Source organism: Entelurus aequoreus, linkage group LG25 (assembly GCF_033978785.1).
Source record: "Entelurus aequoreus isolate RoL-2023_Sb linkage group LG25, RoL_Eaeq_v1.1, whole genome shotgun sequence".
Classification (NCBI taxonomy): Eukaryota; Metazoa; Chordata; class Actinopteri; order Syngnathiformes; family Syngnathidae; genus Entelurus; species Entelurus aequoreus.
Window position 1 is genome coordinate 27,348,056 of NC_084755.1, and position 144,179 is coordinate 27,492,234.

The 144,179-nt window shown below is 39.0% G+C and overlaps 4 protein-coding genes across 6 annotated transcripts; 3 read left to right on the forward strand and 1 right to left on the reverse strand.

The window, feature by feature from the left end:
• The first annotated feature begins 333 nt into the window (after positions 1-333).
• LOC133642931 (uncharacterized) lies at positions 334-112,103 on the forward strand. Of its 2 annotated transcripts, XM_062037349.1 has the most exons (9): positions 86,719-86,857; positions 87,008-87,107; positions 91,190-91,281; positions 93,816-93,915; positions 103,712-104,002; positions 104,102-104,341; positions 106,719-106,820; positions 108,190-108,234; positions 110,789-112,103. In XM_062037349.1, the coding sequence occupies exons 4-9, from the start codon at positions 93,867-93,869 to the stop codon at positions 111,061-111,063; spliced, it is 1,002 nt and encodes a 333-aa protein (XP_061893333.1). In that variant the 5' UTR covers positions 86,719-86,857; positions 87,008-87,107; positions 91,190-91,281; positions 93,816-93,866; the 3' UTR covers positions 111,064-112,103. The 2 variants fall into 2 exon arrangements, with proteins under 2 accessions (XP_061893334.1, XP_061893333.1); XM_062037350.1 differs by lacking the exons at positions 86,719-86,857; positions 87,008-87,107; positions 91,190-91,281 and adding an exon at positions 334-353.
• LOC133642329 (interleukin enhancer-binding factor 3 homolog) lies at positions 4,795-30,441 on the forward strand. Of its 2 annotated transcripts, XM_062036454.1 has the most exons (18): positions 4,795-4,899; positions 5,696-5,749; positions 9,133-9,344; positions 10,994-11,171; positions 12,635-12,782; positions 15,697-15,788; positions 17,792-17,887; positions 20,111-20,222; positions 20,322-20,419; positions 20,489-20,597; positions 22,316-22,429; positions 22,624-22,829; positions 22,924-23,058; positions 23,143-23,421; positions 23,510-23,621; positions 27,881-27,925; positions 28,912-29,544; positions 29,636-30,441. In XM_062036454.1, exons 2-18 carry the CDS (start codon positions 5,741-5,743, stop codon positions 29,929-29,931), a joined length of 2,874 nt encoding a protein of 957 aa, XP_061892438.1. In that variant the 5' UTR covers positions 4,795-4,899; positions 5,696-5,740; the 3' UTR covers positions 29,932-30,441. The 2 variants fall into 2 exon arrangements, with proteins under 2 accessions (XP_061892438.1, XP_061892439.1); XM_062036455.1 differs by lacking the exons at positions 28,912-29,544; positions 29,636-30,441 and adding an exon at positions 28,385-28,681.
• On the forward strand, positions 32,104-48,626 carry farsa (phenylalanyl-tRNA synthetase subunit alpha). The gene is made up of 13 exons (XM_062036456.1): positions 32,104-32,292; positions 38,072-38,209; positions 38,295-38,393; positions 38,469-38,587; positions 39,185-39,277; positions 39,611-39,739; positions 40,611-40,726; positions 41,635-41,719; positions 43,375-43,474; positions 44,174-44,342; positions 45,454-45,531; positions 46,146-46,260; positions 48,458-48,626. Exons 1-13 carry the CDS (start codon positions 32,146-32,148, stop codon positions 48,561-48,563), a joined length of 1,494 nt encoding a protein of 497 aa, XP_061892440.1. The 5' UTR covers positions 32,104-32,145; the 3' UTR covers positions 48,564-48,626.
• Positions 112,104-114,119: 2,016 nt separating the features above from the next.
• LOC133642328 (glutaryl-CoA dehydrogenase, mitochondrial-like) lies at positions 114,120-137,050 on the reverse strand. The gene is made up of 12 exons (XM_062036452.1): positions 136,956-137,050; positions 129,345-129,457; positions 129,181-129,210; positions 127,251-127,391; positions 125,010-125,072; positions 124,708-124,878; positions 123,725-123,854; positions 118,193-118,409; positions 118,024-118,127; positions 117,822-117,947; positions 115,514-115,674; positions 114,120-114,494 (listed from the first exon to the last, which is right to left on the reverse strand). The coding sequence occupies exons 2-12, from the start codon at positions 129,442-129,444 to the stop codon at positions 114,421-114,423; spliced, it is 1,317 nt and encodes a 438-aa protein (XP_061892436.1). The 5' UTR covers positions 129,445-129,457; positions 136,956-137,050; the 3' UTR covers positions 114,120-114,420.
• Between the last annotated feature and the right edge of the window lie 7,129 nt (positions 137,051-144,179).

A 144,179-nucleotide genomic window follows, 5' to 3' on the forward strand; every position in this document is an offset into this window, starting at 1 on the left:
GAAATCTTAACATTGCAACACATGCCAGTACGGCCGGGTTAGATTAGTAAAGTGCAATTTTAAATTTCCCGGGAAATATTCTGCTGAAAACGTCTCGGTATGATGACGTTTGCGCGTGACGTCACGGATTGTGCGGACATATTGGGACACCATTGTGGCCAGCTATTAAGTCGTCGGTTTTCATCGCAAAATTCCACAGTATTCTGGACATCTGTGTTGGTGAATCTTTTGCAATTTGTTTAATGAACAATGAAGACAGCAAAGAAGAAAGCTGTAGGTGGGATCGGTGTATTAGCAGCTGGCGGCAGCAACACAACCAGGAGGACTTTGAGTTGGATAGCAGACGCGCTACCGTTGAGTACGCAGCTTTGGCTTCCAAACATTTGATCGCTTGCCCGTACGTGCGTGCCGCTATGTGCATGTCACGTACGTAACTTTGGGGAAATATATGTGCTGTATGAACTTTACGGAGGTGAACGGTACTTTGGGCCGTGGGATTGAGTGTGTTGTGCGGGTGTTTGAGTTGTATTGGTGGGTTATATGGACGGGAGGGGGGAGGTGTTTGTTATGCGGATTAATTTGTGGCATGTTAAATATAAGCCTGGTTGTGTTGTGGCTAATAGAGTATATATATATGTCTTGTGTTTATTTACTGTTTTAGTCATTCCCAGCTGAATATCAGGTCCCACCCGCCTCTCACAGCATCTTCCCTATCTGAATCGCTTCCACTGCCCTCTAATCCTTCACTCTCACTTTCCTCATCCACGAATCTTTCATCATCGCTCAAATTAATGGGGTAATCGTCGCTTTCTATGTCCGGATCGCTCTCGCTGCTGGTGGCCATGATTGTAAACAATGTGCAGATGTGAGGCGCTCCACAACCTGTGACGTCACGCTACTTCCGGTACAGGCAAGGCTTTTTTATCAGCGACCAAAAGTTGCGAACTTTATCGTCGATGTTCTCTACTAAATCCTTTCAGCAAAAATATGGCAATATCGCGAAATGATCAAGTATGACACATAGAATGGACCTGCTATCCCCGTTTAAATAAGAAAATTTCATTTCAGTAGGCCTTTAAGCACAGTAAAGAAGAAGTGAAGAACATAATTAAGATAGAACACATTAAAAAGTGGCAGGATAATTGGAATAAGGAAACAAAAGGTAAAGAGTATTACAAAGTCCATAGGAGAGTAGGTGTAATGAGAGGAGGCAATAGAAATAGGAAGAAAGAAGACATTATTACTAGAATGAGATTAGGACTTACATATCTAAATAGTTCATTAAAATTGATAGGGAAACATACTACAGGACTGTGTGATTCTTGCCAACAGATAGAAAGTGTAGGACATGTTTTAATACACTGTAGGAAATACAATAGAGAAAGGGAAATACTGGAAAGTAAGTTAGCGAAAGAGAATATTAGGTTAGCAGTGGAAGATATATTAGGATTGCACCCAGAACACGTAGGTTATAAAGCAATATACACATATTTGAAAAACACTGGGTTAAAGGCCTACTGAAACCCACTACTACCGACCACGCAGTCTGATAGTTTATACATCAATTATGAAATCTTAACATTGCAACACATGCCAATACAGCCGGGTTAACTTATAAAGTGCAATTTTAAATTCCCCGCGAAACTTCCGGTTGAAAACGTCTATGTATGATGACGTTTGCCCGTGACGTCGATGGTTGAAATGGAAGTATTCGGACACATTGTATCCCAATACAAACAGCTCTGTTTTCATCGCAAAATTCCACAGTATTCTGGACATCTGTGTTGGTGAATCTTTTGCAATTTGTTTAATGAACAATGGAGACTGCAAAGAAGAAAGCTGTAGGTGGGATCGGTGTATTAGCGGCTGGCTGCAGCAACACAACCAGGAGGACTTTGAGCTGGATAGCAGACGCGCTATCCGACGCTAGCCGCCGACCGCATCGATGATCGGGTGAAGTCCTTCGTCGCACCTTCGATCGCTGTAACGCAGGTGAGCATGGGTGTTGACGAGCAGATGAGGGCTGGCTGGCGTAGGTGGAGAGCTAGTGTTTTTATCATAGCTCTGACGAGGTCCCGTAGCTAAGTTAGCTTCAATGGCGTCGTTAGCAACAGCATTGCTAGGCTTCGACAAGCGGCAAAGCATTTACCATGTAGTTGAGTTGAGTTGAGTTTGAGTTTATTTCGAACATGCAAGCATACAACATGATACATCACAATTTCCAGTTTCTCTTTTCAACATGTTCGAAAAGGAGTAGGAAGAAGCAGAGCTTATTTAATCACAATTACAGTTCCAGTTATTGGTTCGGTGTCTCCTGATAGTAGTATTGTTGATCTTCTGTCTATCATTCCAGTCAGGGGCTTATTTCTTTTGTTTCTATCTGCATTTAAGCATGATGCTATCACGTTATCTCTGTAGCTAAAGTGCTTCACCAATGTATTGTCATGGAGATAAAAGTCACTGTGAATGTCCATTTCGCGTTCTCGACTCTCATTTTCAAGAGTATGTAGTATCCGAGGTGGTTTAAAATACAAATCCGTGATCCACAATAGAAAAAGGAGAAAGTGTGGAATCCAATGAGCCCTTGTACCTAAGTTACGGTCAGAGCGAAAAAAGATACGTCCTGCACTGCACTCTAGTCCTTCACTCTCACGTTCCTCATCCACGAATCTTTCATCCTCGCTCAAATTAATGGGGTAATCGTTGCTTTCTCGGTCCGAATCGCTCTTGCTGCTGGTGTAAACAATGGAGAAATGTGAGGAGCCCTTCAACCTGCGACGTCACGCTACTTCCGATACAGGCAAGGCTTTTTTAATCAGCGACCAAAAGTTGCGACCTTTATCGTCGTTGTTCTCTACTAAATCCTTTCAGCAAAAATATGGCAATATCGCGAAATGATCAAGTATGACACATAGAATGGATCTGCTATCCCCGTTTAAATAAAAAAAATTAATTTCAGTAGGCCTTTAAAGTGTGTCATACTTGATCATTTCGCGATATTGCCATATTTTTGCTGAAAGGATTTAGTAGAGAACAACAACGATAAAGATCGCAACTTTTGGTATCTGATTAAAAAAAGCCTTGCCCCTACCGGAAGTAGTGTGACGTAGTCAATTGAACAGCTCCTCACATTTTCCTATTGTTTACAATGCAGCTAGAGCGATTCGGACCGAGAAAGCGACGATTACCCCATTAATTTGAGCGAGGATGAAAGATTTGTGGATGAGGAACATTAGAGTGAATGACGATGAGGTGGCGACTTGTCCAGGGTGTACCCCGCCTTCCGCCCGATTGTAGCTGAGATAGGCTCCAGCGCCCCCGCGACCCCGAAGGGAATAAGCGGTAGAAAATGGATGGATGGATGGATGGATGGGACTAGAATGCAGTGCAAGACATATCTTTTTTCGCTCTGACCGTAACTTAGGTACAAGCTGGCTCATTGGATTCCACACTCTCTCCTTTTTCTATTGTGGATCACGGATTTGTATTTTAAACCACCTCGGATACTATATCCTCTTGAAAATGAGAGTCGAGAACGCGAAATGGACATTCACAGTGACTTTTTTCTCAACGACAATACATCGACGAAACACTTCAGCTACGGAGCTAACGTGATAGCATCGTGCTTAACTGCATATAGAAACAAAATAAATAAATCCCTGACTGGAAGGATAGACAGAAGATCAACAATACTATTAAACCAGGGACATGTAAATACACGGTTAATGCTTTCCAGCCTGGCGAAGGTTAACAATGTTGTTGCTAACGACGCCATTGAAGCTAACTTAGTAACCGTACCTCACAGAGCTATGCTAAAAACATTAGCTATCCACCTACGCCAGCCAGCCCTCATCTGCTCATCAACACCCGTGCTCACCTGCGTTCCAGCGATCGACGGTGCGACGAAGGACTTCACCCGATCACAGATGCGGTCAGCGAGACGAAGGAAGTTAAGGTGAGTTCGGCGGCTAACGCGTCTGCTATCCATCTCTGTCTTCCTGGTTGTGTTGCTACAGCCAGCCGCTAATACACCGATCCCACCTACAACTTTCTTCTTTGCAGTCTCCATTGTGCATTAAACAAATTGCAAAAGATTCACCAACACAGATGTCCAGAATACTGTGGAATTATTAGATGAAAACAGAGCTATTTTGTATTGGATTCAATGGGGTACCGATACTTCTGTTTCACTGGCTACGTCACGCGCATACGTCATCATCCAAAGGCGTTTTCAACCGGAAGTTTAGCTGGAAATTTAAAATTGCACTTTATAAGTTAACCCGGGCGTATTGGCATGTGTTGCAATGTTAAGATTTCATCATTGATATATAAACTATCAGACTGCGTGGTCGGTAGTAGTGGGTTTCAGTAGGCCTTTAAATAAAATAATATAGAGTAGGGATCCACCTTGGTTCACACTCCATTACAGTAGGTGGCGGTAATGCACACCACAAGGTTGCTTGCCAACCGCCATAAAAAAAACAAAAGAAGAAGAAGAAGAAGAAGACACAGGGTTTTGCTCTATGAGTTCGACGCATGCGCCGATGCATCGGTGTTGCCGGACCCATCACTAGTGACACAGTATCGACACAGTATCAATACAGTTTTGCAATGTGTCGAAACGCTTCATGACGCCTCATCAACCCATCACTAGTGTGAATGTTTTGGAGCATTCACACAATTCATATTTTCAGCTCTTCAGACGAAAAAAATCAAGTAGCTTGAAGACTACGCCCTGTTTGAGAAACAGCGTTTCCAATTGGTTAAAAAAAAGACAATAGCCCCACACCGTCCAATCAGCATGTTGGTGGGCGTGGCATCTTGCTGTTTTTTTAAAGCAGCCATCCATCTTCCTGCAGCCATTTTTCAACGTGCGGAGAGGAGAGAAACTACTCCAAGGTGAGTTTCACACAAACAACAACGTTATCCGCCTTTGTAACGGAAATATTGCGCCATAGTTTGACTGTAAACACCAACGTCTCTACAGCGTCTCCCTTCAAGACTGGTTTTGCTTTAAAAAAAAAACCAGCAAGATGCTACGTCGATATTGCTAAGCTAGCACGTTTTAAATGGAGGATGCGCGCGTTTCTTACATAAGTCGGTGTTCGGTAGCGCGGTGTAAATGGTTGTATTTAATAGCATACGGCTCTTAAAACCCAACGTATGTGATTACGATGATCGTGGTTGTTTATCGCCATTGTGAATCATTTGTGGGGCGTCCATGACGAACAATGAAAAGGCACTAGCTAACGTTAGCATCATCGCCATCTAGCAGCGGAATCAAAATGGCGGCGTCTTTTACGTTTGACCAAATGTTGCGCGGTGTTTAATATTAAATGTGCTTTCACCTTTTCGTGGGTGAAACTAAATAAAGGATAATTGTGTCAATAGACAATTGCTTCTACGCATTTAATGAGCAATATTCGTTCAATAATGTGACTGAATCAATACCACAAAGCGGCGTGTTTCATACTTTTTTTTTAAAATATAAAATATACCTTTATTTATAAAGTAAAAAAATGTACAAACATGTGAACTAGGCATGTTTTCATACTAATTTTTGACGATCGAACGTCACCATCTGAGGCTTTGATAAACGGCGGTTTTTTTTTAACGTTGCCTATTAATTGATGCACGGTATATGAAACGGTACTGTAAAATATAAATAACCATTGTTTTTCTTAATCCTTTTCAGACCACACTGCAACATACCAGCTGCTGCTAAAATATTAACGCCACGATGAAGATGGTAATCACTCATTCCATATTTGTCCCTTATATCAGATGTTCCCAAAGTGTGGGGCCTGACCCCCTTCACGAATGGACAGACAGAGTAGAATATAGTAATGCTTAGAGCTGCAGGATTTTGAGAAAAAACGTAATTGCAGATTCGATTTGGCGATTTTTGTTTCATACAGATGCATGTGTAACATATTGGTGCTACAAATCAATGTAAAATATATGGGGTGTTATGGGCTAGGAACAGAAGACTAGAGTTTCGACTCGGAGAGAGAAGGCGGAGACTGAATTGCTGTTTGGTTGGCACCCTGTATTAAAGAATTAGTGATGGACAGCATATATATATACATCCATATATATATATATACACACACACACACACACAACAGTGAGTTGAATGGCCATTCAAGGTGAGAGCAATTTGAAGGAAACACAATTACTATATGCATATACACAATATCAATTCAATAATTAAGTGCCTCTGGATTTTGTTTAAACCTCAGCTCAGATATTAAAGTTTTTGGAGACAGTATAGCAGTACAGTCCATTTGTTTGGTTGCCCATGTGGGGCAACATTTCATAAGAAGTTCAATTGGTCTCAACTTAGTATGAGAAGGTGGCTCAAGAGCCTCCTACCAGCCCAGACAGAGCAGGTGGTGGGGTTCCTAGCTGGAATCTCCCAAGAACGGTACTTGGACTAGATGCTTTTTTTCCTCAGCTCGCCATCACAAAGAGAAGCCTGGCCTGTGTAAACCAGGACCATCTTTGTAAATCAATGTTTACACAAATCAACATCTTCATTAAATAACACTAATTGCATTATAAGTATTCAGAACGTTTTCTATTTTTTTCCTCAATATTGTACAATATAAATCAACATACATGTCTAAATCATAATATGCTATAAAGTGCTCAAATAACAATTAGCAACATGAATACAACCTATAAAAAGCGGTCAGTGCACTAAATGTGCTTATTATCGAACGCTTTTGCTTATTGTCAAACACATTCAAAAGTACATTCAATTCAAAGTAATGTAACGCTAACAGCTTCGGTAATAAAGTGCATTTAGTTGCAGTACGTGTCAAATAACAATGCAAGGCTAAAAAACGCCATAAGTGCACAATAGATATTGGTTCAAGTCATAAACATTGTATATGGACAATTGAGAAATATGCCACAAAGACTTGCAATGAACCAATCAGAGAGAGATTAATGCTAAATGTGCTGATTTCATAACATGGACTCACCAACTCCGCTTCTACAGTCATACACAGCTCAGTGACACCAATCCAGCGCTTGTAATCGGCTATAAGGTTAACAAATAGGTATTTAGTTTTGAATCCCGTCAGCACAATATTTCGGGTGAAAACAAGAATAAAAACATACCTCGAGCAGAAATACAATCTGTCTCCCCTCGCGTCTACTGGCCACTTCTTGCTACCGCTTAACCACAGCTAATTGGACCGCGGCGGTCACATGACTGGGGAGAGCATGCAGCGCTCAAAGAGCAATAGAGAGCAAGAGCATACTAGTCTCCGCAAAAGTATGGATTTGACACCTGTGTTACACATGCATAAAACTGAAAATAACCAGTGAAGGAAGAAGTGTTACTTTTAGACTGGCAAGCAACATATTTTTTAATTAGTTTAATTTATTTCATGCAATGACACAGGAAAAAGTACAAGTTAGAAAACACAATATTTAGCACTTCCAGGAAAATGAAGTGGGAAGAATATATTGTGTTTATGCCATGTTATGCCACCCCCAGTTCTCCATTCAGTGATTAATACACAGAATTTCACTGTTGCTTTGTTCAAGGACTACCATGCAAATGTTATATCATGGTGGTGTTACCAAAGGTAATAAATAATTATTGCATTGTAACAACAATTAATAGCAACAATTTAAGAAGAATGAACAATACCAACAATGGTAGTGGACAATATACCAACGATGGTAAGGAAACATTGATAACACTGTGTTAGTGTGGTCCCGATACCAATATTTTGGTACCGGTAACATAATGTATTTCAATACTTTTCGGTACTTTTTGGATACTTTTCTAAATAAAGGAAACCACGAAAATTGCATTATTGGCTTATTTTAACAGAAAATGTTACAGTACATTAAACATGTTTCTTATTACAAACAAATGCTCCTAATTTAGCTGCTGACATATGCAGTAATATATTGTCATTTTCCCTTCTATTATTTTGTCAAAATTATTAAGGACAAGTGGTAGGAAATGAAATATTAATCCACTTGTTAATTTACTGTTAATATCTGCTTTTCTCTTTTAACATGTTCTATCTACACTTCTGTTAAAATGTAATAATCACTTATTCTTCTGTTTGGATGCTTTACATTAGTTTTGTATGATACCACAAATTTGGGTATCAATCCAATACCAAGTAGTTACAGGATCATACATTGATCATATTCAGAGTCCTCATGTATGCAGGGACGTATTTCCTGAGTTTATAAACATAATATAAATTTTAAAAAAGATGTCGATTTTGTGATGCTAAAAATATCGATATAATCATAGTATCGACTAGATACACTCTTGTACTTGGTATCATTACAGTGGACGTCAGGTGTAGATCCACCAAGGCGGTTATTTACATTCAGGAACAACGTCATTAGCCGTGTAGTTAAGCATGTTTAGCTATTCCTCGTCCTGCAGGGATGATACTTTATTTGTCACCATGGAGGCCAGGATTAGTGATTTAGAAGTAGCTAAAACACTGCAGACTAGCCATGTCTTAAAGCACCTCTTCCTGAGGGCGTTTCAGTGTTATATCTTCACCTTAATCTTTAGTTTTTAAGGCAAACTGTGTCCGTTCTCCCTTTTCTGTCTACACACATTTTTTCTGCTAGTAAGTATTCCTTGATTGTGCACTGCCGAACATGCTCCTCTGCTTGTAAAAAACAGCAATGACGGGGGGACCGGTACTTTTTGGAGGGTATAGTACCGAATATTATTCATTAGTATCAAACAAAGGAACAAGGCTCAACAATTCTGAATGCCTGTCACATACCGGTGACGACAGGAAAAAAACCTTGCAATTTGTGATTACAATATTGCACCAATTTTTAAAAAAAAACTCAATGCAGATTAAACATGCGGCCAGAGTAGTGCCCCTCGGTTGATTTCTGCTAATTCTTACGAATCGAAGTGTCTGCGATTGTTAATGCACTTAATCTTAAATTAAATGATTAGTATATCATGTCTTAATCCTTTGTGTTTATTGATATTCCAATAATGTCTTGTACATATAGATTCAACAGAATTGAAGAGCGTGCAATTGTGTTAATGTACTTTATCATAAATGTGACTTCTTTTGTTGTGTTCATTTATATTCCAATTATGTCTCCGCTCTCCAACAGGGACCGCCGCTGCGATACCGCTCCTTGCGTGTCTTCTTGCATGACGACCGCCACGTCATGGCCAAGCATTCAGCCATCTACCCAAGTCAGGAGGAACTGGAGAATGTCCAAAACATGGTGTCCCATACAGAACGAGCCCTAAAGGCTGTGTCAGACTGGCTGGATAAACAGGAGAAGTCAGACACTGATGGCTCAGAAGCCGATAAGGAAATGTAGGAAGACATTACTTTGACATCTTTGAACTCAGTCCTTCTCATGTAATGGAGTACCGTATTTTCCGCACCATAAGCCGCACCTAAAAACCACAAATTTTCTCAAAAGCTGACAGTGCGGCTAATAACCCGGTGTGCTTTATATATGGATTAATATTAATATTTATTTTCATAAAGTTTAGGTCTCGCAACTACGGTAAACAGCCGTCATCTTTTTTCCCCGTAGAAGAGGAAGCGCTTCTTCTCCGGTAAGCAACCGCCCCCATAGAAGAGGAAGCGCTTCTTCTACTGTAAGCAACCGCCAAGGTGAGCACCCGCCCCCTTAGAAGAAGAAAAAGCGCGCGGATATCTCATTTCATTTGTGTGTTTCTGTAAAGACCACAAAATGGCTCCTACCAAGAGACACGCGTACAAGGTTCCACTGACTTTTGATATTCCTGTGAACCGCACTGTGGATACAACAGGAGCACGTACGGTGAATATCCGTTAGCTTGCCATGCTAACGGCCAGAAACTTCCACCCATGGTGATATTCAAAAGGAAGACCTTGCCAAAAGAGAACTTTCCAGCCGGCGTCATCATAAAAGCTAACTCGAAGGGATGGATGGATGAAGAAAAGATGAGCGAGTGGTTGATAGACGTTTACGCGAAGAGACCGGGCGACTTTTTTCACGCAGCTCCGTCCCCGTTGATCTACGACTGCATGCGCGTCCACATCACAAATGGTGTCAAAAAACAAGTGAAGCACACCGAAGAAGAAGAAGAATTCGAGGGATTTGTGGATGAGTAATAACTTCAGAACGTGAGCTTTAAATGTTTATTTTGTGTGTTGTGTGACATTAACGTTCGAGCAACGTTGAGTTATTGATGTTGCTATTGCTCTGCACTATTTTGAGTGTTACTATTTTTGTGATTGCACATTTGCACATTACATTTTGGGAGTGAACAGAGTTGTTAGAACGCTGGTTTGTAATATATTATTAAAGTTTGACTGACCTATCTGACTGTTTTTTTGACATTCCCTTTAGCGCAGCGTAGGTGCGGCTAATAACACAGGGCGGCTAATAGGTAAACAAAGTTTTGAAATATGCCATTCATTGAAAGTGCGGCTAATAACACGGGGCGGCTTATGGTGCGGAAAATACGGTAATCTCACGTAATAAAAACATGCTCATTCTAGCCATTAATCCTGATTGAGTTAAAAAAATATCACATATTTTTTTATTCATTTTTGTTTAGAATTTATTTGAATGTATAATTGTGTACAATTTTATTTTTTAGTATCAAATGGTTCAAGTCAGCCTAAAAAGTGATAGTTAAAATAAGGATTTTTTTTCAGGTAAATTAATGCTCTTTAAGTCTTTTCTGTTACAGATTAAAACAATGTTAAAGTGATTCTGTGTTGTGAGTACCTATAACAATTTTATAGACAAATACTATTTTTGGTCGTGGGTTCCTAGGGGAAAGGAAGAGAAAATAATTGAGAAGCTCTGATTTAACTCAACATTAACCAGCAAGCTTAGAATTGCTAATCTTTGATGATGACAGATATCAACATCCACAGCTTCAATACATTTGACCTTACTTAAATTTTAAAAAATACATAGTAAATATTTTGACTCTTGTTTGATTTTTGTCTTTGCCATGCAGCACTGAACAGAAGGAACAACCCATCCGAAGTCTTCGTGGCGTGATGAGGGTGGGCCTGGTTGCAAAGGGCCTCCTACTGAAGGGAGATCTAGACCTTGAACTGGTACTCTTATGTAAGGACAAGCCAACCATCACTTTGTTGAAGAAGGTGACCGACAACATTGATGCACAGCTTAAGGTGAGAGGAGAACTACTGTGCAAGTGAGGTTGTCAACCACTGCACAACATGAATCATCCGCTAAGTCAATAACCAGATGTTCTGTCCAAAAAAGCTCAGTTTTTACCTTACAACAGGGGTACCCACACTTTTTCTGTATGCGAGCTACTTTTCAATTAAACAAGTCGGGGGGGGGATCTACCTCCTTCCATCCATCCATTTTCTACCACTTCATATATATAATTTATATTCATTTATGAAAGATGTTTTTGCTAATAAGGTAGATGTGTTTAATGATAATACAAGCATGTTTCACACACAGATTCCTTTTTTTTTTCATGAAGACGAGAATATAAGTGAATGAATGATTGAAATTATTTTATTTCGGTCATATAATCAACCATTTTGCGTGATCAATTTAACAGCACAGAATCATACAAATACACACACACACAAAAAGAATGACCGAAAAAAGGAATAGGCTGACGCCAAGGCTTATATTTGTCTATCCTATAGATTGACGGAAAATTAGATTGCCTGGAACATCAACATTCAAAAAATCAATTAGATGAAAGTAATCGTTTCTATATTTTATAATTTTCCATTATTCCACCGTTCAAGGCTTTCTTAAACCTTAACAAAGAACTACATATCTTCAACTCATCACTGAGCTTGTTCCACCATTTAACTCCTAACACTGAAATACATTTGTATTTTATATCCGTTCTTACTTTACATAAGTTGGTGTATTACCTGATTCTGAGGACTTGCATTGATTGGAATTAGACAGTAGTGCTGATAACGTCCACATGTGGAGAAAAAAGTCCTCCTTTCTGTCCAATACCACATGAAAGTGGTTGGTTTTTGCCATCTTATTTGTCCAGCTTCCATACTCCTTTTTTTTTTATACACTTTACAAGAAATACATTGGCGGCATACTCTGTAGTTTGCTAGCTTGTGTGCGCTAGCTTTCTGAGACTCTTATTTTGTTAGCGCAGGCAGGATGAAGCAAGGCTTTTATTGTGAAGACAGGAACTGTGCAGTCGGCGGCGTTCAGAGTTTTGACGGCAGGTACGGCGCCAGAGTCTGTTGAAATAAGTGTTTTTTTTAATAATCTGGCAGCAGCCAGCGTCATCCCACAAGACCCTCGGGTGCTGTGAATGTCAATCAAGTGACGAAAGTGACGTCTTAGTGAAGATTGATTATCGCTAATTTTTAGGTCTATTTTTTTAATGCCTGGCTGGCGATTGACTGACACACCCTCCACCATCGACCTGTAGGTCGCGATCGACGTAATGGTCACCCCTGCCGTACAGTGTAAAGACGGAGGTTTTGAAAATCTCCACTCTTGCTGGAGTTTTCCAAAATTTCAGTTTTTAGGGACCTAAACTCTTTTTTGTAGATGTTCGACTAAAAATTATTTTTTCAAAATATCTGTATTCGGGCCCAAGTGTTGACATTTCTTTGAACATTGTCACCCACAGGTCGTAACAGAAGACAAGTATGTTGTAAGCCAGGATGTGCAGGAGGCCACTATCACCATCAAGAGCACAAAGGAGCCGCCTCTCAACCTTACCATTCACCTGACTTCCCCTTTGGTTCGCGAGGAGATGGAGAAGGCTGCGGCTGACGGTAAGTGCAACAGAGCGACAGTGTTTCTTCTTCTGGCACCCCACATCTCCAGCTGGGAAGCCATGCAGGCAACAAGACAAGGCAGATATTGTTTATTGGGCCTTCAATGGAGCTAGGGGATAAGACTACACTGTCACATGACTGAACTGTGCTATGCTTATAGCTGTCTAGACACTCATAGTTCCATGTAATGTAATTGTACATTTTTGATGGCCCAATATACAGTAGAGGACAGGTAGCTTTCTCTTCTCCCTGAAAGGTCAGGTCACCAAAGAAATGAAGGCTTAGTGAGAATTGAAACAAAGACTAAAAGAGAGACCACTTTGTTTGCATGTGCTTTATCATTGATGAACGGTTTGCATCGCAGCAAAAATGAGTAGCACAAAATATTCTGAAACTGTCCTTGGTTGGTTGACCCACTTTGACTGCAATGTTCCTTGGCAGGAAACCTTAGGGTTGCAGATATTGACATGAACTTGTGGATTCCTTATGTCCATGCTGTTACAGTGGTCCACGGGATCTTCCTCCAGATCACATACAATACTTTAACTTGCACATCTGCAGTGATTTATGGTAGTTAGTCTTCAACTGTAAATAAGACCATGTTTCCACCAAGCAGTTCAATTCACTATGGTACAGTTCGGATCAGGTGAACTTGGATTGGGAGCAAACCACCCAGGTGGTGCGTTTTAAGAATAAATAAATCTGACAATGTATAATCAAGTGTGCTGACAGTTACTGTGTACAAGAAACACAGCTGTGAATCTAACTCCTCTCCTTTTCTATACATTCATTTATTACTCTGAAAAGGGGGTAAATCTCTGTCGGCCATGATAATCAACAATTTTTGCAGCTTCACAAACAGCCCACTATGTGTGCCAGTGCCAAGAAATCATGTTATATTTTAGGACCCTTTATTGAAATGCATACTGAACTGTACGTTCAGTACTCTAGGACAGGGGTTTCAAACTCGCGGTTTGCCATTTGCAGCCCGCAGCCTCATATTTTGTAGCCCTGTACTTAAATCATAGTTTAGTGTAGTTGCAGATAATTGTTAAATGTATTATGGCAATTTTGAATCCCACTTGAATAGAAAATTACTGCTCAAACTTGCGTAAAGAGCAACTTCCTTTGCGCAAGCAGAAGTGTTTCCTGGGATCCTCAAACATATCATATTTTTGGACCATAAGGCGCACTTAAAATCCTTTAATTTTTTAAAGAATTGACCGTGCGCCATATAACCTGGTGCGCCTAATGTATGTATTAATTCTAGTTCTGCCTATCGACCTCGCAGCAATTTTATTTGGTACATGGTGTAATAAGTGTGACCAGTAAATGGCAGTCACACCGAAAAGATGCGTGTGGACAGCAGGTGATGCCTGTTCAATAAATGACGCTAGCAAGCAACACCAAAACTTTGAGGTTTCGGCGCTCAAAAATGTGTCAAAATGTTTCAGTATGATTTTGGTAAACTACGAAGCCGCTCCGCTTAATGGATTGTAGGCGCATTACGGCTACCGTAGTCAGACGCATTGTGCTTCAACATACGGGTATTATTATTGGGGGGGGGGTGAGTGCATGCGTATGTAAAAGGACCCCGAAATGGTACCTGCTGATGTGTTTTTGGGATCTGCAGAAGTCCCAAAAATTTGCGTGCCTCTGCCATTGTAGTCCGATGCTGTAGTCAATAAGTTTTTTCTTTTTCTCTATCCTCTTGTGTGATGCTTATCGTCTGCTGTTGCCTTTTAAGTGGAAACCGTTCTACTTTATATCTGTCAGTAAACTTGCTGTGGAAACACTAAAAACTACCGGTACAACAAAGATGACGGGGAGAAGACGTTGAAGTGGAGCCATATAAAAAAGATTGCCCACAGAACGCCGCCTCCTGAAGAGATGGTCAAAAAGCGACTTGAAGATTGTCTTTAAAACATAATCTTTGCAATATTTTGACAAAAGGTTATGTAGACCACAAGGAAGTGTTTAAAATGTTGGAAAATAATAATACAATTAGTCCTTTTTAATGCGCTTTGTAATGCGGTGCGCCTTTTGTATGAAAATGGACCTGAATAGACCCGGTCATCGACAGTGCACTTTCTAATTTGGTGCGCCTTATGGTCCGAAAAATACAGTTAAATGTTTACGTTCAGTTTTTTATTTTTAGCTCAGGGTCACTGTAGCACCTGGTTGAAGTCACGTAGTTAAAACGTGAATCTGAAGTGAATACGTCGTGCTGCCCAGCTTTACCCTGACTCTACTTCCAGGAAAATTGAGTTTGAGACCCCTGCTCTAGGAGGTCCTCAGCAGAGGCCCTTGACCTTATCTGCAACTCTACCATATTGGTGACCCCTTTTTTGGGTCTTTGTAAGCCATCAGTTTTGCTGCAGTGCAGACTTGTTTTGATACCCACCTCTTGTGTACTTTATCTACCTGTGGTTCCAATTCTGATTCTCTCTGTCAAGCCTTCTAGTTTGTCAATTTTAGGGACGCTGGACCTTTGACCAACTGGCCGCTCTCTGTCTCGGAAGGGGCAAAGTGCAGTGCACCCAGTATTGGGGCAAAGGGGAGGGGCTCTTCCTCCTGTCAAGCTCAGGAAAAAAAACCGACACTGATGCAAACCACGGAGATACAACCTCCACATACAACCACTTATCCATTTGATAAACACTCTTTGAAATTTTCAAACTTCACATTACTGTAGCTGGTTGGTTATAAGTGGATGTCGTTCTTGCCGCACTGTGCAACACCATGTTAACTCGGAGGTTGAGAGCGTTTGGTGGTTTTCCAACGGAGGAGTCCCCCTCCCCTTACCCCTCCTGCCTGTGGTTTGGGAAGGATGCCTGTGTTCCCCCTGGCCGGCTGACAGAACACCCCTTGGTCAAACTGTACCTTGTCTTCTTATTCCACCTGCCGATAGAAACGCTAACAGTCAACGATCCCCCGGATGCTCTGGACAGGCAGAAATGCCTAACTGCCTTGGCGTCTCTTCGCCACGCTAAGTGGTTCCAGGTTTGGATCTTGTCTTTTATTTATCTTTAAAACAGAAGTAGATTCAAATTTGTCGTCTTTTTTTGTCTTTTATTTGGTGTTTTTTTCCATGTTTTGTTTTCATAATATGAAGTGTTCTTCCTGTAGTGACTTGATGTGAAACATTTGCCATTACAGTGTCCTTGAGTCAGTTACTCTCTCAGCTGCAGGGGTTAACAGCACATTTTTTTTTTACATTTACCTCGTGTAAGCACCCATTTATAGACAAAGTGCTATGTTTTAACTGCAATATTTATATAATGTAAGGAGTAGTAATAGTAAGCAATAGGTAGATTAAGCAAATTAACACTGTATGGACAAATGCCTTGCTCACCTCTTAATGAACTGTACATAAAATTACATACAGCCTGCCAAAAAGACTTTTTGGACAATTTTTTCCCCCCATCTTTCCATTTCACCATGATGTAAGGTGACGGTCCATGAACTTGTGGTTCGATGATGGTGTAAAATCATCCTAGAGCCCTGACCTCTTCCCTAACAAACACCCTTAGTATTAACTAAGAGATTGTGAGCTTTTCCAATATCAGTTATTGTGGACAAATGAACCAAGTCTTAAACATGAACTGGACATTGTAAAATCTTAAAACATAAAAATAAGTGTTCCTAACATAAGGCATGCCGACTCCGTTTTCTTTCAGTTTCACTTACCGTAATTTCCGGACTATAAGCCGCACCTGACTATAAGCCGCACCAGCTAAATTTAGGGGAAAATACAGATTGCTCCATATATAAGCCGCACCCGACTATAAGCCGCTGGGTTTTGATGTGTAATTACCGTAGTATATAGGGGTTCCTGCTACCACGGAGGGGATTGTCGGGACAGAGATGACTGTTTGGGAACGCAAAGCGTCCCATTTATTAACAATAAATCTTTCAATCATTCAATCAAACTTTCACGTCTTTGACATGGCGAACAGCATTCGTGCAGAGTACAAATAATACAACGGTGCAAAGTAATACAAAGTGCTCGCCTGTACGTTATCAGAATAACCAGCCTACCGGTATATGAAAATAGTCTTTAATCATTGTGTCATCGTCTTCCTCCTGCGTACTAAAACCACCGAAATCCTCTTCGTCGGTGTCTGAGAAGAACAGGCCGTAAATAAGCCGCACCCTTGTATAAGCCGCAGGGACCAGAACGAGGGGAAAAAGTAGCGGCTTATAGTCCGGAAATTACGGTAATTTTGTTACAATGGTGTCCTAATACCTTTGACCAAATAGTGTATGATAAACAAATATAACATGGACATTTATTAATATGCAAACAAAAGCCTTGTTTCCCAAATTTGGCTCAAATATTTGTTAAAACTTATATGGCGCTGACTAAAAAGCTTATTTATATACAACTGTGCAAAAATGATGCTCTTCAATCAGCATCTTGATATCTCACCTGGCAGGTGACTAGATTGGCATTACTTTTCCGTGTGTGAGCCAAATGAAGAAATAAGTGTTTGCATGAGAAATGTGACTGCAAGCACAAAATTATGCTGTTTTTTTAGCCTCATCTTTGTTGTCTTTTCTATCAGACATATTATTGCACTCTGTGTGCAGTTTTAGTGGGGTTTTTTTGTTTATTAGTTTTCATTTTACTCATTCACAATACTGCACTTGCATTAACTTTTACTGACAGGCGTGCAACCTATAGAATTGTCTAACTCTACTCATTTTAAGCTTGGCTTATCGAGTAGGCCTTTTAAGAGTCAGATTTAATGTTTTATGCTTGATCGCTATACTAGTGTGAATGTCTTTGTTGACTCAGAACTCAAACATAAGTAGGGGAAATGTTAGCATTTCCTTCTTTGTCTTAATATATTTCCATAACTATGCTAAGGTGTTTTAGTGTGTGTGGTTATTTTTCAAATTCAATTGACATGAATTTTCATTTCATGCCCTGTTATTGTCTACTCTTTGACTGACTTTTGTTTGTCGTCATCGTGCCCCTTCTCCCTTACCTGTGTCCTCAGGCCAGAGCCAATGGACTGCGCTCCTGTGTGATTGTCATTCGGGTTCTAAGGGACCTGTGTGCACGTGTCCCCACATGGACTCCTCTTTGTGGCTGGGTGAGTGAAAGGCTCTTGGAATAATAGTTTGTAAGGTATAAAGTAAAATCAAAGATGCTCAGATTACATGCCATGTACAACACTTACTTGATACCTGCCACATTATCTTGCTTCTTTAATGGCAGATCTGCAGGCACATTCTTTAACCAACTCCATTGTCATGACTCCCTTCATCACACTGCATTACTGTGATGTGAAGGTTATAGTTCTGCTTTACTTACTAGATAACAGACACATTAACCTTTCTGGGTTAAGCGCTTTTATGTACTTTTGTGTGGACCTCTTTTTTTCCCCAGTAATGTCTTATGTGTAACTGTCAGGTAAATTTTTCACTCTGTATCAACACATTGGGATTAAAATCTGAGTAGGAAAACGGCAGATCTTTTTCCTTCCGTTTTATAACTCAGAATGCAAATTTTGTATAATTCAAAGATCTCATATGAAGTTTTAATAGTGTATTGACCTTCAAAGCCAGCTGAGACCTCAGGTATTTGCTATTTACTAACAATGCACACAACAAATAATGTGTCTGTGCTAAACAATCTTTTCGACCTTCAGAAAGCTCATTATAACATTCATGAGCATCCAGAGGGAAAAGTCTGGCCTTTATTGGCCTTTTAAATCTTTGATGTAGGTGTGCTGCCCACTTTGATGACACTGTTAAATCCCCTTTTCCTAACTGAAGGCTTAAAGGCCTACTGAAATGAATTTTTTTTATTTAAACGGGAATAGCAGATCCGTTATATGTGTCATACTTGATCATTTTGCGATATTGCCATATTTTTGCTGAAAGGATTTAGTATAGAACAACGTCGATAAAGTTTGCAACTTTTGGTCTCTGATAAAAAAAAACTTGCCCCTACCGGAAGTAGCGGGACGTTGTCAGTTCACTCCCTCATATTTTCCTATTGTTTTCAACGCAGCTAGAGCGATTCGGACCATTACCCCATTAATTTGAGCGAGGATGAAAGATTCGTGGACGAGGAACGTTAGAGTGACGGACTAGAATGCAGTGAAATACATATTTTTTTTCGCTCTGACCGTAACTTAGGTACAAGCTGACTCATTGGATTCCACACTTTCTCCTTTTTCTGTTGTGGATCACAGATTTGTATTTTAAACCACCTCGGATACTATATCCTCTTGAAAATGAGAGTCGAGAACGCGAAATGGACATTCAGTGCCTTTTATCTCCACGACAATACATCGGCGAAAAGCTTTAGCTACGAGCTAACGTGATAGCATCGTGCTTTAACTGCATATAGAAACAAAAAAAATAAACCCCTGACTGGAAGGATAGATAGAAAATCAACAATACTATTAAACCGTGGACATGTAAATACACGGTTAATGCTTTCCAGGCTGGCGAAGGTTAACAATGCTGTGCTAACGACGCCATTGAAGCTAACTTAGCAACCGGACCTCACAGAGCTAAGCTAAAAACATTAGCTCTCAACCTACGCCAGCCAGCCCTCATCTGCTCATCAACACCCGTGCTCACCTGCGTTCCAGCGATCGGCGGAAGGACGAAGGACTTCACCCGATGCGTTTGGCGGCCCAGAGACGTAGGAAGTCAAGGTGAGGTCGGCGGCTAGCGCGTCTGCTCTCCAACAAAGTCCTCCTGGTTGTGTTGCTGTAGTCCGCTGCTAATACACCGATCCCACCTACAACTGTCTTCTTTGTAGCCTTCATTGTTCATTAAACAAATTGCAAAAGATGTCCAGAATACTGTGGAATTATGAAATGAAAACAGAGCTTTTTGTATAGGATTCTACGGGGTACCATAACTTCCGTTAAACTGACTTCGTCACGCGCATACGTCATCATACCGCGAAGTTTCAGCCGGATATTTCCCGGGAAATTTTAAATGTCACTTTATAAGTTAACCCGGCCGTATTGGCATGTGTTGCAATGTTAAGATTTCATCATTGATATATAAACTATCAGACTGCGTGGTCGGTAGTAGTGGGTTTCAGTAGGCCTTTAATGCTTTGATTAGTAGGGTGGTGTCATTTTGCGTTGAAAGCACCTTCCTGTGACGACACAATGGCACAATCATGAATCCAGCTTTACTTGACCTATTTTTACCATTTTAAGAGCTCTAAAAGGGAGTGTGTAGGAAACCGCATCACGCTATGCCATTTAATATGCTGCGCCTGCATTTTGCACATATGTAAGGTCAAAGATGAGCGAATCTTAACAAGTCTCATTTCTCCTGTTTAGCCACTAGAGCTGATCTGTGAGAAAGCCATTGGCACAGGAAACCGGCCCATGATGGCAGGGGAAGCACTTCGCAGAGTTTTAGAATGTCTTGCTTCAGGAATCCTGATGCCAGGTAAGCCTGTGTTAATATTCCTGTACTGTTTTACTATTTCTACTGTTTTCAATGATGCAAAGATGGATATAAAAGAGCCTTTTTTCTCCCACGCTGTAGATGGCGCTGGAATATGTGATCCGTGTGAGAAGCAGTCCACAGACTCTATTGGCCACTTGGACTACCAGCAGCGGGAAGACATCACATTGAGTGCACAGGTAAGAAAGATGACATGAGGTGTGAGCACGTTCATAACTCTGAAAATTGACCCTCGCTTGTGTCTTTAGCATGCCTTAAGGCTGTCAGCGTTTGGACAGCTTCACAAATTGCTTGGAATGGACCCGCTCCCCAGTAAGATACCCAAGAAATCTCCTGGACCTCAAATTGATTATTCAGGTAAAAAAATCACTCACTTAAAACAAAGGGTAACTTATTATAGGGCTGGTTTCGTCTAAAGGTTCACATAGTGAAACTACTTTGTTAGATTTTGACCATCGCGACCATCAATCAAATCTATTGCCTTGTTTTAAGACAGGGGTGCCCACACTTTTTCTGCAGGCGAGCTACTTTTCAATTGACCAAGTCGAGGGTATCTTCCTCATTCATATATATAACTAATTTATATATATTTATTTATGAAAAATACCTTTTTGTTGACAAGTTGAAGGTGTTTAATGACAATAATGATCAAAGTTTGTCTAAGTCTAAAAGCATGTTTAACACATATAGACTCCTTTCTTTCATGAAGAAAAGAATATAAGTTTCTGATGACTTGCATTGATTGGAATCAGACAGTAGTGCTGATAACGTCCACATTTTCAAATAGAGGAGAAAAAAGTCCTTTCTGTCCAATACCACATGAAAGTGGTTGGTTTTTGTCATCTTATTTGTCCAGTGTCCATACTCCTTTTGATGTACTTTACAAGAAATACATTGGCGGCAAACTCCGTAGCTTGTGCTGTCGGTAAAAATTTTTTAACAATGATCTGGCAGCAGCCAGCGTCATCTCACAAGACCCTCGGGTGCCGTGAATGTCCATCAAGTGACAAAAGTGACGTTTTAGAGAAGATTGATGATCGCTAATTTTTACATCTATTTTATTCATGCCTGGCTGGCGATCGACTGACACACCCTCCACCATCGACCTATAGCTCGAAATAAACAAGATGGTGGTGATATGTAGTACTGTATACTGACTGGTCAACTAGGTATCAGTAACGTCACACAGATAGCTAGCACGCATAGGTGAATATTCCAAAGTTCCATCCATCCATCCATTTTCTACCGCTTATTCCCTTCAGGGTTGCGGGGGGCGCTAGAGCCTATCTCAGCTACAATCGGGCGGAAGGCGGGGTACACCCTGGACAAGTCGCCACCTCATCGCAGGGCCAACACAGATAGACAGACAACATTCACACTCACATTCACACACTAGGGCCAATTTAGTGTTGCCAATCAACCTATCCCCAGGTGCATGTCTTTGGAGTCGGGAGGAAGCCGGAGTACCCGGAGGAAACCCACACAGTCACGGGGAGAACATGCAAACGCCACACAGAAAGATCCCGAGCCCGGGATTGAACCCCAGACTACTCAGCGCCTTCGTATTGTGAGGCAGACGCACTAACCCCTCTGCCACCGTGCCGCCCTATTCCAAAGTTAATTAAATGTATTTATAAAAGGAATACCATGTTTCATTAAAGTGAACAAAGCAAGAAGAGACTTTAATTGCGCCTTTTTCAACCTCAAAAAAGACAAAACCAGTTTTTGATCGGGTCTGGCGCAGCGCAAAGAAGGCATCACACTTGACTTTATAGAGGAAGTAAAAGCCGTTCCAAAAGTTTCCTTATGTGAACCTGTAGAATGATCATTATCTTTTGCAAGAGAGGAGCTCCATCTCTTAAATACTTATATTTAAAGACAACCAGATGAATGAAATGGATTATCCTCTCAACTCACCCTGCTTTACGTTGTAAGAGGGAGGTTTAAAGGATGCGAGGGGGATAGTTGAATTGCACTCCTCCGAATTGAATCTTGGACTATAGAAGACAGTCTTATTTAAATACATTAGTATGTGTAAATAACCTTGTACATTTTGCACAATTTTTGTTGTTCAGTGCAAATCCCACCCAGCTCAACATATGCTCCAGCAATGAAAAGGCCGATTGAGGAAGAAGAGGGGATTGAAGACAAGAGTCCCAATAAGAAGAAGAAAAAACTGCAGAAAAAATGTATGTTTACTTTGCAAGCTTGACCCCTTGTTACTTTTTCAAACTCACTTTGGTCTGTATTGTCAAAGGCTTTCTGTTAAATGAATACAATTAACTAAATCTCCCACTTCTCTATGTAGATTCTCTCTCTTTGTGTTAATATTTCCGCATGTTTTTAATCTGCATACATTTCGTTATTGTCTTTTGTCCATCAGCTGCCGAAGATAAACCTGATCCTCCCCAGGCTATGAATGCTTTGATGCGCCTTAACCAGCTAAAGCCGGGTCTACAATACAAGCTGATATCGCAGACGGGCCCGGTCCATGTTCCCGTTTTCACTATGTCAGTAGAAGTGGATGGCAAGACCTTCGAGGCGTCGGGCCCATCCAAACGTACTGCCAAGCTGCATGTAGCTGTAAAGGTGAGCATGTTATGTCATTCAAGGGTTAATAACATTACTAAGACTGTCTGCCTAGAACATGTTTTAAACTGACTGCATTATTTTTGGACTGCAGGCCCTGGAAGACATGGGTTTGCCCACTGGAATGGATGAAGAAATCCCAGTACCTGTGGTGAATGTCAAGCCTGTACAAAAAAACATTGTACCTGCCCCAGCACCTACACAAACTGATAAAACTGATGCTGCGGAGGTGAATTTGGTTGTATACAAGAAGCAATGAAACAATGCGCGTCCTTTCCAGTGCTGACTTTTTCTCCCTGTTTCTGATTTTCAGGCCGCCAAACAGGGACCGATTCTTACAAAACACGGCAAGAACCCGGTGATGGAACTGAACGAGAAGCGCCGTGGCCTGAAATATGAACTTATCACCGAGACCGGCGGCAGCCATGACAAGCACTTTATCATGGAGGTGGAGATAGACGGAAAGAAATTCCAGGGGACAGGTTCTAACAAGAAGGTGGCCAAGGCTTATGCGGCACTGGCTGCTTTAGACCGGCTCTTTCCGGAGAGTTCTTTGACTGTAGTGGCAAAAAAGAAAAAGGGATCATACATGGTAAGCACCCAGAGGAAAGCATGACAATGTCTGTCCTGGCCGAGTCCTTGACAATGCAAATTGATCGTGTTGAAAATGTCCTTTTCAGAACAACGATGGCTTCATGATGGGACCGCCTGCACCCAGAGGCCGCGGTAGAGGACGAGGTCGTGGAAGAGGCAGGGGTTTCAATAACGGAGGCGCCGTAGGAGGGGGAGGAGGTAAAACACCAGACAAACACTTTAGTGTATGTCTCAACTAGTCAAGCACTGGGAACCATGTTTTTTTTCCCTTTATCATTAAATTATAACACATTTTTCTACCACCAGAGCCATGCAATTATATTAATTGTATAGAAGTTATTCCAAAAAAGTCATAAGAACCTTAGGAAACTCTGGTGGAACAAGACAACTGCAAAAAAAAATGGTAAAGAAAATTGCACAAATAAAAGAAAAAAAATCAAAATTTTGTTTACTAAACCAAAAAATTATATATATATATATTCAGTCTGAAAAAGATGACTGACGTTCATGGCTGTAGGACCCGCAATTAACAAAGGGGTCTACACTTTTTTTGGAGTTTTGCCTATCGTTCACATTCCTTATTAGAGACAAGAACATGTTTTGGGGGGTTTTTTTGCATTCTAATAAGTGGTAGAAAATGGATGGATGGAATTTGAAATAATAGTCTTGTTTTAGGTGGCTAGCAATGCTGCTAACGGGAGCAATCCATTCTGCTTCTTAATTTACTAAAAATGCATCCAAAACCGCCAACGATACTTCATTTACCTTCCGCAAACCTGCTTTAAAAACAATCTAGCTGCGTTATTGTCAGACAATAGCAAGAGTAAGCTAGCTTTTTCGTCAGCGGCTGAATGGCTTTTGAGTTGGTAATGCACAACACAATGCGATAGGACACCAATCTGACTGTAAAACAATCATATTACAGTATCTGTAAAGTATTAGCCCACATTTCATGTTTTGTTTGTACACAGCTAGCTCGACAGTTTATGTAGTTATACTCACAAGCATGATGTGCTGAATGGATCAGTATTATACTGACTTAGTCGATGGACATTGTCCGTTTGGTCAAGCTGGCCATGGACGTTTCCAGTTGATTTTGGGTAGCTTTCTACCACTGCAGGGTTTGTTAGTGCCAACGATTTGTTTTTCGTTGTGATGTAGCCATGCGTGTTTGTTTTTTTGTCTTTACAATCCTGAATTTAAAAAAAAGACGTGTGTACTTCTCTTTCAAAATGATTGTGAATGATAGGCACAATCTCCCAAAAAAGTGCAGTTCCCCTTTAACAAAAGCAGGAGTTGGCGATGGTGATTTAAAAATGGATGCTAGGGTTGCTAAATATGGTTTACCCCAGACCTGGGCATTCTGCGGCCCGCAGGGCCGCATCCGGCCCTTTGTGCGTCCCTGTCCGGCCCGCGTGAGGCCAATTATAAATTACAAAATACATTTTAAAAAGTATCTATGTCGAGTGTGCAATACAACGGTGCTGCTTTTGTTTTGAAAATCGTTATTTGTATTACTTCCGTGTGGACGTATGCGTGATTGTGAGTGAATGTGAACAACTGCAATTACAAAATAAAGTTGAAAAAACATCTATGCCCTGCGCGCAATACAACTGTGCTGCTTTTATTTTGAAAAGTATTATTTATGGGCGTGTGTCCGTGTGTAACCTGCGAGTGAAGGTGCACATGCAGCGACAAGTGATGCACGGTTTACACCCGAGACGCCAAAAAGAGAAAAGTTGATGAGGAATGCCGTGTTTTCAACAACACATGAACTGCAAAGCAACGTCCCCTCACCTAAGGTGCGTGCCTGCGCAATTGCGCACTGCTCAAGCATCCGCTGCGCGCAGCAAGTATATATGCCGCGCACCAAATCAAATCCCATCTGAATTCTAAACAAAATAAACATATTTATTCTATGGAATTTTGCAATGCAACTTTGAGTGACAGTGACAACAAGCGGCCCTAATGGTGTTCGTCAACACCGTTCAATTGAACACCGTTCAATTATTGTAACGTCTATCGAGATGCTTCGAGGACAGGAATTATATCGATCACTTTATTGAACAAAACTGTTTATATTCGGACATAACCACACCAAAAACATGAGTAAAACAATTCTATCTCGAAAAACTAGTCATTTTCTGCCGTACAAACCAGGCCAAAACCAACTTGTCATCTGTCACCAACACGCATAGCACTAAACCACTGGTGCGTTTAAGGCCACACAAAAAGTCGGACAACTCAAACACCACACAAAGTTACACTATGACTCCTCAGTCATACGTGTGCTTATTTTACTGTCATTTATTATTAATGTTAATTTATATATATTAGTCATGGAATGCTGTTACACACACTATGTTGAAGTATTACTATTATTATTATTATTATTATTATTATTTATCTTACGGTATATATCAAAAATAATATTGAGCAAAATTTAATTGAAATATTGTCGATGTGGCCCTCCAGCAGTGCTCGGGTAGCTCATGCGGCCCCCGGTAAAAATTAATTGCCCACCCCTGGTTTACCCTGTAAGTAAAATGTAGTTGTGTAAAAAAAAAAATCGGATTTTCGAATGAAATCGCAATTCTTATTTGTACCATAGACTATAAAAATGAGACCCATTTACCTCCCTGCTTGGCACTTTGGGGTTAAATCACCAAAAATTATTCCCGGGCGTGGCTACCGCTGCTGTCCACTGCTCCCCTCACCTCCCAGGGGGTGAACAAGGGGATGGGTCAAATGCAGAGGACACATTTGACCACACCTAATGTGTGTGTGACAATCATTGGTACTTTAACTTAAATCAGATCAAAAACATCGCTTTTAAAAAAAAAAAATTTTTTTTAACCTTTTCAGCCACTCAGACCATGTAGATGCTTATATTTGTTGTAAATATTTACTTTATAAAAGAGAAGTGTAGGATACTTAAGTTTCCTCATTTGTATTTGACTTTATTACATTTTTGGGAAGAATTTAATTTAAAAACGTTTTTTTAATTAATATAAATACTTATCTTAGCTGTTTATCTATTTTATGGAGGAATGTAGTTCATCCTAGCACTGGCACCCAATGTTATTAAAAAGTATTAATTTTAAATCAAGAATTGTTTGGAATTGAGAATCTATTCTGAGTGGAATCGTTTTCCCTAAGAATTGAGTCAAATCATGCAGTGCCCAAAGATTCACAGCCCTAGTAAAATCATACTCTTTTCCAAACAGTGCTTTTGTCGCTTAATGCTCCTGATCTTCTAGGTGTGTGCATGCGGTGCGTTGCGATAGTTATATCCCGATAACTAGGGCTGGGCGATATATCGAGTTTGTAAAATATACCGATATATTTTTAAACAAGATACGAATTAAGAAAATATTGTGATATCGATATAATTTATTTCACGTTAAAATTACAAAACGCCGCTTATTTGTTGTTCTCCCCGGTCCCTCTCCATTGGCTACTAAACCCCTCCCCTTCCTCCTTCCAAGACGCGTTTGCACGTATTAGAACATCCATGAAGTTTGATGTGCAGCGCATGATTGTGCGTTAGAGAAGCCTTCGTCAACACGCGATGGGCGGGGGCGAGCCAAAGAGCAAACGGCGATATTGTCTCAAATATATACTGCTTTCTAAAATCTACCGCTATTAACTATAATACCGTCCTGCCCTGTGTGTAACCATGGCAAACTGTCACGTAAACACCTCAAATCATTTTCTTGCAGACACGCACTTCAGTACTGAAATGTGTCTTTATTCACAATGTTTAGAAGTGTACCTTTTTTTTACCAAATCAACACAAACGTTTATTGAATGTCAAAAGTAAGCACATTTAATATTATTTTATTCATCACAGCCCACCCAGTCCTACACCTACTCGGGTTGTGAGTTCAAACCCCGGCTGAGTCATACCAAAGACTATAAAAATGGGACCCATTGCCTCCCTGTTTGGCACCCCGCATCAAGGGTTGTAATTGGGGGTTAAATCACCAAAAATGATTCCCGGGCGCGGTCACCGCTGCTGCTCACTGCTCCCCTCACCTCCCAGGGGGTGAACAAGGGATGGGTCAAATGCAGAGGACACATTTCACCACACTGTGTGTGTGTGTGTGTGTGTGTGTGTGTGTGTGTGTGTGTGTGTGTGTGTGTGTGTGTGTGTGTGTGTGTGTGTGTGTGTGTGTGTGTGTGTGTGTGTGTGTGTGTGTGTGTGTGTGTGTGTGTGTGTGTGTGTGTGTGTGTGTGTGTGTGTGTGTGTGTGTGTGTGTGTGTGTGTGTGTGTGTGTGTGTGTGTGTGTGTGTGTGTGTGTGTGTGTGTGTGTGTGTGTGTGTGTGACAATCATTGGTACTTTAACTTTAAACTATGACCCACCAGTTGACAATCACTGCCTTATTGAATGAACCCTTCATAGACATGTTTGACACTGATCCAAACTGACTATTGACCATCTCTTATTCAACAGGCTTCGGCACGTACGGTTACGGCAACAGCTCCGGGTCTGGATACAGTAAGTACTCCTTTCACTTTTTGTTTTGATTGGATTTTCCCTGTTACAACATGATGCATACATCGGTCAGTCTAGTGCGACCATACATCTATGCGCTGCTCTTGTTATGTCAGGCCGGGCAGCCTTGCCACATCTCGCATGCACTGCACCAGTAAAAGGCAGCAAACAAGCAAGCTCATACTAAATTGCGATAATCCCAAATTCAGTGATTTGCACTTTGAACTATAGGCCTTTAAACAATTCCCCTACACACCTTTTCCCGTTTGGCATCCTATCCTAAGGACTGACCTACCTGAGCGTGACAGGAGCAGAGAACTTTATACATATTTTTTTCCCAAAATGATAAGTCATGCTGAATACAATCTGGACATCCAAATTGACTGCTGCTTTTAATGCAGAAAAATATAAAAACCTAATTTTGACATTTTCCCCTCCTCTCTGCCTTGTCTCACTCTTTAGGTGACTTTGTCTCAGACTCCTTTGGCTCCCACGAATTTGAGAACTAGACCCCCCTTCCCTTCCCCCTCCCAAAAACCCCCCCACAACTTGTATGTAGATAAGTCAAACACACTCAGATCTGCTTCCAGAACAACCTTCAACTCAAGTCCGCAATCCTGGAAATATATTGATCCTTAGCTTTGTCAGTCCACTTGCAACCCCACTCCAAGACGATCTGCTTCTGCATGTGTTTTAACTTTTAAAATAATAGGCGTTTTTTGTTCTTTTTGTCGCAATAAATGCATTTTTTTAACCATATGGTTCCTACATGGCCTGACTCTTTTTGTGTGTGCTTGTTACAAACATACACTGCAGAGAACAGCAAGTTGTGCAAAAAGTAGTGAAATGTGGAACAGACATGTGCATAAGTTTGAAGAAGTTTGAATTTAGTTCACCTGGTCTGTTTCCACGGAACGCTAAATAGCCCTGACTTTTTGTGAGTAGTGCGTTGCTACATGCTAAGATAGTGCCGTGCTATTACTTCTCAGATTTCTACAAGAACGGTGGTGCAAATGGAGGAGGCGGGCTATCAGGTGGCCCTTCAATTGGTTCTCTGGCCAGCACAGGACTTGGATCAAACATGGGCCCGGGGCTTGGATCAAAAATGGGCCCGGGGCTTGGATCAAACATGGGCCCGGGGCTTGGATCAAACATGGGCCCGGGGCTTGGATCAAACATGGGCCTGGGCTTTGGATCAAACATGGGCCCGGGGCTTGGATCAAACATGGGCCCGGGGCTTGGATCGACCATGGGCTCAGGGCTTGGATCGACCATGGGCCAAGGACTTGGATCGACCATGGGCTCGGGCTCAGGCTCATTTGGCTCATACTACGAGGGTGACGGAGCCTACAATACTACAGCTGCGCCTAAAAATGTCAAAACCAAACTCTTCACACGCGGAGGAAAGCCACCTTTCCAGAAGCTGTCTGGCGGCAGAGGGGCTGGAGGCTACAAGGCCAACAACCCTGCGGGACGGAGCACCTATTCCCAGTCCGGCCAGGGCTATGGGCAAGGAAAGAAGAATTTCAACCAGGGCACTGGGGGCGGATACTCTTACAGCACTGCCTACCCCAGCCAGGTGACCGGTGGCAGCGGAGGAAACCAGGACTACAATTACGAAGGTGAGCTTGAGTGCTTTCTGTTCACGTTAAAACCAATTATTGTTGGACACATTTGTTTACCTCAAACTTCATGTTTTGTTTCCCTCTGAAGGTTTCAGCAACCAGTCTAATTACAACTCGCAGGGAGGTGGCGGGGACCAGTCTGGCTTTGGCGGGGCCGACCAGTCTGGCTTTGGCGGGGCCGACCAGTCTGGCTTTGGCGGGGCCGACCACTCGGGCTATGGCGGGGCCGACCACTCGGGCTATGGCGGGGCCGACCACTCGGGCTATGGCGGGGCCGACCACTCGGGCTATGGCGGGGCCGACCACTCGGGCTATGGCGGGACCGACCACTCTCAGTATGGAGGCTACGACCAGGGAGATGACGGTGGAAATTACCAGTTTTGATAGACTCGCTAGCATGCTTCGTCATCTCCAAAATCATCTGCAAAGAAAATAATTGATGGCTCGCCTCTACTCCTCAGCCTTTCCTCCATGTTTGCTGTTAATATGCATATTAGGTGGTGTGTTGCACATGAACTCCAGAAGGTGTCCAGCTAATGCCCGGCCACATATTTGAAGAGCTTTGCCATTTCTTTTTTAGTTACATAGTTGTCTTGTTCTGTATTTATAAAATCACCGAGTAGGAAAACTGATGCTATGGGTCTTGTGTAACACGGACATTTTTTTAACAAATTGCAAAGCGACTACAACAAATTTTATCTCCTAGGCTTTCAGTTTTAGACGTTATTTTCCTTGATTAGATGATTACTTTTAGTAATGACAGACTACTGGAAATGCACCTGTTTATTCCATATTAGTGCTCCAAGTAGCTTTTGATTTTGTGGGTGATATTTTTTTTTTCTTTCCTTCTGTGTATGTAACAAATGTGTTTGTATTTAAACAAGTTATTTTGAATTTTTGTTTCCGACTCATAACTTTTTGACATTTTATCATATTAATGTTGATCACTTACTTCAAGGCGTCGTAGAATTGGCATTGTCTGTTGAATGAGAGACAAAGTAACAGTAATTATAGCCCACTGCAAGCATATTGTTACAAAACTATTTTGCTAAAAAAATATTAAATGAATGGGTATTGCTAGGGTGTGTAAGTGTAACTGCTGAAGTGACAAAAGTGTCTACATAATTACCGTATTTTTTGGAGTATAAGTCGCACCAGCCGAAAATGCATAAAGAAGGAAAAACACATAAGTCGCACTGGAGTATAAGTCACATTTTTTGGGGAAATTTATTTGATAAAACCCAACACCAAGAATAGACATTTGGAAGGCAATTTAAAAATGAATAAAGAATAGTGAGCAACGGGCTGAATAAGTGTACGTTATATGAGGCATAAATAACCAACTGAGAACGTGCCTGGTATGTTAACGTAACATTATGGTAAGAGTCATTCAAATATAACAGAACATGCTATACGTTTACCAAACAATCTGTCACTCCTAATCGCTAAATCTGATGAAATCTTATACGTCTAGTCCAGGGGTAGGGAACCTGTGGCTCTTTTGATGACTGCATCTGGCTCTCAGATAAATCTTAGCTGACATTGTTTAACACGATAAGTAGTGAATAATTCCGCTGGTAATCACAGTGTTAAAAATAACGTTCAAATTATAAAACATTCTCATGCATTTTAATCCATCCGTTTTCTATCGCACCTGTTAAGGAAGTCGAATTGATGGTAAGAAGTATTTATTATTGGTTAGCTTTAGAATAACAATTTTATTAAAAAGAATAAGAGACTTATTATACTCTAAAAATGTTGGTCTTACTTAAAAATGCACACATTTAGTTGTATTCAGTGTTAAAAGATATTATATGGCTCTCACGGAAATACATTTTGAAATATTTGGCTTTGATGGCTCTCTCAGCCCTGTGATGAGGTGGCGACTTGTCCGGGATGTACCCCGCCTTCCGCCCGATTGTAGCTGAGATGGGCTCCAGCGCCCCACGCGACCCCGAAGGGAATAAGCGGTAGAGAATGGATGGATGGATGGGCTCTCAGCCAAAAAGGTTCCCGACCCCTGGTCTAGTCTCTTATGTGAATGAGCTAAATAATATTTCATATTTTACGGTAATGTGTTAATTTCACACATAAGTCGCTCCTGAGTATAAGTCGCACCCCCGACAAAACTGAAAAGAACTGCAATTTATAGTCCGAAAAATATGGTATGCATGTTTTGGTATACATTTAAAAAATAACTTTCAGGAAAAACAAGACTCCTGGCGACCTCGAAAGGGACAAGCAGCAAATATTGAATAATTTATGTACTCAAGAATAACTACTCGAGCAGGAAGAGGGAAAACTACTTCCTAGTGTCGTGCTTTTATTTTTGAAGGCCTGACTACCCACTATAGGATGTTACGGTGATGTTTATCTCGTGCACAGGAAGCTGCCCTCTTTGTTTTAACATATATTAAAGGTTCGGAATTGTAAATAAAGTAGGAATGTCGGAGTACGAGTATTTTGATTAGGAAAGATACCGGGGGAAAAAATAATGTGTACACATCTCGACCCGCTCCGGAAGTTACCCACTGCCAACGATAAAAAAAGACGCTGCAACGTCACTTCCGTTTCTTCAAAGCTCAGGTGGCCACCAGTATGGCGGACGCTCGCGTGGTGGAGTCTCTACTTCAGCGCATTGAGAAGGTGGACGACGGCGTGGATAGTCTAAATGTAGCGTCCAGCCTCGGAGTGGACCACCAGGTCGTCGTGGGAGCTGTGAAGAGTTTACAAGCTCTCGGCGAAGTGAGTTTCCCCGGTGTTAGTGGCACCGGAAGTCAGGCTAACCCACAGGCAACAACTGATGCAATAAGCACGATAGACTGGATGTGTGGCAGTAAATGTGTATTTAGCTACAGTGAGGATTGGGCATTTGGTAGTGAGTTTATATTATAACACCGTTCCCCATCATAGCAATGTTTTTCTGTGTGACGCGCTTTGATTCGCTACAACGCTATATACACTATATTGCCAAAGGTATTTGGCCACCCATCCAAATGATGAGAATCAGGTGTCCTAATCACTTGGCCCGGCCACAGGTGTATACAATCAAGCACTTAGGCATGGAGACTGTTTCTACAAACTTTTGTGAAAGAATGGGCCGCTCTCCGTGATTTCCAGCGTGGAACTGTCATAGGTTGCCACCTGTGCAACAAATCCAGTCGTGAAATTTCCTCGCTCCTAAATATTCCAAAGTCAACTGTCGGCTTTATTATAAGAAAATGGAAGCCGAGTCATACCAAATACTATAAAAAAAAATGGGACCCATTACCTCCCTGCTTGGCACTCAGCATCAAGGGTTGGAATTGGGGGTTAAATCACCAAAATGATTCCCTTCACCTCCCAGGGGGTAAACAAGGGGATGGGTCAAATGCAGAGGACAAATTTCACCACACCTAGTGTGTGTGTGACAATCATTGGTACTTTAAAGGCCTACTGAAATGAATTTTTTTTATTTAAACGGTGATAGCAGATCTATTCTATGTGTCATACTTGATCATTTCGCGATATTGCCATATTTTTGCTGAAAGGATTTAGTATAGAACGACGATAAAGATTGCAACTTTTGGTATCTGATAAAAAAAAAGGCTTGCTCCTACCGGAAGTAGCGTGACGTAGTCAGTTGAACATATACGCAAAGTTCCCTATTGTTTACAATGATGGCCGCATGAAGTGAGAGAGATTCGGACCGAGAAAGCGACAATTTCCCCATTAATTTGAGCGAGGATGAAAGATTTGTGGATGAGTAAAGTGCAAGTGAAGGACTAGTGGGGAGTTGAAGCTATTCAGATAGGGAAGATGCTGTGAGAGCCGGGGGTGACCTGATATTCAGCTGGGAATGACTACAACAGTAAATAAACACAAGACATATATATACTCTATTAGCCACAACACAACCAGGCTTATATTTAATATGCCACAAATTAATCCTGCATAAAAACACCTGCGTGTTTGTTACGCTAGCTCCTAGCTCCTCTGCTAGCTCCTAGCTCCATAGAACACGCCAATACAATTCAAACACCTGATCAACACACACAATCACTCAGCCCAAAAGACCGTTCACCTAACCCAAGGTTCATAAAGCTTATATATTTTTAAAAAGTTACGTACGTGACGCGCACATACGGTCAAGCTATCAAATGTTTAGCAGCCAAGGCTGCATACTCACGATACCTGATATTCAGCTGGGAATGACTACAACAGTAAATAAACACAAGACATATATATACTCTATTAGCCACAACACAACCAGGCTTATATTTAATATGCCACAAATTAATCCTGCATAAAAACACCTGCGTGTTTGTTATGCTAGCTCCTAGCTTCTATGCTAGCTCCTAGCTCCATAGAACACGCCAATACAATTCAAACACCTGATCAACACACACAATCACTCAGCCCAAAATACCGTTCACCTAACCCAAGGTTCATAAAGCTTATATATTTTAAAAAAGTTACGTACATACGCAAAAAAAAGTTGCGCACATACGGTCAAGCGATCAAATGTTTAGAAGCCAAAGCTGCATACTCACAGTAGCACGTCTGCGTCAAAGTAATCCTGGTAAGAGTCTGTGTTGTCCCATTTCTCTACAGGCGTCTGGGTATCGAAGTCAAAAGTCCTCCTGGTTAGTCTCTGTTATCCGAGTTCTTCCATCTTGACTGCATCTTTCGGGAATGTAAACAAAGAAGCGCCGGCTGTGTACTGTTGTTGCTGACTACGTTCGAAAAATACGTCCATTTCGCACCGACAACTTTCTTCTTTGCTTGCTCAGCTTCCTTCTCCATAATGCAATGAACATGATTGCAACAGATTCACGAACACAGATGTCCAGAATACTGTGGAATTATGAAATGAAAACAGAGTTTTTTCGTATTGGCTTCAATGTGGAAGGCATACCCGTGTTCGCCGGGCTACGTCACGCGCATACGTCATCCTCAGAGGCGTTTCGAACCGGAAGTTTAGCGGCAAATTTAAAATGTCACTTTATAAGTTAACCCGGCCGTATTGGCATGTGTTATAATGTTAAGATTTCATCATTGATATATAAACTATCAGACTGCGTGGTCGGTAGTAGTGGGTTTCAGTAGGCCTTTAACTTTAAGCGTTTGGGAACAACAGCAACTCAGCCGCCAAGTGGTAGGCCACGCAAACTGACAGAGAGGGGTCAGCAGATCCTGAAGCGCATAGTGCAAAGACTTTCTGCTCAGTCAGTTGCTACAGAGCTCCAAACTTCATGTGCGCGTGGCGAAGGCGGCGTGGCGAAGTTGGTAGAGTGGCCGTGCCAGCAATCGGAGGGTTGCTGGTTACTGGGGTTCAATCCCCACCTTCTATCATCCTAGTCACGTCCATTGTGTCCTTGGGCAAGACACTTCACCCTTGCTCCTGATGGCTGCTGGTTAGCGCCTTACATGGCAGCTCCCGCCATCAGTGTGTGAATGTGTGTGTGAATGTGGAAATACTGTCAAAGCGCTTTGAGTACCTTGAAGGTAGAAAAGCGCTATACAAGTATAACCCATTTATCATTTATTTATTACCTTCCAATTAGCCCATGTATAGTACGCAGAGAGCTTCATGGAATGAGTTTCCATGGCCGAGCAGCTGCATCTAAGCCATACATCACCAAGTCCAATGCAAAGCGTGGGATGCAGTGGTATAAAGCACGTCGCCACTGGAGTCTCGAGCAGTGGAGACGCGTTCTCTGGAGGGACGAATCATGCTTTTCCATCTGGCAATCTGATGGACGAGTATGTGTTTGGAGGTTGCCAGGAGAACGGTACATTTCAGACTGCATTGTGCCGAGTGTGAAATTTGGTGGAGGAAGAATTATGGTGTGGGGTTGTTTTTCAGGAGTTTGGCTTGGCCCCTTAGTTCCAGTGAAAGGAATTTTGAATGCTCCAGGATACCAAAACATTTTGGACAATTCCATGCTCCCAACCTTGTGGGAACAGTTTGGAGCGGGGCCCTTCCTCTTCCAACATGACTGTGCACAAAGCAAGGTCCATACATACACGGATGAGTCTGGTGAGGATGAACTTGACTGGCCTGCTCAGAGTCCTGACCTGAACCCAATAGAACACCTTTGGGATGAATTGGAACGGAGACTGAGAGCCAGGCCTTAGTTCCAGTGAAAGGAACTTTGAATGCTCCATGATACCAAAATATTTTTGAAAATTCCACGCTCCCAACCTTGTGGGAACAATTTGGAGCAGGCCCCTTCCTCTTCCAACATGACTGTGCACCAGTGTACAAAGCAAGGTCCATAAAGACGTGGATGACAGAGTCTGGTGTGGATGAACTTGACTGGCCTGCGCAGAGTCCTGACCTGAACCCGATAGAACACATTTGGGGTGAATTAGAACGTAGACTGAGAGTCAGGCCTTCTCGACAAACATCAGTGTGCGACCTCACCAATGTGCTTTTGGAAGAGTGGTCAAAAATTCCTATATACACACTCCGCAACCTTGTGGACAGCCTTCCCAGAAGAGTTGAAGCTGTAATAGCTGCAAAAGGCATCATATTGAACCCAAAGGGTTAGGAATGGGATGGCACTTCAAGTTCATGTGTGAGTCAAGACAGGTGGCCAAATACTTTTGGCAGTATAGTGTAAATTTAATCCATTATTGTATTATTTTAGAAACAATTTTTTTATCCACTTACATTTTTTAAAATAGAAATCATGAAATTGTCCTTTAACTTCTAATATTTTCCTAAAAACAGTATGTTTAGTTTGGCACTCTACACCTTTTAATTTGTCTGTCAATGTGAAACCTAATGACCCGTGAGGTTCCTCAGGGCTTGATTCTGGGACCCCTACTGTTCAACTTGTACCTGCTGTCAATAGGCCAGATAATACTGAAGCTTAGAAAGTACTTTATTGATCCCTGGGGGAAATTCAACTGTGGTGCTGAATTTCCCCCAGGAATCAATAAAGTACTTTCTATTCTATTCTATTCTTATGTGTCCTACCGTAACAAGTCATGACATTCAGAACTACTTGTCACTGACGGCACGTGAACGTCTGCCTGTTGATTCACTTTGTCGCTGCATGGAACAGATCAGTGTTTGGATGCAAAGCTATTTTTTCAGCTGAACTCCCGACAAAATAATTGTATTTGGCTCACAGAAGCTATTAGTGAGACCCTCTCCTTGAAACCTAATGATAAGGTTAGAAATTAAGGGGTAATGGACCCAGACTTGAACGTTCACAGCTGCAATATATCAATAACCTCGGCAGCTTTTTTACCACCTGAAAACATTGGCAAAATCAGAGGAATAATGTCAAAAGCAGACTTAGAAAGACCAATCCATGCCTTAGTTTACAGGAGGTTGAACTACTGCAATTGCCTTGTCATTGGGCTCTCTCAAAGAATTGTAAAGCAGCTGCAGTACATCCAGAATGCTGCTGCTTGAGTTCTGACTACAACCAGGAAATATGACCATATTATTCCAGTGTTTAAGTCACTGAACTAGTTTCCTGTCGCTCAGAGAATAGACTTTCAAACTTTTGTACAAGTCTTTTTATGGTCTTGTGCAAATTACGGCCCGATAATATTCTCAATCCAACTTGCCGGACGTTTCCAATATATATATATATATATATATATATATATATATATATATATATATATATATATATATATACGTCAGTGTTTCCCACACATTCATTTATTTGTGGCGGCCCGCCACGAAAGAATTACGTCCGCCACAAATAAAAATTTAAAAAAAAAATTGTATTTTATTTTTATTTTTTGTCCTGTCCAGTTTCTCAGGCAAATCATATAGTTGATGTAGATTCCCATATAGGCTGTTTAGATTTACTTTACAAAAGAGAAGTGTAGGATACTTCTCTTGTTGCCTTATTTGTATTTGACCTCTACCGTTTTCTGTTTATTTGTTTCTGACTGTGGCAGGACACCTCTGCCTCTGTTTCACTTTATGTTGCTGGTAAATAATATGCTTGTAGTAGTAGGCTAAAGTTAAATTATTTAGTATGCACTAATTAAAGGGGCAGAGCTTTAAGAGACATTTTAGCTTTTATATTTTATAAGATATATTTTTTGTAAGAACCACAATTAATAAATATATTTCAGTGAATAACTTATTGTTCAAATCTGTATATAAATATGTACATAAAGTGGTAGAGCCATATGAACCATCTGGAGGTCTGAGACCTCAGGGAGTGGTCACCTGCTGGTACCCAGACACAGGACCAGAAATGGTGAGGCTGCGTTTCAGTGTTATGCTCCTAAAATCTGGAATCCGGTAGATGTGAGACAGGCCTCAATGTTGGCAATGTTCAAATCCAGGCTGAAAACACTTTCATCTAATTATGCAAATGAAAACTATTTGCTTTTATTTTGATTGTGATTGTTTTTAGGACTTATTTTTGAATTTTTCGCCTTTTAATAAACTTGCGTTGCTTTGTCTCCCACTGGACTGGAAATGGCCAAATAATCTCAACAATTTTCTCTTGAGCTGCCCCTAAAATTCAGAGATAAGTCATTTGTGTTTTCTGGCCTATAGATCATCTCAGCCGACTTACGATCCTCCAAACACTGGGAGCTGACAGTCGAGGGCAAAGAGATTGCTGAGCAAGGCAGTCAAGAAGCCCGGGTCTTCAACTCCATCCCGCCGGAGGGTCTGGCCCAAAGTGACCTAATGGTGAGGGTGACAGACGGTTAGTCCCATCTTCACAGTCATCTGCTTCCATTGTTGGTCATCGTACAGCGTGTGTCTCCTTGTGTAGACTCTGTCCTTTGGGAAGATCGGCTTCAGTAAAGCCATGTCCAACAAGTGGATCCGGTTGGACAAAGGACATGAAAACGGCCCCAGAATATTCAGAACTGTATGTGTCCCAATTCACTCCCCTGAGTCTGAGAAGCTGCTTTTTTAACCGTGTGGCTTCTCTTTGATTTCACAGGTGGAGAACATAGAGGACCAGGTGAGAGGGAAGCTGCTGCTTCTTCAAAAAGGCGACGCCACAAACCTGGAAGAGAAAGAAAAGAACGACCTTAAGAAGCGCAAACTCCTTGCTGAGGTGTAAGTGTTGCCTGTTTGTACAAGTAGATGGCAGTAGAGGTCCGTTTGAAAATACCCTCAGAACGTCCTCTCTCTTTTTCCATGGAAGCTAGTACAGTACGGCTCGGTCTGTATCGTGCGTGCGTGCATGTGTGCGTGTGTGTTTATATAAATATAGATGTATGTATACGTAGATATGTACATATGTATGTAACCATTTAGTTCAAATTTTTACCACAAAAAAGTGCAAGCTAGAATGCATAGTAAAACATTATTTCTTATGAAAATATATTTCATCAGTTAAATGTGCAAGTAACAGAGCATGTTAAACGCTACATAAGTATGTCATTGTATAACCGCCCTGTTGGCACAAGAGCTGCTAGTATTTGTTGTAAAAACTATTACATGTTGTATTAATAGCACAAACATAATATTATCCATGCGTTGGCTAAAGCAGGACAGCAGGGTGTTGTCATACCGTGCTGGTGTGTGTCATGCAGCCCTCGTAAACAAAGTCTTATTTTTTACAAAAGATATTAGGAAACAGAATGAGAGACTCGCACACAATATTAGTGAGTGCATCCATGATCAACTTTCAGTTTTTATCCTTGTATTCAGGACAGTAAAGTCTTACTGGATCACAAAAGGAAACTCCTTCAGCACCACGGTCACCAAACAAGAGACGGAGCTCACCCCCGACATGATTGCCAGGTGAGATCAACTCCTGCTTGTTAGAATGCTGTTTGACTACAAGACTGTTGGAGCAAACCTTCAAAATCCGTCCGGTCTGCTCTCACCTGTCCGTGCGTGACAGTGTGCAGGGTTTCAGACAGAGGACGCAGAGAAACCCTTCGCTCATTAAAGGGGACACTCCCAAAGATGAGGACCGTGTCCTAAAGGCAGGGCGGCACAAAGCCATGAATGCTGAAACAAGACATTTTGGGATAAAGCATATAATTTTGAATTGGATTTACTATAAAGAAGACCTGATTTTGTTTATTGAATCAGCTGATGATGTTTCCTTCCGTTTGTTTTCCATTGCAGCGGCAGTTGGAAAGAGAAACAATTTAAACCGTACAACTTCGAGGCGATGGGTGTGGCACCAGACTGTGGCCACCTGCATCCGCTGATGAAAGTGCGAACGCAGTTCAGACAGATCTTCCTGGAGATGGGGTGAGTTGCTTTGTTTTAAGTCAGGGGTGCCCACACTTTTTCTGCAGGCGAGCTACTTTTCAATTGACCAAGTGGAGGGGATCTCCCTCATTCATATATATAATTTATATTTATTTATTTATGAAAGAGACTTTTTTTTTAAATGTGTTTAATGATAATACAAGCATGTTTAACACATATAGATTCCTTTCTTTCATGAAGACAAGAATATAAGTTGGTGTATTACCTGATTCTGATGACTTGCATTGATTGGAATCAGACAGTAGTGATGATAACGTCCACATTTTCAAATGGAGGAGAAAAAAAGTCCTCCTTTTCTGTCCAATACCACATGAAAGTGGTTGGTTTTTGCCATCTTATTTGTCCAGCTTCCATACTCCTTTTTATACACTTTACAAGAAATACTTTGGCGGCAAACTTCATAATTTGCTAGCTTGTGTGCGCTAGCTTTCTGAGACTCTTCTTTTGTTAGCGCAGGCAGGATGAAGCAGGGCTTTTATTGTGAAGACAGGAACTGTGCAGTCGGTCTTTAGAGTTTTGACGGCAGGTACGGCGCGAGAGTCTGAAATAAAGTGTTCTCGCCGTCCTGTCGGTCATTTTTTCTTAATGATCTGGCAGCAGCCAGCATCATCTCACAAGACCCTCGGGTGCTGTGAATGTCAATCAAGTGACGAAAGTGACATCTTAGTGAATATAGATGATCGCTAATTTTTAGGTCTATTTTTTTAATGCCTGGCTGGCGATCGACTGACACACCCTCCACCATCAACCGGTAGCTTGCGATAGACGTAATGGGCACCCCTGGTCTAAGTGATCCAAGAAACCAAATTAAGCGCTAACATAATGCGATCTTGCGTGTGTTTGTGTTTAGTTTCACAGAGATGCCAACCAACAACTTTATCGAGAGTTCTTTCTGGAACTTTGACTCCCTGTTTCAACCGCAGCAGCACCCGGCCAGAGACCAGCATGACACCTTCTTCCTGTCAGGTGAGTGTGGACTATAAGCCGCTACTTTTTTCCTACACTTTGAACCCTGCAGTTGATAGGACAAAGCGGCTAATTTATGGATTTTTCTTCGCTGGCGGCTATAAGAAAAATAATTTTGTTTAAAAAAAAAAACCCCAGCAACAAGCAAAAACACTGAGCGGGTGTTTTATTGGTTGTGCTATGGCGCCATCTTTTAGACAAGTTTGCTCACTGCAACTGCTGCAATGTCGTTCCATTTACAGACAGTGCCTTTTTTTTCCAGCCAAAGTATTGTCAGTCTTCTAGCCGTCCATAGCAGTTCTACTTATATGGATTCTTCATTTATCATTTAAAGCAACGTTTGTAAGTTTTAAAATATTACTTACTCAACTGTCCCATTTGTGATGTCTGTAGCAGTGTTTTCGTGCATATTTGTTCGTGCTATCGCAATGTAATGACTCTAGCGTACTTAGCATTAGCTAATGTGCTAACACGTTCACGAGTGTTTGTGTTAGTGTTATTAACTTCTGTATTTACTTGTTTCAGTTTACAAAATCCTCAGAAAATTCACCAAAACATCACTGTGAAGTTATTGAGTCTGTTTAGCTGATTGGAGAGCTAGCTTCCGCAGCTAGTCGGTCCATGACCATGACTTCCGTTTTGTTTGATCAGCCGTTTTACTGCTGTGTTAAAGACTGTGTTTGGACACAATTAAGTATGTACATAAACATTTACAGAATTTTACTGCGTAATTAACTCATTTTGCAACCTATATATCTGTGGCTTATAGTCAGGTGCAGCTAATATATGGGGGGAAAACAATCCCAAATTTAGTGGGGGTGGCTTAAATCCCGGTGCTCTTTACAGTCCAGAAAATATGGTAGTTTAGTTTTATCTATCAAAAGTAATTTTACTCCATCAAATTTCAGACCCTGCGCTTGCCCGTGAGTTACCGCAGGACTACTTGGAGAGAGTGAAAAGGGTCCACACAGAGGGGGGCTTTGGCTCACAAGGGTGAGACAATCACACGTTCACACAATAAATCAAAAACATTTTTAGGGAGCAGTGTTTTTATGTAACATAATATTCAGATGTTGGGTGAGCAGGAGCCTTTCCCAGATTTTTTTAGGGCCAAAGATGGGGTAAACCTTGGACTTGTATATATACATAATTTTTTTCCACATTTTGTTATGGTACAGCCTTATTCCAAAATGGACTAAATTCATCTTTTACTTAAAATGTCACACAAAACACCCCACAATGGCAGCATGAAAACTAATAATTCACAAGCAATAACACTCACATTCATGTCTTTTGGGTTAATTTGAGTTCCCAAATAACTTAACATTTGTTTCTTTATGTATGGGGAACATTTACATTTTGTAGTACCAAAGCAGTTAAAAACATTTTAAACATACAAACAAAACTCCCCACCAAAAACGATGCCCTTTTTTTGTAGTTTTATGGCATTTGTAACGTTTGAATTGAGCGGATTAGTAATTTATTTACAGTAAGTAATTTTAATTGCTACTATTATTCTCACTTTTTTGTTTTTTTAAATTTATTATATCAAATTTGTACATATTTTCATATAGTGTATATTATTTTCTAGGCATTAGTTTTACAGATCAAAAGTGGCGTTTTTCTCCAAGTGCCATGCCATGTGTTGTTATAGTCGGTAGTGCTGTGTGTGTGCTATATAAATAAAGTTTGGTTGATTGAATTATACAAATTAAATAACCAAGTAATCAAAAATAAGACAATCAACTACAAATTGTCATATTTTCTCTAGATATACAGAACGCCTTAGGGGCGATGGACGGTTGAGCAGCACTTTAGATTGCAGCAGCCTGCCACTGTAGCCACCTCCCCTCTGTTGCAAGTTTCGTGGATTCTGTGTAACATGTTTGTGTGTTTATGGCCGTCAAGTTTTTTTCGTGGCCTCAGTATGGACTCCCCCCTCTCCCCAAGAGCCCAATCTGAGATTGACTTTTCTTTTTTTACTCATCTCTTCCCCAGCGTTCACTTTTTTCCCACATTTAAGGTGCACCATAATTAGCAACCCTGTCAGTGTTCCTGTTCTGTCTTCGTGAACAATGTTTGTAGGAATTGTGCTAAAAGCCTGAATTTCCCCCCGGGGATTAATAAAGTAGCTATCTATCTAGCTAACAGAGAGGGTGCAAAAACAACTTGCTTGTCGATACTCATATTTCCGGGGGTTCGTGAATGCAACCTCACTGTAATGGTCATTGGTGCATAATGAAGTGTTGTTGTTGATGTGGCTGCTGTTGGCGTGTTAAGGTCGGCAATAACGTTTAAAAATGCGTCAGACTTTGTGTGCTTTTGTGGGATGCTAACTTAATTTTTGTACAATATTATTGTGAACTGAGTCTGCATTCAAATAGCACCGAAATAAGGCACCAACAGTTGCTTCTTTTTTTGGTTGGTTAGTACGGTATTGTTTGTTAGTACCAGTGCCATTATTGAGCTGGTTTTGGTGCCCATCCCTTCGTGTGTTATGACTGTAGGAGGAAGACTATCTGCTGAAAACACACAATGCAAGACATGCACAACGTTCTTAAATGTCCAGAACAGAGATTCTGTCGCGCAAGCATCTTGCTGTAGGGCAGCAGTGCTAACCACTCTTGCCTCCTACAAATGCTCCTCAGGTACAAATACGACTGGAAGATTGAGGAAGCACAGAAGAACATCCTTCGAACGCACACTACAGCAGTCAGCGCACGCATGCTGTACAAACTTGCACAACAGGTGAGTTGTTGAGGCAAACGCTTGGCAACTGTTGAGGAAATTGTAAGTTTTTCAGTAGACTTCCACTGTAAACAAACATGGATTTGTGCAATTCTGCTTGTCCGACGTTATCGCTGTATTTATTTATCATAATTTCATTTTGTTCACTACTTTTGTTTTACCTCTCTTTTTTTAAATGTAGCTGTTCTGGGATATTTATGTTGTGATTATGTACGGGTTGCGGCGTGTCTTTGTTACGACAAAGTCGTGAATAATACCGCTTGTTAGGACGACAACTTGATCCCTTCTTTTGACACTCAAGACCATACTTTGTTTTTGCTAGTCTGGTTTTAAAGCAACAAACTCAACAGTATAAAACGCAGTCAGCACACGCATGCTGTACAAACTTGCACAGCAGGTGAGTTGTTGAGGCAAATGCTTGCTCAACTGTTGAGGAGATTGTGAGTTTTTTTTAAGTTGTTTTGCATTGCCGTGTCCTTGAACGCTCTCAAGAGTTCAAATGCAGGTTTCTGCAGAAGAGCGCTTGTGTTAAGTAGTGCACACTAAGACTTCACCTGAAAGTGTCCCATGCCAAACATCTGACCTCACTAATACTCTTGGCAGCTGAAATGGGGCAATCCCTGCACTCTGGTGCCTGGAAAGCCTTCTGTGTGTCCAAGGCCCATTCACTGAAGACTATTTGTGTATATTTTCCACCAGGAGAAGTTCACCCCCGTCAAGTACTTCTCCATCGACCGGGTGTTCAGGAATGAGACGTTAGATGCCACCCACCTGGCCGAGTTCCACCAGATAGAAGGCGTGGTGGCCGACTACGGGCTCACCCTCGGGGACCTCATGGGAATCCTGCATCAGTTCTTCATCAAGCTAGGTTAGAATGTACAGGAAAATCCCCAAGTCATATTTCTTTTTATTATTACTACAGTAATAACTTGTATTGTGTGTGTTTTGTGGCGGCAACACTTTCACCACTTTTACTGTTAGTGTTGTTACAACATTGGCCCAGTTTGTAGCTGCACATTGTGGTTAAGTGAACTAGACTAGATAGCTTTTAAGTTGATATAAAATGCTCAATTATTATTGGGTACTATTAATGTCACACATATAACAGACTATATTTATGCAATTGTACAAGTCATACAATAGTTCCAGTACAATATACCATATGCATGGGCTGATAACACATTTTGCATGATATATTGCCCCACAAAGTATTGCCGATATACAATATTATTTTTAGCATGATTTTTTAGACCAAATTTAGGGCAAATTTAGTCATAATAGGTAATAATTCAAGTAACTTTTTAAAACGCAATAAACTTGTATTTCTCATTAGTATTTTTTACCATTGGAATTGAAAGGTAATACATTTTAATTATATTAAATAAACAAATATTAGTATATGTGTGTGTGTGTGTGTATGTATGTATATGTTTATGTATATATGTATGTACGTGTATGTACATGTATATATGTGTGTGTATATATATATATGTATATATATATATATATATATATATATATATATATGTGTATATATATATATATATGTATATATATATATATACATAATTATTATTTATTTATTTTTTGTGTGTGTGTGGTCCCGCTTCGACCCACCGAGACAAAGATTGCGGATGACTGACAAGATGATTCTCTCCGTTCATTTAATTCTGCTATTGAACAAACACGCTCAGGTGCTGAGAGCGATGCACAGAGGGAACCCTCTTGCACCCTTCTATCGAGAGACGAAGAAAACAAACACGCCCAGACATGAAAATTTATTGATGTTTGCAAAGTTAGTTCATTTTCATGTATTGTTTGATTTATTGGCTATCCTCCATACTATACCACATAATAAATAGCTGAATATTAATGTTTTTGTCAACAACATAAGAGATAGCAAGATACAGCTAATGATATTATTGTTGTATTTGCACAATTTGTCCAACTGTTGTTGTCTTTTTTTTGTCTTTTTTTAGGAATCACAAAACTGCGTTTTAAGCCGGCATACAACCCCTACACCGAGCCCAGTATGGAGGTGTTCAGCTACCATGAAGGTGTTTATCTTACCTCCTTTTGAGTAGTACACATTACACACACTCCAACCGGCGTACTGCTCTTTGCTCTAGTGCAGTGTTTGTTCACCATAAGATCATCACAAACAAACTAGTCAATAGAGAAGTTTCTTAAGTGCAAACAAATATGACTAAAGCAGTGTAGCTGTATTCTCATTTGCACTTTAATTTTATTTACAGTTTAGTAAGAAACTTGTTCATTTTTTAGCACAACATAATACTATGTAAATGTATTTTCCGTCAGTTATTTGAGTCCCTTTTTATGCAGTATATTTGGTTAGTATTTATTTTTCTAATCTGCCTGACCTAAGCCTAAGGTTTATGTGTTAAAGAAATATTAAATCTTTGATCAACAGAATCAAGGTTTTTAATTTTTAAACTAAGTAGGTTAGATATAATTACTGACTACGATTAAAATTAATATTTGAGTGGGCGCCGGTCCCCTCTATAGTGGAGAATTTATGAACCCCTGCTCTGGTGTTGCTGGTCAGAATTACATCCCATACTTGCGCACACAAAAGATATTAGTTATGATGGATGTCTTCTTTAATAGATGCTTTCTCAAAGCTGTGTATGATGTTTCTCTGTACACACAGGACTGAAAAAGTGGGTGGAAGTGGGGAACTCCGGCGTCTTCAGACCAGAGATGCTGCTGCCTATGGGCCTCCCTGAGGATGTATCAGTTATAGCATGGGGGCTGTCTCTGGAAAGGTAAACACCAAACTCAGTGTGCTGGAATACTCCATTAGTTTTTTTAAATGGCTAAAGATTACCAATTTTACATTGAATTACGTCAGGTTTTTAACTGGCAGACATAGCTGAGGTGTTTCTCTAGTCCCCTAATTAGCATAGGGGTCCTTCAGTATGGACAAGCATTATATACATACAGTTCAGGGTTTCCCCTTCATGTATTCGATGGTGGCGCATCACCACGGCAAAATATATGCCGCCACATCTTAAAAATGAGGGCTTTCTCCATGAAAACAAATTAAAATAATGTGTCGTTGTGTCCAAAAGAAGACGCGCAAAGTTTGGCGCGCTCTTTAACTTTTATTGCCAGTGTTATCCTAACATCCGGCCCAATATCAACACATATTCTCTCCCATGCACACACGTCTGCCTCCGTGCTTCACTCCCAGACACAACACTTGCTTACGCTCCGCCAACACGGTGTGTTCACAGACCATGGGAACAATGAGCATCGTAACACACTAACATGCACATCACAGTATGAATGGATATACACTATATATCATTTATTATTTCCGCACTATTAACTAGTGATGCACCGAAAAATCAACCCCTGAAAAAAAAAAGAGTGTGCTGCCGAAACCAGATGTGATGACGAAATGTGATGACAAAAGCTAAGGGTGTTAAACTTTTTGACTAAATTATTTATTTATTTATTTATATATATATACATATATACTAGGGGTGTGACGGTACACAAAAATTTTGGTTCGGTACGTACCTCGGTTTAGAGGTCACGGTTAGGTTAATTTTCGGTACAGTAAGAAAACAACAAAATATACATTTTTGGGTTATTTATTCACCAAATTTGCAAAATCTTCCACCATAAATATTTTTCTTAGTGGAATATTTGATGTGAAGTAATCGGAACCTTGGATAGGTCAATAATTCATAATAACATTGATTTTGATTCAATATTATGTTTTGAGCAATGACCGTTTGAAAGAAAAAAAAAAACGCTTTGTTTTATTAGTCAACATTGTAACTTTTTCTAAATTACATTTAACCTATAAGCTTTTATTTCACTTTTGTTGTTTTTGTTTATTTTAATAGTATTTTTAGAATGTGCCGTGGGCCTTTAAAACATTAGCTGTGGGCTGCAAATGGCTTCCGGGGCACACTATTGACACCCCTGCTATAGATAATAAAAAATTAAATCTGATAAATCTATGGATAAAAAGCAGAGCCTGGTGACGCATGCGCGTTTATCATAACTATCTCGCTCTCTCTGTCTCTTCCCCTCCCTCACGAATGCTGCTGTGCGCACAATTTGTTTTGTTTTCAACCCCTTCTTAACCCTGAACGTACATTGAAAATACACGCAACCCTAACTCAAAATGCCGGACATTTGAGGCATTTAAGAAACTCCGCCCTGACAGCTCCGCAAAAGAAGACATGTCCGGTGAAAAGAGGATGGTCAGTCTATCGTAGCCCGTTAGCTGCTAGCATGCCGTGTGTTGTGCCTCGGTGTGCATTGTTTACACAACATGCGTTACGCTACTTAATATGTCCGTGTGGAAACTCGTTCGGTACACCTCTGAACCGAACCGGAACCCCCGTACCGAAACGGTTCAATACAAATACATGTGCCGTTACACCCCTAATAAGCAGCATGCGTCATCTCACAAGACCCTCGGGTGCTGTGAATGTCAATCAAGTGACGAAAGTGATGTCTTGGTGAAGATTAATGATCGCTAATTTTTAGGTGTATTTTTTTAATGCCTAGCTGGCGATCGACTGACACACCCTCCACCATCGACCGGTAGCTCGCGATCGACGTAATGGGTACCTCTGCCCTGGACCCTTAAAAATATTCTCAACAAAGTACATTGTACCATAAGCAGTAACAATTAAAAAATAGAGCACAATTATATTACGGTACGTAAGAAAAATATGTTAATACTTTTTAGTGATAACAGGGATTTTTTTTGCCTTTTTAAAAAAAAAAAATGTATGCATCATAGCAAACTATGATGATTTCATGTCGACCCCGCCCCCACCACCACGAGTATCTTGGCAATCCAGGGGAAACCCTGAAGTATTCCATCAGGTTCTAGCCCTATTTAACTGTACATGTGAAGTCAAGACAGCAGGTCTGTATGTTACATTTATGGCACCAGTGATCGTGCCTAATTTTGGTTCCTCCTGTTCCATGCAGACCTACCATGATTAAATACGGCATCAACAACATCCGAGAGCTGGTGGGACACAAGGTCAACCTACAAATGGTCTACGACAGCCCCATTTGCCGACTGGAGTCCTAAATTTGGTACAGATTTTTTTTTTTTTTTTTTTTTTTTTTTAGATTTTGGACACCCCGTTAGCCGTCACTATAGCCATAATAAAGTACCATTCTATTTAATGGGTTGTAGAAATCATGTGAAAGGCGGGTGAATGTTTCTAAACACTGACGCTCTGAAGCATGTACAGCTAAATCACAGTTTCCTTTTCAACAGTAAAATAAAACTTCCAAATTGTAAAGCTCCTTTGCTTGTCTCGTATTTGATATGGACACAACAGTTACGTCGTACAAACCAGATGTGTTATTTCCATCTTTCTAATGACAATCTTGTACACCAAATCAGTCACTTTGCAATCTAAACATGCTAAGCTAGTGACCGTTAAGTAGAAAACTTTCTGTACTAACCCATAACCAAGTGATTAAAACAAGTTGGTGGCATCCGTAATCTCACTAGCCACATGTACATGGACAGCATTTATTTAATCTGATCATCATTGGGACTAGAATGTTCCTGTACTCTGACCCTGGAAAAAAAATTATCTGATTGTGACGTGCATTTTAATGCATCACACCTGCTCACTACAGGTGCTAAAGAAGCAGTAGACTTCCACTGTAAACAAACATGGATTTGTGCATTACTGCTTGTCCGATATCACAGTGTTTATTTATCATTTCCTTTTGTTCACTACTTTTGTTTTACCTCTCTTTTTGAAATGTAGCTGTTCTGTGCTTTTTATGTCGTGATTATGTACGGGTTGCGGCGCGTCTTTGTTACAACAAAGTCGTGAATAAAACAGCTTGTTAAGACGACAACTGGATCCTTTCTTTTGACACTCCAGACCAGACCTGGGCATTTGGCGGACCGCGGGCCACATCCGGCCCTTTGTGCGTCCCTGTCCGGCCCGCTTGAGGCCAATCATAAATTACAAAATACATTTTAAAAAGTATCTATGTCGAGTGTGCAATACAAAGGTGCTGCTTTTGTTTTGAAAAGCGCTATTTGTATTACTTCCGTGTGGACTATGCTCGTGTGTGATTGGGAGTGAATGTGAACAGCGGCAATCACAAATTACAAAATACATTTAAAAAAACATCTATGTCGTGCGTGCAATACAACTGTGCTGCTTTTATTTTGAAAATTGTTATTTATGGACGTATGTCCGGGTGTAACCTGTGAGTGAAAGTGCACAGCGACAAGTGATGCCCAGTTACCACCGAGATGTCAGCTCACGCTAAATAAAGAAAAGTTGATGACGAATGGCGTGTTTTCAACAAGACATGGACTGCCAAGTATTTCTTTACAGAAATTAAAGGTAAAGCCGTGTGCTTAATTTGTAGTACACATGTTGCTGTGTTTAAAGAATATAATTTGAATCGCCACTACACGACAAAGCACGAGGAAAAATACCATAATCTGTCTGATGAAGAGCGCGCAAGGGTGGCTGATGCGTTGATGGTAAAACTGCAAACCCAACATGGACTTTTTGCCATATTTCACAAACCCCAGAGATGCAGCCGTCAGGACAAGTTTCGTCATTTCTCAAAAAATCGCCAGAAAAAGTAAGGCGTTTTCTGACTGAGAGTTTATTAAGGAGTGCTTATTGGACTCTGTTGCGCTGATATGCCCGGAGAAGAGGGGTGCATTTGAGAACGTGTCACTCTCCCGACGCACTGTAACGAGGTGGGTTGAGACCATCGCTGGAAACTTGGAGCTTCAGCTGAAGAACAAAACGGCCGACTTTGACTGTTTTTCGCTGGCTTTGGAAGGGAGCTGCGATGTACGTAACACCGCCCAGCTGCTCATCTTCTTACGTGGGATAACTGCAGACTTTCAAATCACGGAGGAGTTGGCAGCCATGCAGTCAATTAAAGGGACAATCACAGGTAATGACTTGTTCACATAGGTAAATGCATGTTTGGACATGTTAGGACTGAAATGTGACAAGCTGGCAGGTGTGACAACAGATGGTTGTCCAAATCTGACGGGAAAACTGTTATTTTTAAAAGAGGATGCAGGATAAAGTGACATAAATTAACCCTGTGCAGAAATTGACATTTTTGCATTGTATTATACATCAGGAAGTGTTGTGTAAGACAGTGTTAAAAATAAAACCATCAAAAGCAATCTGCTTTTGTATAAAGTTGTTAGGTTAAATGAAATTATTATTATTATTATTAATTATTATTACTATTATTATTTATCTTACGGTATATCAAAAAAAATATTGAGGAACATTTTATTTAAATATTGTCTATGTGGCCCTCCAGCAGTGCTCGGGTTGCTCATGCGGCCCCTGGTATAAATGAATTGCCCACCCCTGCTCCAGACCATACTTTGTTTTCGCTAGTCTGGTTTGAAAGCAACAAAGTCAACAGTATATAATGCTACTTCTGTACATGTTGAAAGGGGGTAGACCGCAGCAAGACAATCGCTTCATTCCCAGACTATTAAACTTTGTCCCACTTCTCCCACCAAAGTTTAGACATGCGCTGTAAGGACCATTCTAACCTGAATTTCAGAAACTGTATTTTTGTGCGCTACAATCCGAATGACTTGCAGCCTAAACCACCCGTCTCGATCAGAATTAAATATTAATCCGGACTAGTGTGATCAGGTCAAAAATATTCCGAATGGCGTGTTTACATATAGCATATAACAAATGTGTCCATGTGCACATAGGTATTGTTGCATTAAAATGAAACTTTCTGATTCTCCTGAACACAAGTGTTAGTTAGAGATTAGACTGCCTTTGTCTATCTCCTAACAAGAAGCACAAATGGTCCAAATCAGATATTATTTCAATTTATAACTATGATATCACTCTTTAGAAGGGCTGTGCAAAACATGTATAGTACCTTCTCCTTATCCTTAATTATGTGAAGCAAAGTGGTCACTACAGTGGACAATTGTTATAAAACTGGTTTTCCTAATAGGCATGAGTCCTAGGGATGGGTACTTTTTTTGGCACTGACCGAATCCCGCATGTTTGACTTAAATCTAACAGTGCCATGTTTTGTTACTTGGGTTGCGCATGACATCACGCCCGGTACTTCGGCACTTGGCAATCACTCCAGCAGCACTGAGAGCGGACTCTGCCAAACTACCTCAAGGTAATGTTGCCATGAAATTGACTCAAACGGTAAGTCTCCACTTTTCCACAAATGTGCTAGCCTGATGCTAATATACATTGGCTTTGCTCTTGATATGCTACTGATTAGCATTAGCATTTTTAAGTTTTAATTTCAACACCTTCAAATGTGTTAATCAAAACTATAACTAAGATGCACGTTACAATCAAACAGCTGATGTGTAATCCGTACAATACTTGCAGTATTAATACTTTGTAGGGTAAAGGGGGAAAAAAGGAAATTACCATAAACTATACACCACTGCCATCTAACATCTTGGACATGCAATTGCAACTTTGTATCAGAAATGTAATAATAAAACAAAGTAACAACTAGACAGCAGTTATCATAATCAACTAATTTTTAAATGTTTTATTAAAAAAATAGATTTTATTATGGAAAACAATGTTTAACACATACAAAAGTACCAATAATTGGTACCGTTGAGTACCGTCTCGGTTCTAATGTGAAGGAATACATGCCGATACCTTTTATTCTAGGACAACTAATCAAGTAATTGTTAAAACTTCAAAATATTGATTTTGTGGTTTGAGAAAACAATTTATCATATGTCCACTATATTGGATGTCATGCATTGCAGACCATCCATATTTGTATTGCCATGTATATTATTGCTGTGAATTTGTTTTTATCTAAATACTTCATAAATCAATTAATTTGTTATTAAAATGTACATTTAATTATTAATACAATGTAGCGGTATTTTGTGGATAATAGTCCTATCATAGTTCAAAAAAGGTATTTTTGATGTCAGGAGGCCTGGGGGCCCGTATTTATCAAGCGTCTTAGAGTGCCATTTTACACTTAAGTCCTGAGAATTTGCGAAATTTAGTCCTACTCTCAAACTTAAGAATAAAAGCTATTTATCAACTTTCTTAAGTCTAAGAATCACTCCTACTCGCCACGATATTTAAGAGACCTTCAGAGGTGTCCTAAGTGGTTAGGAGTTGCCAGCGGGGATGGCACTGAGGCGAGAGAGACGTGTGTGAACATTCAGGGAGCGGAAGGATGTCCTAGCTTTGTTTGATGACGAGCAGCTGATCAAACGGTATCGTTTAGACAGCGGGTATTATTTTTGTCACAGATTTAATAAGGGGCGTCATCTCATCAGCAACATCACACAGCAGAGCTTTCACAACAGAACTAAAGGTCAACACAATGCTTCGATATCTCGCCAGTTTGGTTTTCTTTTCGATTCCATGTTGATTTCTGCATGTGGCTGCAGTGGGCTAGTATATATAGAGCCACCCACACCAGTTTGAAATTAGTTGCCTAATTAATGAATTGGAAAGAAAAGGAAACATTTATTTTTGATTCATTGCCAATATTGTTTGTTTGCTTTGTATTATTTTGTAGTTTATTGTCAAAATATACACTCCCATTGTCGACTTAAATATTTTTAAGATATTTCTTTATTCTTAGACCAGGGATTCCCTTCCGTGGTTGGTCATTTCTATGGCCACAGAAATGACGCCATCTAAAATTCCGTTTACGGCACATAGTAATGTCGTAATTCAGCTCTGAGTGTGACACTTAAGATTCAGTCCTACACTTCGCTGAAAGTGTGAGTAAGACCCTTGATAACTAACTTTTAAGTGCAGCTTTCAGCGAATAATTTCTTTACTCATAAGTCAACTCTTAGCAGACTTCTTAGGAGTAATTCTGAGAAGCTCGATAAATACGGCCCCTGATGTTTTGCGATACATTTAACAGTGTTGGATTGTGTTGAAATATGTGTAGACATTGTTGAAGATAATTAAAAACGTATTGTATAGTATTCACTTTTTTTTTTCTAAATGTAACACATTTTGTCCCCCCCCAAGTCAACATTTGATTTTTTGGGGCAAAAAGAAGTAGGCTATCATAATTCATGCATGAAATAGTTAAAATAATCTACTTCAAGTTAATAGTTTGCTTCGGGAAACACTTATATTGCTAAAATTACAAATTGAAAGAAACTTAAATGTGGAATATCCACACAAAATCCACAATCCAAAGTTGAAAGTACCGTATTTTTCGGAGTATAAATCGCTCTCCGAAGTATAAGTCGCACCGGCCGAAATGCATAATAAAGAAGAAAAAATATATATATAAGTCGCACTGGAGTATAAGTCGCATTTTTGGGGGACATTCATTTGATAAAACCCAACACCAAGAATAGACATTTGAAAGGCAATTTAAAATAAATAAAGAATAGTGAACAACAGGCTGAATAAGTGTACGTTATATGACGCATAAATAACCAACTGAGAACGTGCCTGGTATGTTAACGTGACATATTATGGTAAGAGTCATTCAAATAACTATAACATATAGAACATGCTATACGTTTACCAAACAATCGGTCACTCCTAATCGCTAAATCCCATGAAATCTTATACGTCTAGTCTCTTACGTGAATGAGCTAAATAATATTATTTAATATTTTACGGTAATGTGTTAATAATGTCACACATAAGTCGCTCCTGAGTATAAGTCGCACTATGAAAACTATGAAAACTATGAAAAAAAACTGCGATTTATAGTCCGAAAAATACGGTATTCGACTCTTAGATTTCACCAGGACCATCAATTAATTATTTTGATACAGAACTGCCATTGATAATCTGTATCTTTCTGACTATTGACCTTTTTAGAGAAATAATACTAACATAACGGTAAACAAAATAAGCTTTATTGCATATAATTCTCTTGGAAAGAACAGAAGTGGAAATGTTGACCATGACTGTTGTCACTATATTTGAAACGGTGTCCTGATAGATGCACACAAAACTTCACACTCTGAGCTCTTCTGCATGCAGTTGTTTTCACCTTTACCTGGGAGTGTACCTTCTATGACAGGCTTTTGAAATCCCCAAGTGTGTTTTCCCCGCACACAGGATTAAAGTCTTGTTGTGTTCAAGTGGGATCCCTGGAACTCCCTAAGTCTTCCTCTTACGGCTAATCCCTCGCTGTCTGGAAATAACATTTTTGTGAAGTGTGTGAGACGGCCAGCTGGTCACTTCACGGGCCTGCCTTGACGTGCAGACTGGATTCAAGGGTAACATTAATGCCAGTCTGGCCTGCGCAGTAACTAAAGTGTGGTTCCAAAAAACAATAGTGTGAAAACTCTTCTCATACATAGCTCTACTTAATGTACCAATATGTCTTTTGAACCTATTGTCATGTCATTTTAGGCACGCACATATTCTCCAATGATCTTCTGCGGTAATCCTCGTCATCCCTGGCTTCTCCTCACCGACCACGTCATCAAGGGTGAGTCTTGAGTCGCCATCAAGGGTGAGTCATGAGTCGCGTTGCATTTCACTCTCAGGAGCCTTTGCAAATGTCTGCATTTGACGTCAAAGTCAGTTTGATGAGCGCCCCCTCGTCACTTCAAGTCCTTGCAGCCTTCATTGCAAATGCTGCTCTCCCGGCTCGGGGAGGGCCGGGGAGTTCTGACTTGTCGGGCTGTGCGGGATCGGGAAGAAAGACGGGATGTAGGGAATGGCGGCCAGCAACAGCGGGCTGGCCTGGTCGCTGTCGTCGGGCGGTAGCGGGATGACCACGTCGTCCTGGTCCCACACGTGGAAAGCGTTGTGGGCAAACGGGTGCGGCGGATGACTGGCTGTGCGCTGTGTGTTGCCTTGGTCCTTGTCCTCGTTGCCAGCTGGACCCAGCATGCATTCTAAACATGAGGAGATATATTAATAATGATTCATTTCCTGCGGAAATTTTGATGGCCCTTCTATCAGTGCCCTGAACCTCTGGGCATACGTCTAAGATGGAACTAAGTACCATATTTTTCGGAGTATAAGTCGCACCGGCCAAAAATGCATAATAAAGAAGGAAAAAAACATATATAAGTCGCACTGGAGTATAAGTCGCATTTTTTAGGGAAATTTATTTGATAAAACCCAACACCAAGAATAGACATTTGAAAGGCAATTTAAAATAAATAAAGAATAGTGAACAACAGGCTGAATAAGTGTACGTTATATGACGCATAAATAACCAACTGAGAACGTGCCTGGTATGTTAACGTAAACAATCTGTCACTCCTAATCGCTAAATCCCATGAAATCTTATACGTCTAGTCTCTTACGTGAATGAGCTAAATAATGTTATTTGATATTTTACGGTAATGTGTTAATAATGTCACACATAAGTCGCTCCTGAGTATAAGTCGCACCCCCGGCCAAACTATGAAAAAAACTGCGACTTATAGTCCGAAAAATACGGTATCTAAATCCATGATTTTTAGGTTTAAACATACAACCTTAGCCTAAAAGCTAGCATAAAACATTTGCATGCTAATATCATAATGCCAACCTTGAGACCTCCGATACCGGGAGGTGGGGTGTGGGGGGGGGGCGTGGTCGGGGGCGGGGCGGGGGGCGTGGTCAGGGGCGTGGTTAAGATGGGAATATATTTAAGCTAGAATTCACCAACTCAAGTATTTCATATATATATATATATATATATATATATATATATATATATATATATATATATATATATGTATGTATGTATATGTATGAAATACTTGACTTTCAGTGAATTCTAGCTATATATATATATATGTATATTTATTTATTTTATTATACATATAAATAAAAGAAATACTTGAATTTCAGTGTTCTGTAGGCTATCCAGTAGATGGCAGTATTGTCCTGTTTAAGAGTGTCACAACATTGCTGTTTACGGCAGAAGAACTGCTTTACGGTAGACTAAACGTGACTGCTGTTGTTGTGTGTTGTTACAGCCCTGGGAGGACGTTAATGAAACTGCCTAACAATAAACCCACATAAGAAACCAAGGACTTTGCCCTCGATCATTCTACAGTTATGAAGTCATTGGGCAGGCAAGCTGTTAATATTGTGGGAAAGCGGACGTGAGAACGGCTGACCCCACTCAGGTCCGCATTGAGCTGGAGGGGGCGTGGCCTCCAGCTACGGCTGAATACCGGGAGTTTGTCGGGAGAAAATTTCTGCCGGGAGGTTATCGGGAGAGGCGCTGAATACCGGGAGTCTCCCGCTAAAAACGGAAGGGTTGGCAAGTATGGCTAATATAAGAGACGTTGGCCTACTTCCAAGATGGTGCCAAGTGTCCAAATACTTGCTTGACAGCACCGAGTATCAAAAACCATCCTTTTTAGGCTTAGACATACGAAATTATCTAAAAAGCTAGTAAAGGCCATTAGCATGCTAACATTAGCATGATCGCACATGATGGGAAAACGGGAAATACCAAAATGCATTATTTGTAAAGGGAAACATACAAAATTAACGAAAAAGCTAGCAAAAAATATTGACATGCTAATGTCAGCGTGCCAATATAAGAGAAGTTGGCATACTGCCAAGATGGCGCCAAGTATCCAAGTACCGTATTTTCCGCACTATAAGGCGCACCTAAAAACCTCCAATTTCCTCAAAAGCTGACAGTGCGCCTTATAATCCGGTGCGCCTTATATATATGGACCAATATTGAGCCACAACAGGTCTCGCAATTACGACTTAATTTTCCCCCGCGCTTCTTCTTCTACGGGGGAAAATTAAGGTGGCGGCTGCTTACCGTAGAAGAAGAAGCGCTTACCTACTCAGTGGCCTAGTGGTTGGGGTGTCCGCCCTGAGATCGGTTGGTTGTGAGTTCAAACCCCGGCCGAGTCATACCAAAGACTATAAAAATGGGACCCTGCTTGGCACTCAGCATCAAGGGTTGGAATTGGGGGTTAAATCACCAAAAATGATTCCTGGGCGCGGCACCGCTGCTGCCCACTGCTCCCCTCACCTCCCAGGGGGTGATCAAGGGGATGGGTCAAATGCAGAGGACAAATTTCCCCACACCTAGTGTGTGTGTGTGACAATCATTGGTACTTTAACTTAACTTCTTCTACGGGGGAAAATGAAGTTGGCGGCTGCTTACCGTAGTTGCGAGACCTAAACTTTATGTAAAGACTCCAAAATGGCTCCTATTAAGAGACGCGCATACGACGCAGAGTTTAAACTCCAGGCGATCAGTCACGAAGTAGAACACGGGACTAGAGCAGCAGCGAGAGAATTTAACATTAACGAATCAATGGTGCGGAAGTGGAGGAAGCAACATGATGACCTGCGCCAAGTAAAGAAGACTAAACAGAGTTTCCGAGGGAACAAAGCGAGATGGCTACAGTTGGAGGACAAACTGGAACAGTGGGTTGTTGAACAGAGAGCAGCAAGTAGAAGTGTCAGTACAATCACTATTTGTTTTGTTGACATTCCCTTTAGCGCAGCTCCATCTAATGGATGCATAACGTAACCCCAGCCTCTACTGTAGCGTCTATTCTATGCGCCTTATAATGCGGTGCGCCTTATATATGAACAAAGTTTTAAAATAGGCCATTCATTGAAGGCGCGCCTTATAATCCGGTGCGCCTTATAGTGCGGAAAATACGGTACTTGCTTGACAGCACAGAGTATCAAAAAACATCCTTTTTAGGCTTGAACATACGAAGTTAGCTTAAAAACTAGTAAAAACCATTAGTATGCCAACATAACATGATAGCACGTGATGGGAAAACAGGAAATACCAAAATGCACTATTGCAGGTGTAAACATACAAAATTACCGAAGAAGCTCGCATAAAATGTTAGCATGCTAATATGAGACGTTGGCATACTTCCAATATGGCGCAAAGTATCCAAATACTTGCTTGACAGCACCGAGTAACAAAAACCCTCCTTTTTAGGCTTAAACATACGAAATGATCTAAAAAGCTAGGAAAAACCATTAGCATGCTAACGTTACCATGATAGTACGTGATCGGATAAGAGAAAATACCAAAATGGCTAGATGTAAACATACAAAAAAAGCTAACATAAAATGTTAGTATGCTAACATTAGCATGCTAATATAAGAGATGTTGGCATGCTTCCAAGATGGCGGCAAGTAGCCAAATACTTGCTTGACAGCACTGAGTATCAAAAAACATCCTCTTAGGTTTAAACGTATACCGTTTAAACCTAAACGGTAGCTATACCGCCCGAGCTATACCGGGCGGTATAGCTCGGTTGGTAGAGTGGCCGTGCCAGCAACTTGAGGGTTCCAGGTTCGATCCCTGCTTCTGCCATCCTAGTCACTGCCGTTGTGTCCTTGGGCAAGGCACTTTACCCACCTGCTCCCAGTGCCACCCACACTGGTTTGAATGTAACTTAGATATTGGGTTTCACTATGTGAAAGCGCTTTGAGTCACTAGAGAAAAGCGCTATATAAATATAATTCACTTCACTTCACTTCACATTATCTAAAAAGTTAGTAAAAACCATCAGCATGCTAACATTAACCTGATACCACGAGATCGGATAAGAGAAAATACCAAATTGCACTATTTGTAGACGTACACTACCGTTCAAAAGTTTGGGGTCACATTGAAATGTCCTTATTTTTGAAGGAAAAGCACTGTACTTTTCAATGAAGATAACTTTAAACTAGTCTTAACTTTAAAGAAATACACTCTATACATTGCTAATGTGGTAAATGACTATTCTAGCTGCAAATGTCTGGTTTTTGGTGCAATATCTACATAGGTGTATAGAAGCCCATTTCCAGAAACTATCACTCCAGTGTTCTAATGGTACAATGTGTTTGCTCATTGGCTCAGAAAGCTAATTGATGATTAGAAAACCCTTGTGCAATCACGTTCACACATTTGAAAACAGTTTAGCTCGTTACAGAAGCTACAAAACTGACCTTCCTTTGAGCAGATTGAGTTTCTGGAGCATCACATTTGTGGGGTCAATTAAACGCTCAAAATGGCCAGAAAAAGAGAACTTTCATCTGAAACTCGACAGTCTATTCTTGTTCTTAGAAATGAAGGCTATTCCACAAAATTGTTTGGGTGACCCCAAACTTTTTGAACGGTAGTGTTAGCACATGACCGGATAAGGAGAAATACCAAAAATGCACTATTTGTAGGTGTAAACATAATTTTTTTTTGCATAAAACAGTAGCATACAAACTTTAGCATGCTATTGTAAGAGAAGCTAGCAAAAAATGTTAGCATTCTAACTCGTACCGTATTTTCCGGAGTATAAGTCGCTCCGGAGTACACTACCGTTCAAAAGTTTGGGGTCACCCAAACAATTTTGTGGAATAGCCTTCATTTCTAAGAACAAGAGTAGACTGTCGAGTTTCAGATGAAAGTTCTCTTTTTCTGGCCATTTTGAGCGTTTAATTGACCCCACAAATGTGATGCTCCAGAAACTCAATCTGCTCAAAGGAAGGTCAGTTTTGTAGCTTCTGTAACGAGCTAAACTGTTTTCAGATGTGTGAACATGATTGCACAAGGGTTTTCTAATCATCAATTAGCCTTCTGAGCCAATGAGCAAACACATTGTACCATTAGAACACTGGAGTGATAGTTGCTGGAAATGGGCCTCTATACACCTATGTAGATATTGCACCAAAAACCAGACATTTGCAGCTAGAATAGTTATTTACCACATTAGCAATGTAAAAAGTGTATTTCTTTAAAGTTAAGACTAGTTTAAAGTTGTCTTCATTGAAAAGTACAGTGCTTTTCCTTCAAAAATAAGGACATTTCAATGTGACCCCAAACTTTTGAACGGCAGTGTATAAGTCGCACCGGCCGAAAATGCATAATAAAGAAGGAAAAAATCATATAAGTCGCACTGGAGTATAAGTCGCATTTTTTGGGAAAATTTATTTGATAAAACCCAACACCAAGAATAGACATTTGAAAGGCAATTTGAAATAAAATAAAGAATAGTGAACAATAGGGTTGGGTATCGAGTATCGAGTATCGATTGGAACCGGGACTAACTTTCCGATTCTCCCGGAATCGTTCAAAAGTTTAAATTACGATTCCTATTTTCAATACCAGTCCGCCGACCGGAAAAAAATATGTCCGCCGAACCGGAAGAAGAAGCCGCTGAACACCAACGAAGAAGCGCCCACCGCCGGAAGTGTTAGCATAGCCGAGCGAGTCAGTCAAGCTCAAGCATGGATAGCGGGCGTCGGCGGTCGAAAGTGTGGCTTTACTTTACAAAAAAAAATGAAATAACCGCGAAATATCAGAGCTCCATGTCCATCAAGAAACGAGTGGAGAGAGAGCTGCAGATATACCAGGACGTTCCACCGATACTTATGTCTGACGACCCTGCTGCATGGTGGTGGAACCAACAAAAGACTTATCCTTTGCTGTCAGATCTCGCTTTCTCCTATTTATGCGTTCAAGCGTCTTCCACACCCAGCAAACGTGTATTTTCCACAGCAGGAGACACTATCTGTCCAGAACGCTCACGCATCCTGCCTGAGAAGGCGGATCTGGTCATTTTCCTAAACAAGAACTGTCTCTGATTTTATACTGTACCTGCTGCTAATCTGGACTGGGTTTTGCAAGTTGTTTCTTATTGTTTATTTGCTTTTCTGCACCAGGTTAGCCCATCAGTGGGAGCACGGTAACATTTTTAAGTACCTGCAGCATCATACACTTGTGTGTGTAAATGTGTTTTCATGAGGTTCCCTGCAGCATCATACACTTATGTGTAAATGTGTTTTCATGAGGTTTTCAAAAATAAAGCTCTCTTGAGGAAAGTGTACCCCTGGGAAAATGTATTCATAATTTATAATATTTATATTCAAGTTCATAGATTTGATATTTATATTCTAGTTGAAAACAGCCCTGTGAGGAATTTATAGTAAAGTTCATAAAAAGTTAATAGAATTAAAATTTGATGGAGAATGTCAGACTATTTCATTCAGAAAGACTGTAGGTTAGCTAGCTCATTTAAAATATCCTAAACTTTTTTTTGACCCTGCCTCTTAAAAGAATCGGAATCGAGAATCGTCAGGAATCGGAATCGAAACAAAGAATCGGAATCGGAATCGTTCGAATTCAAACGATACCCAACCCTAGTGAACAACAGGCTGAATAAGTGTACGTTATATGAGGCATAAATAACCAACTGAGAATGTGCCTGGTATGTTAAAGGCCTACAGAAACCCACTACTACCGACCACGCAGTCTGATAGTTTATATATCAATGATGAAATCTTAACATTGCAACACATGCCAATACGGCCAGGTTAACTTATAAAGTGCAATTTTAAATTTCCCGGGAAACTTCCGGTTGAAAACGTGTAGGTATGATGACGTATGCGCGTGACGTCAATGGTTGAACCGGAAGTATTGGGACACATTGTATCCCAATACAAACAGCTCTGTTTTCATCGCAAAATTCCACAGTATTCTGGACATCTGTGTTGGTGAATCTTTTGCAATTTGTTTAATGGACAATGAAGACAGCAAAGAAGAAAGCTGTAGGTGGGATCAGTGTATTGGCGGCTGGCTGCAGCAACACAACCAGGAGGACTTTGAGTTGGATAGCAGACGCGTTATCCGACGCTAGTCGCCGCTAGCCGCCGCTAGCCGCCGACCGCATCGATGATCGGGTGAAGTCCTTCGTCGCGCCGTCGATCGCTGGAACGCAGGTGAGCATGGGTGTTGATGAGCAGATGAGGGCTGGCGTAGGTGGAGCGCTAATGCTTTTATCATAGCTCTGACGAGGTCCCGTAGCTAAGTTAGCTTCAATGGCGTCGTTAGCAACAGCATTGCTAGGCTTCGACAGGCGGCACAGCATTAACCGTGTAGTTACAGGTCCAGAGTTTGGTTCGGTGTCTCCTGATAGTAGTATTGTTGATCTTCTGTCTATCCTTCCAGTCAGGGGCTTATTTCTTTTGTTTCTATCTGCATTTAAGCACGATGCTATCACGTTAGCTCAGTAGCTAAAGAGCTTCACCGATGTATTGTCGTGGAGATAAAAGTCACCGTGAATGTCCATTTCGCATTCTCGACTCTCATTTTCAAGAGGATATAGTATCCGAGGTGGTTTAAAATACAAATCCGTGATCCACAATAGAAAAAGTAGAAAGTGTGGAATCCAATGAGCCCTTGTACCTAAGTTACGGTCAGAGCGAAAAAAGATATGTCCTGCACTGCACTCTAGTCCTTCACTCTCACGTTCCTCATCCACAAATCTTTCATCCTCGCTCAAATTAATGGGGTAATCGTCGCTTTCTTGGTCCGAATGGCTCTCGCTGCTGGTGTAAACAATGGGGAAATGTGAGGAGCCCTTCAGCCTGCGACGTCACGCTACTTCCGGTACAGGCAAGGCTTTTTTTTTATCAGCGACCAAAAGTTGCAAACTTTATCGTCGATGTTCTCTACTAAATCCTTTCAGCAAAAATATGGCGATATCGCGAAATGATCAAGTATGACACATAGAATGGATCTGCCATCCTCGTTTAAATAAAAACATTCATTTCAGTAGGCCTTTAAAGTTATTGCTATTATATTTTTATTTTACTTGTGGTTTTTTTTTACTAACTTATATCCAGTTTTTTGTACACTGTTTTTCAAATGGAGTTTTGGTGGTACAATACTCAAATATTTTCAAAAGAATGAATAATCATAATTACAATATCAATTAAAATAGTCATCCAGCCCTAGCAAGAACTATGTCAACGTATTCACCCTAAAATTTCAACTCAAAAGTCCAATATTCCTACATTTTTGTGAGCAGTGTAGGTTAAAGCAACAGGTCCAGACGACTGCTACTTGTGTTGTTTTTCAGTGTCGTAAACAAAAGCTGCATCTCATGTTTCCCCAATAATATATGTGTGTAAGAGGCTGTAGTACAGTGTTGGACCACCCGGGTGGCGTCAGTCAACCTTTTTTGTATTTTTCCCATCAGGCCTTGCAATGGATTTAAATGTGTGTCATTTAAGTTTTTTTATGGTGGTTTGCTGTTTTTTTAAAAATTTTATAATATCCACAAAGTTCAGTGAACAGGTTGTGTCACGTGTGACCATGTTTGTTGACTTTTTGTGCTGGTTGAATTTTTTTTCCTTGTGCCATGACTAGGGAAGGTTGTTTGGATTGGATCATATAAGTTAATGCTGTGCATGTATTCTTTTAAAAATACACACCTTTGTCACTGGCCTGAGTCGCTCATGTTGTCAACAAGATGGCAACAAAATACTCACTTATCAAATTGCCAGATGTTGAAATGTAATATGTAAACACCCTGCCCCCCTGTGAGGTTAATGATAGCTAATCAATCAAACTTTATTTATGTAGCACTTTTCATGCACAGGCAAGTTTTAAACCAGTTTAAAAAACAACAAAAAACCCAAATGGTATGGTGCTAAGAATTGATAAAAAAGTCCCCAAAATAATAGCAAAAAATTCATTAGTCATCAAATAAATAATACAAATATTTTTAAATAAAATATAAACAAAATAGTGAAAATAATAGTAGTAACAATAGCAATAGATACAATTGAAAATAACCCAATGGAGAGTTTAAAATGTTGAATAAAAAGCTTTTATTAAAGTCTCATACGTGATATGAATACACTTATCATAAATAATGCTAAAATACAATTAGTTGATGGTTCAATTGAGGAAATAATCAATGGATTTGTTGATTATTTTACCAATGGAATGTCTATATATTATTGATATACCACCAGACAAATTGCTTCAAACCTTTTTGTGACTTAAATATCTCAACACATCTCAATGTTTATGTGTTGAAGAGGTTCATTTAGCCTACTGATGTGTATTTAGAAGTGGTTGATTTATATAGGCTAGTAAGGTAAAGTTTTGTACCTGACAAGTTTCGTCACAGATGACGTCACGCCAGTGGTTCTTAACCTGGGTTCGATCGAACCCTAGGGGTTCGGTGAGTCGGGCTCAGGGGTTCGGCGGAGGTCAAGACACACCCGATTCATCGTGTAAATAAAAACTTCTCCCTATCGGCGTATTACGGTTACGGCAACAGCAGAAGTCACACTGATTTGCAGGTGTGTAATTTGTTGCGAGTTTATGCACTGTGTTGGTTTTGTTGTTTGAACAAGGTGATGTTCATGCACGGTTCATTTTGTGCACCAGTAAAAAACATGGTAACACTTTAGTATGGGGAACATATTCACCATTAATTAGTTGCTTATTAACATGCAAATTAGTAACATATTGGCTCTTAACTAGTCATTATTAAGTACTTATCAATGCCTTATTCTGCATGGCCTTATTATAACCCTAACCCTCTAACCCTGGCCCTAACCCTCTAACCCTAACCCTAACCCTAACCAAATAACTCTGAATTAAGTTTTTGTTACTTAGAATATGTTCCCTAGTGTCCAAAAAACTATAAATTAAGTCTTTGTTACTTAGAATATGTTCCCCATACTAAAGTGTTACCAAAAACATATAACTTTGTCTTGAATTTGAAAAAAAAAACATTTTATTTTTCACTAAAGAAGGGTTCGGTGAATGCGCATATGAAACTGGCGGGGTTCGGTACCTCCAACAAGGTTAAGAACCACTACATCACGTGACACCTCCGATAAAGGCTGCAGAAGCAAGATAGCCGAAACTTGTCAGGTACAAAACTTTACCTTACTAGCCTATATAAATCAACCACTTCTAAATACACATCTCAATGTTACAAGTGGCCGTTTTATTTTGAAGGGGAATTGCAATAATTGTTTTCATTTAGCCCATCATTCATGACCTTGATGTTAATGACTGATGTTTTTTCAGAACCTTGGTACCTTGGGGCCCAACTCTTCCACTACAGAGGGGCCCGGATCAAAATGATCATAATTTATTTTCACAAACAAAAAATATTCTCCGTGGTTGACTTTCAACATAATCAAAGTAACTTGTTTAGCGTGGCTTCAAAATAAGTTGTTTTAGCGGTAAACAAACTGTTTCACTCCTCACTCCTTCAACATGATAGACAGACAAAGGGCACCCAGCTGTCCTGTCTTCTTAATTATAGGAGGAGGAAGTGGCTCACCAGTAGGAGCGTGAGCAGCTGAAAACAATCAGTCAATCACAATGAAATCTAAAACATCCAATAATTCATTAACATCATTCTTGACATTATTTGATTTCATTGTCAAACAATTAATAAATAAATAATATAGATAGGCTCCAACTGGCTCCAACAGAATGAGTCATTTACTCTTGATTTCAATCATATTTAATAATTATTTCTAACATGCCTACAATTTACGGGATGAACCTTATCAAATTATATGAAACCATGTGTTATTTTACAAATATTATCAAGGCTTAGGTCAGGCTGATTTAAAAAATAAGTATGAATCGAATATATTGCAAAAGAAGGGACTGATGAAAAATAAATGTACATACAATTATGCAGTGCTAAAATAAATACATTCTAACTATGATAGTACCAAATATATGTTTATTTATTAAACTGTCAAAAAATTAAAGTGCAAATTAAAATACAGCTTCACCGCTTTAGTCACAATTTTTGCGCTTAAGAAACTTCTAGGACTTTAGCTCCAGACTTCTTCGGTTTGTTTGAAATTGTCATTACTGCCACAAGTGGTGGGAAAGTGTATTACAACTGAAGGGTAAGAGCGGAAGTCAGCAAGCCGCGGCTCTAGCGCTGTCCCAGTGGCTCCCTGGAGCTCTTTCAGAGAAAAAAAAATTTTGTTTAAATATATTTTCTGTAGTAGAACAAACATGAGACAAACCTCCCTAATTGTTAGAAATCCCACTGTTTATATTATACATGCTTCACTGATGAGAGTATTTGGCAAGCACCGTTTTGTCCTCCTAATTTCAGCGATCCTTGAACTCACCGTAGTTTGTTTACATGTACAACTTTCTCCGATGCTGCCACAGAAAGACGTGTTTTATGCCACTCCTTTGTCTCATTTTGTCCACCAAACGCTTTATGCTGTGCGTGAATGCACAAAGGTGTTGATTTTATTGATTTGCTAGAGTGCTTATCAGGCATATTTGGTCAATCCATGACTGCAAGCTAATCGATGCTAACATGCTATTTAGGCTAGCTGTATGTACATATTGCATCATTATGCCTCGTTTGTAGGTATATTTGAACACAATTAATTTCCTTTACTTATGTCCTCTGTGTATTTAATTTATATTTGCATGTCTCATGACACATTATCTGTATGTAATATTGGCTGCATTTCTGATAGTTGTTTGTGCGCCATATTTTTCCAGACCACAGAAAATTTTACCCAGCTTGCAGAGATTGTAATAAATCCATTAGAAGAAGACAGCCTGTCGTTTCCTTAAACTTGGACACACACATCTATACCTTTGGTCATTCTAAGACAGTAATTTCCAGAAGGTATCTCATCCTGTGAGAAGCCTCCATTTTACTAATGATTTTCAATGTTGCAAAAATGTGTACAATAAAAATTAAAATACAACATTTCTGTCAATGAAGATTTGCGTCAGCCTTTGACAGTAGGCTAATACAGCTAATATAAACACTTACATCATGTGTTGCCTTCATTATAACACTTATATAGGGCTTTTAATTTTTTGCGGTTTTAGACAGATTTTTTTGTTGTTGTATTTTTGGTCCAATATGGCTCTTTCAACATGTTGGGTTGCCGACCCCTGGGTTAGGGAAGAAACAGATATATTTTGGCGGCCCAACAATACGGTCAAGAAACACTGTTTTAGAGGGCTTTATAGGTGACATACCGTATTTTTTGGAGTATAAGTCGCACCAGAGTATAAGTCGCACCTGCCGAAAATGCATAATAAAGAAGGAAAAAAACATATAAGTCGCACTGGAGTATAAGTCGCATTTTTGGGGGAAATGTATTTGATAAAACCCAACACCAAGAATAGACATTTGAAAGGCAATTTAAAATAAATAAAGAATAGTGGACAACAGGCTAAATAAGTGTACGTTATATGACGCATAAATAACCAACTGAGAACGTGCCTGGTATGTTAACGTAACATATTATGGTAAGAGTCATTCATATTACTATAACATATAGAACATGCTATACGTTTACCAAACAATCTGTCACTCCTAATCGCTAAATCCCATGAAATCTTATACGTCTAGTCTCTTAAGTGAATGAGCTAAATAATATTATTTGATATTTTACGGTAATGTGGTAATTCCACACTCTAGTCGCTCCTGAGTATAAGTCGCACCCCCGGCCAAACTATGAAAAAAACTGCGACTTATAGTCCGAAAAATACGGTACTGTAGATCCAACTCCATTACCTGTATTGTTAGCCGCCACTTGCTAGCAGTTGTTCACGATTTAGAACACACGGATAGGAGAAAGACGTGTGTTCTTGTCTCAAGCAAGGATTGTGAATGATGGGCAAAAGTCCAAAATAGTCCACTTGTCCTTTAAACGCGGTTACCTACTGTATTTGTTTGTACATTTAAAATATTATGCTTACATCCCTCTGAGTGTATATTCACCAGAATAATGTTGCTCAACTCTGCTCTTTTGACCTGAGATTCCCAACCACTATGCCGCGGCACATAAGTGTGCTATCGCAAATGATCCAATTGTGCCTCATTTGTGTGAAAACTCATGTGTTCATCTGCCTGTGCTAGTAATGCACAGTGACCAGCCGAACAATTCCATGCTCTCTCACTAGATGGCAGAAGATACATCATTAATTTGAACCGTTGCCATGTGTACCTTGGGGAAACTACTTGAGACTTACTCCACAGCGCCTCTGCTGGCTGAAGCAAAGTAATACTGCTTCAATCAATAATCAACGTATTGATTCCTTCCCAACAATCAAGCAGTTATTGCGCCTGGTGCTACAAAGAACGCTTCATCACGTACAGTCTATTGAGATCTTTAATACTCAAATATTGAAGAATTTAGTTTTTGGACTAAATATCGGTTAACAGTTCTCATAAAGCCAGTCTTAGACTTATGACCGATTTATTTGCCAAAAAAGTTCCATTACTACCACGAACCCCTGCAGCCGCCATCTTTGGAGAAGCCAGACTACGCGTAATTGGGCACCTCATGATTCGGTTCTGATTCTTGGCGGATGTTTCCATTTAGAATCAATTATTGATTCAAGATGATTCCAGTAATATATCATTTGGTGTAATAAAACCGATGATGTGGTCATGGAATAACGTACAAAGGGATCTGAGGAAACCCGAGCTGATCATTTTGGGGGAATTTCAGGCCATTTGAAAGGACTGAGAAACTGTTTCTATTGGGCTTTGTTTTTAAGTAATTTTTACTGAAACATTGTTTTCATGTTATTATATGTAAGTCATTTATTTTTAATTGTGGTGTATATATACACTACCGTTCAAAAGTTTGGGGTCACATTGAAATGTCCTTATTTTTGAAGGAAAAGCACTGTACTTTTCAATGAAGATAACTTTAAACTAGTCTTAACTTTAAAGAAATACACTCTATACATTGCTAGTGTGGTAAATGACTATTCTAGCTGCAAATGTCTGGTTTTTGGTGCAATATCTACATAGGTGTATAGAGGCCCATTTCCAGAAACTATCACTCCAGTGTTCTAATGGTACAATGTGTTTGCTCATTGGCTCAGAAGGCTAATTGATGATTAGAAAACCCTTGTGCAATCATGTTCACACATCTGAAAACAGTTTAGCTCGTTACAGAAGCTACAAAACTGACCTTCCTTTGAGCAGATTGAGTTTCTGGAGCATCACATTTGTGGGGTCAATTAAACGCTCAAAATGGCCAGAAAAAGAGAACTTTCATCTGAAACTCGACAGTCTATTCTTGTTCTTAGAAATGAAGGCTATTCCACAAAATTGTTTGGGTGACCCCAAACTTTTGAACGGTAGTGTATTTATTTCTGTAACTTTGTTTTTGCTGCCCTCTTGGCCAGGTCACTCTTGGAAAAGGGATTTTAATCTCAAGGAGTTTTTACCTGGTTAAAGGATATTGATTGATTGCTGACGCACAACTTTTACATGAAGTGTTGGCCTGATAAACGTCTTTTTAAAATGACATTTACTTTATTTTGTTTATTTAAAAAATATATATATTAATCAGTCCAACAAAATAATACATACCGTATTTTTCGGAGTATAAGTTGCTCCGGAGTATAAGTCGCACTGGCCGAAAATGCATAATAAAGAAGGAAAAAAACATATATAAGTCGCATTTTTTGGGGAAATTTATTTGATAAAACCCAACACCAAAAAAAGACATTTGAAAGGCAATTTAAAATAAATAAGGAATAGTGAACAACAGGCTGAATAAGTGTACGTTATATGAGGCATAAATAACCAACTGAGAACTCGCCTGCTATGTTGACGTAACATATTATGGTAAGAGTCATTCAAATAACTATAACATATAGAACATGCTATACGTTTACCAAACAATCTGTCACTCCTAATCGCTAAATCCCATGAAATCTTATACGTCTAGTCTCTTACGTGAATGAGCTAAATAATATTATTAGATATTTTACTGTAATGTGTTAATAATTTCACACATAAGTCGCTCCTGAGTATAAGTCGCGCTCCTATGAAAAAAAACTGCGACTTATAGTCCGAAAAATACGGTAATACAATTTCAAAACCAAACCCGGCCCAGCAACATTCAGAACAGCAATCAACAGAGTAATTGAGGACACACAAACATGACACAAAACAATCCAAAAGTAGTCAAACAAAAAATGAATAATATCAACTACAGTATCAATATTAATAAGAATTCCAACATAGTAGTGCAGGGGTCCCCAAAACTTTTTAACTTGGGGGCCGCATTGGGTTAAAAAATTTGGCCGGGGACCGGGCTCTCTCTCTCTTTCTCTCTGTGTGTGTGTGTGTGTGTGTGTGTGTGTGTGTGTATGTGTGTGTGTGTGTGTGTGTGTGTGTGTGTGTGTGTGTGTGTGTGTGTGTGTGTGTGTGTGTGTGTGTGTGTGTGTGTGTGTGTGTGTGTGTGTGTGTGTGTGTGTGTGTGTGTGTGTGTGTGTGTGTGTGTGTATGTGTGTGTGTGTGTGTGTGTGTGTGTGTGTGTGTGTGTGTGTGTGTGTGTGTGTGTGTGTGTGTGTGTGTGTGTGTGTGTGTGTGTGTGTGTGTGTGTGTGTGTGTGTGTGTGTGTGTGTGTGTGTGCGCGACATTGCGGCGCGAGCGCGATGATGTCACATTATCGATGGGAAAATGCATTTTTAGGCAATATAATTTGCCTGAGCGGCTAGGAGACCCCGAGAGTAACAAGCGGTAGAAAATAGATTAGAAAGGACAAATTAAAAAAAACAAAAAAAACTTGAGCTTTCCCGCGGGCCGAATTTTGGACACTGGCGAGCCGTATTCGGCCTGCGGACCATAGTTTGGGGACCACTGATGTAAACTTTACCGCTGCCGGGTATTTTTTTTTCTATACTTTTATTGTAATATGTTCAGAATGTATTTGTTCTATTTTTGGCCAAAGTAAGACACAGAAAACAATCTGAAGTTGTCTTTATTTTTTAGTTTTAATGCCATGATTGTAATAGTCCGGCCCGCTTCTGCACAGATTTCCCTGCAGGCGGCCCCTGAGCTAAAATGAGTTGGACACCCCTGATGTACAGTATTACAGTTTATATGTAAAAGCTGCAGCAAAAAAAAAAAAGGCAGCATAAAATAGAGAGATCAGTGGTTCTTAACCTTGTTGGAGGTACCGAACCCCACCAGTTTCATATGCGCATTCACCGAACCCTTCTTTAGTGAAAAATAAAATTGTTTTTTTTCTCAAATTCAAGACAAAGTTATATGTTTTTGGTAACACTTTAGTATGGGTAACATATTCTAAGTAACAAAGACTTAATTTAGAGGTTTTTTGGACACTAGGGGAACATATTCTAAGTAACAAAGACTTAATTTAGAGTTATTTGGTTAGGGTTAGAGGGTTAGAGGGTTAGGGTTATAATAAGGCCATGCCGAATAAGGCATTAATAAGTACTTAATAATGACTAGTTAAGAGCCAATATGTTACTAATTTGCATGTTAATAAGCAACTAATTAATGGTGAATATGTTCCCCATACTAAAGTGTTACCATGTTTTTTTTACTGGTGCACAAAATGAACCGTGCATGAACATCACCTTGTTCAAACAACAAAACCAACACAGTGCATAAACTCACAACAAATTACACACCTGCAAATCAGTGTGAATCAGTGCTGTATCCATAATACGCCGATAGGGAGAAGTTTTTATTTACACGATGAGTCGGGTGTGTTTTGACCTCCGCCGAACCCCTGAGCCAGACTCACCGAACCCCTAGGGTTCGATCGAACCCAGGTTAAGAACCACTGGAGTAGATCCATCAGAAAATATACACTATAAACAAAGAGAGGTAGCAAACAAAGAAGCGGTCGGACAAATTAAAAAAAAAAAGTAGTTTGGGGACCCTTGTAGTAGTGACTAGAAATCCCTCGTTTACATTATCATCACAAACATTTATAAAAAATAAAAAAAACATTTGAAAAATGAACAATAGTGACTTACACTTGCATAACATCTCATAAGTTTGACAACACATTGTGTCCAATATTTACCACAAGGATGAAACAAGTCATATTTTAGGTTCATTTAATAGTTAAAACAAATGTAAATAATGATCCCATTAAAAATGTCATTGACCAAAATGTAAGAATGTTGATCTAATAAGGGGGCGGCATGGCGTAGTGGGTAGAGCGGCCGTGCCAGGAACCTGAGGGTTGCAGGTTCGCTCCCCGCCTCTTACCATCCAAAATCGCTGCCGTTGTGTCCTTGGGCAGGATGATGCTCACACCGCAGAATGAATGATAAATAAATGAGTTGTAAAAATGAATGATGGGTTCTCACTTCTCTGTGAAGCGCTTTGAGTGTCTAGAAAAGTGCTATATAAATCTAATCCATTATTATTATTATTATTATTAATAAAGGAAAATGGAGCAAGGTCAACTCCAAGCCAATCCCGGTTTGAGAATACTTCATATAGAAATATACAAAGTAACTGACAAGACGTACAAATACACAAACAATTGATAAAAGCAACTCTAGCAATAATAATAATATAAATAGTATTTGTTTATTGTGTTTAATTAAAAAAGTGATTCTTAAAACATAAGTTATTTTTTTCAAAAAATGTTATTGATTCTCCAAAATGAATACATCGATTTAGAATCGGAATAAATAAAAAACTAGATTTTTTTTTTTTTTTTTTTTTTTGAGCTCCTCTCTAAAGAAGTCCCCCTTGTTGTTTCTTCTTTTTATAGCAAGTACGACTGTAAAATAATCCACAATGAGGCTATAGAAAGTCGCCTTTTGATAAAGAGGGTGAGAAACACCATGGAATTCAAGAAAGAACTTGTAACAAAGTACGAAGGAGGTGTCTTCTCCCCTCCGTCTAAATGTTCATTTAAATGGTCAATTACATGCATTTAACATTGGCAAAACTAGAATTATTCTCTATTAAATGTGTTTTCTTGGTGGCTGGAATGGATCTTTTTTTTTTTAATGGAGGGTTCGCTCTTTTCCTGACATTTTGGAAGGTATTACCCAGGTAATACTGCACAGTATTTGTTTTGATGCTGTTTGCATACCTGCATAGCATAGCACTAACACTGTTGTATGAATACAGTTATGGACATTATCCTTTCCAAGGAAAGATTGAATATAAAAAATGTTCCTTTTCTTTTTTTTTTTTGTGGTTTATCGTGGTACTAATTAATCCAAAATGGTACTACCGTATACTCTGTTTGAAAAGTACCGGTTCGCCTTTTTTTTTTTTTTTTTAAATGTCCTGTCCAGCTTCTCAGGCAAATCATATAGCAGATGTAGATGCCCATATCGGCTGTTCAGATTTACTTTACAAAAGAGAAGTGTAGGATACTTCTCTTGTTGCCTTATTTGTATTTGACTTTATTAATGTATTTATATTATCATTTGGTGCAGCCGGGCCGGAGCAGGAGGGGATAGAAAGAGAAAAAAAGGAAGACAGAGGGGGGAATTGTGGGGACAAGAGGGGGATTAGACAGAGAGACAAAAACAACAACAGCAAACACAACAACAACAACAACTTTTTTTTTTTAACTGGCATGAAGGCGTGTCGTCGTCACGTCGTGACATTGCTGGTTTTACAAGCAGAGGAGCATGTTCGGCAGCGCACACGCACAGAGTACTTACAAGTAGACACAGTGTGTAGACAGAAAAGGGAGAATGGATGCAATTTGGTCTAAAAACTCAAGATAAAGGTGAAATTATAACACTGAAACACCCTCAAGAAGAGGTGCTTTAAGACATGGCTAGCTAGCTAGCAGCTAACGTCCATCCACAGTCGGCAGTGTTGTAGCTACTTCTAAATCACTAATCCTTGTCTCCATGGCGACAAATAAAGTAAGTTTCTTATATGTACCATTATCACTGGAGGACGAGGAATAGCTAAACATGCTTCACTACACACCGTAGGAGGATACAATAGCTCACCGGCGTCACATTGAAAACAAATGCCATGGGTGGATCTACACCTGACATCCACTGTAATGATACCAAGTATCTTTTTTATTTATTTATTCATATTATGTTTATAAACTCAGGAAATATGTCCCTGGACACATGAGAACTTTGAATATGACCAATGTATGATCCTGTAACTACTTGGTATTGGATCCATACCTAAATGTGTGGTATCATCCAAAACTAATGTAAAGTATCAAACAACTGAAGCATAAGTGATTATTGCATTTTAACAGAAGTGTAGATAGAACATGTTAAAGCAGAAAATAAGCAGATATTAACAATAAATGAACAAGTAGATTAATAATTCATTTTCTACCACTTGTCCTTCATAATGTTGAAAAATAATAGAATGATAAATGACACAATATGTTACTGCATACGTCAGCAGACTAATTAGGAGCCTTTGTTTGTTTACTTACTACTAAAAAAAAAGTTGTCTTGTAAGTTCACTATTTTATTTAAGGACAACATTGCAATAAGAAACATATGTTTAATGTACCCTAAGATTTTTTGTTAAAATAAAGCCAATAGTGCCAAGTATCAAAATACATTTTGGTACCGGTGCCAAAATATTGGTATCGAGACAACCCTAGTAAATTGTCAATGGTATAATTTGAGGTAAGTCCTCTGCTTGGGCTGCTGCCCCCGCGACCCGACCTCGACGAAGCCAAAGAAGACGGAAGAATGATTTGACTAAATGTTTGTTTTTGCTCCATTCGCTAGTTTGAAGAGGACTCCTACCTGCGATGTCGATGGCCAGATCCTTGATGAGATGTCCGATGATGGCGTAGGCGACCCCCACCACCACCGCCGCCGCCATCAGCAGGTAGATCACCGCCTTGGGCAGGGGGATCAGGTCCTTCACCGCGGGCTTGTACTGCTTGAACAGTGGCTCCTCTATGGAGGTGGAGTAAGGATACGCATGGCCTTCATGGCTGGAGTTCCACACGCCGGAATTAATTCCATTCATGGCTGTGGGAAGATTATTTATTTTTCTTCTTAATTTTGGTCACTCAATTGTGGACCATTCTCCTAGAGAAGATACGTGGAAGTCTGGAGTCCGTGTCCATGAAGTGGCTCTGCAAATATAAAACCGTCAGCAAGACTTGTGAATATTTCATGAAGGAAGCCTCACCTTCTGGAGGTTGATGTCGCTCAGAGGCACCGAGTGATCGGCTTCTCCCCGCGTGTCGGAAGCGCGCGTCCGCTCGCCACCGGCTTATGTTGCCCTTAATTCCCTCAGGTTAGCCAGAAGCTGTTTGGAACTGCACCTTTAACCCCTTCCCTGCTGTGGAAATAATCAATCAGTGCCAACGCAGCTGACTCTATTTGACATGCAGTGGAGAAAAAAGACAATATAACATACGTCCATAAACGTGGACGCATGTGAAAAAGTGCAATATATTTATCTGTACAGTAATTTATTTATTTATATATATTTATTTATTTTGTATATATGTATGTATATATTATTTATATATATTTATTTATTTATATATGCACCTTATTGCTTTTTTATCCTGCACTACCATGAGCTTATGTAGCCAAATTCCGTTCTTATCTGTGCTGTGAAGTTCAAATTTGAATGACAATACAAAGGAAGTCTAAGTCTAAGATCAACTCTCAACCAAATTTTGTTAAATTCATTAAAAAAAAAAAAAAAAAGCTTATTTATTTCCATCATGCTTACCAAGTTACTTGTTTGCACTTGCACAAATCAACATATCCGAAAAGGAGTAGGAAGAAGCAAATCTTATAGTATATTATCCTACCACTTCTTCTGATGTTTTGGTTACTTCCTGTGTTGAAATATTGCCATCTTATAATAGGGAGGGGTACGTATCGTGAAAACAGGGAGATGACTTGTGCACTGATGGAAGAAAAAAGAAGGGTAAGGAAATGGTAAATACATACAATTATTTAAAATAATTACCTTTTTCTATTAGGGAGAGAAGAATTGAATATGTGTAACAGTTGGTAGATAACCGTAAATAAGATGGAAGGGTGTTTAAATAAGTAATTATTAATAATAGGTGGATACAATTCATTGAAAATAACGACATAAATGCATACAACAAGTTGACAGTTGAGGCAGTTAATCAATAAAATAAATTACTAATAAATAAATAGATGGTAGCTATTTAAAAAAATGACTCGAAAATAAATCAATGCAATTAATTTGAACAATTATTACATACTAAATTACATTCAAATGAATAATGTAAGTACCGTATTTTCCGCACTATAAGGCGCACCTAAAAACGTCCAATTTTCTCAAAAGCTGACAGTGCGTCTTATAATCCGGTGCGCCTTATATGTGGACCAATATTGAGCCACAACAGGTCTCGCAACCACGGGATGCATAACGTAACCCCAGCCTCTACTGTAGCGTCTATTCTATGCGCCTTATAATGCGGTGCGCCTTATATATGAACAACGTTTTAAAATACGCCATTCATTGAAGGTGCGCCTTACAATCCGGTGCGCCTTACAGTGAGGAAAATACGGTAATAGATACATGTAATTAATGAGAAATATTATTTCATAAATTGCATAAAACAAGTGAATAATAGATTGATACAATAAATAAATCATAATTACCATTTTGGATTTAAATAAGTAGGAAATACATGAACAGAAAATGAATTGCATTAGGATACATAAGTGAGTACTAGATGAATACAAGTAATTAAAAAATAATAGTTACCATGTTCTAAATGTGGAACCGTAGGTACAGTAGATTACTTAAGCAGTGACAAAAAAGGGGTAGTGTTTAAATAAATAGGTAAATATTGATAACAAATAATAGGTGGAAACAATTGACAATCATCATCTAAATCAATAAATAAATAAATTGCATTTAAAATTAAAAAATAAATGGATGAATGCAATGAATTATAAATAATAATTACATACATAAATAGAAAAAAAATTGTGTTAAAATAAATAAATAAAACAATAGGTAATGCAATTAACAATGATAAATATCTACATAAAAAAACGAAAATTGCATGGCATAAATGAATACAGGAGTAAATAGATACAAAATAGATATTACTTAAAATAAGGCCATAATTTAATACAATTGACAATAATAAATAACTACATAAATAAATATGGCAATAGTAGCTTAATACAATTAACAATAGTAAATACCGTATTTTTTACCGTAAAATATCAAATAATATTATTTAGCTCATTCACGTAAGAGACTAGACGTACAAGATTTCATGGGATTTAGCGATTAGGAGTGACAGATTGTTTGGTAAACGTATAGCATGTTCTATATGTTATAGTTATTTGAATGACTCTTACCATAATATGTTACGTTAACATACCAGGTATGTTCTCAGTAGGTTATTTATGCGTCATATAACGTACACTTATTCAACCTGTTGTTCACTATTCTTTATTTATTTTAAATTGCCTTTCAAATGTCTATTCTTGGTGTTGGATTTTATCAAATAAATTTCCCCAAAAAATGCGACTTATACTCCAGTGCGACTTATATATGTTTTTTTCCTACTTTATTATGCATTTTCAGCCGGTGCAACTTATACTCCGGAGCGACTTATTCTACGAAAAATACGGTAAATGAACAAATGGCATTCAGATAAATAAATACATATGCATATGATGTTCAAACCGTTTTTCTTTTTGGTAGCTTAATTCACACGATGGTCAAGCAGCTTGAGCGTAGCATTAAAACAAGTGAGAGTGAGTGTATTGCTATTCTGTTCTTGGGTGTGCCAGTCGTTCAAATAGAGGGATAGGAAAGATCTTTCATAGAGTCCTAAAGGAAGTGGTTCATAAAGGTAATAAAGTCAGGGAAAAAACAAAAGTGCGTCGAAGGAAATAGCTCTTAAAATATCACTTTCATCATCTTGTGTAATACAATCGGACCATGCTTGTGTCTGCAGAGATCACTTTGTAAAATGTTTGTTTGAACATGCAATCGAGTTTATTCTCTACTATATTAATAGTGTTTGAGAGCAGAACTAAACGTAAAGAAAGGACAAGAGATGGCATTAGTTTGTGTTCTTTGTGGTTGCCTAAATATAACTAGAAGACCTGCTTGTGCAAATAAACTAACGCCATGTTCTAGTAAGTCCTAGTAATAAATATTGTGACTGTTGGTCCAATACACCTTATTTTTATTGTCCATTTTAACTAAAAGTTTCTGTTAATAACTATTACACCTGTGAAGTTAAAAGCATTTCAGGTGATTGCAGCTCATCGAGAGAATGCCAAGAGTGTGCAAAGCAGTAATCAGATCAAAGGGTGGCTATTTTGAAGAAACTAGAATACAAAACAAGTTTTCAGTTATTTCAGTTATACATAACTCCACATGTTCATTCATAGTTTTGATACCTTCAGTGACAATCTACAATGTAAATAGTCATGAAAATATAGAAAACACATATATATATATATATCAGTGACGTGCGGTGTGGTTCATGGCTGGTGAGGCACTGACTTCATCACAGGGTGGTTATGGGGTCGGGGGTGGTTGGGGGCGGGGGGCGTGGTTGGGGGCGTGGTTATTTACAGCTAAAATTCACCAACTCGAGTATTTCATATATATATATATATATATATATATATATATATATATATATGTATATATATATCAGTGGCGTGCGGTGAGGTTAATGTCTGGTGAGGCACTGCATCATCACAGTCAGATTTACAAACATATGAACCCTAAATAGTATCTTATTCACCATTTGATTGGCAGCAGTTAACGGGTTATGTTTAAAAGCTCATACCAGCGTTCTTTACACAACTGTAGCACACAAAAAAGCACATTTAATAAAAAAAACATTATTATGGTCTTACCTTTCTTGCTGGACAGCCACACAGCCAGCCTTTGCGTGTGTACCACGCCGTTTGAAAAGAACGGGTCTTCTGTCCCGAAGTCAAAAGCAAACCTTTTAGCTCCGGCGTTGGTCTACCTTTAATTATTACCTCCTGCTTCGATTGAATGTCCAGTTTAGAAAACTGTTTTATTTTACATATGTAATCCTCCATGTTTTTAATAAAAGTCCAGGCGAGAGGAAATAAACAATCGCTGCAAACTTTTTTTTTCTTTTTTTTTTTTTTTTTCTTTTGCGGCCGAGGAATGATCTCTGGGATCACTACCGCCCTCTACCACCAGGAGGCCGGATTACTGCAAGCCTCAACCAGTACGTCTTTTGCAGCAGATTTATGAATGCTCAGCACAAGAAATACGTTACACACATACAGTTTTTGACAAAATACACTGTACATTATATACCTCAGCTAACTAAACTATGCCATAGTTTAGTTAGCTGATATAATTCATATAGCAATACAGTCTCACTGCACAGCAGCTCAGCAGTTAGCCGAGTCATTGTGCACAATCCATGTTGAGGCACAAATCAGTGACGTGCCTCAACTGGCTGCTGATCACCGCACCGTCTCTTCTCAGTATTTGAACGACAAATGTGAAAATAAAAATAATCTAAAACTGGTGAAGTTTAATTGAAAATAACTTTAGTATAATCACTGGATACATATAACAATTTAATTATTTTTTTTTTCTTTTTACATTTTTTTTCTTTCCATGATGGCAGGTGAGGCCGTGCCTCCCCTGCCTCTAGTGACTGCACGCCACTGATATATATATATATATATATATATATATATATATATATATATATATATATATATATATATATATATATATATATATATATATATATATATATATATATATATATATATATATATATATATATATATATATATATATATACACACACACACCGTAATTTCCGGACTATAAGCCGCACCTGACTATAAGCCGCACCAGCTAAATTTAGGGGGAAATACAGATTGCTCCATATATAAGCCGCACCCGACTATAAGCCGCAGGGTTTTGATGTGTAATTACCGTAATATATAGGGGTTCCTGCTACCACGGAGGGGATTGTCGGGACAGAGATGACTGTTTGGGAACGCAAAGCGTCCCATTTATTAACAATAAATCTTTCAATCATTCAATCAAACTTTCACATCTTTGACATGGCGAACAGCATTCGTGCAGAGTACAAATAATACAACGGTGCAAAGTAATACAAAGTGCTCGCCTGTACGTTATCAAAATAACCAGCCTACCGGTATATGAAAAGTCAGTCTTTAATCATTGTGTCATCGTCTTCCTCCTGCGTACTAAAACCACCGAAATTCTCTTCGTCGATGTCGGAGAAGAACAGGCCGTAAATAAGCCGCACCGTTGTATAAGCCGCAGGGACCAGAACGAGGGGAAAAAGTAGCGGCTTATAGTCCGGAAATTACGGTATATATATATATATATATATATATATATATATGAAATACTTGACTTTCAGTGAATTCTAGCTATATACATATATATATATATATATATTTATTTTATTTACATAAAAGAAATACTTGAATTTCAGTGTTCCGGTGGCTATCCACTAGATGGCAGTATTGTCCTGTTTAACTTCTCCGTTCATGATGAGTATATCATTTCGGCCACCGTGTTCAATGGAGAAGTCTGTTCTACATATTTACAGGCAACATACACCTTCCCCTTCGAACTGTCCTGGATGAACTGAAATTCTTGTTTCCATTCGTTTTGGAACTTGCAAGCGTATTTCTTCATCTTGCTCGTCGACGGCGTCGCCATGTCTGTAATTTCCTCGTTCTTCTGGTTCTCTCCTTGTTGTGTGCGCAGTTGTGCACTCTACTCTCTAAAAGCCCTAGATGTTATGACGTCATTGGGCAGGCAAGCTGTTTATATTGTGGGAAAGCGGACGGAGAACAGGCTGTCCCCACTCAGTCTCAGGTCCGCATTGAGCTGGAGGGGGCGTGGCCTCCAGCTGCGGCTGAATACCGGGAGTTTGTCGGGAGAAAATCTTTGCCGGGAGGTTGTCGGGAGAGGCGCTGAACGGGAGGGTTGGCAAGTATGCTGAAATGTAATACACAATATGTAAACATCAGCTCCACACAAATATAAAGCACTACCATCAAACAAACACTGCTGAGTGTTGAAACTATTTCTATGGTGGAAATACACGACCAGCAGCCATTTTAAGTCCTCAAACATCCATTAAATTGAAAATCGTTTTTCAATACACATCTTACTACCAAATTTAGCCACTTTCCACCTTCATATTGAGCCTCATAAACAAGTTAAACAGTTTACTTACAGACTTATCTTTTCCAAGGCTTGTAAGAGGTAACACAACTTGTCTACTTCTTTTTGTCTCATGAACTGACCTAACATCGTAAACTGGAAGTGCCCAAACTGATGACGCTCAGCATTTTCCCATCGCCACAAGGTGTCAGTAATAGTCCACAATCAAACGGGCATAACAAAAACAGTTTTATTTTAGATATGTAATCCTCCATGTTAAAAGTTCAGGCGAGAGGAAAAAATAAACGATTGCTAACTGTTGCTGCTTGTTGTCACTTATTCTGCAGCTGAGTAGTCGCAAAAATGATCCCTGGGATGATGGGATCACTAGCGCCCTCTACCACCATGAGGCGGGATTACTGCGAGCCTCAGCCTTTGCGTCTTCGCAACCGTTTTATGATTGCTCAGCACAAGAAATACGTTACACACATACAGTTGTTGACAAAATACACTGTACATTATATACCTCAGCTAACTAAACTATGGAAATTTATAATATAATTCATATAGCAATACGGTCTCACTGCACAGCAGGCCAGCAGTTATCCGAGTCATTGCGCAATCCATGGTGAGGCTCAACTGGCTGCTGATCACTGCAAGTCTCTTCTCAGTATTTGAATGGCAAATGTGAAAATTCAGCGATTTTGAATAAAAATAATCTAAAACTGTCATGTCTGTTCATGTTTTTGTTTTGGCCATGTGATTGTTTTTTGGACTCTTTTTAGTTCCTGGTTGCACTTCCTTGTTTGGTTTGGTTTCCATGGTCACCCATTAGTTTTCACCTGTCATGTCACGCACCTGTTTCACGTTTTGAGTCACGCACCTGTTGTTAATCATGTCTGTTATTTACAGAGGTGTGGACTCGAGTCACATGACTTGGACTCGAGTCAGACTCGAGTCATGAATTTGATGACTTTAGACTCGACTTGACAAAATGTAAAGAGACTTGCAACTCGACTTAGACTTTAACATCAATGACTTGTGACTTCAATTGGACTTGAGCCTTTTGACTTGACATGACTTGCTACTTTCCCCAAAACCTAAAGCTTAAAAAGTTATTTGGGAGCGCTCCGTTGCTTTCATTTTGTACGTGTCTGTCTATCAGCGTGTGTGCTGCATGTCAGTACAACAGCCAATCAAATTAGATCTACATTGTGTTCATCACACAGCATTCAGCCAATCAAATTGCAGGACAACCAATGAACAAGAGTTGTCAAACAACGCGCCAGTGAGAAAGATTTATACCAAAGTTGGTTTCGTTCGGGTATAAAAACTACGACTTGGTCAACAAAAAACGAATTGCCGTATGCAAATCACGCAGTTCGAATATTACAGACGGAGACGCAACAACTTCCAACTTCGTTCGACATTTGAAGTTGCACAAAGAAGGGTAAGTTGTGAATGTAAGCTAACGTTTATTGGCTAAGTAACATGACTTTTATTTGCTGTGTAGTTAAATCAGTAAACTCACTGCTAACGTCATAACCATAGACATCTTCTAAGGGTACGCAGCATTGAGCGCTACTTCCTACTGGCGCAGACGAGACGCGGGGCCGCCATCTTGGAGTGGTGATCCGCTCCACTCAGTGCAATTCATTTGGCAGGAGCAATGAACTGTCAGCGCATTTAATTCATTTTACCTCACTGAATACCACTCATTTTCACGCGCTTTTTTGTCATACGTGTAGCTATGATAACGGACACATGTTTTATTATTCATAGTTTGCTTAACAGTAATATAATATTCTTATATGCTATAAGTGACCAGACGTCCGAGATCAAAACTGGGAATATAAGCCCAGAGAAGGGGGAAAAAAACGGTCAGCTATTCTTAAGTTGAAGAAACAATATGATTATGTTATATATACATGCGTATATCCTACATAAACAATGTATGAATACATTAGATATCTATATATCTTATAGACCGTATCTCTGTTGCTGCAGCAGCAGAGAGTTTATTCTGTCTTGACACTTTGTATTGATATTTTGTATTACATTCTTCCCTTAAATGATAATGTTTACAGTGATTGTTATATATGTATTTTTTATGTATGTCGCTTTGGATAAAAGCGTCTGCCAAATACTTAAACATGTATAAACACCTGAAAGTCTTTATATCAGCTAAAACCACCAATCTCTTTCGCTGGATTCAGAATAAAACCAAATGCTGTCTTACCCAACAATGTTAGTATTTGAATATTGTTACTTGAAGACTTATTCCTGGTTACAGTTGTACTGTTAAGAAAGTATTGTCTTATATTTTGCCTAAAATGAGAATGCATCATAATCAGTGGCGGCTGGTGAATTTTGTTTTAGGTGGGGCTGAAAGTTTGTAAACCAAACTCCTGTAGGGGCGTCATCCTCCCCCAGAAGATTTCTTTGTGATTTTCACATACAAATATTGAAGATCTTTGCTCCTTCTCAACTCTGTGGTAATGTTATTTTCATAAAATACAACCAATAGTACATTAATGTTAAATCTTACTTGTGAAAAGTATTCCCCGATTCCTATTTTCAACAGTCCGCTCATTTGAGCAGGAAAACGCTGAACACCAGCCCGGCATCTTTGTTTTCTACCTGTCAACTGTCAGTTTAGGCTGCTCGCCGGCTCCTCATCACCACTTCAAGATGCAATTTGCTTGCGTCACAGCAACCAATACTGCGTCTACTTATAAGATGTCTATGGTTATAACATCATTTCAAACACAGCAATATGTTGCGTCCACTGCAGTTTGCTACCTTATTCATACTTTTTGTCAAGTGATTTTTTTAAGCAGGGTTGCATGAGGTACCTACACTTAACGTTACGTTAGTCAATGTATCACCTACAGTAACGTAACATTAGACGGCGGTCAGCAGCACCGCGTATTTTAGCCACCTACAAAAAGACAAACATAGTCAAATAAAGGTCACTTAAAATGTATACTATATTAAGAATATGTGTACATATTGCATAGGGCTCTGACATCTAAAAAGTACAACTCTGTTCATTGTTATGTTCATGTATTTGTTTTGTTTTTCATGTGTACGCACACATAAACACACATACAGTATGAGATGAGATCAATGAGATAAGGTAAGAACAGAATAGAAACTGCTGTGGAACTAGTTACAATGCAATATGCCATGGAAATACAATGTTAACACTTTTGTACAAATAAGTACAGTTACACTTGTTTTTGCAAATGTCTTTATTCTGTAAAGGAATGAGTTAAATGTTTAAAATTGTTTAAACTTTTAAAATGACTGGTTAATAGTGCTATTATGAATTGCAATGTCAGTACTATTTTTTTTTTCATGCTATTTCAAATGCACTTGTTTTAATAAATAAATACAGCGGTTTAAAAGCATACACAATCTGTGTAAAAATATTAGTCTGTGGTTAAAAGGACTTGAAAGGACTCGAAACTCAAAATGCAGGACTTGTGACTTGACTTGAGACTTTCCAGTCTTGACTTTGGACTTGACTCGGGACTTGCCTGTCTTGACTCGGGACTTGACTCGAGACTTGAGGGCAAAGACTTGAGACTTACTTGTGACTTGCAAAGCAATGACTTGGTCCCACCTCTGGTTATTTAAGTCTTTCTTTCTGTTCACTCGTTCTGCGTTCATTGTCTTTGTCACATCGGTTCATGTCCCTTGCTGAACAAGTAAGTTTTCATAGTCCACGTCATAGCTTCTGCTCAGTAGCAGCTTCATTTGTGTTTTTGGCACACTTGCCTTTTTGCTTTATTGTTTGCTTTTTTGATGGTAGTTTGAGTGATTTATGTTGAATAAATCCAAGCTCACCTTCACGCTGTCGTCCGGAGCCGTTTTTTGTATTGGAAGAACAACCCCGCAGCCAGCTGCGACCCACCCACGTGACAAAAACTGGTGAAGTTAAATGGAAAATAACTTTATAGTATAATCACTGGATACATATAACAATGTAATTAATTTTTTTTCTTTTTAAATTTTTTTTCTTTCCATGATGGCCTCACCTGACTGCACGTCACTGATATATATATATATATATATATATATATATATATATATATATATATATATATATATATATATATATTGTTGGAAGCAGATCAGAATCATATCCATATTTAAGTGTTACTTCTTTCTAAACTCCTATAGTCATATAAAGAATAGCTAGTATTCTTCCTTCTTTTGAGTCTCATAGTAAGGTGTTGGCCTTCTAGATTGGAATGTGTCAGAGTAGAGATAACTCGGAGTAGTCTAAACAAAGGGAGTGGGGGCGAGGGACAGAGGGAAGATCACTGGACTTCCGGGGGTTTGAGGTGAGACCGAGCTAGACCGATCTGGACCGGGCTGGGGAACGCTGGTGTGCTAGATTGGTCTCACATTTGTCCTCTAAGCTTGGAGAATAAACCACAAAATACCAATTTCTGCCTGGTGATTGAATATAAACATCAGCTTATGTGCCATAAGAGAATCTGGGAGAGACTAGCAATTTGAATTCCCCATTGGAGGAACGCTGGTCGACGCAACAATTTATATATATATATATATATATATATATATATATATATATATATATATATATATATATATATATATATATATATATATATATATATATATATATATATATTAGGGCTGCAACAACTAATTGATTAAAATCGATTATAAAAATAGTTGCCGATTAATTTAGTCATCGATTCGTTGGATCTATGCTATGCGCATGCGCAGGGCAATTTTTTTTTTTTTTTTTTTTTTTTTATAAACCTTTATAAACTGCAACATGTACAAACAGCTGAGAAACAATAATCAAAATAAATATGGTGCCAGTATTCTGTTTTTTTCCAATGTATGAAGTAAAATAAATCAAATCAATTTATTAGCCATTTAAGGCTGCTGAACACATTGTTCAGGTTTCTGTACGGATCAATACGGTTTCAAAATGAATACTGTATTTTTAAATATTGTTTTGCGTGTACATTTTTATACAACATTATTGTATAAAAAAAGATTACAAAAAAGAAAACCATGGTGACTGTAAAGGCGGGCACAAACATTACTGCCGTCAGACAAGTTGACGATAGTGACTTAGGCCTAGCGCATGCGTGGACCAATTGGGTCTCGAACCGGTTGTATCGATGTATCGCTGTTGAGCGTATCAATCACTTATAAGACCCAATCCAAGCAACTTTTCCCTTTCATTACGCAAACTGCAACCAAACACAGAAAGACCACACACATAATCACACAGAACACAAGCTGCTAACTGAACCTTGTGGAGATAACAAATGTCCAAACACTGTACATAATTCAAAATGACACCTATTTAAAGCCACTAGAAAGCACGATGATGCATTTTAGATGCTTGGCATTTCTGATTAATTACAAACTTTAAGGAAGTCGTCACGGAAGTAATCAAGGTAGGAGTCGAACTTTTCACATACAGTGCTCGTACAGTAACTATATTGCAATGTTGTTTTCAAAGTCAGTATGTACAATCAACATTGCATCCAAGTCCTGCGCCTGCTGGGATGGTAGCGTGGCGCTCTTCAAACTACACTCACATGCAAAGGTGCGAGTCCCAGTGATGCAACTGTGATTGAGAAACAAGCACTGTCACACTTGTTGTTGTGTGTCAAACAAAAATGTCACACAAGTCAGAAATTAAGGGTCATATTTGCTACGTGGTGAGTGTTTGCTGTGTTATTTTGGTTTCTTGCCAATACATGTTATAATGTTTACTCTGCTGGCAGTTATGGTAAAAATAACCTTGGTGTTCTTGTTTATCTGGTTTTAACTTTGACGGATTACACCCAGTTACTTGCTCTTGTCTTCAGTGGAACGCCATCAAGTGGAATGGTCAGATGGGTGAAACTGAATGGTCCGCAATGGCCTACCAACATGTCCTGCTCTATTTCATCTGCACTTTGACAGCAGGTAAGTTCTGCTGTTGCTTTTTCTATAGGTTTGTTTTTCAAAATGTAGACCTTAGGTCAGGGGTGTCCAAACTTTTTCCACTGAGGGCCGCACACTGAAAAATCAAAGCAAGCAGGGGCCATTTTGATATTTTTTAATTCAAAAACCAATACAATATATGTATAAAAAATATACTTTTAGGCTTTCACTCAAGCTTAATCCCGGGGACCCCACAGGGTTTTGGTCAAAAAAATATAAATGTGTCATTATTCAGTATTATTTTTATTATTCAAGTTTTAAATCTCTAGATCAACATTAGGTCTATCTGTCGATATAAAGTTTTTAAAGATTAAAGTTGTATGCTCTTTTTGTCAAAGAAAACCCATTTTTTTAATGGAAAAAATACAAAATATGCAATATTTTCACCCAATAAAATTTTTAAGTGGAATATTTGAGATTATATAATAATTGGAGCCTTAAAATGGTCAATAACTCATAACACCGTTGATTTTAATTCATTATTATTTTTTAAGCAATGACACTTAAAAACAAATCACACTAAAATTATTGGGGATCCAAAAGGGTCCTACTCATTAAAGTGTTAAAAAATAAATTATAATTTTTTTTACTGTTTACTTTGAACACAATAATCTCGAGATCAACTTCAGATCTATCCGTCAATTTTAGGTTTTATTGTTGTTTGTTTTTTGTTTGTTCGTTTGAGGCCCTTCTTTAAAAAAATAGCTCAGTTTTTCATATGGCGAACACAAAATATGCAACATTTTCCCCAAAAAATATCTCAAAGTGGAATATCTAAAGTGACGTAATTGGAGCCTTGAATAGGTCTATAATTCATAATGACATTGATTTTGATTCATTATTATTTTTTAAAGAAATAAACAGCCTGCATGGCAGCTTTGTGTTATTAGAGTAAGCATTGCAACATTTTCTTGTTACATTTAACCTGTTTGCTCTTTTATACCACTTTTTATGTTTTTAATTTTTTTCAATCGTATTTTTAAAATGTGCCGTGGGGCCGTTAAAAAATGACCTGCGGGCCGCAAGTGGCCTCCGGGCCGCACTTTGGACACCCCTGCCTTAGGTAGACAAATGCAGGTCTGCACCAGGGCTCGGCTTTAGGCACATTGGGAATGTTGTGCGGTTTGCGACCAAACCTCGGCAGAAAGGCCGCCTAATTTATGAATGTTGAAAAGGGTACAATAAAGATGTTCCAGAAATGATCACTTTGTTATATTGAATAAAATAAATAGTATATTGTAAAATACAGTCTTTTCAAACGTGTCATGAGAATAAATATCAAGTAAATGTCGGGTCTTTTTTGTAGCGTGGAATGAATATACAACATACTCTTTCAAAAATCATAATTAGGTGTAAAAACATGAATTCCTTTTGAAATTTCTCTTTAAAAATGCACGTACGACCCCAGTTAAAGGGGAACTGCACTTTTTCCGTTCACAATCATTATGAAATGACGGATGCATTCTGAATATTGAATAAATGTAAATAAAAGACTGCTTACAGCGGAGCCTATGGAAGGTCCTCTATTCCGCCCATAAAATCTAATAAATAACCATCCAAAAAGCACTAAAAATACTCCATTTACATTTGGTGACTTGAATATTGACCAAGTATTGGTGATATTGTTATTATAAGTGCTGACGCAGACAAACTATTTATAGAGGCGCCGTGATCACTAGTTTATGCTGCTATGTTTACATCGAGTGGTCTGCTGCTTCCCTGCTCCCTGTAAGTTTATTGTACATCATAAATCATGCCTCTCCCATGGATAGTAGAAGGATGAGGATGTATTCCGACAAGTTGGTACACTTTGTGACCGGGAACTGGCGAGAACCACACGAAAAGACGCTTGGTTCTCCGCGCCCTCACCCCGTTTATTTGCGAGGATTATGAAACATTCTTCATCTAAATGGGAATATATAAAGATCCTAGCAGTCAGCATCCTGATGACAGCAGACAATGTACAGTAAGTGATGTTTTATTATGTTTGTTGGCTCTCATGAAGTCTGCAGTGAGTAATAATTAGTGAAGAAGAAAAAAAAGCGAACGTTGTGATGCACTTTTGAAATTAGTGCGCCACGTATGCTTAAAAAGACCAAAAATAGGTAAATATTAAATGTTATTATAAATGTTAGTACATTACATATATACTTACATCATGTATATAAACCTAAATGGAGGTGTTTTGATATTGTTTTAAGTGATCCCGTAGGCTCCATTGTAAGCAGATTTTTGATCGCATGTATTTAATATTAAGAATGCATTTTTTTTTTTAAAATCCATCCGTCATGTCTTTCATAATGATGGTGAACGAGAGGCAAAATTCCCAAAAAAGTGCAGTTTCTCTTTAAAGTTTCATCTCCATGAAAAAACAACACATTGTGGGGCTGGTCAGCCCTTTCAGACATTTGTGATTAAGGGCTGTATAAGTAAACTATGATTGATTGATTGATTGATTGATGGATGGATGGTCTAACTCGGGTCAGCAACCCGCGGCTCTCGAGCCGCATGCGGCTCTTTATTGCCGCACTGGTGGCTCCCTGGAGCATTTTTAAAAAAGGATTGAAAATGGAAAAAGATGGGGGAAAAACATAATTTTTTGTTTTAGTATGTTTTTTGTTTGAGGACAAACATGACACAAACTTTCCCAATTGTTAGAAAGCCCACTGTTTAATATGTTTGTGTGTATGCTTCACTGATGACGAGAGTATTTGGTGAACATCGTTTTGTCCTACTAATTTCGGCGGTTCTTGAACTCACCATAGTGTGGACTGTGATGCAACAGTTTGTTTACATGTAAAGTTTTCCACTCCTTCTTTGTCTCATTTTGTTCACCAAATGTTTTATACTGTGCGTGAATGCACAACGGTGCGCTTTGTTGATATTATTGACTTGTTGGAGTGCTAATCAGGCACATTTGGTCAGGGCATGACTGCAAGCTAATCAATGCTAACATGCTTTTTATGCCAGCTGTATGTACATATTGCATCATTACGCATCATTTAAAGGCCTACTGAAACCCACAACTACCGACCACGCACCACGCAGTCTGATAGTTTATATATCAATGATGAAATCTTAACATTGCAACACATGCCAATACGGCCGGGTTAGATTAGTAAAGTGCAATTTTAAATTTCCCGCAAAATATTCTGCTGAAAACGTCTTGGTATGATTACGTTTGCGCGTGACGTCACGGATTGTGCGGACATATTGGGACACCATTGTGGCCAGCTATTAAGTCGTCTGTTTTCATCACAAAATTCCACAGTATTCTGGACATCTGTGTTGGTGAATCTTTTGCAATTTGTTTAATGAACAATGAAGACAGCAAAGAAGAAAGCTGTAGGTGGGAAGCGGTGTATTAGCAGCTGGCTGCAGCAACACAAACACGTAGCCGGTGTTTCATTGTTTACATTCCCGAACGATGACAGTCAAGCTTTACCATTGGCCTGGGACAACAGAGACTCTTACAACAGACCTGCAGACGTGAGCACATCACCCCTATATTAGCGTCCCTTCACTGGCTCCCTGTGCGTTACCGAATCAATTTTAAACTCCTTTTATTTGTTTTTAAATGTCTAAACAACCTCGCGCCAACATATCTCTCCGACCTCCTTCAGCCTTACTGCCCCACCCGATCCTTAAGATCAGCCGATCAGCTGCTACTGACGGTCCCGGACACAAGGCTGAAGCTTAGAGGTGACAGAGCTTTCGCTGCTGCTGCTTCCAAGCTCTGGAACGACCTACCTCTGAGTGTTAGACAAGCCTCCTCTCTTCCTGTTTTTAAATCTCTCTTAAAAACATACTTTTATTCCATGGCTTTTAACACTGAGTGATATCCATCCTGCAATGGCGCCCCATAATACACCTGCTGTGAACCTGTTTTTATGTTTTTATATTTTATGTATTTATTTTTTATCGTGTTCTGTTTGTGTTGTGTTTGCTCGGTTCTTGTATTATCTTTTAACCTGCCCATTGTACAGCACTTTGGCTACCCCTGTGGTAAATGTTAAATGTGCTTTATAAATAAAGTTGATTTGATTTGATTTGATTCTTACCAGGAGGACTTTGAGTTGGATACGTATGCTTGTGGAGATGGGACAACAGAGACTCTTACCAGGAGGACTTTGAGTTGGATAGCAGACACGGTACCGTGAGTACAGCTTTGGCTAACAAACATTTGATCGCTTGCCCGTACGTGCGTGCCGCTATGTGCATGTCACGTACGTAACTTTGGGGAAATATATGTGCTGTATGAACTTTACGGAGGTGGACGGTACTTTGGGCTGTGGGATTGAGTGTGTAGTGCGGGTGTTTGAGTTGTATTGGTGGGTTGTATGGACGGGAGGGGGGAGGTGTTTGTTATGCGAATTAATTTGTGGCATATTTGTGGAGTATATATATGTCTTGTGTTATTTACTGTTTTAGTCATTCCCAGCTGAATATCAGGTCCCACCCGCCTCTCACGGCATCTTCCCTATCTGAATCGCTTCCACTGCCCTCTAATCCTTCACTCTCACTTTCCGCATCCACAAATCTTTCATCCTTGCTCAAACTAATGGGGAAATCGTCGCTTTCTCGGCCCGAATCGCTCTCGCTGCTTGTGGCCATGATTGTAAACAATGTGCAGATGTGAGGAGCTCCACAACCTGTGACATCACGCTACTTCCGGTACAGGCAAGGCTTTTTTATCAGCAACCAAAAGTTGCGAACTTTATCGTCGATGTTCTCTACTAAATCCTTTCAGCAAAAATATGGCAATATCGCAAAATGATCAAGTATGACACAAAGAATGGATCTGCTATCCCCGTTTAAATAAGAAAATTTCATTTCAGTAGGCCTTTAAAGGCCTACTGAAAGCCACTACTACCAACCACGCAGTCTGATAGTTTATATATCAATGATGAAATCTTAACATTATAACACATGCCAATACGGCCGGGTTAACTTATAAAGTGACATTTTAAATTTGCCGCTAAACTTCCGGTTCGAAACGCCTCTGAGGATGACATATGCGCGTGACATAGCCCGGGGAACACGGGTATGCCTTCCACATTGAAGCCAATACGAAAAAGCTCTGTTTTCATTTCATAATTCCACAGTATTCTGGACATCTGTGTTCGTGAATCTGTTGCAATCATGTTCATTGCATTATGGAGAAAGAAGCTGAGCAAGCAAAGAAGAAAGTTGTCGGTGCGAAATGGACGTATTTTTCGAACGTAGTCAGCAACAACAGTACACAGCCGGCGTTTACATTCCCGAAAGATGCAGTCAAGATGGAAGAACTCGGATAACAGAGACTCTAACCAGGAGGACTTTTGACTTCGATACACAGACGCCTGTAGAGAACTGGGACAACACAGACTCTTACCAGGATTACTTTGATTTGGATGACAAAGACGCAGACGTGCTACTGTGAGTATGCAGCTTTGGCTTCTAAACATTTGATCGCTTGACCGTATGTGCGCAACTTTTTTTTGCGTATGTACGTAACTTTTTTAAAATATATAAGCTTTATGAAACTTGGGTTAGGTGAACGGTCTTTTGGGCTGAGTGATTGTGTGTGTTGATCAGGTGTTTGAATTGTATTGGCGTGTTCTATGGAGCTAGGAGCTAGCATAGGAGCTAGGAGTTAGCATAACAAAGACGTAGGTGTTTTTATGCAGGATTAATTTGTGTCATATTAAATATAAGCCTGGTTGTGTTGTGGCTAATAGAGTATATATATGTCTTGTGTTTATTTACTGTTGTAGTCATTCCCAGCTGAATATCAGGTACCGTGAGTATGCAGTCTTGGCTGCTAAACATTTGATAGCTTGACCGTATGTGCGCGTCACGTACGTAACTTTTTAAAAATATATAAGCTTTATGAACCTTGGGTTAGGCGAACGGTCTTTTGGGCTGAGTGATTGTGTGTGTTGATCAGGTGTTTGAATTGTATTGGCGTGTTCTATGGAGCTAGGAGCTAGCAGAGGAGCTAGCATAACAAACACGCAGGTGTTTTTATGCAGGATTAATTTGTGGCATATTAAATATAAGCCTGGTTGTGTTGTGGCTAATAGAGTATATATATGTCTTGTGTTTATTTACTGTTGTAGTCATTCCCAGCTGAATATCAGGTCACCCCCGGCTCTCACAGCATCTTCCCTATCTGAATAGCTTCAACTCCCCACTAGTCCTTCACTTGCACTTTACTCATCCACAAATCTTTCATCCTCGCTCAAATTAATGGGGAAATTGTCGCTTTCTCGGTCCGAATCTCTCTCACTTCATGCGGCCATCATTGTAAACAATAGGGAACTTTGCGTATATGTTCAACTGACTACGTCACGCTACTTCCGGTAGGGGCAAGCCTTTTTTTTATCAGATACCAAAAGTTGCAATCTTTATCGTCTTTGTTCTATACTAAATCCTTTCAGCAAAAATATGGCAATATCGCGAAATGATCAAGTATGACACATAGAATAGATCTGCTATCCCCGTTTAAATAAAAAAAAATCATTTCAGTAGGCCTTTAAGGGTCATATTTGCTACGTGGTGAGTGTTTGCTGAGTTATTTTGGTTTCTTGCTAATACATTTTATAATGTCTAATCTGCTGGCAGTTATGGTAAAAATAACCTTGGTGTTCTTGTTTATCTGGTTTTGACTTTGACGGATCACACCCAGTTACTTGCTCTTGTCTTCAGTGGAATGCCATCTAGTGGAATGATCAGATCGGTGAAACCGAATGGTCCGCAATGGCCTACCAACATGTCCTGCTCTATTTCGTCTGCACTTTGACAGCAGGTAAGTTCTGCTGTTGCTTTTTCTATAGGTTTGTTTTTCACAATGTAGACCTTAGGTAGACAAATGCAGGTCTGCACCAGGGCTCGGCTTTAGGCACATTGGGAATGTTGTGCGGTTCGCAACCAAACCTCGGCAGAAAGGTCGCCTAATTTATAAAGTTTGAAAAGGGTACAATAAAGATGTTCCAGAAATTATATCACTTTGTTATAGTGAATAAAATAAATAGTATATTGTAAAATACAGTCTTTTCAAACGTGTCATGAGAATAAATATCAAGTAAATGTCGGGTCTTTTTTGTAGCGTGAAATGAATATACAACATACTCTTTCAAAAACCATAATTAGGTGTAAAAACATGAATTCCTTTTGAAATTTCTCTTTAAAAATGCACGTACGACCCCAGTTAAAGCGTAACTGCACTTTTTTTGTTCACAATCATTATGAAATGCCGGATGAATTCTGAATATTGTATAAATGTAAATAAAAGACTGCTTACAGCGTAGCCTATGGAAGGTCCTCTATTCCGCCCATAAAATCTAACAAATAACCATCCAAAAAGCACCAAAAATACTCCATTTACATTTGGTGACTTGAATATTAACCAAGTATTGGTGATATTGTTATTATAAGTGCTGACGCAGACAAACTATTTATAGAGACGCCGTGATCACTACTTTATGCTGCTATGTTTACATCGAGTGGTCTGCTGCTTCCCTGCTCCCTGTAAGTTTATTGTACATCATAAATCATGCCTCTCACATGGATAGTAGAAGGATGAGGACGTATTCCGACAAGTTGGTACCGGTACACTTTGTGACCGGGAACTGGCGAGAACCACACGAAAAAGACGCTTGGTTCTCCGCGCCCTCACCCCGTTTATTCGTGAGGATTATGAGACATTATTCATCTAAACGGGAATATATAAAGATCCTAGCAGTCAGCATCCGGATGACAGCAGACGTTGTACAGTAAGTGATGTTTTATTATGTTCGTTGGCTCTCATAAAGTCTGCAGTGAGTAATAATTAGTGAAGAAGAAAAAAAGCGAATGTTGTGATGCACTTTTTAAATTAGTGCTTAAAAAGAGCAAAAATAGGTAAATATTAAATGTTATTATTAATGTTAGTACATTACATATATACATACATCATGTATATAAAACCTCAATGGAGGTGTTTTGATATTGTTTTATCTAACTAGAAAATGTTGCAATGTTGACACAAAGCTGCCATGCAGGCTGTTTTTTTTCTTTTGTCTATCTTTATTTTCCTTTTTTTGCCATTGCTAAAAAAAACAAAAAAAAAACACAAAAAATCTATAATAATGAATTATTGACATCTTCAAGGCTCCAATTACTTCAAATATTTCACATTAAAATGTTTTATGTGAAAAAATATTGCATGTATTGTGTGGTTGCCATATAAAAACATCCAAGTTTTCTTTGACAAAAGAGCATAAAACAAGCAAAATAATAGTTCAAACGTAAAAATCTACAGATATATCTGAAGTTGATCTCGTAACTTAAGTGTTGAAAGTAAAACAAATAATAATACAAAATTATCACTTTATGAGTGGGGGACCTTTTGGATCCCAAAGATATTTAGTGGGATTTTATTTATCTTTTCACTGTGATTAATCAAAAATAATAATGAAAATAAAATCAATGGTGTCCTGCATTATTGATCTTTTCAGGGCTCTAATTACTTCACATCAAACATTGCTTTCTGAATGTTTTGGGCGGTGGGGGAAATACTGCATATTTCAGTTTTACTATAAAAAAACAAAGTTATCTTTGACAGAAACGGCATATATAATAATAGGCAATAATAATTTGACTTGTTTTTAACATTTTAATGACTGAGACCCTTTACGGGCCCCAGGAGCCCTAAATGTTAAAATATATATATATATATATTTTGTTATGGTTTGAAAATGATAAATATCAAAATGGCCCCCGCATGCTTTAATTTTTTCGTGCGCGGCCCTCAGTGGAAAAAGTTTGGACACCCCTGCCTTAGGCCATTAAAAGCCAGTAATTTCCAGGAGTTATCTTACCTTCTGAGTAGCCTCTGATTTACTAATGGTTTCTAATGTTGTAAAAATGTGTAGAATAAATGTTACATTTCAACATTTCTGTCAGCGAAGATTTGCCTCAGCCTGCGAAACATAGTCTTTTTGATAGTAGGCTATTATAGCTAATATAGACACTCATGTGTTGCCTCCTTTATAACACTTTTATAAGACTCTTCATTTTTTGCGCCTCCAGACAGATTTGATCTTTGCAGTTTTGGTTCAATATGACTCTTTCAACGTTTTGGGTTGCCGACCCCAGGTCTAACATAATTCCTCGTGCCTTTTTTTGTGTGAAAGGAGTTTTGACTGACAATCTACACACATTTTATACTATTAGACTTCAACCAGAATTGAATTAGATGGGCAGGTTTTGAACTAATACAGAAAGTTAATCGTTCAATAATCAATGTTTTTGTGCAAAATAGAATGAAATAAGATAAAAATTCTAAATAGGAATATTTCCTGCTTAACCTAACATAATAAAAATAAACATTTTTTTTAATAGACATCTCTCCTGCTTCTCAGTATATGTTTAGTGTGTAGATAGAGTCTCTAACTTTCATTAGTATGACGACTACTTTGACTAAATGAAAGGAGAGTTGAGATATTTGTCTTTTATTTATATATGACTGCCTACATTTAAAATGAATTCACCTCTCGCCATGGTCTTTATGCTATGTTGTGATCATTTGTCATTAAACAAAAGCATAATGTCAGAATGTACAGTAACACATTAAACTATTAAAAGGTGCAGAGAATACAATTTGACTCTTTAATAAGTTACTGTATCACCAACTGTTGGGGACCCCTGTAGTTTTAACATCATAAAGTGTAGTGTCAACATCATAAAGTGTAGTGTCAACATCATAAAGTGTATTGTCAGTATCATAAAGTGTAGTGTGACCATCGTAACTGTGTCACTATCATGAAGTTTAGTGTGACTATTTTAAAGTGTAGTCTGACTGTAGTAAGATGCTGTGTGACTATCAAAGTGTAGTGTCACATGAAGTGTAGTGTGACCATCATAAAGTGTAGCGTGACCATCATAAAGTGTAGCGTGTCAACATCATAAAGTGTATTGTCAGTATCATAAGGTGTAGTTGTCATGTCTGTGTTAATCATGTTTTTGTTTTGCTTGGGTTTTGGGCTCTTTTTTTAGTTCCTGGTTGCACTTCCTTGTTTGGTTTGGTTTCCATGGTCACCCATTAGTTTACACCTGTCTTGTCACGCACCTGTTTCACGTTTCGAGTCACGCACCTGTTTTCACTGATCACGTCACTATTTAAATCTGTCTGTTTCTGTTGTTCGTCCTGGCGTCCTCACACTATTTCATCACTCTGCTCCATGTCTTGTCACAGTTCTTTACCAAGTAAGTTTTGTTCATTTATGCCACAGTTAGTGTTTTTGTTTTATTGTTCATAGTTTTTGTGCCCCTGTGCATGTCTTTTGTTTCATAGTCAAGTTTGTATTTCCGCCTTTGTGTGCGCCTTTTGTTTGCTTCCTTTTTTTGTAGTTTATTAGTGTTAAAAAAATAAATAATGTATTTAAATTCACGCCTTGCCCGCGCCAATTTTCCTTTGCCTTCTGGGAGAACAAACCACGCCATAGACCCAGTTGTGACAGTAGTGTGACCATCGTAACTGTGTCACTATCATAAAGTGTAGTGTGACTATTTTAAAGTGTAGTCTGACTGTAGTAAGATGCTGTGTGACTATCAAAGTGTAGTGTCACATGAAGTGTAGTGTGACCATCATAAAGTGTAGCGTGACCATCATAAAGTGTAGCCTGACCATCATAAAGTGTAGCGTGACCATCATAAAATGTAGCGTGACCATAAAGTGTAGTGTGACCATCATGAAATGTAGTGTGACCATCATAGTGTAGTGTGACCATCATAAAGTGTAGTGTGACCATCATAAAGTGTAGCGTGACCATCATAGTGTAGTGTCACCATCATAAAGTGTAGTGTCACCATCATAAAGTGTAGTGTGACTATCATGAAATGTAGTGTCACCATCATAAAGTGTAGTGTGACTATCATGAAATGTAGTGTCACCATCATAAAGTGTAGTGTGACTATCATAAAGTGTAGTGTCACCATCATGGAATGTAGTGTCACCATCATAGTGTGTAGTGTGACTATCATAAAGTGTAGTGTGACTATCATGAAATGTAGTGTCACCATCAGAGTGTAGTGTGAGTATCATAAAGTGTAGTGTTACCATCATAAAGTGTAGTGTCACCATCTTAAAGTGTAGTGTCACCATCAGGAAATGTAGTGTCATCATCATAGAGTGTAGTGTGACTATCATAAAGTGTAGTGTCACCATCATAAAGTGTAGTGTCACCATCATGAAATGTAGTGTCATCATCATAGAGTGTAGTGTGACTATCATAAAGTGTAGTGACTATCATGAAATGTAGTGTCACCATCATAAAGTGTAGTGTCACTATCATGAAATGTAGTGTCATCATCATAAAGTGCAGTGTGACTATCATGAAATGTAGTGTCACCATCATAGAGTGTAGTGTGACTATCATGAAATGTAGTGTCACCATCATAAAGTGTAGTGTCACCATCATAGAGTGTAGTGTGACTATCATGAAATGTAGTGTCACCATCATAAAGTGTAGTGTCACCATCATAGAGTGTAGTGTGACTATCATGAAATGTAGTGTCACCATCATAAAGTGTAGTGTCACCATCATAGAGTGTAGTGTGACTATCATGAAATGTAGTGTCACCATCATAAAGTGTAGTGTCACCATCATAGAGTGTAGTGTGACTATCATGAAATGTAGTGTCACCATCATAAAGTGTAGTGTCACCATCATAGAGTGTAGTGTGACTATCATGAAATGTAGTGTCACCATCATAAAGTGTAGTGTCACCATCACAGAGTGTAGTGTGACTATCATAAAGTGCAGTGTCAACATCACAGACATTTGATTTGTCCGACATTGGTCGGAAATTCGTTTTTTATATCTCTAATAAAAATATCTAAAAATATTTTCCGTTTTTCTTTGTTTTTTCCAACCTACAATGTGTGTTAAAATCTTGATCCGTCTCTTTGCCATACCTGTCAACAAGTACGGTTTTCCCGTAATGAGTACGGTTTTTGATCATCCATTCCGGTTTACAATTGCAGTGGTTAAAAACTACGCTTTTCCATTAAAAATGATCAATTTAAAAATCGAAGCTACGTAGCTTAACTACATTTCCCAGTAGCTTGGCGGTAGCTTTGCTACTTTTTAAATAATTAGCGATTTCCGTAGCTTAGCTATTTTTTTAGACCCATGTAGCAGTTAGCTAAGCTACATAAATAGTAAATGGTAAAAGGGTTTACTTGTATAGCGCTTTTCTACCTTCAAGGTACTCAAAGCGCTTTGACACTATTTCCACATTCACCCATTCACACACACACATTCACACACTGATGGCGGGAGCTGCCATGCAAGGCCCTAACCACGACCCATCAGGAGCAAGGGTGAAGTGTCTTGCTCAAGGACACAACGGACATGACGAGGTTGGTAGAAGGTGGGGATCGAACCAGGAACCCTCAGGTTGCTGGCACGGCCACTCTCCCAACCTCGCCACGCCGTCCCCATGATGTTTGCATTTGGGAGCAGTTAGAAGTGGAGAGGGAGTCGAAGAGACAGAAATTGGCTATAAAATCCAAGGCAGAATCCACTAAAGCAGAAACAAAAAGGAAAATGCAAGCTTCTCAGAAATTTGCCAGGAAGGCTCATGTCAGAGCCATCAAAGCAAAAATGCCAAAGTAATGTGTGAATAAACCAAAGTATTGTGTAAATAACGACTGTAGATGAACCATCTGTGGCTGTGAAGTGAACACTAGTAAGGTTGTAAATACCGTATAGAGTAGGCTAACCCATGTGGTTCCTGTGGATGTGAACACAAGTTGCAATTACTGTAGTGACTAAATAACTGTCTGAAACAGACAAAGTAATGTGTAAATAATGTAAATAACTAGATCAGGGGTCACCAACCTTTTTGAAACCAAGAGGTACTTCTTGGGTACTGATTAATGCGAAGGGCTACCAGTTTGATACACACTTAAATAAATTGCATACTTGCCAACCTTGAGACCTCCAATATCGGGAGGTGGGGGGTGGGGGGGTGGGGGGGGGGGGCTTGGTCCGGTGTGGGGGGGGGGGGGGGGGGGTGTTGGGAGCGGGGGGCGTGGTTGGGGGCATGGTTATTTACAGCTAGAATTCACCAACTCGAGTATTTCATATATATGTACTGTATATATATGTATGAAATACTTGACTTTCAGTGAATTCTAGCTATATATATATATATATATATATATATATATATATATATATATATATATATATATATATATATATATATATATATTATTTACATTTTTAAAAAAATACTTGAATTTCAGTGTTCCTGTGGCTGTCCATTAGATGGCAGTATTGTCCTGTTTAACTTCTCCGTTCTTAATGAGTATATCATTTCGGCCACCGTGTTCAATGGAGTAGTCTGTTCTACAAAATTTACAGGCAACATCAACCTCCCTCATCAAACTGTCCTGGATGAACTGAAATTCTTGTTTCCATTCGTTTTGGAACTTGCAAGCGTATTTCTTCATCTTGCCCCCACGCAGTCTCAGGTCCGCATTGAGCTGGAGGGGGCGTGGCCTCCAGCTCCGGCTGAATACCGGGTGTTTGTCGGGAGAAAATCTCTGCCGGGAGGTTGTCGGGAGAGGCGCTGAATACCGGGATTCTCCCGCTAAAAACGGGAGGGTTGGCAAGTATGATAAATTGCCAGAAATAGCCAATTTGCTCAATTTACCTTTAACCAGGGGCGTCACTAGCTTTTAAGGACAGGGGGGGCTTAGCCCCCAGGAGATGCACAGGATGCGAGCGAACGTAGCGCACGAGCACAAAACTTCACAAATAGCTAACAAAGACTTAGAAATTAATCATTGTTATTATTATTATTTCAGTGGGTTTATTTTCAATCTGTGTTCAGTACAACAACAAACATGGGTTTGCACAGTGACATTTTGTTTACAGCATCAACAAGAAACAATTACTTGCATGATCCTTCAAGATACACTGAAACACAATGAAAGTCATGGCATTAGCCTCTATGTTATTACTTCACAACATAGAGGCTAATGCCACCACTTTAGCTCACAATACAATAATTGTTTGTTCCCAAATATTTTGAAGTTGCACAGATTACATTTTGGGCACATATGTGACTAAAATGGTTGTAAATTCAAGCCCTGGAAATATTACTTAATTACTTGAATTAAAGTAATATCTGGATCGGGATAATTTGGCTTGTATATAATATATTTATATATATATATATATTATGGCAAGTCATTAAGGAAATTAAATATATATGGAAGTCTGAATAGAAATGAGAAAGGTTTATATATACTGTAAATAAGAAAGACTTAGCTGATCTGAAAAAGAGCCAAAGCTGTCAAAGAGCTGAGGGACCATCTTCAAAGTGCAATGCTGAAACAAATAATGCAAACAATAAAATTTAATTTCCAGGGCTTGAGATTAACGTAGTCCCATCGTCCCGGGGACGGTAAAAAAAATGCACAGGACGAAATTAAATGCTCCCCGGGACGATGGCTTTTAACCATTTTTTTCTTTTTCTTTTTATGTATTTATTCATGTTACATTTTATATTAAATGTCTTGGTTTTTCCACCCTCTGAAAATCCTATGAAATGTTTAACAAGCCATCCTATAATAATACAACAGCTATTAATGTAACAATACAATAAAACAAATATATTTAATGATGTTTTTTTCATTATTTTAACAATAGGCTAATGTATATTACTTTATATAGATTCTACAAGAAACACAAAACTTAAAAACTAAATTATTTACAATTGCAGACACAAGGTTCTTGTTCTGCAGTGCTGTGTGCTAATGTGCTTCGTACACCTGCAGGACCGCAAGCAAGGTCGCAGAGAAAATGCGGACTGGATTTTGAGTGATGTGGGCATTTTCTATATGAACAAGTGGAATGGATTGGATACCGACGCACTTAAGGGGCTCTCTACCTTACGCTATGAAGTGAGGGGAAACTGAGTGAATAATGACAGGTTATATGATTATTTATTTAAACTCATATTCGGGCCACTTTATAATGAATATGTCGGCATGTATTTGTAAAAAAAAAAAAAAAATTGAATTTTTTTTTTTTTTAACACTAAATTATTTAGGGGGGCTTAAGAACATTTTAGGCCTAACAACACCAATGCCTTTAACTCTATGTTATTATTAATAATTAATGATATTTATCTTTGTGGAAACACTGATCATCTTAATGATTTCTCATAATAAATATATATAGAAACAGATAAATATCAATATGCAACACTTTATTTTTATATTTTCTCTAAGTGCACATTTTTCAAATTGAACATTTTCAAATGATCAATTCTAAGACAGTCTTGTGAAATCACAATATCCCATTTTAACTAGCTAGCCACTAACATTTTTGAACAAATCATGAATTACTTTGCACCATGTTTGTACAAATAATAACTCATGTAAAATACAAAAGTCAACTCTCAAATTTTTAAATAAATCATGTCACACTTTGAACTGGACACCAAATCTGTTATCTGTTTCTTTGTCAGTTAGTGAAGACCAAGTCTTTAAAATATTTTCTTGGATTTTCAAATTCTATTTGAGTTTTGTCTCTCTTAGAATTAAAAATGTTGAGCAAAGCGAGACCAGCTTGCTAGTAAATAAATAAAATTTAAAAAATAGAGGCAGCTTACTGGTAAGTGCTGCTATTTGAGCTATTTTTAGAACAGGCCAGCGGGCTACTCATCTGGTCCTTACGGGCTACCTGGTGCCCGCGGGCACTGCGTTGGTGACCCCTGAACTAGATGAACCGTCTGTGGCTGTGAAATGCACACTAGTAATGTTGCAAATACTGTGTAGAGTAGGCTAACCCATGTGGTTCCTGTGGATGTGAACACAAGTTGTAATTACTGTAGTGACTAAATAACAGTGACTGAAACAGACAAAGTAATCAGAATCAGAAATACTTTATTAATCCTTTAGGGGAAATTAAAATTTTCAACACAATCCCATTCAAGATCAGACAAACATGGATCGCTGACGGGTCTGCCAACTTCCGGCGCCCCTCACAAAAAAGGTGAGAGACAGGTAAACAATGGGTCTAAGTCTGGGCCCCTGGAGAGGGGGTCCAGACTGAGGCCAAGGGAAAAAACAACTCATAGCCATAGCACACATCCCTCTTACATGTGTGTAATGTGTAAATAATGTCAATAACTAGATGAACCTTCTGTGGCTGTGAAGTGAACACTAGTAATATTGCAAAAACACTGTAGAGTAGGCTAACCTATGTGGTTCCTGTGGATGTGAACATAAGTTGTAGTGACTGAAACTTACTTACATACAATTGTTAGAACTGATTATCCTAGAAGTGGTTTGTAAATGGTTCCAAAAGAGTTTCCCAATGTGTCTCCTTACATCTCTACTGAGTTCCTTGGACTTTATTCTAACTATTGGTCAATCCAATGATCGCCATCCAACAACCTATCAGCTGCAGGCAATCAGGTCCACTAACAAGAAGTGAACAAGGACTGCCTTCAGTAACACATATTATAAGATGTAGGTTAATGTATTTATATATTTGAGCATGTTTGTATAATTCTGACCATGTCTGTCTATTTCCCAGTTTCTGCACAGGATGTGAAATATTTCCTGAAGGGCCAGGACATACACTTGGCGCCGCCCATCTTTGAACGACCGATTGGAATTCTCTGGCTACATAATGGAAGTGATGTGGTATTGTTTATTCGCACGAAGGATGTTGTGTATCCTCCATACAAGAACAGAGTCGCTTTGGATTGGCTCTCTGCAGAACTCACCATCAAAAACGCCACCTATGAGGACAGTGGGGTCTATGACTTGGATGTTAACATAAACAATGAGCTGCATACTTTCCAGTATAGAATTGAGGTTATAGGTACGTTTCCATTTCCACTCCCAGATTTTTCAGCCTGAATTCTGCAAAAAGGTGTAAATAAATCCTCTGACCTCATCCTTCTCCTGGGTTTTCTTACAGACCAAGTATCAAAACCCAACATATCCTGTGAGAGGAGCGACACAAAGCAGGCGACGCTCGTGTGCTCAACGGAGTCCAAACAACCTCATTTATTGATGTTTAAGTGGCATTCACGTGGAAAAGAGCATACCGGACCAAATTTAACTGTCTGGAATGAAGATGATGGTCAAGTTTATCGTTGTGATGTCAGCAACCCTCTGACCAATGAAACGGCTTCTTTCACTAACGATTGCTTCCTGGGTAATTATAATCAACATTGATGGAAGTGTTCCCGCTCGCCATCGAACCGTTGTCCGTTGCTTTAAAGTCGGTTAGAGGGTGGAACATAGTGTCTTCCTTCCTTCTTGTGTGTGTGACCTCCTGACAAGTATAACGCCTATCGTCTAGCTCCGAAACACTTTTGGAGTTATTTCTGGATAGAAATGAGATATTTCGAAAAGTGAATGTCTTCCGATGAATCAACTGGCTGCACCAGGATGCAGCTAAAATAGTACGTCTCCAGCGTTGTCTGTGGCTCAGTAAGGAGATCGCCTTGGGGTCCAAAAGGAGAATCTATCAGGCAATTGTTTCAAACTGTCCTCCTCAATGGCGGTGAAACGTGGTCTATGAGAGTAGTCCATCAACAAAGTCTATTCTACGGTTCCGACGCTTTGATCGTGTACCTATCGCCTGAATCTACGGCGTTTTCCTTCTCTGCTGCTGCAAAGGTGATTAAGATGCTTTGGTCATGCGGCTCAACGGCCGAAAGGTGAGCTGGTCCACCAGGTCCTCACACCTCCACTGCTTCACTGGCGCAAGCGCTTAGGAATCTAGCGGATAAACGACGGCTGGAGGTCTGCGACGACTGCCTCCGCCGCATTCTATGGTGCCGACACATTGATCGTGTACCTATCGCCTGTCTCCGTCGACACCTGAATCTACGGCCTCTTCCTCCTCCCACCTTCGTTGGCGCATTCGCCTTGTCGGACAGCTGAAGACCTATACAATTACGATCAAGGCGGGCCTCTCAGTACTCTTGGGTCCGCAGGTGGCTTGGTCTGCGTCAATGGAACCGAGATTGGCCGGCCATCTAGCACAGGACCATGGTGCGCGGGCCGCTATGGTTCGGGATGTCGCCAGGGCCAGAGAGGAATGTCACCTTCGTCCAGCCATCCATTTTCTACCGCTTGTCCCTTTTGGGGTCGCGGGGGGTGCTGGAGCCTATCTCAGCTGCATTCGGGCGGAAGGCGGGGTACACCCTGAACAAGTCACCACCTCATCACAGGGCCAACACAGATAGACAAGACAACATTCACACTCATTCACACACTAGGGCCAATTTTAGTGTTGCCAATCAACCTACCCCAAGGTGCATGTATTTGGAGGTGGGAGGAAGCCGAAGTACCCGGAGGGAACCCACGCAGTCACGGGGAGAACATACTAACTCCACACAGAAAGATCCCGAGCCCGGGATTGAACTCAGGACTACTCAGGACCTTCGTATTGTGAGGCACATGCACTAACCCCCGTTCCACCGTGCTGCCCACCTTCGTCAATCACATTTAAAATATCTAACACAGAAATAAATCGCGCATACCATTCGCCGCAGTCAAATCAGATCTGCAGAGGTGGATTTGTTTGCCCTGATCTCTAACGGGAAGGGTACGGTCTATAATAAGATATTTGTATTTATTTAAATGTCTCCCCATATTTCTTCCTAAGTCCTATTTTAAATCCATTACCGAATAACCTTGTCAAAAGCCGTCATGCCTCGGCAGTCTGTTGGATGTTGACCTGAGGGATCAGAGAGTGTCAACATATCAGTCCCCATATACGGCTATTTTCGCTAGGTCTCCTGACGATGGTGCCACCTGGACCACTCAGGACAATGTTATCGCTTTTGCCCACAGGAAAATCCTTACTCTTACGGAAATCCTCACAACCTCTCTCCTTTAAAGCCTGGCTTGACAATATCTTATTTATACATATACAAATAAACACACATATACATAAGTTGCAGAAATTGGAATTCTCTCTTAGACGGTGCTCTGAGACTATATTGGTCTTGTCAATTTTTATTATTAGTTATGTATTTTTCGGACTATAAAGCGCACTTAAAACCCTTTCAAAGATGGACAGTGCGCCTTATAACCCGGTGCGCTTTATGTACATATTAATTCTGGTTCTGCTTACCGACCTCAAAGCAAATTGATTTAGTATATGGTGTAATGATAAGTTTGACCAGTAGAGGACAGTCACACATAAAGACATACGTGTGGACTGCAGGTCAACACCTGTTCAATAAATGACGCCAGTAAGTACGCGTAAGGAAGCAACACCAAAACTTTGATGTTTCATTGAGAATATAGAACATTACACACGGCGCTCAAAAATCTGTCAAAATGTTTTAGTACAACTTTGGTAAGCTATGAAGCTGCACCGATGTAGGGCTTGTCGGAGCATTACGGCTACCATAGTCAGACGTACTGTGCTTCAACATACATATATTATTATGGTGTGTGTATGTAATGATGGAAGTGAAATAACGAAATGATGGCTGCACATTATTTACATTTAATTTTCACATAATTGTACTTTGAAAAGTTGCTTTGACCTTCACTTTTGTTTTTCTGCGCAGACAAAAGATCAAATTCTTCAGTGACAACTGCCATCCTCACTACCCTCATTATGGTCATTTTGTGTTGCTGTGTATTATATATAAAACGTCACCATTTAAAAGGTACTGAAACTGAACATGACACTAAAAATACAAACATTTTTTAAATAGGAATGAAGATGTTTATGATATATTGATATCAAGTACAATAAAAGACAATTTAAAACTAAAACTGGGAACTGGAATGTTCCCTATGATTCACAATCATTATGTAAGACAAGAAAATGTGTTTTTCTTGAGGTTTTTGCATTCTAATTTATAATAATCGACTCATTCTAGGTGGCTAGCAATCGTGCTAATGGGAGTAATCCATTTTGCCTCGAAATCACTCTAAAATACTTCATTTACATCTCACGACCTGAATATTAACCAAGTATTGGCTATAGTTATATTGTAAAACTAACAAAACGTTGTTTGGAGTGATGAATGAAGAATCCTTCTGAGCAGAAACGCTACGGACGGTTGTACTTCCGGTTCAAGGCGCGAAACAGGAAGTACATTTACTGAGCGATGTCGTCCAAAAGATGGCGCCACAGCATAAAACAACACACCTTTTCAGTGTCTCTGTCGGTGTTCTATGAAAACTAATTGTTGAACACAAAACATTATGGCCGTTAGCGAGGAAAAATCCATAAATTAGCCGCAGGGTTCAAAGCCTTGGATAATCCAGGAAATAGTCATGCGCTTCCTACAATGATCAAAATACATAAATATGAATATTACTACAGTACATATATACCGTATTTTTCGGACTATAAGTTGCAATTTTTTTCATAGTTTGGCCGGGGGTGCGACTTATACTCAGGAGCGACTTATGTGTGAAATTATTAACACATTACCGTAAAATATCAAATAATATTATTTAGCTCATTCACGTAAGAGACTAGACGTATAAGATTTCATGGGATTTAGCGATTAGGAGTGACAGATTGTTTGGTAAACGTATAGCATGTTCTATATGTTACAGTTATTTGAATGACTCTTACCATAATATGTTACGTTAAAATACCAGGCACGTTCTCAGTTGGTTATTTATGCCTCATATAACGTACCCTTATTCAGCCTGTTGTTCACTATTATTTATTTATTTTAAATTGCCTTTCAAATGTCTATTCTTGGTGTTGGGTTTTATCAAATAAATTTCCCCAAAAAATGCGACTTATACTCCAGTGCGACTTATACATGTTTTTTTCCTTCTTTATTGTGCATTTTCGGCCGGTGCGACTTATACTCAGGAGCGACTTATACTCCGAAAAATACGGTACTTATGCATAAAAAAAAATTGTGTGCTCATCTGATATAAGGATTGTGAATGATAGGCAACAAAAAAAAAGGTACAGTTCACTTTTAAACCACATCACGTTTTTTTCAAGTCTGTTTCACGTCATTCCATACAAATAAAGTTGTTAATTTTCTCTCTTTGTTCCTACAGACATGTTGAAAAATATCCAACACAGAAGACAAGGGGCAGTAAAAGGTATGATCCCTTACTTAATTACAATTGATTTCATTATCATATTAGGTTTTTTATTAATAGTATGTATATTTATGTATTTACAGACATCATTTTATATTGCATTGTTTCTTTTGTTAATATTAGAGTCCGTTCTTCAAAAAGAGAAACCCTAGAGGCGTACAGCTTATGTATAGGGAGGGACCCACAGTTGAAACATTCATCATAATACAGTGAACCCCAAACACCGGGCCGTGGATCAGACATAAAATAATTTATAACAGACTTAACTAACTAACTACTTAACTTTGGCCAGTGCTACCAATAAGTTTGTTCATAGATGTATTATAAAACTCCTGATAGGAAGACGCAATATGAATAAACATATAAAATGTAAAAGTGCAAAAGCTAGTTTTCATCTGCGGTCCGTGGCAGGTTGAAGACCGAAGATCCGGAACAAAGTGACCATTGTAGTTCAAGTGAGAAGTGCTAAATTGTTGCTTATAATTGTGCTAAAGGAAGAAAATAAACGTCTCCTTTGGCCTAGTAGGACAAAGTGCTGCTATTGTTACACAAGTAGTACAGATGTATTTACGCATGGAACGTTGCACCAAAAAAGCTAACATTAGTGTATCTATGTATGAAATATTGCACAAAATATGAATACATCACTTTTAGAATGGAAATAGAAATATATTGGAACTAATGACAAGTATTTCTAGCTGTATTATACAAAACCAGTGAAGTTGGCATGTTGTGTAAATGGTAAAAAAAAACAGAATACAATGATTTGCAAATCCTTTTCAACTTATATTCAATTGAATAGACTGCAAAGACAAGATATTTAATGTTCGAACTGAGAAACTTAATTTTTTTTGCAAATAATCATTAACTTAGAATTTAATTGCAAAAAAGTTGGCACAGGGGCATTTTTACCACTGTGTTACATGGCCTATCCTTTTAATAACACTCAGTAAACGTTTGGGAACTGAGGAGATCAATTTTTGAAGCTTTTCAGGTGGAATTCTTTCCCATTCTTGCTTGATGTACAGCTTAAGTTGTTCAACAGTCTCCGTTTTCAAATTTTAGGCTTCATAATGCGCCACACATTTTCAATGGGAGACAGGTCTGGACTACAGGCAGGCCAGTCTAGTACCCGCACTCTTTTACTATGAAGCCATGCTGTTGTAACACGTGGCTTGGCATTGTCTTGCTGAAATAAGCAGGGGCGTCCATGGTAACGTTGCTTGGATGGCAACATATGTTGCTCCAAAACATGTATGTACCTTTCAGCATTAATGGCGCCTTCCCAGATGTGTAAGTTACCCATGTCTTGGGCACTAATACACCCCCATACCATCACAGATGCTGGCTTTTCAACTTTGCGCCTATAACAATCCGGATGGTTCTTTTCCTCTTTGGTCCGGAGGACACAACATCCACAGTTTCCAAAAACAATTTGAAATGTGGACTCGTCAGACCACAGAACACTTTTCCACTTTGCATCAGTCCATCTTAGATGAGCTCGGGCCCAGCGAAGCCGGCGGCGTTTCTGGGTGTTGTTGATAAATGGCTTTGGCTTTGCATAGTAGAGTTTTAACTTGCACTTACAGATGTAGCGACCAACTGTAGTTACTGACAGTGGTTTTCTGAAGTGTTCCTGAGCCCATGTGGTGATATCCTTTACACATTGATGTCACCTTTTGATGCAGTACCGCCTGAGGGATCGACGGTACGGGCATTCAATGTTACGCACAGTGATTTCTCCAGATTCTCTGAACCTTTTAATGGTATTACAGACCGTAGATGGTGAAATCCCTAAATTCCTTGCAATAGCTTGTTGAGAAATGTTGTTCTTTAACTGTTGGACAATTTGCTCACGCATTTGTTGACAAAGTGGTGACCCTCGCCCCATCCTTGTTTGTGAATGACTGAGCATTTCATGGAAGCTGCTTTTATACCCAATCATGGCACCCACCTGTTCCCAATTAGCCTGTGGGATGTTCCAAATAAGTGTTTGATGAGCATTCCTCAACTTTCTCAGTCTTTTTTGCCACTTGTGCCAGCTTTTTTGAAACATGTTGCAGGCATCAAATTCCAAATGAGGTAATATTTGCAAAAAATAAAGTTTTCCAGTACGAACATTAAATAGCTTGTCTTTGCAGTCTATTCAATTGAATATAAGTTGAAAAGGATTTGCAAATCATTGTATTCTGTTTTTATGTACCATTTACACAATGTGCCAACTTCACTGGTTTTGGGTTTTGTACTAGCAAAATTGAGTAAAAAACCAAAAGTCTATAGAGAGCTTTTTTGCAAAGGGAAAAAGACCAGGGGTTCGCACTAATTCAACGTTAGGGTGAGTTTTTTTCATGTATTAATTTTCCATGCACTTATTTGCTATATTTATCTGCCACACGCCGTGAAAATAATGCCTACATTAAATCCACAAAGGTTGGGGACCCCTGATATAATATACCACATAGCGTACAATACAATTCATGTCCAACACCCATTTAGTTTCACACCAGGTTGAAATGTTCTTTGAAATGTCATTTTGACATTTTCTTTGTTTTAGGATTGAACAACGAGCTGTACTTGGAAGAGACCATGACTCCCCTCGTGGTTTACCACCACCAAGACACCGTCCAACCTGAAGACATCAGCAATAATCAGCAGGTGTGTCTGGACGCTGCGGCGGAAACGGTGGTGAAAGGAGACCCTATAGATACCAGCATCCCCTGCAGACTGCAAACCCACAGGAAATGCATCAGCTGGGCAGGTACCCCGACACATTTCTGGGACACACCCAATCCTCCCACCGAGAGAACAAACGGTGTGAAAGAGGATTGAAGGAAGCCATCTGTTCAACTTAGAAACAAAATGGAGGTTAACATCAACTTCTTCTCAAAGAGCATGCTTTATCAATTTGAATTAATTATTATTTATTGAGTTTTTGTTTTTTTTCCAATATCAAAATGGTTGAGGTCATTTGAAAAAAAAAAAAAGTTTATAGTGTGAATAAGGACTAGCGTATTTTTCAAAAGAGATGCGTGTGGACTGCAGGCTGACGCCTGTTCAATAAATGACGCGAGCAAGGACCTGTAAGCAAGCAACACCAAAACTTTGATGTTTCATTGAGAAGATAGAACATTACACGCGGCACTCGGAAATGTGTCAAAATGTTTTAGTACGACTTTGGTAAGCTACGAAGCCGCACCGCTTGATGGATTGTTGACGTGCCGTGCTTCAACATACGAGTATTATTATTATGGTGTGTACAAAGACCCCAAAATGGCACCTATTTGGAGACATATCATCTGGTGTTTTGTTTTGCTATATTATGCAAACATGTTGCATATTAGAATAGAAATTCAAAGAGTAAATGAAACCAAATTTCTAGGTATAATGATTGATGATAAATTGAACTGGAAATCTCATATAAAAATATACAACATAAGGTGGCAAGAAACACGTCAATAATGAATAAAGCAAAAAATGTTTTAGACCAAAAATCACTCCATATTCTCTACTGCTCGCTAATGTTACATATCTGAGTCATCCATTCATTTTCTAGATAATCTTACTCATCTCACCATATGAAATATAACTTACTTCACCAATTATTTATTTATTTTTAATGTTATTACTTATGGAGTATACTGTGAATAAATTGAGAACAGGAAGTGAACAAAAGTTTTAGCAACTATGTATGTAAAAGAAAAGGGGTAGGATTAAATAAGCTCTGCTTCTTCCTACTCCTTTTCGAACATGTTGAATAGAGAAACTGGAAATTGTGATGTATCATGTTGTATGTGTGCATGTGGGATGTATCATGTTGTATGCGTGCATGTGGGATGTATCATGTTGTATGCGTGCATGTGTGATGTATCATGTTGTATGCATGCATGTGTGATGTATCATGTTGTATGCGTGCATGTGTGATGTATCATGTTGTATGCGTGCATGTGGGATGTATCATGTTGTATGCATGCATGTGTGATGTGTCATGTTGTATGCATGCATGTGTGATGTATCATGTTGTATGCATGCATGTGTGATGTATCATGTTGTATGCATGCATGTGTGATGTATCATGTTGTATGCATGCATGTGTGATGTATCATGTTGTATGCATGCATGTGTGATGTATCATGTTGTATGCATGCATGTGTGATGTATCATGTTGTATGTATGCATGTGTGATGTATCATGTTGTATGCATGATGCATGTGTGATGTATCATGTTGTATGCATGATGCATGTGTGATGTATCATGTTGTATGCATGCATGTGTGATGTGTCATGTTGTATGCATGCATGTGTGATGTATCATGTTGTATGCATGCATGTGTGATGTGTCATGTTGTATGCATGCATGTGTGATGTATCATGTTGTATGCATGCATGTGTGATGTATCATGTTGTATGCATGCATGTGTGATGTATCATGTTGTATGCATGCATGTGTGATGTATCATGTTGTATGCATGCATGTGTGATGTATCATGTTGTATGCATGCATGTGTGATGTATCATGTTGTATGCATGCATGTGTGATGTATCATGTTGTATGCATGCATGTGTGATGTATCATGTTGTATGCATGCATGTTGGAAATAAACTCAACATTTTGTTACACTTTATTAAGCTTTTTCTTACATATGATTTATTTTTGCACCTTAATTTGAAGAGATCATTGGTTAGTGGTCAATGTGATTTTAGAATTGTGTTTACATTATTTGAGTGCTTGTGTTGACGTTCCCTTTCCTTTCTGCCTGGATAGCTTATAATCAGAGGAAAGTTACATTTGAAATAAAAAAATTTACATTTAATATATTTTCCCCTGGTTCCTCTTTTTCAATAGGTCATAAAAAAATCAATAGTTATTGATAGATACTGTACACAAATGTATACGTGTATATATGTATGTATATATATATATATGTGTGTGTGTATATACATATGTGTATATATGTATGTATATGTGTATATATACACATATGCGTGTATATATGTACATATATATCTGTATATATGTATATATATATACATATGCGTGTGTATATATGTACATATATATCTGTATACGTATATGTGTGTATATACATATATGTATATATACACGTGTATATGTACCGTAATTTCCGGACTATAAGCCGCTACTTTTTCCCCTCGTTCTGGTCCCTGCGGCTTATACAACGGTGCGGCTTATATACGGCTTGTTCTTCTCCGACACCGACGAAGAGGATTTCGGTGGTTTTAGTACGCAGGAGTAAGACGATGACACAATGATTAAAGACTGACTTTTCATATACCGGTAGGCTGGTTATTTTGATAACGTACAGGCGAGCACTTTGTATTACTTTGCACCGTTGTATTATTTGTACTCTGCATGAATGCTGTTCGCCATGTCAAAGATGTGAAAGTTTGATTGCATGATTGAAAGATTTATTGTTAATAAATGGGACGCTTTGCGTTCCCAAACAGTCATCTCTGTCCCAACAATCCCCTCCGTGGTAGCAGGAACCCCTATATACTACGGTAATTACACATCAAAACCCTGCGGCTTATAGTCGGGTGCGGCTTATATATGGAGCAATCTGTATTTTCCCCTAAATTTAGCTGATGCGGCTTATAGTCAGGTGCGGCTTATAGTCCGGAAATTACGGTGTATATATGCGTATATGTATATATTTACATACACATACAAATACATATATATTTAATAATTAAAGAAAAATAAACATATGCCAATGTTTGCATTCTTCTCTAGCTGATTGATGAAATTGGTTAGATGGCAATCAATGCAAGTCAGCTGGGATAGGCTCCAGCTCCTTGGTGACACTGTACTGTAAGCTGTATAAAAAATGGATGGATGTAACATCACCTAAAAAGAAGAATATATGAACTGTTAAAATAGTTTTTATTTCAAAGCAAAAATGATGACCTGTGGCAAGTCATGCAAAGTCATAATCGTCTTGGACAAAAAACAATAAAGTGCTTGTAGCATCATCTGCCCATCAACAGTTGAGATGTTTTGATCTTATCTTGGCAGACTTCAGTAACCAAATTACTTGACAAAAATCACTGCATTTATGTGAAATTACAAAAATATTCCTCTGCAAATATTAAATAGGCGTTATGGTCTACTCACACATACATGAGAGCTGGCAGCAGCTGTTGGAAAGCAGCAGAGAGAATTTGGGTCTAATTGTCCACAGTGAAGGACTGCAGTCCAGTGATGGCTTTGCCCAGGATCAAGGCGTGGATATCATGGGTACCTGAGGGGGCACATATGTTTCATTCCACAGATTATTGGCGCCGATATTTGCCATTTTGACGTACTGTATATTGGTATAGGCCTTTTTTTATTTATTTTTTTAAATCTGTATTGGCCTCTTTTTTTCCTACAACATAATGACATCAGCAGATTACAATATATACACATATGATACCAGTATTACCATATTTTTTGGAGTATAAGTCGCTCCGGAGTATAAGTCGCACCGGCCGAAAATGCATAATAAAGAAGGAAAAAAACATATATAAGTCGCACTGGAGTATAAGTCGCATTTTTTGGGGAAATTTATTTGATAAAACCCAACACCAAGAATAGACATTTCAGAATCAGAATCAGAATAGTTTTATTGCAATTGTTTGAGAACGGGTTCACAAACTAGGAATTTTTCTTGGTGCAAACGTGCGACATAAAACACATATAACACATATTTGGTAATAAAAAGAGCTGTGACTGAGCTATCAGATAGACTTAGAAAGGCAATTTAAAATAAATAAGGAATAGTGAACAACAGGCTGAATAAGTGTACGTTATATGAGGCATAAATAACCAACTGAGAACGTGCCTGGCATGTTAACGTAACATATTATGGTAAGACTCATTCAAATAACTATAACATATAGAACATGCTATACGTTTACCAAACAATCTGTCACTCCTAATCGCTAAATCCCATGAAATCTTATACGTCTAGTCTCTTACGTGAATGAGCTAAACGATATTATTTGATATTTTACGGTAATGTGTTAATAATTTCACACATAAGTCGCTCCTGAGTATAAGTCGCACCCCCGGCCAAACTATGAAAAAAACTGCGACTTATAGTCCGAAAAATACGGTAAAGCCTTGTCCAGCTGTTTACTGACGTATGCTATACATGTTTAAACAACTTTTACTCCAAATATCGGCTAACGGCCGCCTTGACTACTAATAATCGGCATCGGCCCTGAAAAAAACAACATGGGTGGACCTCTAATATAAACATGAAGCAACACTCCTCACCTTCATACGTGTTGACAGCCTCCAGGTTCATGACATGGCGAATGACGTGATATTCATCGGCGATGCCGTTTCCTCCCAGCATGTCTCGGGCCTGCCTGGCCATGTCCAAAGCTTTACCGCAGCTGTTCCTCTTCAGCATGGAGATCATCTCTGGGGCCGCCCTGCTCAGAAAAAAACACAAATACCATTGATTTGATTGACTGAACTTGATAAACAGTTTTTATGAGTGTGTCGCGTTGCACATCACTCTAAGTACACTTGCATCTAATGAGAGCCGATACAGGAGCTGATTAGGTAATAAACATAATCAGTTTACAGAAGTTAATTTTTCTTTTTAAAAGGTGTGGTACATGTCAAAAGTGTGCTGTTTTGAGGGTCCAAACACCAACTGAATTGATTTCAATTAATTTCAATAGAAGACAATATGACATACTGTACAAGTGTTTTGAGTCCAATTAAGCTCTTAAATTTAAGTTCTACTGTACTACTTAGGCCCTGTTTACACTAAGCCAGCTAAGGTTATCCAGGGTAAATCCCACCTAACCTTATCCGAGTCCACACACACACACAATGGTCGTTTAAGACCCCCTAACCCCCTCCGTCAGCTGGCGCAACACGACCTAATACGCACGTCATAGTCACCTCCAGTGTTGCTTTGTGTGCCAGTTTTTAAATGGAACTTATCTGAACAATAACCAGAGTTGTGGTATTTCAATGAACTGGAATCCAGTGTGCTGTGGGGCCCTATTGTAGTGAATCGCACCTGAGCCATCATAAATTAATCAAATCTTTAATGGACAAGTGAAAGTAAACAATGTGACAAAGAACATTTGACAACAATCAATCTAGGGATGTAGATATCTGGTCAAGACACTCCTTACTCTTTTGCCTTCACCTTCATTGTTCATTCCTTTTTGGTGACTTTATATACTCTGGACCTAGACATTGAGTCCGCGACATACATGGCGGACATTAACTGATACAGTCTGCTTTGCCAGTCTAAAACCATTTGCTGTTTTCCGTAGTTAGTCTTCCCTCGACAGCCAGGTGATACAAAGCACACGCTATCTTTTTTTTATCACATCCACGGGAGCCCGCATTCTCGTTGTCTCTCCTTCGACAAATGGACAAAGTTTTTCGGTAAGTAGAATTACAGCTGCCCTGGACATTTGAAAGTTTTCTCGAAGTGTTGTATCCCAAATAGCTGCAATCGCTTTCTCTTAAGGTGTTCATGTGTGATTTCCACAAGCGTCTGTACATGTAGAAGAAGGAGAAACACGGGCATGTCTGGATGACTTGCCTCCATATTTCCAGTGGTTAGCTCCGAGTTACGAAACCGCTTTATTACGAAGCTGGCTGTGGCGCGTTCTTTCTGACGTCACTTCCTGTGTGGGGCGCGGTCTTTCTGGCGTCACTTCCTCTCTGAACTCACTTTGTAAACGATCAATGAGTCCATACAAAGCTAAGAGCCGGAGATTCAAGAAATACACGGCGCGCTTACTCGAGTAAAAAATTGTCAGAGGAGGGGAACCTTAAACGCTTGTTTAGTGTGGCTGACACAGGGCTTAGGCTAAATAATTATTCCTTTAAGGGGTTATCCGACTTAGTGTAGACATAGCCTTAGAGGAATAGAGTCGTTATGTACCGTATTTTTCGGAGTATAAGTCGCTCCGGAGTATAAGTCGCACCGGCCGAAAATGCATAATAAAGAAGGAAAAAAAACATATATAAGTCGCACTGGAGTATAAGTCGCATTTTTGGGGGAAATTTATTTGACAAAACCCAACACCAAGAATAGACATTTGAAAGGCAATTTAAAATAAATAAAGAATAGTGAACAACAGGCTGAATAAGTGTACGTTATATGAGGCATAAATAACCAACTGAGAACATGCCTGGTATGTTAACGTAACATATTATGGTAAGAGTCATTCAAATAACTATAACATATAGAACATGCTATACGTTTACCAAACAATCTGTCACTCCTAATCGCTAAATCCCATGAAATCTTATACGTCTAGTCTCTTACGTGAATGAGCTAAATAATATTATTTGATATTTTACGGTAATGTGTTAATAATTTCACACATATGTCGCTCCTGAGTATAAGTCGCACCCCCGGCCAAACTATGAAAAAAAACTGCGACTTATAGTCCGAAAAATACGGTATGTGATGTGCTGTGTTTATCATTGTAGTACATCACACACACAAAGATCAAAACTGTTCAATGCAGGATTTTTGTATCTTCAAGTGTGGTCTGTAACATATAAAACATCTCTACAGACTTAGAACATCTTAACTGACTTTTTGTCCTCGATGAGTCTCCCCAGCTGCAGACATGAATGCAAGCCGATGGTGATCTCTGTCAACATGTCGGCCATCTTCTTCTGCATCAGCTGGTTCCTGGCGAGCGGCACGCCGAACTGGATCCTGGTTTACAGGAGGAGAAGCCGGTTCAAAGTTGAGTGAGTTCAGCGGGTGCTCAAAATGTACACGCAAAGAGGACCTGTCGAGTGTGTACTGGCGAGCCGCGTGGAAGCAGAACTCCGCAGCCCCGAGAGCTCCCCACGCGATGCCGTAACGAGCGTTGTTCAAGCAACCAAACGGGCCCTGGCAGTGACCACAGGAAGGTGAGGATCTTTGCACAAGAAGGATGCTCCATTTCCTCCACTCACCCCCAGGCCGGACACATGAGGAAGCAGGTTCTCCTCTGGAACCTCCACCTCGTCCATGAGGATCATGCCGGTGGCAGATGCTCTCAGGGAGAACTTTCCCTCGATCTTTGGAGTGGACAGGCCTTTCATGCCACGCTCCAGGATGAAGCCGCGGACTCTGCCGTCGTCACACTTGGCCCAAACCACCGCAACGTCTGCCACCGGGGAGTTGGTGATCCTGCAGGTGGGAACAGCATGAAACTATTATTATTCATTCAGGCTACAGCTTCAGTAAATAATACAATTCTTGATTTGTATTTTTTTCCATTATTTTATTTCAGTAGGTATGAATAGTTTACCGTCATATAATACTCATCAGTCAACTAAATATACCGGTACTCTTTTTGGTAGTCTTATTGGTACATTTTTATTCAGTTTTTAATTCATTATTTGTATTTGTTACCATTATTTTATTTCAGTAGGTATGAATAGTTTACCGTCATATAACACTCATCAGTCAACTAAGTATACTCTTTTATGTAGTCTTATTAATACATTTTTATTCAGTTTTGGAGTCATTTTTTTCATTATATATAACTTTTTTATTAGATAACTTGCATGATGATGTTAACATCACATAATCATATCAGACAACTGAAGATACTGAAGTGATTTTATTATTTTTTTTAAATGTATTTCATTTGTACAAGTATTTGTAGTATTTTATTTTGTTTAAACACTGATACAAATGAAGATGTCAGCATCTTAACTAAAGATAATCTGTTTTTTTTAGGTACCGTATTTTTCGGAGTATAAATTGCACCGGAGTATAAATCGCACTGGCCCGAAAATGCATAATAAAGAAGGAAAAAAACATATATAAGTCGCACTGGAGTATAAGTCGCATTTTTTGGGGAAATTTATTTGATAAAACCCAACACCAAGAATAGACATTTGAAAGGCAATTTAAAATAAATAAAGAATAGTGAACAACAGGCTGAATAAGTGTACGTTATATGAGGCATAAATAACCAACTGAGAACGTGCCTGGTATGTTAACGTAACATATTATGGTAAGAGTCATTCAAATAACTATAACATATAGAACATGCTATACGCTCACCAAACAATCTGTCACTCCTAATCGCTAAATCCGATGAGATCTTATACGTCTAGTCTCTTACGTGACTGAGCTAAATAATATTATTTGATATTTTACGGTAATGTGTTAATAATTTCACACATAAGTCGCTCCTGAGTATAAGTCGCACCCCCAAACTATGAAAAAAACTGCGACTTATAGTCCGAAATGCATTCGTTCTTTCAATTTTGACGGAAAACAATGCATATTTTAAACTTGAATATTATCTGATCATGCCAATTATATTATATACTGTATTGCAAAACTATTTTTGTGAGATGAAAACAAATACCGAGTACATTTCTTTATAAATGTACTATCCATTGATTGTATGTACTGTGTATACCTATATATCAATGTTTTGTTTTTCGGTAGGTAATATGTATGAACCAGTGATGTGCAGTCACTGGAGGCAGGGCCTCATGTGCCATCATGGAAAGAAAAAAAATTTAAAAAGAAAAAAAATTAATGAAATTGTTATATGTATCCAGTGATTATACTATAAAGTTATTTTCAATTTAACTTCACCAGTTTTAGATTATTTGTATTCAAAATCGCTGAATTTTCACATTTGCCGTTCAAATACTAAGAAGAGACTTGCTGTGATCAGCAGCCAGTTGAGGCACGTCACTCAGTTGTGCCTCAACATGGATTGCGGACTCAGCTAACTGCTGGCCTGCTGTGCAGTGAGACCGTATTGCTATATGAACTATATTATACATTTCCATAGTTTAGTTAGCTGGAGTATATAATGTACATTGTATTTTGTCAACAACTGTATGTGTTCAACGTATTTCTTGTGCTGAGCAATCATAAAACTGCTGCGAAGACTGAGGCTCGCAGTAATCCCGTCTCCTGGTGGTAGAGAATGCACCCCTGCCGTAGAATGCACCCCCTGACGGGAGTGTTATATCAACTAAAGCGCACACTTAAACTTTCCACGTGCAAGATTGAATCTATTTAAAAAAGTTATTTAATAAGAAGCCAAAAAGTGCAAAAACAATAATGTTCGTGTTGGAGGAGTTGTGAATGACCGCAGGGCCACAACATTAGGTACACCTGCAGACTGTAGCACGGATTTCATATTTCATTCATTCACAACTCCTCCAACACGAACATTATTGTTTTTGCACTTTTTGGCTTCTTATTAAATAACTTTTTTAAATAGATTCAATCTTGCACGTGGAAAGTTTAAGTGTGGGCTTTAGTTGATATAACACTCCCGTCAGGGGGTGCATTCTATGGCGGGGGTGCATTAATCCAGCACAACAGCGGCGCATGGACTTAATTTATAAGTAAAGGTAAGACCATAATAATGTTTTTTTTATTAAATGTGCTTTTTTGTGTGCTACAGTATGTATGTGTAAAGTTAAAGTTAAGTTAAAGGCCTACTGAAACCCACTACTACCGACCACGCAGTCTGATAGTTTATATATCAATGATGAAATTTTAACATTGCAACACATGCCAATACGGCCAGGTTAACTTATAAAGTGCAATTTTAAATTTCCCGGGAAACTTCCGGTTGAAAACATCTATGAAGCGGAAGTATTGGGACACATTGTATCCCAATACAAACAGCTCTGTTTTCATCGCAAAATTCCAGAGTATTCTGGACATCTGTGTTGGTGAATCTTTTGCAATTTGTTCAATTAACAATGGACTGCAAAGAAGAAAGCTGTAGGTGGGATCGGTGTATTAGCGGCCGGCTGCAGCAACACAACCAGGAGGACTTTGAGTTGGATAGCAGACGCGCTATCCGACGCTAGCCGCCGACCGCATCGATGATCGGGTGAAGTCCTTCGTCGCGCCGTCGATCGCTGGAACGCAGGTGAGCACGGGTGTTGATGAGCAGATGAGGGCTGGCGTAGGTGGAGAGCTAATGTTTTTAGCATAGCTCTTTCGAGGTCCCGTAGCTAAGTTAGCTTCAATGGCGTCGTTAGCAACAGCATTGCTAGGCTTCGCCAGGCGGTACAGCATTAACCGTGTGGTTACAGGTCCAGTGTTTGGTAGTATTGTTGATCTTCTGTCTATCCTTCCAGTCAGGGGCTTATTTCTTTTGTTTCTATCTGCATTTAAGCATGATGCTATCACGTTAGCTCCGTAGCTAAAGTGCTTCGCCGATGTATTGTCGTGGAGATAAAAGTCACTGTGAATGTCCATTTCGCGTTCTCGACTCTCATTTTCAAGAGGATATAGTATCCGAGGTGGTTTAAAATACAAATCAGTGATCCACAATAGAAAAAGGAAAAAGTGTGGAATCCAATGAGCCCTTGTACCTAAGTTACGGTCAGAGCAAAAAAAGATACGTCCTGCACTGCACTCTAGTCCTTCACTCTCGCGTTCCTCATCCACAAATCTTTCATCCTCGCTCAAATTAATGGGGTAATCGTCACTTTCTCGGTCCGAATCGCTGGTGTAAACAATGGGGAAATGTGAGGAGCCCCTCAACCTGCGACGTCACGCTACTTCCGGTACAGGCAAGGCTTTTTTTTATCAGCGACCAAAAGTTGCGAACTTTATCGTCGATGTTCTCTACTAAATCCTTTCAGCAAAATATGGCAATATCGCGAAATGATCAAGTATGACACATAGAATGGATCTGCTATCCCCGTTTAAATAAGAACATTTCATTTCAGTATGCCTTTAAAGTACCAATGATTGTCACACACACACTAGGTGTGGTGAAATTTGTCCTCTGCATTTGACCCATCACTTGATCACCCCCTGGGAGGTGAGGGGAGCAGTGGGCAGCAGCGGCGCCGCGCCCGGGAATAATTTTTGGTGATTTAACCCCCAATTCCAACCCTTGAGGCTGAGTGCCAAGCAGGGAAGAATGCTGGTATGAGCTTTTAAACATAACCCGTTAACTGCTGCCAATCAAATGGTGAATAAGATACTCTTTAGGGTTCATATGTTTGTAAATCTTACTGTGATGAAGTCAGTGCCTCACCAGCCATGAACCTCACTGCACGTCACTGGTATGAACACGTTATTGGCATCACACAAAATGATAAGACAAATGACAATACTCCCTTTTTTTTGTAATAGTATTGATTTTAATTCAATACCAAATGTTTTCATCATTTGGTTTTATTAATGTTTGTATTTATTTTAGTAGCTGTAGAAGACGTAATTAGTGTCACCAAATGGTCAGACAACTCAAAATCCTTATTTGAAGTGTAAAGAGCTCCACCGTGTGGATGTTTGATAACATAACACTTCTCTGCAATTAAAACATTTTGAAAAATATTTTTTTCTTGAAAAATATATTCTTTTTTAAACTTTTTTCCTAAAAAAAATATTCCAATGATGTTATAATATGTTATTTGCATCACATAATAATCACAACCACTTTAGAATTTAAAGAGCACCCCCGTGTGGATGTTAAATGACATTATACTACCACGCAATAAAAACTTTTAATTTCCAAAGAAAAAATAGAGAAGTCAGACAATATAATACCAGTGGGTCCTCCTCTAAAACCTGAAAAACAGATTTTCTGGAGCAGTTTAGTTTATTCACTCACTGGAGGAACTAAAAGTCTATTAATTATGCCTTTGACAAAACTAAAATAAATTCAACAGGCTTAAAAATGGTGTTTCTTCTCCATCTGCTGTGTCTTCCGGCCCATGTCACACTTAAAAACTCTCTGACACAATAGGTTTAAAGTATTTAGTCTTTACAAAATAATAATAATACCTGACAGAGATGTATTAATTTAACAACACCATTACTAGAGTGGTTGTAGTTTTTGGATCCATCATAGAGACAGGTATTTGTATAAATTAGGGGTTAAAACACCTTTTTAAAAAGGTACTTTTAATTTTCAGGTACTTAAAGTGATCATCCTAATTTTAAGATCTCATTCAAACATTATCTAAAGTTTGTACAGCAGAGGAAAAAGAAAAAACATTGTGTCATGTTTCACTTCTCCATTTTTCATGCAGGTTAAGTTTTGAATGTTGTGCTCGTAGCGTGAAAGATAAACAACTTGACGTGTAGTTGACACACAAAAACTTGTGCGTCGTTTATTAATCAAAGCACAAGCAAGAATGAACGCTTTCATCACAAACACTCAAATATCGCGGGAACAACAAACCCCCACCTTTGTGAGAATCTACTGACGGCCACTTAAAGGGGCCGCGCCGAATTACTCGCTCTTAACTGCACACAAAGAACAACATTGTCATGTACACAATAGAACAGTACGGTGAATGAGATGACAAAGTCAAATAACAGGTGTGGTGAATTATGTCCTTAAATCAACCGCTACATGAAGTACATTCATATAAGGGCTTCTCGATGAATGATCACGATTATTTTGATCGATATTGACATGATCATTAATCACCATTATTCTTTATGTTAGGTAAAACAACTCGCTTGATGTATTTGGAGGGAGCACTCACCAGGTTTTGGAGCCTGTGAGGGAGTAGGTACGACTGGACGGGTTGTATTTGGCTCGGGTCTCCATGCTGCTTGGGTCGCTGCCGTGATTTGGCTCAGTCAGCCCGAAGCAACCCAGAATCTCTCCCCGTGCTAAGATCACAGGAAGAAACAGTCTGAGTCACGAGAGGAGTTAAGTACAGCATGCACAAGGTTCTGTTCGTACCTGAGTGGTAAGGTCACGGTCAAATTCATTTTCGGTACAGTAACCACAAAACTACCTAAAATAAAATGTTTGAAGAAAAACTAGATGCGATAGTGTATCAATTTACAAGGTTTCTTTTTCTGAAAAAATGCAGGTTGATTAGCACTGCGCTACAGTGTGTGTTTTCTATGAAATGGTTGCATAGTTCAATGATCAGTCCAAATGAAATAGTTGACTGCAATGAGCTCCCGTTAGCCCTAGGATGTCTCTCTTCCACTCAAGCAGAGCCACAGCCAGGTAAATGATGGGCATTTTGGTTTTTGATTTGTTAATTCAGAGTGGCATTATGGTCATTTTATCCTTATCTCAATGGCTGTTTCCATGTGCCTCAAGTTGAAGAGATCAGAATAGATATGATAGCTTTCTGGAAGTTATATTATTATGTGTGGTGTACACTGCATCGAAACGTCAAGCACAGTATGTTTCACCTTCCTGGGCTGCAGGCCTTATTGCACCCTCAGAAGCACATAGGGGAAAAAGTACTTTAGTTTATGAGAGAATACACACAAAGCCAGATCTGACAGGGAACGCCTGCATCAATCAATCAAAGTTGACTTATATAACTCTTAATCACAGATGTCTCAAAGGGCAATCATCATAGTGACAGACTTTTCCATAAGGCCCTTAGTGCGTACCGTGCGAGAACTCAGTACACATCTGCACCGAACTGAAGGCTTCAGTCTGTACTGAAAAGCCAATTCCCAAGACCTTTTATCAAAGAGATGGGTTGTCGCTGCCTACCCAGCTTAGGCAGGTACTTCTGTTTCTGCTCCTCAGTGCCGTAGGCATTGATGGGGTACATGACGAGTGACGACTGCACACTCATGGCAGAGCGATAGCCACTGTCCACTCTTTCTACTTCCCTGGCGATCAAACCGTAGGCCACGTAGCTTGTTCCGGCACAGCCGTACCCTTTACGTCAAACACAGGATACATGGAATCAAAAATGGATAAAATGTTTGGATGAGCAACAATTTGTGGGATTTTAATGTTCAGATCCAGTGGTCGCTGTTCTGCATCACGTGAAACATGTTCACACTTACCTTTAATGGTTGGACCCAGGACCCCCATCTCCCCCATTTCGGACACAATTTCTCTGTGGAAAACTGGAAGAAAACAACACAAGTTTGGTTGAGTTTGACAGCAGGAGATTGCTGGTGGTTGACATTATTCAATATCTTGTCTTTTAACATAGCATCTGTTTTATAAAGTAATTAACAATAATTATAGTGACTGTCATATATTAATAAAATAAGAAAAGACAAGTTGAATAACAAAGAGAAGTACAAAAAAATTATAATGTGTAAAAACACACTCCTATCTCTCCATACTCGTATGCATACATATATAATTTACAAACATATATACAGTACATTCATTAGAGGTGGGGGAAATAATCGATTTTTAGATGCATCGCAATTCAGACATGGACAATTATAAAATCGATTAGTAAACCTCAGTAACCGATTTATTTAGCGTAAGTAAAGTAATGTAGACGGTTCTAAAATTTGGCTGACTGCAGCGAGCCACCTCACAGAGAGATACGACCAGCTCCTTTATTATAGGGCTCTATTGTTCTAGTTTTGCGCACATTTCCATTAATTCAATAAATGTGGGAATTCATTTAACTTAATTTCTTATTACAAATGCACTGTTTTTTTAAGTTAAGTGATACAAAAATACATTTCAAACTGCATCAATATACATAAATCAAAGATGCATCAATAATCCATTTTTAATCGGAAAGTAGCTCCTGAATCGTAATCGTAATCGAATCGTGAGGTGCCCAAAGATACCCACCTCTAACATACATACTATTACATACATATGCTGTAGGACATCATATGTATGTGGCCCTCATTTTCATTGAGGGCCACATCACAGTTACGGCTCCTGTCAGACGGCTGCTTGTAACAGCAAATTAATACGGATATAAATGTACCGGTATAAGGAATCCCCTCATGATATTGTTACACAATTGCATATGCAATTACATCATTACATTTGTTTTTTACCTACATTAAAAAAAAATTGTTTTTGGGTAAAAAAACTGGCAGTTCAGTCACTGGAAATTTACTGTACAATGTACAGTGGTTTTAACAGCATATTATATAGTAAACTGAAAACTGGAACCACTGTTTTTTTTCCCACTGTAAAATTCTGCTGTCTCAACTGTTTTTTTATATGGTATAATTTAAGGTTGTTTTTTTACTGTGTCTTACTGTAAATGGAAAAACAGTACTACGGGTGTTTTACTGTACAATTCTGGTGACTGAGCTGCCAGTTTTTTTTACCTCAAAACTCCCGTTTTTTTTTTTAACAGTGTACCTAAAAAATATATAATAATTATTAACATAACAATTTTCTGGAATGTATAATATAATATTTGTTGCACTGCTACATAATGAAGTTTAAGCTTACATAATCCAAGTTAAGCAACTGCATGCAGTACATGTGGTTGTATCTGTCAAAATGGAAAGAACACATATTTACTATGAAAAGATCAAATACTTTATTGACACATACAGTACTTTCCCAAGCTTTCGCGGGCCATATTTGGCCCCCGGGCCTTGAGTTTGAGACCTGTGCTGTAGAATAACGGACTTAAACATCTACAAAGATTTGCATCAACTAACTACACAATTGTGGCGATGTTAGACTACAGTCACAGCTTGCTGTTTATTAGTTTCTCCTACATGCAAGGGTTGCGCATTTACTGAGCAAACTAGAGCTACTTACAAGACGTGACTTGCAAAATGTCACTTTGAGCACGCCCTTAAAAATGACATGCACATTCGTCATGGGCAATTATGTAAATTAGACCAGTGGTCCCACTTCAGAAAACACTAGGCTCTCCAAGTACCACCATAATGACCATACAGTAGCATAGTAGGCCCAGGTATTCATTAAAAACAAGGCAGAGATTTTATCAAACTATATTTAATAGTTTTGGTCACTGTAACATTACACACAGTTTGAACAGTAACACTATGTTTCAATATTTAATAGTTTTTTTGGTGTATCACTAAATGGAGCTCATGTACCACAGTTTGAGAATCCCTGAATCAGACGATAATGCCATCTAACACTAACTATAGCTCATTGTTGCCTTATTTCAGTGCCATTAAACTAATACATTCAGCACCGAAATAAGTCACCAATATTGACTTCGTTTTTAGACCTGGTTACTACCATTTATGTCATTTATGGCCTGTTTTCGAGGTACAGAATATTGACAACAAACCCGACTTTAAGGAAATACAAACCATCTAAGGATTATTTACCTTCATTTCTGTTGGCTAAAACGATGCGAGGCATCAGTTTGTCTTGGCAGTAGGTTCTGAAGGAGTCCCTGATCATGACCTCCTCCTCTGTCAGTAGGCCCTCCAGGTCCAGAGCGTCACGCCAGTCGAAGTTGACCTTCGCTGTTTGGACCACACAACAGATTGATCAATCTTGAATTGTAGGGAATACTTTTTCAATCTCAAAAAACAGGGCTGCCAAGTTTTAGAAAATTACATGAGTGAGATTTTAGAGCAGTGGTTCTTAACCTGGGTTCGATCGAACCCTAGGGGTTCGGCGGAGGTCAAGACACACCCGACTCATCGTGTAAATAAAAACTTTTCCCTATCGGCGTATTAAGGATACGGCAACAGCAGAAGTCACACTGATTTGCAGGTGTGTAATTTGTTGTGCGTTTATGCACTGTGTTGGTTTTGTTCTTTGAACAAGGTGATGTTCATGCACAATTCATTTTGTGCACTAGTAAAAAAAACATGGTAACACTTTAGTATGGGGAACATATTCACCATTAATTAGTTACTTATTAACATGCAAATTAGTAACATATTGGCTCTTAACTAGTCATTATTAAGTACTTATTAATGCCTTATTCTGCATGGCCTTATTATAACCCTAACCCTCTAACCCTGGTCCTAACCCTCTAACCCCAACCCTAACCAAATAACTCTAAATTAAGTCTTTGTTACTTAGAATATGTTCCCCTAGTGTCCAAAAAACTCTAAATTAAGTCTTTGTTACTTAGAATATGCTCCCCATACTAAAGTGTTACCAAAAACATAGAACTTTTGTCTTGAATTTGAAAAAAATAGTTTTATTTTTCACTAAAGAAGGGTTCGGTGAATGCGCATATGAAACTGGTGGGGTTCGGTACCTCCAACAAGGTTAAAAAACCACTGCTTTAGAGTCAGGATGCGTTCGAAAAATATTTGCTTTTTTTTAACACCGATTTATACCGTAAGACGGATGTCCTCCTGCACTATGGCCTCCTAATGCTAGTCTACATAAAAAATGAGTTTAAAAAAATGCAATTTATGATTAAAATTGTATATGAATTTTCTTCTGTTGATTTCTTGGTTTAGTTGTATTTTTCTTTGTTCTACATCGTTAAATGTAAGTATGATATTTGATCAGAAGACTGTGATATTCACGAACGAACCAAATCTCTTGACTGGCTCATTAACATGAACGATACGTTTGTTTTTATTTGAAGCGTGACAGTGATGAAACCGTTACACTTCACTCTGTAAACCAAGGCAGAAAAAGTGGGTGCGGGTCTCCTTTCCACGCTGACTGGAATGGAACGTCATTGTCATCGCGCTTAAAAGTACCACAAAATGTGTTTCCAGTACAAGCTGTCTAAGAGCAGACATTCAGTTGACTGGGGACCGACCACCTGTGAGGAAAGGCTCACGGCAGCACCGCTTGTACTTTAAGGACATCAGAGTGATGCGCGCTTTCATGTCTCCAAAACATCCAAAAAGGTTGCTAGATTTGTCGCTTTTGAGAAAGAAAGTCACTAAAGAGTTGGTAAGATTTAGGGAGAAAGTCACCAAGTTGACAACACTGCGCTGACGTGTGTGTGAAAGCTAGAGGCGCCAAGACCCGTCTTACGTTACTTCTGATTGGTTCACATTGTGTGTTGCCTTCCATGGTTGGCTAGATTTAGGCACAAGAATTCATAGGCTGTTCTGGGATTGGTTCTTTCGGTCAATCAATCAGAGTTACTCAAACTTCGGCAAGCAACGAGAAAAAACGTTTATTTATGAAAAAAATATAGAGTATCAAATGGGGGAATATAAGCGTGATAAATGTCAAGTGTGGCATAAGAATGGGTTAATTTGTGTGACTCTAGCGCTCTAAGCGTGAGGCTTGGCAGCGCTGCAAAAAAAAAAAACATTTTGTCAAACATACGTGCTTTTGATTTCTCAGTCTTCTCTGCATCTGAAAAAATACACAAATGAGAAAGTTCAGTTAAAAAAAGAAACGTTATATGATACATTTCCACTGTTTAAATAAATGGACAGATCATATATTTGCAGCTTCTCTGCTATTTATTCGTATAATTATTGACTTACCCCGCCTGGCAGGTGCTGCAGTGCCCTGAGCTCTAGCTATTGAAAGGATGGTACATCTCTGTGATGGAGCCAAGAGGCGACACACGTTCCTCAGAGCCATAATGGAGATTCGTCTAGAAAGTCAACGCAAAAAGACTTTGTTACTTAAACCCTTTATTTACGCCCTCTGTTAGTGATATGGCCTTTGTAGCCTGAAAGACTGCCGGGATTCGATCCATTAGTGATCTTTACATTAATGAAACATTTGCGTCCTTCAATCAATTAGCCCACAAATTTGGCCTTCATAGAAACCAGTTCTACCGATATTTGCAAATTAAGCACTTCCCTGGTTTTCCCAAAATTCCACCTGCAACCCTGACAGACTCTACTTGAGGTAAATCCATATTCCAAGAGCAATATCTCTAAGTTATATACAGACATCAGTTCCTGCCTCATGGTGACTGGTGATTTGCATGCAACATTGTCTGCGGCACTCAACATTGAAATGGAGAAAGATACCTAGGACCAGGTTTTGTAACGAATCCACTCCTCCTCTATCTGTTCAAGGCACAGGGTCATATAATGTAAGGTGGTACACAGAGTCCACTGGTCCAAAAGCAAACTGGCTTGCATTTTCCCTGGACTGGATGAAATTTGAAATAGGTGTCATCAAGGGATAGCTGATCTTACCCATATGTTTTGGACCTGCCCTGCCCTGTCCCAGTTTTGGAAATCTGTGTTTCTTTCACTCTCAGCTGTCACCTCAGTCCATATTCGTCCCTCACCGGTAGTGGCGTTATTCGGAGTGGTACCTCAAACATTTCATTGCCGATCTATTTTGCCGATCTTGTGGCTTTTCTTAGGGCCGTTCTAATGCGCTGGAAGAATGCCAGCCGCCACCCACCCCCCACCATTTCAGGAACATGTTGATTCTTTGAGCCTGGATGCTGTCGCTGCTGTTTAGGCACACCCCAATTATCAACTTAAAATTCTCAGTTTATTTGCTAAACATTATAGGTTCCAAGGAATGGTAGTGGCGCACACTAATTTAATTATATTATTAAGTAGGGGTTTTTTTTGTTTGGTTTTTTTTTGTGGAAGTTTATGTATGTATGTATGTATGCATGTATATATCTGCGTATCCTTTGGTTTCTTTTTTTCATAATACTTAACTTTATTTGTGTATGTGGGTGTGTGTGTGTGTGTGTGTGTGTGTGTGTGTGTGTGTGTGTGTGTGTGTGTGTATATATATATATATATATATACATATATATATATATATATATACTACCGTTCAAAAGTTTGGGGTCACATTGAAATGTCCTTATTTTTGAAGGAAAAGCACTGTACTTTTCAATGAAGATAACTTTAAACTAGTCTTAACTTTAAAGAAATACACTCTATACATTGCTAATGTGGTAAATGACTATTCTAGCTGCAAATGTCTGGTTTTTGGTGCAATATCTACATAGGTGTATAGAGGCCCATTTCCAGCAACTATCACTCCAGTGTTCTAATGGTACAATGTGTTTGCTCATTGGCTCAATAGGCTAATTGATGATTAGAAAACCCTTGTGCAATCATGTTCACACATCTGAAAACAGTTTAGCTCGTTACAGAAGCTACAAAACTGACCTTCCTTTGAGCAGATTGAGTTTCTGGAGCATCACATTTGTGGGGTCAATTAAACGCTCAAAATGGCCAGAAAAAGAGAACTTTCATCTGAAACTCGACAGTCTATTCTTGTTCTTAGAAATGAAGGCTATTCCACAAAATTGTTTGGGTGACCCCAAACTTTTGAACGGTAGTGTGTATATATATATATATATATATATATATATATATATATATATATATATATATATATATATATATATATATATATATATATATATATATATATATATATATACACACACATACATACATGTATATATATATATATATTAGGGCTGCAACTAACGATTAATTAAGATAAACGATTAATCTGTAGATTTTTTACTTCGATTAATCGATTAATAATCGGATAAAAGAGACAAACTACATTTCTATCCTTTCCAGTATTTTATTGGAAAAAAACAGCATACTGGCACCATACTTATTTTGATTATTGTTTCTCAGCTGTTTGTACATGTTGCAGTTTATAAATAAAGGTATATAAAACAAAAAACAACAACAAAAAATAAATAAAAATAAAAATTTAAATAAAATTAAAACTATGCTATGCCCATGCGCATGGGCATAGCATAGATCCAACGAATCGATGACTAAATTAATCGCCAACTATTTTTATAATCGATTAGTTGTTGCAGCCCTAATATATATATATATATATATATATATATATATATATATATATATATATATATATATATATATATATATATATATATATATATATATATATATATATATATATATATATATATATATGTCTTGTTGTTGTCTCATTCCACCTGTTTTGTGGGCCTTTACATTGCCAACATTTCAATGTATACTGCTGTATATGTGTGGTTGTAAAAATTTTAAATCCTAAATAAATCGTATATTCAAAAAAAAAAGAGACTCTGTTACAGCCATAAACCGTGTTAATTTTGTTAACAAATATTTTTTGTCTTAGTTATCGTCAGCAACCTATTTTCCTCTGACTATACCTAATCAAAAACAAAATGCATGTTGACTAAAACTATGACAAAATTAACTGATATTTTAGTTAACGAATAAAAACGAGACCAAAATGTTGTCAGAAATCAAATCCAATTATATTTAATTTCATCCTGCAGATGGGTGGGACAAGTTCGGAATATATCAAATCACAGCGTACATATGAAAGAGGGGCCGGGAGTTAGTTACGAAGGAGGGCCAATCAGATGCTTTTCCTTGTGAGATAATAGTTTGATATCTCACCTCCAAAACCAACATGTATGGATTTAACTCGCTCCATATCGGAATTTTTAACATGGCTATGCAGCACTTTGGAAACATTCTTGTTGTGTAAATGTGCTATATAACTAAAGTGGATTGGATTGGATTGGATTGAAGTGATTTTTGGTCTAGAACATGTTTTGCTTTATTCCTTATTGACGTGTTTCTTGCTAATTTATGTTGTATATTTTTTACATGAGATTTCCAATTCATTTTATCATCTATTATTACACCCAAAAATGTGTTTTCTTTTACCCTTTCAATTAGGACTGGGCGATATATCGAATATACTTGATATATCGCAGGTTTGTCTCTGTGCAATGTAAAAAATGACTATCGTGAGTATTCGAGTATACGTTCTCACGCAGTTGCTTTTAGCTGCGGGCACTACACTGCAGGCTTTTCTTACTCTTTATTGTCTCTCCTTTGCACAGAGACTTAAAACAAGCGCACCTTACCATACGTCACATACTGTCGCGCGTGTAACGTCATACGCTCTCGCCGAGCAGAGAGGTAGCTGACAGGAATGTACCATAAGTAAAATTAGCTGTGGCAGCTAACTTCTGTGGCAGGTGCAAGCGGAACGGTGCGAGTGGTAATACAAGAGAGAGAAGGTGCGAATCTGGTAACATATGAAGGAAGAAGAATGAATTCCCAAGAAAAACAGCACGGGTCCATCGTCTGGCGGTGGTTTGGCTTCAAGCGGGAAGATGTTGAACAGACAACCGTAATATGTCAAGTATGCGGCAAAAGCGTTGCTACAAAATGTAGCAGCACTACTATGTGGCATCATTTGAAAAGACACCCGCTAGAGAATAAGGAGTGCTTGAAACTCCACATGTCAACATCTCGGCCGGTGCCACAGCCAACAAAATGCTGAAGCAACCGGCACTGGCCCAATTGAGCCTGGCGTCTTCCATTTCCAGGTCAACACCGTATGAAAAAAAATAGTGAAAAACAGGAGATAACGTCCGCAGTAACCTACCACATAGTGAAGTACATACACTATTTGATTTCCTATTATGCAGCTCATTTTTATTTGACAGTTATTGAAATATATTGTGTGACATCGTGCACAAAAGTGCACTTTATTTGTTTTAAACTATTGTAGTGGCGTTCTGTACAAAAAGTGCACTTTATAGTGTTGTTTTGATATGTCATCTTAGTGACATCATGCACAAAAGTGCACTAATAGCTTGTTTTAAAATGTCTCTGACAATCTTGCACTTTCTGTTTTGGAAATTACATGAATGTTTGTGCCACTGCTTAATAACTGTTTAATAAATACAGTTTTGGTAAATCGACTTAGTTGTGATTTCCTTCTCTGCATGAAAGTTTAAAATGAGGATATATTAATGCAGTATGAACACGAATGTTTTAATGTAGACACATAGAATCATCATACTGCTGTGATTATATGCATCAAGTGTTAATTCAAGGCTAAAGCAAAATATCGAGATATATATCGTGTATCATGACATGGCCTAAAAATATTGAGTTATTAATAAAAGGCCATATCGCCCAGCCCTACTTTCAATATCTACTCTGTCTATCTGTATGTGTGTTTGACTTTCTCTTCTACTGTTACCAAATAGCATTATATTAGTTTTACTGAGATTCAAAGATAATCTGTTTTTGTCAAACCATCTTTTTCATTTGTTCATTTCTTCTGTTATTATTTGTATTATCTTCTGTGTGTTCTCTCCTGAACAAAATGCAGTTGAAACCTCTGCAAATAACACTAACTTTAAGTCCTTTGTAACTTTACAAACGTCATTTATATCGAGATTGAACAATTTTGGTCCGAGTATTGATCCCTGAGGTACGCCACAAGATATTGTCAGCTCTGTAGAAGCCTATCTTCACACATTGCTTCCTGTTGGTTAAGTAGCTTCTTACCAGAGGTGGGTAGAGTAGCCAGAAATTGTACTCAAGTAAGAGTACTGTTACTTTAGAGATTTATTACTCAAGTAAAAGTAAGGAGTAGTCACCCAAATATTTACTTGAGTAAAAGTAAAAAGTATGTCGTGAAAAAACTACTCAAGTACTGAGTAACTGATGAGTAACCTGTTCGTTTAATGACGGCAACAAATAATGCACAAAAACATAAAAATAGCAATGAGCAAATTCAGAGCCAGGAATATCTCTTAAGCAACTAAAACAATAATATATATTAAATAATAATACATTAACATAAAGAAAATTAAGGCAAATTGAGCCACAATAACTTAACAGCACCATAGGCTCAGTAGGCAGAGATTACAAAGGAAAATAAAAAGTTAGCCTTTACGCAAACCATAAACTGATAGGTGTGGGCTGCACCTGGGAACACACTGATTGGTGTTTCTATGCATGCGTGTATGTGTGTGTGTGCGACTGTGCGTGTGTGTGTCTATGAGGCTGCAGTGTGTTAATAAATGTCCCCACACAATGTACATTTGACAGTGATTCATAGCAGGGAAGCTAACATCAGCCTACGGTGACAGACAAAATATCTACTAAGGTTACTTACCGCGATGTGCTTCCTCAAATTTGACGTTGAGTTCATGTAAGCTTAAAGGCCTACTGAAACCCACAACAACCGACCATGCAGTCTGATAGTTTATATATCAATGATGAAATCTTAACATTGCAACACATGCCAATACGGCCAGGTTAACTTATAAAGTGCAATTTTAAATTTCCCGGGAAACTTCCGGTTGAAAACGTCTAGGTATGATGACGTTTGCACGTGACATCAATGGTTGAAGCGGAAGTATTCGGACACATTGTACCCCAATACAAACAGCTCTGTTTTCATCGCAAAATTCCACAGTATTCTGGACATCTGTGTTGGTGAATCTTTTGCATTTTGTTTAATGAACAATGGAGACTGCAAAGAAGAAAGCTGTAGGTGGGATCGGTGTATTAGCGGCTGGCTACAGCAACACAACCAGGAGGACTTTGAGTTGGATAGCAGACGCGCTATCCGACGCTAGCCGCCGACCGCATCGATGATCGGGTGAAGTCCTTCGTCGTGCCGTCGATCGCTGGAACGCAGGTGAGCACGGGTGTTGATGAGCAGATGAGGGCTGGCGTAGGTGGATAGCTAATGTTTTTAGCATAGCTCTGTCGAGGTCCCATAGCTAAGTTAGCTTCAAGGGCGTCGTTAGCAACAGCATTGCTAGGCTTCGCCAGGTTGGACAGCATTAACCGTGTGGTTCCAGGTCCAGAGTTTGGTAGTATTGTTGATCTTCTGTCTATCCTTCCGGTCAGGGGCTTATTTATTTGGTTTCTATCTGCATTTAAGCCCGATGCTATCACGTTAGCTCCGTAGCTAAAGTGCTTCGCCGATGTATTGTCGTGGAGATAAAAGTCACTGTGAATGTCCATTTCGCGTTCTCGACTCTCATTTTCAAGAGGATATAGTATCAGAGGTGGTTTAAAATAGAAATCCATGATCCACAATAGAAAAAGGAGAAAGTGTGAAATCCAATGAGCCCTTGTACCTAAGTTACGGTCAGAGCGAAAAAAGATACATCCTGCACTGCACTCTAGTCCTTCACTCTCACGTTCCTCATCCACAAATCTTTCATCCTCGCTCAAATTAATGGGGTAATCGTCGCTTTCTCGGTCCGAATCGCTCTCGCTGCTGGTGTAAACAATGGGGAAATGTGAGGAGCCCTTCAACCTGTGACGTCACGCTACTTCCGGTACAGTCAAGGCTTTTTTTATCAGCGACCAAAAGTTGCGAACTTTATCGTCGATGTTCTCTACTAAATCCTTTCAGCAAAAATATGGCAATATCGTGAAATGATCAAGTATGACACAGAATGGATCTGCTATCCCCGTTTAAATAAGAACATGTCATTTCAGTAGGCCTTTAAGCTTGTTAATCATGTGTCCACCTGGCTCTGTTTGATTGGTGAAACGGAGTCAAACGTCACCAGTGACTGGATTGGATTGGTGAAACGCAGGCACGCGATAGATACTACTTTGAAGGTCTGTCTGACAAACCAAAACAAACAAAGCGTGCATTAACAGATCGATAAAAATCAGTAGCGAGCTGAATGTATATAATTGGAGCGGAGTAAAAGTAGTGTTTCTTCTCTATAAATATACTCAAGTACTCTTAGAAGTACAATTTATCCCAAAAGTTACTCAAGTCGATGTAACGGAGTAAATGTAGCACGAATTACTACCCACCTCTGCTTCTTACCCAGTTCAAGACCAACCCTCCGATGCCATGTCGTTCTGATTTGTTTATTAAGATGCTATGATTAATTGTGTCAAATGCTTTTGTTAAACCCATAACGACTGCAGCAGCACATTGTTTACTATCTATTGCATTTGTGTCGAAATGAACGCTGCAGACAGCAACAAGTATTAGGTGCCATAACCTTCAGTGTGTGTTTACACCTGTTAACTATATGTGGGTGCGGTGTTAGTACAAACTACAGTCGCGACAGTTACTTTTATAGAAGATAAACATCCTACATTTATACATTCTAGACGGTACACTGGAATTCTGCATTTTACAACGATGACAAACAAACAAACAAGCTAGGCTAACAGTGCTAGCATGTCTTACTTAACGTTAGCTACATGCTAACGACGTCTTGGTGTCAACTAGAAAGACAAAGCGTTTCTTGACACAGTTGTACCATATTCGCCTGTGTTTGTTTGTTCGATTGAATACAAATTGACATCTGGTTTGGGTGTAATTACCTGTCTTCGGGGAATTAATGCGTGTTCCAGGATCCTACTTCTTCGCTGCAGTGGTTTGACAGCGTTGCCGGTGACGTCATTACGCCTGTGACGTCACAGCGTGTTGCGGTTGGATTTAGGTAAGTTTAAACAAGTTTAGATCATTGCTTTTTTTTGCAATTTACTTGGAACATAATAAATAGAGATGTATATTTATGTTGAATACCTTAATCGGTAAGAAAATGTAATTTGAGGAACACTTTTGTGACGGCAGCTGATACCGATTGGCTCAAAAGAGGGGCGTTAAACTCAGGGGGAGGGCCATTTTATGTTTAATAATTGTATTTCTATTAAACTTGACAAAAAAAAGTATTTAAATTATCCACCCGCAATACTATTGTAAAATGAATAGATACCGAATATATAATTGATCAAATTTACACAAGCATTGCAAGTGAGTAGGGAATTTAATACAATTACAGGATATGTGATGGATAGCCTGGACATGAATGAACAATAATACATACATTAATATTGTTTAAATTATACTAAGCTCTATGCTATACATTACATTATAACAGTGGTTCTTAACCTTGTTGGAGGTACCAAACCTCACCAGTTTCATATGCGCATTCACAGAACCCTCCTTTTTTTTTTTCTAAATCAAGACAAAGTTATTATATGTTTTTGGTAACACTTTAGTATGGGGAACATATTCTAAGTAACTAAAGACTTAATTTAGAGTTTTTTGGACACTAGGGGAACATATTCTAAGTAACAAAGACTTAATTTAGTGTTATTTGGTTAGTGTTAGGGTTAGGGTTACGATAAGGCCATGCCGAATAAGGCATTAATAAGTACTTAATAATGACTAGTTAATAGCCAATATGTTACTAATTTGCATGTTAATAAGCAACTAATTAATGGTGAATATGTTCCCCATACTAAAGTGTTACCATGTTTTTTTACACAAAACGAACCGTGCATGAACATCACCTTGTTCAAACAACAAAACCAACACAGTGCATAAACTCACAACAAATTACACACCTGCAAATCAGTCTGACTTCTGCTGTTGCCGTATCCGTAATACGCCGATAGGGAGAAGTTTTTATTTACACGATGAGTCGGGTGTGTTTTGACCTCCGCCGAAGCCCTGAGCCAGACTCACCGAACCCCTATGGTTCGATCGAACCCAGGTTAAGAAATACTGCATTATAATAATACATAAATAATGTGGAATTATTATTATTATCGGCGGTCACTCGAACGAGTATGACGATCCTCCTGGTAGGGGTGTATCCCTTTATGGAGGATGCCTGTGCGTGACTTTGTTCTACGTGGGGAGACTGGTGCACAGACAGTCACCACACGATCCTTGACAGAATCGGGTCAGGGTCTAGTGGCATGGAGTCCAAGACGATTGGGGACACCTTTTCTGCTGCAGCCTTCTTCCGTCATCACAGCCGTTGTGGTAGTTCTTAAATCTACCGCCTTCCGCCTGCTCTGCCGTTGAGGTCTTCTACGTATCCCTGGCTAGGGGGCAGTTAGGTACTAGGCCTTTGCCAAGGGCCACCTGGGGTAACAGTAGTAAAGGGGTTAACCTCCTAGTGCCCCAAGACCCCATAGAGGAGCCTCCACGTCATGCCCAGGACACTCAGGGCAATGTGGAATATATAATAGCAGACACTGCATCAAATAATAATAAATAAAATATATTAACTAGGGTGGGATTATATCAGACTCTGTGGTATGATGTATATAAAACAATAATGGATGAATTTAGGATAAATGATGTCAGATATTATATGTATTATAGTCATAAAAATTAGCAAATTCAAGATACATTATATTACAATGAATACATTCAGGAGAAATGATATCAGACACTGTGGTGCCCAGCATGCATGAAACAATAATAAATAAATGAATGCAGGGGGACATTGTATCAAACTTTGTGGTATGCAATATATAATCAGAATACAAGAATGGATTAAGGCTATATGATACCAGAAATGAAATAAATAATAATAAATACATGAATGAATTTGGGATTATATGCTACATCAGGGGTCGGGAACCTTTTTGGCTGAGAGAGCTATGAAAGCCAAATATTGTACAATGTATTTCCGTGAGAGCCATATAATATTTTGGTAACACTTTAGTATGGGGAACATATTCACCATTAATTAGTTGCTTATTAACATGCAAATTAGTAACATATTGGGTCTTAATTAGTCATTATTAAGTACTTATTAATGCCTTATTCTGCATGGCCTTATTATACAAGCAGGAAGCCATTAACTAAGAGTCTTCCCTCAATAACCTCAGAATTATTGCTTATTAGTAACCCTAACCCTAACCCTTATATGTTCCCCTGGTGTCCAAATAACTCTAAATTAAGTCTTTGTTACTGAGAATATGTTCCCCATACTAAAATGTTACCAATATTTTTTAACACTAAATACAACTAAATAAGTGCATTTTTAAGTAAGACTAACATTTTTAGAGTATAATAAGTCTCTTATTCTTTTTAATAACATTGTTATTCTGAAGCTAACCAAAAATAAATAAAATATTAATGCGACTTCTTGTACAGGTGCGATAGAACACGGATGGATGGATTAAAATGCATGAGAATGTTTTTAATTTTGAACGTTATTTTTAACACTGCGATTACCAGTGGAATCATTCGTTACTTATCGTGTTAAGCAATGTCAGCAAAGATTTATCTGAGAGCCGGATGCAGTCATCAAAAGAGCCACACATGGCTCTAGAGCCGTAGGTGCCCTACCTCTGTGCTACATTACATGATAGTTAATCATGATACATGTTCAAAGTAGTTCTGGATAAATGTTTTAGGCACTGGTATGCATTGAATAATAAGGAACAAATAATTCAGGGGAAATTATGTCAGACCACATTAAATAATAATACATGGATTTATAATAATTGTTTTGAAATGATACTGCTACATTGACACCAAAAATATAACCAATAGTAAGTGACTACGTTAGCGCAATAATATTATGGTACATCACACCTACAATTCTGCACTTGTACCCAAATCGCGACAAGGTGCTTTTCTATATTTTGCTTAAGTAGGACAACTATAAAGTTCTTCTGTCGCTGTTGGCTGTTGTGAGTCAGACTACAGAAAAAAAGGAATGTATTATTTGTACTTTATTTATATTTAATGCTGTTTGGGATTTCATCTGGGGCCAAAAACATGTATGCCATATAATTTATTACTCAGTGGGAGGACGCACATTTTCGAGGTGGATTATTTGTTGATTAAAAAGAAAGGATACATTGTTTGATTATATATTTAATAAAGTGTGTGTATTTTTGCAGCACAATAGTTGTTAGACCATGCAATTCAAATATGGCTTCACTTGTGTGATTAGTGTGTATTAATAGCAAGGGTAGTATCAGTATCAGATCAAAACTAGCATAAGTAGACCAACACTTGTAATGGTTTTCTATGTATATTTTCACAAATATCTGTGGTTTTGTTGTTACGTTGTTCATATTGTACAGTGGCCGAGAAAGGTCATGACAAATGCAAACGACTAAGTCGCAACACGTCAGGTTTGTTTTTTGTTTTTTATTTGTTATTTGTCCAGTCCAGCTACTCAGGCAAATCATATTGTTGATGTAGATGCTCATACGTGCTGTACATATTTACTTTAGAAAAGAGTAGTGTGGGATACTTTTTATGTATTTAACTTTATAAATTTATTTATTTCATATTTGGCGCAGCCGGACCGGATAACATCAGCAAATAGGATATGTACAAATATGATATGAAAAAATGATAGCAAAGAAGCAGTTAGTGAAGTAAATATTAATAACACATACATGACAATGAACATTATTGCATTACTAATGAAGCAATACAAATACCAATAGAAATAACACTAGTAATAATGAATAATAATAAGGATCTCTATTATCAACAATACAATTGTTTCAAATGCAACAATACATACAGGTAATGATAGCTTGAATTACAAAAGAAAGCAGATAAATGTAAGGGGAAGAAAGAGAAGCAACCTATATTAACCTTGTAGATTGTTATAGTAAACAAATATGTGAAGTTTTTTCAGTGTGTCGTGTTTTACCCAGTTTCCCCTGGGGTGAACAACGTTAATATATGTTTGATGAAACGTGATTACATGCATGAGTGTATGTATGTATATGTACAGTATGTGTATATGTATGTTTGTACAATGAATGTATATGTACAGTATGTGTAAATGTATGTTTGTACAGTGAATGTATAAGTACAGTATGTGTATATGTATGTTTGTACAGTGAATGTATATGTACAGTATGTGTTTATGTATGTTTGTACAGTGAATCAGTGGCGTGCAGTCACTAGAGGCAGGGGAGGCACGGCCTCACCTGCCATCATGGAAAGAAAAAAAAAAGTAAAAAGAAAAAAAATTAATTAAATTGTTATATGTATCCAGTGATTATACTAAAGTTATTTTCCATTTAACTTCACCAGTTTTAGATTATTTGTATTTTTATTTTCACATTTGCCGTTCAAATACTGAGAAGAGACGGAACGGTGATCAGCAGCCAGTTGAGGCACGTCACTGCGTTGTGCCTCAACATGGATTGTGCGCAATGACTCGGCTAACTGCTGGCCTGCTGTGCAGTGAGACCGTATTGCTATATGAATTATATTATAAATTTCCATAGTTTAGTTAGCTGAGGTATATAATGTACAGTGTATTTTGTCAACAACTGTATGTGTGTAACGTATTTCTTGTGCTGAGCGATCATAAAACTGGAGGCTCGTCTCATAACCCCGCCTCCTGGTGCCAAGCACCTCCGCCGCAGAATGCACCGCCCGACGGGAGCGCCACACCAACCAAAGACCACACCCAAACCCTCCACGTGCAAGACCGAATCCACCCAAAAAAAGTCACTTAACAAGAAGCCAAAAAGTGCAAAAACAACAATGCTCGCGCTGCAGGAGCCGCGAACGACCGCAGGGACACAACATTAGGTACACCTGCACTGCAGGTTCATATGTTTGTAAATCTGACTGTGATGATGCAGTCGTGCCTCACCAGACATTAACCTCACCGCACGCCACTGGTACAGTATCTATGTATATATGTTTTAATAATTGTGTGTATGTGCGTATGTATTGCATCAGGTTTTAGACCCAACACAATTGCAAAAGCCACAAAAAATACAATATTGTCGAAATTGTTATATCTATTTATTTGATGATGTTGTTTATAAACTCAGGGGATACGTTCTTGGACTTTGTGCTCAAGGATTATAATGAGAAACAATAGTAGTTTTTTCCGTTTGTTTACTTATTTTGCTCTATTGACTTGAATTTGCTCAAACAATTCCATGCAATAAAAGGGAATACTTGGATTACACTCCAAAAACACATTGGCAAAAACATCATGTGCCATTGTAGCCTGTACAGTCAGGCCTTCAAAATAAGAGTCGGCCAGTAAAATAACACTGTTGCTCACAGTAGTCTTAGATATCCTTTGGATTAGTATAGTCTTTTGATTATCCGACACACATAGGAGAGACGTAGAGCTGATACACATATGATTATCATCAGTGGATAATACCAATTATATTAATACCTTATTATTATTATGGTTACATTTTTATTAGAGCATCTCTTTGGGGTTGGGTCTTAACCATCTCATTAAAGGTCATCCTGAATATTTGTTTAACACAGTCGCCATGTAACCCAACAGGGGTCTTCTTCCAGTAGCTCCACCCTTTACTAAAAAGAAAAATGAGCTCATTAGAAAGGAGAATAAAGACATTACATCACAGTTTCAACTGGGCTATAAAAAAAAAGATACGAATGCGGGCATTAGGGCAAATGCTCTCCAAAATAATATCTCCCATTTTGAGGAGGTAACGCTAGAGGAACGCTCGCGACTCGTTAATTGGACAAAACAAACATCATATCTACTCGACCCACTTCCTGGAAAAACTCATTGAGGAACTGTTTGCAATATTAGGACCATCAGTGCTAAATGTTATCACCTTATCGCTCTCTGGTACTGTTCCCCTAGCATTCAAAACAGCGGTTGTTCAGCCTCTACTTAAAAGACCTAAACCTGACCCTGACCTTCTGAACTACAGGCCGGTGTCACACCTATTGTCTATCTCTAAAATACTTGAAAAAATGGTCACACTGTAATTAATTGAATACTTTGTGTCGAGCAATCTTTTGTAACTTTTTCAGTCGGATTTCAGGGCAAATCACCCTACTGAGATGGCCCTCGCAAAAGTGACCAAAAATGCGTCATTTGATACCGTTGATGACAACATTCTATTACAAACCCCATTTCCATATGAGTTGGGAAATTGTGTTAGATGTAAATATAAACAGAATACAATGATTTGTAAATCTTTTACAACCCATATTCAATTGAATGCACTACAAAGACAAGATATTTGATGTTCAAACTCATAAACTTAATTTTTTTTGCAAATAATAATTAACTTAGAATTTCATGGCTGCAACACGTGCCAAAGTAGTTGGGAAAGGGCATGTTCACCACTGTGTTACATGGCCTTTCCTTTTAACAACACTCAGTAAACGTTTGGGAACTGAGGAGACACATTTTTTAAGCTTTTCAGGTGGAATTCTTTCCCATTCTTGCTTGATCTACAGCTTAAGTTGTTCAACAGTCCGGGGGTCTCCGTTGTGGTATTTTAGGCTTCATAATGCGCCACACATTTTCAATGGGGGACAGGTCTGGACTACAGGCAGGCCAGTCTAGTACCCGCACTCTTTTATTATGAAGCCACGTTGATGTAACACGTGGCTTGGCATTGTCTTGCTGAAATAAGCAGGGGCGTCCATGGTAACGTTACTTGGATGGCAACATATGTTGCTCCAAAACCTGTATGTACCTTTTAGCATTAATGGTGCCTTCACAGATGTGTAAGTTACCCATGCCTTGGGCACTAATACACCCCCATGCCATCACAGATGCTGGCTTTTCAACTTTGCGCCTATAACAATCCGAATGGTTCTTTTCCTCTTTGGTCCGGAGGACACGACGTCCACAGTTTCCAAAAACAATTTGAAATGTGGACTCGTCAGACCACAGAACACTTTTCCACTTTGTATCAGTCCATCTTAGATGAGCTCAGGCCCAGCGAAGCCGACGGCGTTTCTGGGTGTTGTTGATAAACGGTTTCCGCCTTGCATAGGAAAGTTTTAACTTGCACTTACAG

Coding starts and splice junctions, on each gene's coding strand:
- LOC133642329 (XM_062036454.1), top strand. Junction 20,598..22,315: donor ACCTCAAATTGATTATTCAG/GTAAAAAAATCA, acceptor TTTGTTGTTCAG/TGCAAATCCCACCCAGCTCA. Junction 23,059..23,142: donor ATAAAACTGATGCTGCGGAG/GTGAATTTGGTT, acceptor TCTGATTTTCAG/GCCGCCAAACAGGGACCGAT.
- farsa (XM_062036456.1), top strand. CDS start 32,146: ATGGCGGACGCTCGCGTGGTGGAGTCTCTACTTCAGCGCATTGAGAAG. Junction 38,210..38,294: donor TGGCCCAAAGTGACCTAATG/GTGAGGGTGACA, acceptor CTCCTTGTGTAG/ACTCTGTCCTTTGGGAAGAT. Junction 44,343..45,453: donor TCAGTTCTTCATCAAGCTAG/GTTAGAATGTAC, acceptor GTCTTTTTTTAG/GAATCACAAAACTGCGTTTT.
- LOC133642931 (XM_062037350.1), top strand. CDS start 93,867: ATGGCCTACCAACATGTCCTGCTCTATTTCGTCTGCACTTTGACAGCA. Junction 104,003..104,101: donor GTATAGAATTGAGGTTATAG/GTACGTTTCCAT, acceptor GTTTTCTTACAG/ACCAAGTATCAAAACCCAAC. Junction 108,235..110,788: donor AAGACAAGGGGCAGTAAAAG/GTATGATCCCTT, acceptor TCTTTGTTTTAG/GATTGAACAACGAGCTGTAC.
- LOC133642328 (XM_062036452.1), bottom strand. CDS start 129,444: ATGGCTCTGAGGAACGTGTGTCGCCTCTTGGCTCCATCACAGAGATGT. Junction 124,879..125,009: donor CCTGGGTCCAACCATTAAAG/GTAAGTGTGAAC, acceptor TTTGACGTAAAG/GGTACGGCTGTGCCGGAACA. Junction 118,128..118,192: donor CTCATGTGTCCGGCCTGGGG/GTGAGTGGAGGA, acceptor GGTCACTGCCAG/GGCCCGTTTGGTTGCTTGAA.